Here is a 124,283-nt window from a genome sequence, read left to right as displayed (position 1 = left end):
ACCTCTTTTTGTACCTGTTCACAACTAGTTTCTTACTGACTTGACCTGTCTCTTCTCATAGAGATGGCTTGGGCCAACATGTGGCAGTTGATATTAATGCATGTTTTATGCAAAACAAAAATGTGATACTAGTTACTTTTAAGGAATTCTGGCATTGTATGTACATTTTTGTAGAAATTACTACTGGACTTAACATATTTCAATCAGGTTTCTGTAAAGTCCAAATTAAACCAATTTAAAAATTATTGATTTTCTGATTGTTCCTGTTTTATTTTTGTTTCGTTTGATTTTGCCTCTCTTGTCCTGTTTAAATCTACCTGGCTTCTTGCTGGTGGTAAGAAACTGAGCCCAAGTGTCTGTTCAGAGCTTTCCTACCCTGGGCCCTGGTTCAAAACTGGAGGCAGTTCATTCTGTGTCTGCTAGTCTATAAAACTGGTCCTGGTCTGGGAGAACAGCTTAGAAGGGGCAAGAGAGTTTGATCCAAGTTCAAATCCCCAAAATCTAAGCATGGTTGTACTCACGTCGGCAGCACAGCAGTGGTGGGAAGGAGGAGTTCTGGGGCTGCTGGCATGGGTCCAGGTTCAGTGATGGGCCCGTGGCAAGTTAGGTGAGCTGCTTCTGTAGCTAAAACCCTGAAGAAAGTGTCCTGGTGCCAGGAAAACCGGTTCTCATCCCTTAGAGGACCCTGGTGGTGCAGAAGGGGCAGTCAAAGAAGTGGTCTAGCAGGGCTGAAGAAGACCAGTGCTGTCTGGGGAACCATCCTGGAAGAATCCCCAAAGCTGAGACTGGTGAGGACCTGTCTTCACCAGTAAGCAGCATAGCAGCCCGGGCACTATAATAGCTGCCACGCGGCAGCTTCCAGTTCAGTTCCAGTTTGATTTCTGCTTCTAACCAAAATGTGGAGGGACACTCCCTTGGTTTGGATGAACTTAGACTGGCAAAAGATTTGGTTCTTTTCCAGCATCAACCCAGGGAAGTTTTCTAAACCTCATAGAAAGCCTGGTTGCAGCCCAGCTTCCCCATGTTATATCCAGGGACAGGAGGTGATCTCACAGAACAGACAGATGGCTGGAAGGTGGCAGGGCTGAGGATCAGAGAGCGTGAGACAAAAGGGGTCGCTGCTTCCGTCAGCTCCCCTTGCTGACAGCGAATGGAAACAGCCTGCTGCAGAGCCTCCCTAGCCAGTGGAAACATAGGGCAGGCACCCTAAGGAGGAAAGAAGCCCGAGCTAGGTACCAACTCCTCCAACAGAGGGAGGATGCGGGAGTGAAGTCTGGATACAGTGGTTAACGGCCCTCAACACAGCCCCGAGGGAAGGAATTCCCTGGAGGGGCTGGGTAAACACCCCAGGACCCTGGCCGCAACAGCCCCTGTGCCCAGTTCCTCATGACCCACTGGGGTGTTGATGCCCTCATGGTTGTGCTTTGGACTGGGTGCCCGGTAGAGAGCAAGTGAGCAGCGTCCTGTTCTTCTCCCACGGCCCAGGCAGCAAGGGGTCAGTAGGGCCTGAAATCAGTTCAGTGACTGGGGATGCTGTCTAGGCGACACAATTGGAAGAAAGGGTGTCCACAACTATTCCCTGAAAGCAAGGGTCGCGGTTGTCGTCACCGCTCTACAAGAAGCACACAGTGTTTTCAAATGACCCGAAGAGCCACCTACAGGGTAACAGTTTCTTTACAGACCTCCCATGTCTTGGGAGACTCCTCACCTGCAGAACTGTGGCTTCTCCGACCACAGCTGTCTCCTTGTAGAGCAAGGGAAAGAACTCACAGAAGGCTATGGCCCCTGAGGACTGTTGAAGTGACTGTCAACTAAAGTACCTGGTGGGGGGGGGGGCTAAGCCAGAGGCTCCACCATGACTCACAAGGGGCTGTTGACTCCTGGATATGAGACGGGAACAAAGACCCTAACAAAGTCTTTGATCTCCAGTGCTTTTTTTTTTTTTTTCCTTTGAGACAGGGTTTCTCTGTGGCTTTGGAGTCTGTCCTGGAACTAGCTCTTGTAGACCAGGCTGGCCTCGAACTCACAGAGATCCACCTCCCTCTGCCTCCCAAATGCTGGGATTAAAGGTGTGTGTCACCACTGCCCGTCATGTAAGAGTTTTTTTAAAATTTTATTTTATGTGCATTTGTGTTTTGCCATGGGTGTCGGGTCCCCTGGAACTGGAATTATAGACAGTTGGGAGGTGCCATGTGGGTGCTGGGAATTGAACCTGGGTCCATCTGGAAGAACAGTCAATGCTCGTAACCACTGAGCCATCTCCCCAGCCCTATGTAATAGGGTTTAAGGTCACAGGTTAAGGCGGGATAGAATTTGTAGGTAGCAGCGCCCATGGTCGTTGAAGCCGTTGAAATGAGGAGCCTCTAGCCCATATTGAGCCACATGAAAAATGAGGATAAAAGGGCTTGGGTAGACGCCAGAAAACCAACATGGGTGCTAGAGGCAGACCGGGCAAGTGGCTAATGAGATGGGAGGTAAGAGGGGACAGGCCTGTTGAGATTCGATAATCTCTAAACTGACTAGAAGTGAGACTAAGCTAAGACAGACGGGCCTCCATGTTCTCTGAGGAAGCTGACTGGATGAGGTAGCCTTCTGAAGGTCATGTACCTGCTCTAAAGCTCCAGATAAGACCTGCTGGCAGAGTCTCCCTAGCCAGTGAGGGGAAGAAGATGGCACGGTGCTCAGGGTAGGAGGGCTCCCAAGTGGCAGGGGATGGAAGTGTGGTAGGGCAGAGGACAGATTGGAGAGGTGGGGTGCAAGACACAGGTAATCACGATGACATTGAGGAGCTGCGGAGGCGCCAGGGGAGGGCAACTGCAGGACTCGTGGGAACCAAGAGAAGCAGGAAGTGTTAGCAGACGGCTGGAGTGCATCAGAGGGGATGCACTGGAAGAAGACGGGGCTGGCTCCAGACCCAGAAAGGCATCTGTCTCCTCCAAAGGTCAGGGGATGACTGAGCTGGAGGCTACACAGGAAGAAGGTCTCTAAAGTTTCTCTGGGTTGGGTGACGTTGTAGCTATGGGGCTTTCTTCAGTCAGCACATGAGACAGAAGTGTCAATCACTTGCAGCTCAAAGGCCAGAGACAGGAAGTGGCTGACAGCTCCCGGTGGGCTGTCCTGGAGGGGACGGGAAGAGGACGGAAGTCAGAGCTCCACAGAAGTTAAAGGAGAGTATTAAATGGAGAACTTGAGAAGGCATCACTAACAGGAGGAGGGCATGGTGTGCTGAAAGAAAATGGCCCCCAAAGGGAGTGGCAGTATTAGGAGGTATGGCCGTGTTGGAGGAAGTGTGTCACTGTGGAGGCGGACTTTGAGGTCCCATATATGCTCAAACCACACCCAGTGAGACAGTTTTCTTCTTGTTGCCTGTAAGCCAAGATGTAGGACACTTGGCTATTTCTCCAGCACCACGTTGCCCCATGATGATAATGGACTAACCCTCTGAAAATGTAAGCCAACCCAATTTTTCCTTTGTAAGAGTTGCCATGGTCATGGTGTCTCTTCCTGGCAATAGAAACCCTAAGACAAGTGGGCTGAGAGTAGGAGGGAGCAAAGAGGTCAAGGTGGAGCCCTTGGGGAAATGGCTGTTCCTGCTGTGGCCATCAGGGCTTGGAATGGGAGAACATGAGAGAGGCTGAAGCCAGGCTTCAGTGTGTGAAGGAAGTGGCAGGGTGGGAGGAGGTGACTGTAAGAAAGTAGGACAACTACAAGGTGTGGGATTGTTAAAGGGGCCAGCCACCACCCGATGCCCTTCCTGTATCCCAGTGAGAGTACAAGAAAGTCCACATCCTGGAGAGCGCTGGGAAGTAAGACATGGGACCAGGACCTCAGGGCAAGAGGAAAATGGAAGGCTGGAGAAGCCTGGAAGGCTGAGGTGGGGGCAGGAGGGATGGAGGATTTTACCCGAACCCAGGACTTCAGGAGAGCAAGAATGGCAAACACGGGCTAATTGACTATAGGGTGCTAAGAACATAATACCAGATACACTGAGAAGGGGCAGGAGACTCTAGGACCTCTCTGGGGTCATTACTCTCTGACTAATTGGGGAATCCCTAGAGTCTTTGGTAGGTCTATCAGAAAACAAAGAAAAGGAAGAACAGTTGTTTTCACTGCAGACATCTGGGAGACATTATATCAAATAGAAGATTCCAGAAATGGAAGATATTTATGTAGCTGGAAAGACTGCACAGTGAGGAATTTCAGGAAAGTGCAACAGGGTCCCCTTCTCCTGAGGGCAGGGGAAAGATGGTTTATCATGAAGGGTGAGCTGAAGGTCACAAGACCTACATGTCAAGTCTATAACTAGTGCTTATTAAGTAAACCACACTGGGGATGAGGAAACTGGGGTTGGGTGCTTTGTTTGCCCTAGGCAGCATGATCAGTATGCTGCAGAGAAAGTGTCCCATAAGGGTTCTCCGATGAACCTTACCTGTGGAGCCTCCACTTCCTCCCCCTTGTCCCAGCTCTGCCACAACCCAGCAGCGGTCACTAGCATACTTGCACACCCAGCTTCATAGTTCCCCACTGTTTTGAGATGTCACTATAATCCTAAATCCGAGGCTGTCCACAGGATGTGGCTCAGGCTACTGGAGAAACTTCACAGGAGGACAAGCATCTTATGCCTGAGGGAGTGGTCAGGCTGGGACGTAAGACTGGGCAAGGCTCCTAATAAATCCCAATGACATGATCAGTGGCAGGCCATTTGGAATGTTGGGTAGTTGATACGTTTGGCAGACAGGAAGGCAGAACCCTGCACCCTACTTTTACCCTTTCTGTCAGAACACATCTCTCAAATCTGCATGAGTAGTGGAAACTACAAGAAAACTTGGGGAGAGGAGTCTGGGGACCTTGCGCATGTGGTCCATGGGGGTAGCCAGGAAATGCATCAAGCTACTGGCAATCTGGATAGGAGGACTAAGCAAAGGGACCCAAACCCTACAAATTACCAAGGGTCTCAAATAATTGTAGTAGGGGATGGTAGTCTGGAAACTAAGGACCAGTGATGTGCCAGGCATCTGGGACAAGGAACAGTAGCAGACGGGCAGTAGTAACATGGTGTGCCTGTCAAATTGCCTCTCAAATACTTAGGCTTCTGGTCATAGATGAGGGTTGCTGTCAGTTGCTATAGAGATCCATAATTCTCAAAGAGCTGACAATCAGTGACCATTGCATGGTCACTAAATAAGACATCTATAGTACCCCTCCAAGGTACAGGGAGAGTCTAAGCATGAAGAATGGGGATACCCCATTCTTGGAATGCTGTGGAATACTAGCTTCTGGGTATCACAAGACTGCCAATTTTGTTCCCCTAAGGTTCGGGATATTTATTATGTATACAATGTTCTGCCTGCATCCTATGCCTGCACACTAGAAGAGGGCACCAGATCTCATTACAGATGGTTGTGAGCCACCACGTGGTTGCTGGGAATTGAACTCAGAACCTATGGAAGAGCAGCCAGTGCTCTCAACCTCTGAGCCTCTCTCCAGCCCATGCCATACTCTTGAAACAAAACAAAACAAAGCAAAACAACAACAACAACAAAACAGAAATGAAAACCATTTTAGAAGGAAAGAAAAATTGCTGACTTCTGAACTTGAAGAAATTAGTATGGAGAAAGAAGAATTCAAGTGAACAGACAGATAGCTCAGTGGTTAGGGCACTGGCTACTTTTTCAGAGGACCCAGGTTCAACAGCTAGCACTGACATGGGGGGATCACAACCATATGTAGCTCCAGACACACAGGATACAGACATACATGCAGGCAAAACACTCACACACATAAAATAAAATTTTGATAGAGAAACAGTGCCGAGGGTGGGTGAGAGGACTCAGTGGGCAAAGGTGCTCGCTGCCGAGCTTGACAAGCTGAGTTCAATCCCTTAGTCCCAGAGTGGAGAGAGCTGACTCCTGAAAGTTGTCTTCTGGTCTCCATGCATGCACCATGGCTCATGCATGCCCAACAGACACACAGACACAGACAGACAGACAGACAGACAGACAGACAGACAGACAGACACACACACACAGAGCAATGAAAAAGGATGCTGTTGAGCTGAGCTCTATGTTGACAAGGACAACCTCCTGAGTACAGCCTAAATGAATGGTGGTCTCTGCTGCCAGGCATTGATGAGCAGCTTTAAACTGACTCCCAACCAGCTGTCTATGACAGGTACCTCCTTAACCCCTGGTTCCTCCAGTTTCTACCTCTCAGCTGCTCACTAAGCCATCTACCCAGTCACCTCCTGTTAAGACTTTTGCCTGCCCTGTCTTGCCAGCCCTATTCTCCCCCTAGTCATCCCCCAAACACTTAGGGGCTTGACCTCCTAAAACTGTCTAAGCAACAGCCACTTCTGAGGAGGGAGGAAGTGATCTTTAGTCTTTCCCCTTGAATTTGAAGAGGTAATATAGTCATGTGAAGATGAAAGGGTAATGACGCCTACTGCTGACCTGAATTTGATTCCCAAGAGGAAGGAGAGAACCGACTCCTGTAAGCTGTCCTCAACCTTCACTAGTTTACTGTGCTGGGTGTGTGCTCACCCCGAATAAATTAACGTAAACAGAGGCTGGTGGGTTTAGCTTGGTGGTGGGGCATATGCTCAGTATACCTGAAGTCAACTCTGAGCCCCATTAAAAAAAAAAATCAGTATCAAATGGTACAAGAAAGAAGCAAGCAGGGAATAGGGGCACATGCCTTTAATCCTGGCACTCAGGAAGCAGAAGCAGACATCTTTTTGTTTGCTTTTTTGTTTTTCAACACAGGGTTTCTCTCTGTAACGGTCCTGGCTGTACTATAACTTCCTTTGTAGACCAGGCTGGCCTCAAACTCACCGAGATCCGTCTGCCTCCCGAGTGCTGGGATTAAAGGTGTACGCCACCACCACCCCACAGCGGACAGACCTTTAAGTTTGAGGCCAGTGTGGTCTACATAGTGAGTTCTAGGCCATTAAGGCTACCAAGAGAAACCCCTTTTCTCAAGCCAAGTCCTCCTACCTTGTAGTACCAGTGTCCCTTTCAGTGGTAGTCCTGTAAGCACTCTTGAAAATTGTCACATACATCTATTTATTTCTCATTTTCTCTTCTTCACAATGTACTTTTATTCTGAGGACCACATTCCCTGTAGCTGCCTTGGCTGGACCTTCTGAGTACCACACACTGAAGGTTTCCTTCCTGCTTGTAGGGGCCTTGGGCCAGCGAGTCTCCTTTAAAGGACCTAGGAAGGTGGGGTCCTCCAGGGTCCTCCCAAGGGATCTTTCATCTTCCTTCCAGTGTTCCCCTGAGTCATGCAGTGTATGTGGACCATTCTTCCCGAGTTTCCACCTAAATACACTTCTGAGGTACTGCTTAGAACTACTGGCCAAATTAATGTGACTGCAATACTCAGTTTGCTTTCCTCTAGATCAGACCCTCCCTGCCTTGCCTGCCAATACCAAACCACAGAACACTGCAGCCTTTGCACCTGAACCCTCGGTCGGGTCTCTGCAGTACTCCTGAGCCTCTCCCACTGTTGGAAAGTCTGGCTAATACCCCTCCCCCAATCTCCATCTTCTGCTAAAGCTTGTGGCAACTTTGACATTTCAAACAGGCATTAGGGCCAATCTCAAAACTTTTTGCCTGTCCAAGAAGGGTAAGGTGGAGTCCCAGAGCCCTCATGTGTGCACAGCCCTTGCCACCCCCAGGCTCCGCCCTCCTCAGCCCTGCTTTGGTTCCCCTCATCCTAGCAAGTCTTATATCTTTCTAAAGGTCACTCTGTCAAGTCGTCCCATCCTGGAAGGTAAAATGTCAAAGTTATGTCTCGATCCTACTGAGTGATCACAATACAGTTCAGGTGCCTGGTACACATGGGTGGAACTTCCTCTTGAGATCATTGCTCCAATTTGTACAATAAAATCTCTCAAAAAATGTCCTGGGTGAAATATAAGTAAGCTTGATGAATATAAATACTTTAAATGACTACCACCATCAAGATGTTTCTGAAAAACTGAAAACATGAGACAGAAAATCTAGAAAACCTCCAGATTCTACCCTCAAGTGGCACAACCACATCTGTAGATAAAGACCACATGCTGGGGACTGGAGAGATGACTCAGTGGTTAAGAGCACTGGTTGTTCTTCCAGAGGACGTAGGTTCAATTCTCAGTACCCCCTCCCCCCCCCCCACAGCTTACATGTGTCTGTAACTCCAATTCCAGGGGATCTGATAATTTCACACCAATGCACATAAAATAAAGTTAAATTATTAAAAAAAAGATTGCATGCTGTACTGCTAGAACAGACTAGGTCCAACTCCACAGGTTCTATACAAGCCATTTATTTGAAATGCCAACTATATGTAGGATAGTCAGTGTTACATGCTTATCAGTAACAGTAGAAAAATAGAACCAGTGAAAACCTCTGTACAACTGTGATGGTACTCAAAAGAGAAATGTATCGTTTACAATGCTTCACACAGACGAGTTCAAGTTTGGAGGTACCTAAATAAAAATACTATATATTTCTTTAAAAAACACTATGTACAGTTGAAGCGTAAACAAGTCTTACAAAGTACTGGTTATGCAGGTTGTAGAAAACACTTGCATAGGACATGAAATCAGTTTAAGAAAGATTTCTGAGCCTTTAGCATTGAAGGCACTTGACTCTACCATTAACAGCACAACCACAAGGAACTCGGTGGTGGAGGCCAGATGTGGCACAGACATGGCAAGGGAGCTCAGGAACCTTGCTTGGGCTTTCAGCCGCCCCGTCTAAGAGCAGAATTCCCTAGGGGCTACCCAGATAACCTGCAGTTGTGTGCAGGTACACCCGAGGACTCTTCCAGAGCTTATCTGATCTCAGAGCTCACATAAACACACAAGTAGGAGAAGATATTTCCAAGACACAAACTTGCAAACAGTCATTCTATAGAAATGGCTGCAGCATTATAATATTCTGAATATGGAAGATTGGTACAGTCATGGATATATATTTTTTAGGGAAAACAAAATCAAAAGACTTGCTCAGACAATTAACCACATGAAAACTAGTACAACTGATGGGACAAAATAACTCACACTTCACAGAGCACTGTTCACACAGCAGTGTTGAGAGAAGAGAGTAAAATACCTCTAGGGCGTGCAGAATAGCTCTTAGCAAGATTATCTGAATGAGGCTTGAAAGTAACTACATGGTAGACATTGTGAACCACTGCAGACCCGGGAATAGCACCCATCACTGCGGCATTAATAGTCTATTGACTATAAAGAGCTTAACTCAGCCCTAAAAAACACATGGATGCCTTATCACTGTAAAACAATGGCCTTATGCAAATTTCGTGAAATGTATTTTTCCCTTAAAAGGCAAGTTCAGTATTATGAAGACAAATCTCCTTTGCTGTAGACACTGGGAGTGTTGATCCTCAACTCCAGAGAATGCGCCTGAGAGGTCAGCTTCGGCCCAGCTGGTGCCACATGGCATTCACCGGCTTCCACTGCGTTCTGTAGTATCAGCTTCATCCAAATGTACAAGGGTTATGCCCATTGCGAGAACTTCAACAAGCAATGAAAGAAAATGCAATACAGGATGACAAATGTTCAAAACAAAACAAAAAGCCCTAAAGCCAGAGGACAGCCAATGAGGAAGCAGAAATCAAGAATTAGGTTTAGTTCGTAAGAGGTACAGAAAACAAATATAATTAACCCAGTAAGCCCTAAAAGCTCAATATGTCACTAAAACACTAGGCCAGCTTGGACCTAGGGACGACACTCAGAAATAAAGTCAATGGGTGTAAAAGAGAGATGGTGTATTAGAATTTTTGTTTTGAATGATTTTAATTTTTCTCCTTATGAGCCACAGGTGACTTTAAATGTTAAGTTATTTTTCAAAATTTCAGAACTAAAACAAAAATACAAATAAAGGATCAACAGCATCTTGAGAACCTAAGCAGTGGTTCTCCAGCCTCAGCACTCAGAGGGACTGGCTGGAATGGTGATTGTCCAAACGGCCTGATTGTCCCTGGCCTCAAAAGGAGATCTGGGATTTTGGTTCTTAATAAATTTCTATGCTAAGAAAAATGCCAGTTCCTGTGGCCTATTGTTTCATTATACATAAATACCTTCTTTTCCGAGACTGACCCTACCCAGACTTCACATTTTAAGTACAGCATTAAAAAGCTTCATAGATGAGTTCCCAGCCAGAGGCCCAGAGTCGAACATTCCACTAACACCTATCCTATCACGCACAAAACCACATCTGTTTATCTTCTCAAAGTCACACCATTCCATAATCCCACAGATTAAAGCAAGATTTTCCTGTATGCACACAGTTTGGCCAGGTAATTTACTAAGTCACTAAAAACAAACATTATAAATTAAATAATACTATGAACAGTATCTACTAATTTTTTATAATTACAAGTGTGGATAGGAAAGCACATTTAATGAATTTTCAGGAAAATGAGTGTGATATAAATGGTCCTAAAATGTAGAAAAACAAAACCTGTCAAGAGGTGAGAAAGCTTTAGGTGTGCTTGCTTCTCTCTGCAGTTATCTGCACAATACGGTCTGATCTGGAAAAATCTCAAACTGTATAAAATAATTCCTGTCAATAGGTCTCAGACACACAGGGAGGAACAGAACAGAACTGCTTTTTGCTTCTGCTATCTGATACTGTGCTTCAAAAGACACCAACTCTTAAAAAATGAGCAGAGCCCTGTGAGTTTCTGACTTCAGGAAAGAAGAGCCTTAAAGGCGATGTAAGCCCACCTTCCAGCAGATGTGCCTGTCCTTGGAGCTCAGGATATCCATCACCAGGGTCAGCCACAGTCAGCGGATGCACGAGCAGCAGCTAACTAACTAGCCAGGCAACAGAACTAGTGGCAGCGACTGCCGGGGTATACAGAAATGGGCACCTTCCCATCTGTGAGATTATCTATTGTTAGGATTGTTTAAATGTTAGATCATTCCTGAGTGTATATCCACAGGGTAAAGTGGGAAAAGACCATATGAGAAACTACAGTTTCAGGAGAGATCAGAGTTGCCAATACCTAACAGAAACCTACTTACTTCAAAGTGCATGTAATTCACTTATACGGTAGCTCGTGCTCCCTAGCCCTGCATAGTTTTCGAGTGTGAATGATTCCTAATTGTATGCACACACACAGAAAAGAGGTTCCCAAATTCCTTCTCCACAAAGAATGTCTAGGAAGTTTCTTTTCTTCTAAGTGCTACGGCTGTGTGTGTTTATAAAAATACGAAGTGAATGTCCAAATGATGAAGTGATTAAAAAACTTAAATAACAATATATTTACATCGGAGAGTAAGAAACAACAAAATAAAACAAATCCAAAAGCAGTCCTTAGCTCACATACTGCCCTTCCAAGGGAAAGGACTGTGAAAATCCCCTGTGCTCAGTAATTCAGAAAATGCCAAACCAGCACCTCCGGTGGAGTTCAAGTAGGACATGTAGTGTTTTACTGATAACAAAATAGTTTTTGGTGGTAAAGTACTATGCATCATACAACTTTGAATATGACACCAAAAATCCAGACATACTTTGAAAACATTAAAAAAATGTATGCTTACAAATACCAAATGACATACATAAGACTGAAGCCCTTTTGGTTTTGTTTGTTTTCCACAAAATGCAAGACAACCAAAGGCAGTCACTTCCCCCAGCACAGTGAGTCACATGAAGAGCCAAGAGCCAGGCCCGTCAGTGTGCCCTGTGTGCACACATCATCATCTCCACTACTTTTTTTTTGAGGCAGGGGCTCACATAGCCTAGTCTTCAGTTCATTTGTACCCCAAGATGACCTTGAACATGATCTGCTGCCCCTCCCCCAACTGCTGGGATTACAGGTGTGCATGTCTGTACGCAAACCTAGCTCTAATGTTTTCTAATACTAAGGTCTAATTTTCTTAGACCTTTTGGAGTGAATAACTCTACTCCAGAATTTACAAGGGCCCCGACAATGCCTGTACTATGATTACACACATTAGCCACAACTGGATATCAGGGCTTTCCCTCCTTCCTGTTTTTTACTGAACCTAAAAACCTTAAGACCTGGACTGGACTCCTGCTGTGGAGAATGAAGATTGGTTTTCACGACTTATAAAAAAAGAATGACATTAGATTTATGGAGACTGAGTAGGAAGATTTCTGAACTGAAACAATCACCGAAAGAGAGAGGAGCGTCTGATGTGCTGTTCTTTGGAATTTCTATAATTAAAAAATAAACACAACTATTTTGTAAGAAAATACATCTTAGTGTGCAATCCAATGCACGTGGAAACTGGTAGATGATAGATAAAATGCAAAAAAGTATGAAAATACAGTCCTTTAAATGTGGCAATAAAGTTTAACACACTGTTATAAAATCAATACAAATAAAATAAATGTACAAGTGCAAAAAAAATTAGTCATCTGTAAAGAAGAAGAAAGCGCCAGCTTGCTTTCTCTTTAAGATGCTTCCCACACAACTGTTACACACAAAAGAGACGGATGCAGCATTCAAAGTAACCCTCAGCATGCCATGTATAATAAACATATATACACATAGAAACTAGAATAAAATGTGAGACTGAGCTGGCATCGATAAACCGGTCAGTAAGTTGTTGGGTTACATCATAAAACAGGATGTTTCACATCTCAGGCACAGACTTGAAGCTGCTTTCAGAGGGCAGACTTTTTGTAGAGAAAGTCTGGCTTGCTCGGCGACCTCCTTCCTCTGCTTATGGAATCATCCCTTTCCAGATCTGTGTTTCTCTGAGCTCCATGGCTCAAGGACTCACTGTCTGTCAGTCTTCTACTAGATCGCTCTTCTAGAGCTTCAGAGCTACATGCAGAATGGGAAGGAGGTCTGTTAGGTGTCAGCCCAAAAGTCAAGTCTGTTTCTACTGTAGTTCGTGCCCTGACATGAGCTGCACCATTGCCAGCATTTTCTGAGGCTGCTGAAGGAAAGTCTGACCTCTGGGGAGGCTGCTCAACAACATCCAAGCGTATTGGTTCACTCTTCTGCTTGTGGAGATGCCCATCGGGAGAAAGTGGATATTCTCTCCTAGTGTCTTCCTGTTTTTTAGGAGAGGTCTGACCAGGTAGGTAAGCTGACTTTAAGCCATTTGGTGATGCCTTATTGTGGCTGTACAAGTCTGGACCAAAATATCTACCATGTGAAGGGGAAGGAGTACGCCTGCCAGGAACAGGAGTGGAAGGTCTGCAGGCAGCATTTGAGAAGTCATAGAGATCTGGGTATTCCTGCTGATTTTCTCTACCATCTGCTTTCTGCTCTAGTGGATGTTTTTTTCGAGACATGTGTGTGTGTCTCTGTGGAATACATGAGAGATGCTGGGGAGGCCCTGGTCCTGCTTCAGAAACTGGCTGACATAATTCTGTGTCTGTAGCAAGCTCTGGGAGCCTCCTGTCCTTGAGTGACAGTGTAGACACCCCCATGGCGATATCTGGCATCAAATCATTTAGCACAGGCTGTGTACACTGAAACAGAAACAAATGGGAATGATTAAAAAGAAAAAAAAATCACACATTTCTTTTAAATCATTTGAAGATTACAAAGTATATGCTTGTATTTAGGAGCCATAAAATTAAACAAAATTATACGCACGCAAGAACAATATAAAGCACTACACTTCCCTATAGAGGTTACTGCTGTTAGCATTATGTAGCTTTCCATATTTGTAACCTATGAATCTGTACTAATCTCTAAATTTGATGTACATACAATTATGTCAATTTTGAGATTACTTGATTACCATATAACATTTTCCTGTATTGGTGAAATATAATTTAATTATTCTCCTACTAGATTTTCCCCACTCTCTTCTCTCTCCTTCACCCTATCCCATTCTGAGATAATGGCTAATTTGGCTAACCATCTTTCTCTGGGGAATCCCCTTTTAACCTTCTGAGGCTGGAACTAGAAGTGGGCTGTCACGTTCTCCAGGCTTTTATGTGGGCTCTGGTAATCTAAACACAGGTCTGGCGTTGGAGAGATGGCTCAGTGGTTAAGAGCACTGTCTGCTTTTCAGAGGGCCTAGGTTCCATTAACTGTAATTCTAGTTCCAGGGGATCCAACACCCTCTCCTTACCTTCATGGACACCAGGCATGCATGTGATACACAGACTATATGCAAGTAATACAATGATACACGTAAAAAAAATTAAAAACAAACAACAAAAAACCCAACCAACTTGGGGGCTTTTTTGTTGTTGCTGTTTGTTTTTTTAAGACAGGGTTTCTGTGTTGCTTTGAAACCTGTCCAGGAACTAGCTCCTGTAGACCAGGCTGGCCTTGAACTAACAGAGATCCTCCTGCCTCTGCCTCCCGAGTGATGGGATTAAAGGTGTGCACTACCACCACCCGGCCCAATTTCGTGTCTATGCTTGCATAAGAAGACTAAAATGCAAAGCTACCTCTCACATTACTAGTTTGGTTCTTTGAGAGAGGGTTTTACTATGTGGCCCTGGCTAGCCTGGGATTTGCAGCAATCCTCATTCTTTGCTTCCTGTCCACAGGGATTACAGCCATGCCGTTATACCCAGCTTTTTAATTTTCTACGTTGAACCCATCTTTCTACCTCAAAACTCCCAAAATTCAAGCAACCCTAACCCAGTGGGTGGGCCACCACACCTAGCTTCTATTATTAAAAATTTGGGCATTTACATTTTTTCTACTATATTCAGGAATGTATGAGTGAATATATTAATAAATGGCCTTTAAAGCAAATTGTACTTAATATAAAATAGAACTTCTGTAACTGTAAGGCTTGGCCATTGGAAAAGAAGGAGGGAGGGCCCAGAAGGGGAAGGATAATAATCTGACTCAAGGTATATACTAGCTCAACACTCAACAATGAGGCTATTTTATTTTTCTCTACCAAACGCTGCTGACAGCACATGATGGAATACTAAGAACTAGAAGCCATTGTTATTTTTCTCAAATCTATTACATAAAACAGAAGAAACTCAAAGCTCAGATAAAAAGCCCTCTCTCAACTACCACCTACTTGCCCTAGCAACCAACACTGAGTAAAATGGATCTGATGGATTAGACGGCTGGAGGTGGAGACATGCATGAGGACTTTTATCAGTCACAGTGCTTAGGCGAACAGAAGATGCTACATAAGTGCTTGCATAGAGGATCAGACACTGGGATATACATGAACTACACTCACTGAACTACATTCACTTGGTAATGATCAGGAAACCACCTCAAGTTGGTCCTATTTGTGCTTGTTCTCCTCTTTTCCATTCCCTGGAGGGAATGCTTCCCATCAGTAACACTTCTGGGTGTTGCTAAGTCCCAGCAGGGTCCCTGGAACTGGAGGAACAGCTCCTAAGGTCCTATGCCTTTGTTTTAGAGAAAGTTATCTAAGTGTAGACTTACCACTTGCTTCTCAGATATTATCGCTGATGAGGCGGCAGCAGCAGCTGCAGCAGCAGCAACCGTTTGTCTTCCCAGGCCTGTGGTGTTGGTACAATCGGGAGGTGCTACTTTAACACCTGGCAAATAGACTGGGGCGGGGCCAGGTTTAGGAGCTGCTCTGGAGTGAAACAGCGAATGATTGCAGGGGTAAGAGAATGAACGAGAAGGGTGGTGACTGGGAGGCCTTGGTTTCCAGCCTGTCTTGAGCTGGTTATGGATTGGGGTAGCTGGAGGGTGGTATGGAGGGGGAGGAGGGGGCAAAGGTGGATGGAAGGCCACAAAAGAGTCCAGGTCTGTAAACATGGTTTCTGCTGTAGGGGTACTGTTAACACGACATCTCCCAGGCTGTCTCATTGTCAAGAGCGGACTTTCATCCCCAAAACGTTCATCAGGAAAGAACTTGTGAGGATTCTAAGAAAGAATTAAAAAAAAAAAGTTACAATTTTAGCCTAGGCTGCCCTTGAGCTTCATATTTGCCTATCTCAACCTCCCTATTGTTGGGATTATAGGTGTGTACCACTGCCTCACTGTCCTTAAACTCCTGACCTCTGCCTCAGTATTCCAAGTGCTGGGATTAAATGTGTGTGCCACTTCATCTGGTTTTAGGTTTGTATCTTTATTAGCAGAGTCATCAAATGGAAATTTACAGGTTGAGTTAAGCCAGGTACTTAAAAACAAACACAACTTTTAGCAGAAGTGAAAAGCTTAACATGGTTTTCTATGTCAGAAGCCCAAAGGAAAAATGACCTTACTGAGCATACAAAGGACTAGAGGGCAGCCTAGGCAGCACAGCCAAAGCTGCTCTACTGAATATTCCAGCACATATATACGCAGATCAGTCAGGTTAATAAGATCATGTGACAAAGTCAAACACCAGGAGTAAAACAATTCAAATGTGCCACTGCTAAAAAAATTAGATTAACATAAAAACTAAGGATGGGGCTGGGAAGTGGTGGCTCATACTCTAATCCCAGCACTCGGAGTGGGAAGCGGGTGGATCTCTGTGAGTTCAAGGCCAGCCTGGTCTACAAAAGAGATTTGCAGCCAGTGTTGCAGTATTTACACAGAGAAACCTTATGGGGGGGGGGGGAGAGACAGCGGGCGGTGTGTGTGCGCAAAACAAACAAAAAAGAAGGAAGGATATTTCTAGAAAGTTTCTGATACAACACCTAAGTATCTATTTGAAATAAATACAGAATATCATTCTTTCCTATTATGTATTAGTGAGTTAGATTAAGATAATGATAAATGGAGAACATTTCTACACAATTTATAAGATTAAGATACTTTACAAAAGAAAGCATATGCCAGAAGATACAATTTAAAATGGCAAAGGGAACAGAAATGATCCTAACAAGGAAAACACCAATACACTGCTAACACTTAGGGGGTAAGCTTACAAGGTCTTACCCATAAACAAGGAACTATTGGTAACAATAGGAGAGTGGGAGAAATACTGTTCTCCAGGGAAAGGCACAGCAACTGGCTATTCAATACCAAACAGTCCTGGAAATATACAGACAAGTAACACGATATACACTGAGCAGGTTGTATTTACAAAGTTAGGAATACATACATACACATACACACACCCCCCCAATAATAATTAAAGAGAGGTTATTAATATGAAAGACAGCAAGGAGGAGGATACATGGAAGGGGTGGGGCAGGGAGAAATGATATTATATTATAATCTCAAAAAAATTAAAAAAGTTAAATATCATACTGTGTAGCCTTATTGATGGAAATAATAGTAAAGAAAGACCTAAATTATTTGCTGCTTGCCAAAGGGAACCATGCCACAGTAACCACTTGCAAAAGTCAATCAAGGTTAATGGTATTTGGGGGCAAGAAAGTTTGCATCACTAACTAGATGAGATTTATTTATAGTTATTATTTAGATATTTTCATTAGACTATTCTACAAGCCCTATTTTAACTAAAACTATTACTGCTTTTGTATCTAATTACTAGAAATGAGGGCTTGTTTTTTTCTTGCTAGGTTAAAAAAATAAATAAAGGCACTTCTTGTTCCATGAGTCTCAGGCTTGTGTCCCCCTCATCCCCGCTCCTCCCCCCCCCCCCCCACGCCTCAGACAGGGTTTGTCTGTGTTGCCCTGGCCATCCTGGAACTCGCTCTGTAGACCAGGCTGGCCTCAAACTCAGAGATCCACCTGCTTCTGCCTCCCGAGTGCTGGGATTAAAGGTGTGCGCCACCACTGCCTGGCTAGGCTTGCATTTGAAAACAACTCCTAAGGGAAAAGAGAAGAAACAAGACACTTGGAAGTCCTGTAAGTATAACAGAGTCACACTGGAAATCCAATGACTAGAGAGTGAGCGGTGAGGGAGCAATTTTCTATTCCTCTCCAATCTCCACTGAGATAGAATTCTGTAGTAGCCACCTACTAGATGCTTATTCCGCCCCAGATACATTGGTGCTTTATAGCACATCCTATCTTCACTCTGCAGCGGAGGAAAGAGCTGTTCCGAGTGGTTGAAGGACTCGATCTGCTCAGCAGTTTAGGAAGCAGTAGAGTCAACTCTGCTCAGGTTGCTCTATCACACTGCCTCTTACCAGGAGAAATCTGCAGGCTATTACAGACACCAGAGGTAGCAAAAGAACAAGTAGGAAGAAAAAGAAGCTCAGGTGACACACCTGACATTGAAGGCTCCCTCTTCCCCCTCAGTATTGAGTTCTACCTGCAAAAGCTCTGCAGCAGCATCTGCAAGACCAAATTCTCTCAGCACTCGGATTTGGATTTCATAGCTGACGGTGGCGCCCTCCCCGCAGTTCAGTGCATAGGCTCTCTGCACCTGCTCCGTGTGCCTCAGTTCCTGCAGGCGCCTCACCATGTCTTTCATAATGAGGAGACGAGGAACTAGAAGGAGAAAGAAGGACAATTCCTGAGCTACACAAGACTACCCACCAAGCCCAAGGAGAAACATGCTATAGCAGAATCTTCTCACTTTTTAAAGATAGTATTTTAATTTCTTGGGAATGTTCAATTTATATGTCTTCAATTATTTTACAAGGTTTTAAAATTTCTCTGTGCCCCAAAAGCTCTTGATTATACTACACAGCTTCCCTGAGTTATATCATTTTTGGCCACAGCTCATATAAAAGTTTACTGGTATGTCCCAGCACTCAGGAAGCAGAGGCAGGTGGTTCTCTAGCTCAAGGCCAGCTTGTTCTACATAAAGAGTTCTAGGACAGCCAGGGCTACAGAGAGAAAACCTGACTAGACAAAAACAAAAAACAAAACCACTTTACTTGTACCTACTCTTTTCAGAAGGTGAGGGTATACCAAATATATTCACCATTAGGGTTGCGATGCAGCTCGGTGAGACAGTGCTTGCCTAGCTTCAATTCCCAGCACCACAAACAAATCGTCAATTGTTTTGAGTTCTGACTACATACTAGGCAGGAGCTGAATTTGGGTATTCAGGGTTACAGAATAAAAGGTGTGAACTCTATTCTCAAAAAATTCTGGCTTTCATTACTATAAGTTAAATAAGCAAATACAGTGTAGGATGTAGCACCAGGCTTGACTGAGGGCAGGGGGAAGGCTTCTTAAGACAAGCAGAATCTTGACAAAATGAGGGCTCTGGAAATTAAGCAGGCAAAGAAAGCAGGGAAACTTTCTGAGCAGACGTCAGGTGCATGTAACATATGCAAGTGAGAGATAGCAGGACACCACAGCTGGCTTGACAGGAGACTCAGTGCTCAGGGGTGCAAATAAGAATACTGACAGATGACAGGTGAACCATTTATGCAAATTCTGTGTATTCCAGATAGTCATGTATACAGGGGCATAACAGGACAAGAGCTGTGAGACTGTGACCAGCACTTTGAAACTACCTAACACAAGTGTGCTAGCTAGTTTTATATCAACCTAACAAAAGCTAGAGTCACTGGAGAGGAAACCTCAATTGAGAAAATGCCTCCATAACACCAGGCTGTTGGCTTGTCCGTAGGGTATTTTCTTAACCAGCGACTGAATGGGTGAGGGTCTACTTTACTGTGGTGGTTGCATTCCTGGGCTGATGGTTCTAAGTTCCATAGAAAGCCAGGCTAGGCTGAGCAAGCCACCGGGAGCAAGCCAGTAAGCAGCACCCCTCCATGGCTTGTGTCAGCTCCTGTATCCAGGTGCCTGCCCTGTTTTGAGTTCCTATCCTGACTTCCTTCAGTGATGAACGGTGATGTGGAAGTGTAAGCCAGATAAACCCTGTCCTCCCCTAGTTGTTTTTGGTCGTGGTGTTTCATCACAGCAATAATAAGCCTAACTATGACAACAGGAAAGCAAGGTGTGGTAGTGTACACCTTTAATCCTAGCATTTGGAAGGCAGAGACAGGTAGATTTCTGTGTCTTTGACTTTTTTTTTCTTTTTAATTTTTGTTTTTTCACTGCAGGGTTTCTCTGTGTAGCTCTGCCTGTCCTAGAATTTAACTCTGTAGACCAGGCTGGCCTCAAACTCTGTGACTTTGAGGCCAACCTAGACTACAAAGAGAGTTCCAGGACAGATAGGGCTGTTATGGAAAGAAACTCTTATCTTGAAAAACAAAATAACAACAACAACAACAACAAAAACCCCCAAATACAACAGGAGAAAGCAAACAGCCTGGAGCTATCCTGAGTGTAGTTTCATTGGAATATAGCTATGCTCTTTCATTTTGGGTATCAACACACACATTTGTGTGAACACTAAGTAGCTGTGAGTGAGGTCATATGGCCACAAAGCAGACACTGGAGTAGAAGGAGATGAAAGGAACAAAAACCATTTAGGAACCTGAGCTGAGGCAAATAGGTGATGAAGCCTACAGATCATGACATTAACTGCTAGAATGGGAGCTATAGGCTCCTGAGTGCTTACTCTGAACCAGGCAGACTCCTATTAATATACTTGTGACACTTCTTTAAATCCTCACAATGACACTAGAGAAGAGGCATTATCTGTATTCCAAAGATGAGAAAACTAATGTTCTGTCTAAAGTCATATACTTAAGTGACACAGTTAGATAGCCTTCTTCAATAAGTTGCATAGCCTTTCATAGTATGTAAGGGAAGGACGGGAAGAACAAACAAACAAACAAAACCTTGCTAGGCTATGTTTCACTAGCTAAGTGGGAGAGACAAGTTGACTTTTCCTAATCATACTGTGACTGTTTTGGGATTTTGAGGTTAAATTCTTTTTTTGGTTTTTTGAGACAGGGTTTCTCTGTGTAGCCCTAGCTATCCTGGAACTAGCTCTATAGACTAGGCTGGCTTCGAACTCACAGAGATTTACCTGCCTCTGCCTCCCGAGTGCTGGGATTAAAGGCATGTGCCACCATTGCCTGGCTTGAGGTTATATTCTAAAATGAAGTTATGCTTGTAGGTATCTGTATTGACTCAAATATAAAGAAAGCACTACAGGCTGGGTATAGTGGCACAGGTCTTTAATCCTAAAACTTGGGAGATAGAGGCAGGTGTATCTCTCTGAGTACAAGGCCAGTCTGATCTAGCTTCTAAAGGAAAAACAAAAGAAAAAAGAAAGCATCACTCATGGTAGCAAACCTTCAAATTGTAGAAGAGTCTAAAAAACTCTCTCCTCTCTTCACAATGTTACCCAATGTACACATAAGTAAACATAGAGTAGCCAAATACTGTAACAACTGACAAAACCTAACAGTTCAAGATACTGTGGATTTGATGAAAAGTTCTACCACTGTGTCAGTCATCTTTCCTAAGCAGAAATGATTGGGACTATTTATAATGCCACAGTTTGTTGAATTTATTTTAAATCCTGCAGTGGCAACTGGAAAGGGCTGGAAGTTAAGTGTCTGACCACTAATTACCACTCTTTTTGAACACGACAGTTATAAATCAAGCTATGGTCATAAACCAGAATTCCAGCAACCCTGGGTGTGGTGAAACTGGATCTCAAGGAGCTAACTGTGACTGCATTTGAGAGGAGGACAGGGCAGACTACGTCACCTCTTGAAGGTTTTTGCTTTTAAGTAAGGGGTTCATTATGTAGGTCAGGATCTTCTTGCTTTTCTTTCCCTCATGGATGACAGTGTGTGCCATCATGCCTGCTTTGAAAAGGCTCTTGTTTAACAGAAAAATAGTCTGAATTCCTCTAAATCAGTTCTTAACAGGAATGATTCTGCCCCACAGGGACAGGAACAATGCACAAAGAGTACTGAAATGTGGGAAGAATTAGCATATGTAAGAGGGTTAGAACAGCAATTATACAAAAAGATAAAAAGGTACTGCCTTACCTGGAATTTCATTGGCTACAACTGATGGAGGGCTTGATTGGTTACTGCTGATCTGCTGGTGGCTGATCATGTGGCAGCACTGTGGCATGGCATTGCTGACCATGTAAAGTGTGTCTGGAACGTTGGACATTCGAACCATTCGTAGTCTCACCAGATCTGTTTGTTCCACCATCATCTCATCCAGCACTGACTGGAACATTGAAAAGGAGCTAGCTGGTCAACCTTTACTACGGTGAGATCATACTTGCAGCAAGGTTATCATCATCATATAAAAAGGAATGAAATTATCATTTCTCATAATGTTTAAATTGGTAGTGAACAGAATTAAGTGTCCCTCTTTGAGTATCTTAAAAAGATACTTTTTTTCATGGGGGTTGGAGAGATAGATCAGAGGTTAAGAACATTGACTGTTTTACCAGAGGTCCTGAGTTCAATTCCCAGCAACCACATGATGGCTCACAACCATCTGTAATGAGATCTGGTGCCTTCTTCTGGCCTGCATATATAATAAATAAAGTCTTTTTTTAATATAATAAAGTCTTTTTTTTTTGGTTTTTCAAGACCGGGTTTCTCTGTGGCTTTGTAGACCAGGCTGGCCTCGAACTCACAGAGATCCGCCTGCCTCTGCCTCCTCGGTGAGTTCTAGGCCAGCCTGGTCTACATAGTGATTTCCAGAGCAGCCAGGGTTAGACAATGAGACCCTGTTACAAAGGGGGATATATAGCTCATAAAAAATATTGCTACTTAAAAGACCTATAAATAAGCCCAATACTGTTAGTAAGTTCTAGTGCATTTCTCACTAAACTGCAGAATGGACCAAATAATATATGAATGCATTCCACATTTACTGAGGAAGAACTCTTGTTAGGCATGGGCCCAGTGCCACACCTGGTAAGTGTTTTGGCTTAAGTCTTGGAGCAGAAGAGAGACTAGACAGCTGCTGCATGTGCAATATCAAGGGGTGCACTTATTCCAAAATGGCAGACCCAGCCAAGGGGCCTTTCTACTGTTTTAGATTTGCTTACAATGTTGGCCATTCAATTAGTTTCATTCCCTGGAACCCTTGTAAAGGTGGAAAGAGAGTAACTGACTTCACAAAGCTGCCCTCTGACCTCCACTCATGCTATAGTACATATGCCCATATGTACATTATGCATATGTGGTTGGGTGGGTTAAGGGCACTGGTTGTGCTGGCTTTTTGCCAGGTATAGTAGTGTACACCTTTAACTCCAGCACTTTGGAGACGGAGGCAAGTTAGAGGCTAGTTAGAGAATACAAACTGAGACTCTGTCTCAAAAAAAAACCAAACCAAAACAAACAAACAAAAACCAAAACACAAAATCTATGAGATTTTCAAACTCCACACCAACGTTATCTGTAAATATACCTAATAAAACTTAGTATGTTATTTTTCCATTATTATGTTTTCTTGGAGAGTTCTCTATGTTGAAGTACACACAGGGCCTGCTATTTAGTGACAAGCTTGAAACTTAGTCTTAAATGTTTACCCTAAAACCAAACTGAACTCAAAAGTCAGCTATTTTGGAACATTACTCCGAGAAATCACATGTCTCTTAGTTTATGAGGAAGATAAGCAAATGAAGCCTACTTTAGACATCTCCCTGCTCTCCAAATCGTAAAGCACAGCTATGCCATGTAATTACAATGATTAACAAGGCAATGAGGTAAAACACCTCTTAACAAGTTTTTAAAACATCTTTGATAATTAAACATTTCAGAAAATTACTAACAAACTAGAATTTACTTTCATTTTCCCTATTACTAGATGTCTGGGCCATTTCCAAATAGTAAATCTCTGTGCATCTGGTTGGTAATAAACTCCTCTATCATTACCTTCGCTTCTTCCACATAGGGAGAAAACAGCCGAGGACGAACATATATGCCTGCATTTTTTTGCCGTAACCAGGCATTTGACTTTCCTCCTTCAGTTGTAGGAAGCATATCTGATGGGGGAGTACTGATCAAGCCTCTTTTCATCTTAAAAACAAACAAACATTTTTTTTAAAAAAAGATAAATATATGCAGTAAACACTAGAAGACAACAATATTTACACCTATAAAATACACCACAGAAACTTGGCCACCATTTAAGTAAGAGCTTAGGAACATTATTATGTAAGTATAGCAATACCCTAAATGTTTAGTAGCAGTAAAGATTTCAGCAATATGGAAGTACTATAACTGCCCATTTCCTTTAGAAGAATGTTTTTACAAAGATACATTAGTTTAGATTAATTTGCACAACACTTTATAACTGACCTTTTCCCCTTGCTCATTTTGCTTGCACCCACCCTCAACCGAGACAAAAAAAACACGGAATTGGCCTTACTGACAGCTCAAGACACTACATAGTGTTCTCTTTCAGGGAGTATGATCTGGGACCAACCCTAAAATAGCCCAAATCAGAAAATATGCAAACACTTTTCAGTTTATTGGGGAGATTTCTTCTTTTTTTTTTTTTTTTTTTTTTTTTAAAAAAGATCTATTTATTTATTTATTATGAATACAATACTCTGCCTGCATGTGTACCTGCACCCCTGAAGAGGGCACCAGATCTCATTATAGATGGTTGTGAACCACCATGTAGTTGCTGGGAATTGAACTCAGGACCTCTGGAAGAAGAGTCAGTGCTTTTAACCGCTGAGCCATCTCTCCAGCCCCCTGGGGAGATTTCTTTAGCCACATGGGCCCAGTATCAGTGTTGGATGAGGCTGGCCTTGAACTCACAGAGGCCTGACTCTGCCTTCCAAGTGCTGGGATTAAAGGCGTGCACAATCACTGCCCAGCTAGTTTAAATTATGTTATTATTATTATGTGACCACAGAGGCCTTATTTAAGCTTAAGGTCCTCACTGGAGGGCACCTGTGTGGTTGTGGAATCAGGGAGCCAGAAGATTAAGATATTTAAGTGTCACCCTGTGGTTTCCTCATATATGCTATGAACCCATAAATGAAGCATCTTAGGTCCTACTGTAAAGATTAAACAACAGCAACACTAAACACTCAGCATGGTATGCACTTGCACCTACTAAGAGAACATGGCAGTGCAGAGAGTTCCTAACCAATGTCCCAACAATACTTTTCTAAAATAAAATAAAATAAAATAAAATAAAAAATACAAGAATCAATCTTGCTGGGAATGCTGATGTGCTGTGAGACAATGGTCTTGTACCCTGTCACTTGTATTGTTTTAATAAAACGCTGATTGGCCAGTAGCCAGGCAGGAAGTAGGGGCGGGGCAACCAGAATAGAAGAATTCTGGGAAGAAGAACTGGAGTGCTGGGATTAAAGACATGTATTATTCTTCCTGGTGCTGTGATACTTTTATTTCTTTTTGTATATTAGGCCATGAATTCGTATGGAATAGGCTCCAGCAGTTCAGGCTCCTTCCTTCCCATCAGTCCTCACAAACTGCTTCTCTGGGTGGAGCAGCCTTACACTTCAGCTGATTCCACGTGCCCTTCTCTTTTTTCTTCTGATCATTTTCCTTCACCTACTTCAAGAAACTGTCTCTGCTCTTAGAGTGCTTAGTGATTAATGTGCTCTATCTGCACATTAATTATTTTGGCAAGAGTCTTGTATTTAACTTGTTTACAATGATGCCCATGGCATTCTGGGTGACACTGTAGACTCTTCTGGTTTTGTCATGGTAACACTTATGGGGCATTCCTTTTTGAACAGTGCCCAATCCCTTGATGTCTACAGTATCATCCTTCTTGTAGATTACCATGTATGTGACCAAAGGAACAACTCCATGCTTCCTAAAAGGCCTAGAGAACATATAGCGAGTGCCTCTCCTCTTTCCCTTTGTGTTTGTCATTTTGGCGAGTTACTGGAAGATGGCTGTTACAGCCAAAAGGCGTTATTCTTATTATTCAAGGCAACAAAATATTCTCTTAGATAGTCACATAGTCTTGTTTTCAGACTTATTAGAAATTTAAAATACTGTCAAATATTTAAATAATATTAAGCATCTGAGTGTATATACAAATACATGCAGACATATTTATTCCTAATAGGACAGTTTCAGAAAGAAGAAATGACAAGACCAAAGAGTACGAACACATTGATGGCTCTTGATAACTGCTGCAATCAACAGTGTTAAAGAGGTGCCAATGTATTTCCCACCTAGGATAGAAGCAGCATTTCAAAGCTTAATGGCTCCCTAGGGACAAATAACTTACTACTTTATTTTGTATTCTTTGGTATGCATGTAATTACTAGCAAAGATAATATTTTTTTCTAATCAGAAAGTTCATAAATTCTTATTTCACATTTTCCAGGTTTAATCATTTAATTAATTTTTCAGTATTAATATTATTTACTTATTCTTTAACAGTTTCACACAAGTATAAAATGTAACTGTCACCAATGTTACCCTCTCCCATCTTTCTCCCACAGAGCCCCTTCCCAAGAATCTCTATTTTCATGTCTTTTGCTTGCTGTGTAGTGTCACTGACTTTAAAAAGAGTTGCTTGCAAGAGTGTGGGTAAGGGGCTATTTACTGGAGCATAAGCAGCTTAACAGTGGCTGTATCATTGAAGAAAACAACTTTCTCCCCCCACCCTCCAGCAACCATTAGCTACCAATAACTCTTCAGGGAAGGGTGGGGCCTCTTGAGCCCCTCTAACAAGAACCAGTTTCATGTGCAACAAAAGACATTTTCTCTGTTTTGTTAAGGAGCTAATCTAGTACCACACTTATTGATGATAATTATGCTATTTAATTCTTATTTTAATCAGTATATATTTAAGGCTACATTCTCTTACTTGTTAGACATTAGTGTACAATATATGGTTTATATCTAGAAGAGTTATCACTTCTTCATTGGAGAACTCTAGAAGAATGATCTCTAAACAATTAACATCATACCCCAAGATAATAAAAACAGAGCAAGAACAAGTCTGGGGTTATCTGGCCAGCCCAAGAGTTGGTCTTTTAAAAAAATATTAAAGATTACCAAACCTCAGCCAGACAAAGAAAAAAAAGTTGAAATAAGGAAAATTTAAAAAATGAAAAGGGAAGCTGGGTGGTGGTGGTGCACGCCTTTAATCCCAGCACCGAGGAGGCAGAGGCAGGCGGATCTCTGTGAGTTCGAGGCCAGCCTGGTCTACAAGCTAGTTCTAGGACAGGCTCTAAAACTACTGCAATACCCTGTCTCGAAAAACCCAAATAAATAAATAAATAAATAAATAAATAAATAAATAAATAAATACCAAAAAATAAAACAATGAAAAGGGAGACATTATATAATTGATTCCACAGAAACAAAATGAAACATATATAAATATATATATGCCAACAAACTGAATAATCTAGAATAGATCAATTCATAGACATATACAACCTATCACACTAAATCACCAAGAAATAGAAATAGAAAACCAGAGCTGGAGAGATGGCTCAGGTTAAGCACATAGGCTGTTCTTTTTTTTTTTTTTCCCAGTGGACTTGGGTTAACTTCCATTTTATCCACATAGTAGTTCATAACCACCTCTAACTCCAGCTCTAGGGGATCTGATGTCCTCTTCTAGCTTCTGTGAGCACCAGGCATACACATAGTGCACAGACATACATGCAGACAAAGCACCCTGTACTGGCTATTCTTGGTTGTCAACTTAATTACATCTGGAATTAACTAAAACCCAAGCAGTTATACCAAGGTGTACCAAGGCTGGATACCATCAGTGAGGGATTATTTGAAGTGGAAAAGCTCACCCTAAAACCAGACTGTCTGAAGTAGGAAGATCTACCTTAAATCTGGGCCACATCATCTGGTGGAAGTGTATAAAGGACATGGAAAAAGGAAGTATTTGCAAGTCTATCAGTTCTGTTCCTCTAGAGAATCCTGACTAACATATATTCATACACATAAAAGAATAATAACAAAGAAGAGGAGAAATAGAAAAACCAGAGCTGAAGAAATGACTCAGTTATTAACAGCAATTATTCACCATATGGTGGCTCACAACTGTCTGTAACTCCAGTTTCAGGAAAGCTGATGCCTTTTCTGATTTCCCTTAGGTACTAGGAACATGTGTGGTATATTGGCAAATACATGTAGAAAATAAAAATAAACCCTCAAGAAATATAAAAATAGAAAACTTAGATAAACCATTGACAACTGAGGAAATGGAAAGTTGTTGAGAAAAAACATTTAATTAATTAATTAATTAATTTTCTCCTCAAGACAGGTTTCTCTGTGTAGCACTGGCTGTACTAGAACTCACTCTGGAGATCAGGCTGACCTCACACTCATAGATCCTCCTGCCTCTAACTCCAGAGTGCTGGGTTGAAGGTGTGTACCACCACCACCTGGCCAGAAATCCTTTTTCAACAATAAATAAAACCTTCTCTCTCTATATAATAATGAAGCTCAAGGATTTGTGCAAGAGGGTGAAATAGCAACAAACTGGTAGATAATGTGAAAGTTCATTTTGCCTTGAGCTGTGGAAAGATCTATTAGCTATAAAGAACACTAGTTGCTTTCAGAGGACCCAGGTTCAATTCCCAGCACCCACATAATAGCTTGTAACTGTTTGTAACTCCTGTTCCAGGGGATCTGATGCCCGTACACAGACATATGTACAGGCAGAATACATACATATATATAATATATAATATATATTATTACCAATATATAATACAAATAAGCAAATTATTAAAAAAAAAGAAAAAGTATCCACCATCATCAGGTGGCCATCCCAGGGATGCAAAGATAGTTCACATGTTAATGTGATGTATCACATTAACAAAACGAAGGGTAAATATATAATGTCTATAGGTGTAGAGAAAGTACAACAAAATTCAAGCTCCCTTTATGATAAAAACTAAGTAAGTTAGACATAGAAGAAATTTATCCCACTATGATAGAGGCTATATATTACATACTCATGGCTAACATCATACTGAATGGGGAAAAGGTGGAAGGTCTTAAAGGAGACAAAGATGACCATTCTTGTTGTCATCTCTACTCAGCACAATACTGGGGTCTTAGCCAAAGCAATTCTGCAAGAGAAAGAAATAAAAAGGATTCAAGATGGAAGGAAGTTAAAATGTCATTGCTGGTAGATGACATTATTTTATTTATAAAAACTTGTTAAATTTTTGGATTTAGTAAACAAATTAAGGCTGGGTGGTGGTGGCACACACCTTTTATTCCAGCACTTGGGAGGCAGAGGCAGGCAGATTTCTGTGAGTTCAAGGCCAGCCTGGTCTACAGAGTGAGTTTCAGGACAGCCAGGGCTGTTACACAGAGAAACTGTCTCAAAAAATAATACCAGAGCCCGGCGATGGTGGCGCACGCCTTTAATCCCAGCACTTGGGAGGCAGAGGCAGGCGGATCTCTGTGAGTTCGAGACCAGCCTGGTCTACAGAGCTAGTTCCAGGACAGGCTCTAAAGCCAAAGAGAAACCCTGTCTCGAAAAACAAAACAAAACAATACCAAAGAACCAAAAACCAAACAAACAAAAAAACCCAGAAAACAAAACAAACACCCCCACAACCAAAACCAAAGCCCCCCAAAAAACAAACAAATAAAAGTAGCAAGATAAAAAAACCAACACACAACAACCAATAGCATTCCTAAACACTAACAGCTGTATGAAAAGTTGACAAAAGCGTATTATTTATAATAGCTATAGGAAAAAAATACCTAAGTACAGGGGTTGAGTTTGTAGCCAGCTGGTAAAAGTTTACCTAGCAGTTATAAAGTCCTGGGTTCAATCACTAGCACGAAAAAAAAAACTGCCTGCAACCCCAATACTCAGGTGGTTGAGGCAGGAGAATCAGAAGTTGAAGGCTATCTTTGGGAACATGAAGCTGTATTCATAAAAAAATGGAAAAATATACAAATAAATGGAAAGATAACCTGTTCATAGATAAGAAAAATACTTAAATATCTATAATATCCAAAGCAACATGTATTATTGCACTTTTTTTTGTTTTTCGAGACAAGGTTTCTCTGTAGCTTTGGTGCCTATCCTGGAACTAGCTCTTGTAGACCAGGCTGGTCTCGAACTCACAGAGATCTGCCTGCTTCTGCCTCTCGAGTGCTAGATTAAAGGAGTGTGCCACCACCACCCGGTGAAAACAAACTCTTTTCAAACTTGTCTCATGAAAGGCATACTGTTTGGTTGGGAAGTGTGCCTGATTTGGTAGTAGACTGTGCAAAAAACGTTTGAAAAATAAATATCCATATGCAGTAAAGTCAGATTCCTACCTCTCACTCCTCACAAAAAGTTACTCCAAGTGGATTAAATGACATGAAACTATTAAGTTTTCTAAAATAAAACACAGGTAAGAGCTTTTAGGCAAGGTTTGCACTGGCAACAAAAGCAAAAAGAGACAAATGGAATTATATCAAACTGAACGTTCTGTACAGGAAACAAGAGTGATGGACAGCTTCAGAGTGGGATAAAATACTTACAAACTTACATCTGATAGAGATTACTATATAAACTGTGAAAGATACTCAATTGTGCTGGTCAGTTTATGTCAAATTGACATAAACTAGGATCATTTGGAAAGAATGAATCTTAACTGAGAAAATGTTTTCATAGGATTGGCCTGTACGCAAGTCTGTAGAGCATTCTCTTGAATGATAAAGATGTAGGAGGGTCCAGTCCCTGGGCTGACTGTTATGGGTGCTATAAGAAAGCAGATTTGCCAGGTGGTGGTGGTGCATGCCTTTAATCCTAGCACTTGGGAGGCAGAGGCTGGTGGAACTCTCTGAGTCCGAGGCAGTCTGATCTACAAAGTGAGCTCCAGGGCAGCCAGAGCTGTTACACATGTGATGTGGAATTTTCCTCTGTATGTTGTGAATATGTTTTATTACCACTAGCTAATAAAGAAGCTGCTTTGGCTTATGGCAGGGCAAAGTATATCCAGGTGGGTAATCTAAACAGAGATAGAGTAAAAAGGTGGAGCCAGGCAGATACCACGTAGTTGCCGAAGGAGAAAGATGCCAGAACCTTACCGGTATGCCACAGCCTCATGGTGATACACAGATTAATAGAAATGGGTTAATTTAAGATGTAAGAGCTAGCTAGAAATATGACTGAGGAATTGGCCAAACAGTGTTGTAATTAATATAGTTTTTCTGTGATTACTCTGGTCTGGTCAGCTGGGAAACTGCCGTCTAGGTTTACAACCCTGTCTCGAAAGACTAAGCAAAAAACCAAAAAACAAGCAATGAGGAGCAAGCCAGTAAGCAGCATTCTTATATGGCCTCTGCATCCATTCCTACCCTGACTTCCTTCAGTGATGGACTGTGCTGAGCAGCTGTAAGCTGAAATAAACCCTCTCCTCACCAAGTTGCTTGTGGTCATGATATTTTATCACAGAAGTTGAAATCTTAATAAAGACATCAGCTTAGTAGCAAAAATTAAAAATAAAATACCCTAACAGACATTTTTCAAAAGAAAGCATACAAAGGGTCAAGAGGGCATATGAAAACATGTTCAACAATCACTGATCATCACGAAAAAGCAAATTAAAAACACGAGAAGGCAAGTAGGCCTGGGCAAATTGGTAGCATTCACCTTTAATTCCAGTAATCTGGAAAGAGGGACAAATATATATATATATATAAAAGCAATTTACTAAAACATTACTTTAGGGGCTAGAGACGGCTCTAGAGCAATCATGAGGATCCAAATTTAGATTCTAGCACTAATGTTACAAGGAAGGTATCCTGTAAAGACCTGTAAACTAGCTTGCAGAGCTCTGATATCCTCTTTTGGTCTCTGTGCTTAGGTACAAGTGTACACACACACACACACACACACACACACACACACACACACACACGCGCGCGCGCGCGCGCAGACGCACACACATGTAACTTGCAGAGCTCTGATGTCCTCTTTTGGTCTTTGTGCCTAGGTACAAGTGTACATACATATGCAAACACACAGCCTTTTGTGTGTGTGTGCTTAGAGACAGGGTTTCACTGTAGCTTTAGAGCCTGTCCTGGAACTAGTTCTTGTAAACCAGTCTGACCTCAAACTCACAGAGATCCGCCTGCCTCTGCCTCCCAAGTGCTGGGATTAAAGGCGTGTGCCATCACTGCCCAAGAGACACACAGCCTTTTAAAAAAAAATCATTTACACAGATTCAACACAATGCCCATCAAAATCCTAGCAAAATCCTTCAAAGACCTCGAAAAAATGGTACTCAACTTCATATGGAAAAGCAAAAAACCCAGGATAGTCAAAACAATACTGTACAATAAAAGAACTTCTGGAGGCATCACAATCCCTGACTTCAAACTCTACTACAGAGTTACAGTACTGAAAACAGCCTGGTATTGGCATAAGAACAGACAGGAGGACCAATGGAACCAAATAGAAGACCCAGATATCAATCCACACATCTTTGAACACCTGATCTTTGTCAAAGAAGCAAAATATATCACATGGAAAAAGAAAGCATATTTAACAAGTGGTGCTGGCATAACTGGATATCAACATGTAGAAGAATGAAAATAGATCCATATCTATCACCATGCACAAAACTCAAGTCCAAATGGATCTGATTTACTCCTGTTCTGGAAGAGTCTGTAAAGGTAATAATTTCTATCTTTTCTTTTCATTGAGATCAAACTGATTTATACTGATAAATGATCAAATTATTTCCCTTAAAAATTACGTTCCTGAGCACATTCCAGGACAGTCAGGGCAATACAGAGAAACTGTTTCGGAAAACAACAAAACAAATCAAAACAATAAGCCCCAAAACCAAAACACAAAATAAACAAACAAAAAACTATGTTCTTGGAATCAAGACCCACTTACCCATAAAACGTCTGCACCAAACACAATTTTTTGTACCCTGTCAGATACTGGGGACATAACACTGTACCAAACAGATAATTGTTTCTGTCATCAGGAAATCTAGTTTCAAGTACTTACTAGTAGGAGAAATTATTATTTTTTTGATGGTGTCATAATTTTTTTAATTGATTTTCATTGAGCGCTGCATTTTTCACTGCTCTCCTCCCTGCCTCTGCCCTCCCCTTCAACCCTCTCCTAAGGTCCCCATGCTCCCAATTTACTCAGGAGATCTTGTCTTTTTCTACTTCCCAGGAGAAATTATTTATAAAAATTAATATAGGATAAGCTTGGCATTCTTCTTTCTCTGAAAGGAATGAAGAAACAAACTTACAGCATCATTTAAGACTTCACTGTTTATAGGCAAGATGTGTTCAATCCGCACAAAGGGCAAGAGAGAAGAAAGGACCTCTCTAAGTTCTTCTATGTCCAGGTCTCTTCTTTTCACACCTCTTTTGTTCACACTATGTGCAGTGCCACTTAGTAGGTTTGGCTCTGTGAAACAGAAAAGAAAAAGCTTTCAGTGAAATCCCAATATTCACAGACACAGTCTTTTTCTTTCCAAGAAACTTTTGTGTACGCGTGTGTGGGTGTTTATGTGCCATGGCACTCTGTGTGAAGTTCAGAGTACGATTTCTGGAATTTGGTTCCTTCTTCCATCATGGGTTCCAAGGATCAAACTTAAGTAATCAGACTTGGGTAACAAACACCTTTACCCACTCAGCCATCTTGTTGGTCCTACGGGCAGTTTTACTTTCCTCTCTACTATATAAAATCCTAGTACCATACTTTGTATGTAAGAACATCTGCTTTAAGAAAGGTTATAAGTAAGTTTAATTTAATACACAAGTTTTTCAACAAAGAGAAAGTACACTGTCTATAATGTAGGAACATTCTTTATGATTTCTCTACTAATTGATTCTTTTTATGTACATTAACTCAAAGTAAGAAAAATGACAATTTGTTAATATTAAGGCTGTAATCTGTTTTAATATAAGAGGCACACTGAAAGGTATACGCTATTTCTAGTCATGGTAGCATGCATGAGAAGGGGAGGGGGAAGGTTTCACGTAGTCCAGGCTGGAGTCCAACTTAATAGATTGCTAAGGATGATGAGTCTGACTTTTTTCTGATCCTCCTACCTCTACTTCCTAAATTCTGGGATTATAGTCCCTCTCCCCTTTTTAGGCGTTTTGAGACAGGGTCTTACTATATAATAGCTTTGGCTGATTAGGAACTCACTTCATAGACCATGCTAGCCTCAATTCCACAGAGATTTGCCTGCCTTAACCTCCCCAAGAGCTGGGATTAAAGATGTGTGCCACCATGCCAAACCTTAGGATCTTTATTAGTTGAGGTAAAATTTATACAACACAAATTCATCATTTTAATCATTTAAAAAAAGCACATTCACATTGTATACCTATCATCAATTCCAGAATATCTTCAACAATGCTTCTTTCTCTGACACCTTAATCACTACATGACATTTTTTATTCTAGCATTCCATGAATCACTTAACATATTATATCACAGACATAAAATGTAATAAAAACAATATTTTACAATTGGAGAATAATTTTATTTGAAAAAATTGATGTATTTATCAACTTCCCCTCAACTCCACTAAAGTACTTTACTGACGGTAAAATCCTCTACTTCCTTCAGTCCACAGTGTGTTGCCAAGACTGATGCATGTGTCCCGGTAAGTTGCTGGGAATGTTGAAACCATACAGAACCTGACTGGTGCAAGCGTACTTTCTGAACTTACCTCTGTCTGCTATTCTTTTCATCAATTGATGCTCGCCCCATTTAATCAGATACTTAAGGATATCTTGTTCACTTGCCTAGAATAAAAATTGATTATTATTTATTCTAATAAGATTATAAATATGTTTAGTTCCACTAATGGCTTTTCCTAGGTCATAATGTACATGTGGAGCACATCTTACCCCATGTCTCTTTCTATATCAGCAGTGTGAAATTTAAGAGTTAATCCTGTTGTCTATAAACAGTGAATGCTATAGACAGCATTATTTTACTGGGTAACTTCAATCTTCTTCATTCCACCATTTTTCTTTATTATGTATATTTCCTACTTTTAAATTTATTTTATCTTTATATAAGGCTTCCATACTGCTAGTGTTTTTGGGATAAGATGAAGATGAACATATTTTCCCCAAGGACAGGTAAAACAAAAATTATGTATTGTCCAGTCAGTCTACAATCTCTATAAGGCATTTTGTGGGTTGAGGGGTGAACCTTGCAGGACAATATGTGATGTGGCAATGCACCTCTTATTTCATATTTTATTTAAAATTTTATGGCACATAGAGGCTGTTCTCCAAAATGCTTTGTTTGTTATGAAGAGATGCATAGCTCAAGACAACAATCTGACAGCACTGACAAATCCTAACTCCAATAGACATGGAACTGACAAAGTTAATGAACAAAGATCCTCTACAAACAAAGACCAAGTGTTCCAGCATTTATTACTGTAAACAAAGCAATGTTGAAGAAGCACAATGGACAATTTAGTTGTTTTCGTTTTTTTAAATTTAATATTTTCTAACTATAATGATACCATTTTATAGTTTATTTGGTATACAAACAAAGAAACAAATGGCTCAAAGGGTTTACAGCTTACAGTATTAAAAGCTGTCATACAGTATTTAGCATAAAAATAACTAAATGTAAAACAATTTAAAAGCACATTACCTTACAAAACTTTTTGCAATATTTAAAATTTACTATTAAATTACACACTAGATTAACTCATAAGCCAAAGACGTAAGAATTGACTGAAAATTACTTCTGGGTGAAAATACAATAGAAAACACAATTATGCTTTAGCAGAACATGTATACTCTGAGATTTTATGATGAGTTGAACAGATCAGAAATTAAATTTCACTCTTGCTTTGTGCTGCTTAACCTATGGTCTACAATCTAAGTATCTGATATTCTACCAGAGGAAATTATTATATTAAATAACATCTGGAAGGTAAGACATTCACTTTCAGACTGTGTTCCTGACCTGGCTTGTCCTCTTTATAGCACAGCTGCTTAAGTCCTGGGCTTGTTCACAGAATTGAATCATGAGAGCAGTGTGCATGAAGGTCCAATGTGCCAGAAGGCTTTACTGCATAAATATGGAGTAGGAATTCACTAAGCAAAGTCTGTTTCTCTCTGTCCCACCCCTTAAGAGTGACGAGTGCAGATGAATTTCTTTGTGCATGTGGAATGACAATGAACTTGAGAGGTGTATAAATGATTACCTGTAGGTAGTCAGACTGGATAGCAGTAAGCAGATGGTCTTTGCTGAGTTCATAAAACACATCTGAAGTCATGACCTGGGATAATTCCTCACAAAGGAAATGTAAAGCTTGTCGATGTACCCACTTAGAGCCATATGGATGTGAGCTCCACTTGAGGATGGCAATTAAGGTATCTAATGAGATGCTCTCAGCAATGATATCCTCACAGCCTAAAAGAGAAGGCAAATATTTCTTAAGATTAATCACAAATATTTTTTTTTTGATTTTTCGAGACAGGGTTTCTCTGTGGCTTTGGAGCCTGTCCTGGAACTAGCTCTTGTAGACCAGGCTGGCCTCGAACTCACAGAGCCTACCTCTGCCTCCCGAGTGCTGGGATTAAAGGCGTGTGCCACCACCGCCCGGCAAGATTAATCACAAATATTACTTATCAAACATTAGTGTGGCAGGCTACAGACTTAAAAAATGGCAGTAGTAAAAAAATTCAAGGAGATAAAAATCTCATGGTAATTAAGACTTGCTCGGATAGGATAACAACAGATATGACATCTATAGGAAAAATGATGCCCTACAGAGAAAGACTACTGAAGAAAACATACTTGTGTAAAATTCAGTAACTGAATAAGCTAGTACAGTAGAGTCACTGGATCAAAAGGGAAGAGCAGACTGCAAAGACAGATGTCAGAACGACATGAATGACAAAGGAAGGACATGGATGACATTTGATTGACCGAGCACAAAGATGAAAACAGGTAAAAGACATGTTTGGTATTCTTTTGAATTAAATTCTGGCAAACTGCAAAAGAAATAAGTGAAATAAACCAAAACAAACAAAAACCCAGAAAAAGCATCTATAGCAAAGACCTCAAAGAAGAAAAAAACAAAAGCAAAACAAACAAAACAAAAAAACCAAAACCCCCAAAATAGTTATTCTCCTTAGGAAAAAATCAATATAAAGATATAGGACCAGGCATGATAGGCAGCATACACCTTTAATCCCAGCATTTGGGTGGCAGAAACAGAAGGATCTCTGGTGTGGGAAGTCCTTCTGTCTACGTGTTGCTTTTATTGATTAATGAATAAAGCTGTTTCAGCCAGTGGCTTAGCAGAATAGGGTAAGGTGGGAATTCAAAGCAGACAGAGGAAGAGAGAGGCGGCGGAATCAAGGAGAAGCCATGGAGCGCCTGCAGGAGACAGAAGCCTGACAGAACCTTACCGTAGGTAAGCCACAACCATGTGGAGATATACAGATTAATAGGAATGGGTTAATTTAAGCCAGCAGCACACTTAAGCTATTGACCAAACAGTACTGCAAATAATATAGTTTCTGTGTGATTATTTCGGGTTTGGGCAACCGGGAAACAAATGAGCAGCCTTTGACTACAGACCTCAGCCTGGTTTACACTGTGAATTTCAGGCATGTGGGGAGTGGGGGGAGAGGAGAGAGAGAGAGAGAGAGAGAGAGAGAGAGAGAGAGAGAGAGAGAGAGAGAGAGATGGGGGGAGGGGGAGGGGGAGGGAGGGAGAGAGGGAGCGAGGGAGGGAGCGAGGGAGGAACAAAAATTGTGGAAGGAATATGACTAAAACTGAATAAAAACTTTTCATTGTTTACTATAAAACAAAAAGTTGTCTTGACATTATGAAAAAATGATGCCCTCTTCTGGCATGCAGAGTACTCATATATAAAATATAAATAAAAAGTTAAAATTAAAACAACAACAAAACCCAAACATTAAATACCATCACTGACAGTAACAAAAAATATGGCTATATACACTGTGCTTCACTCAGAGCCTTACAAAATACAGATCAAAGATTATCAATGAAGTCTAGAGACTTTCAGAGTTGGAAGTTCTAATTGAATGTAGAAGCTAGTCCCATATTCAGGTGATACAAGATTGTATGGCATTTATTTACCTCTTCTCTCTTTTTCTGATATACTACCAGATGAGGGGATTCATCATAATTAACTGTGCCACATGACTTCCATTAAGATTTAACAAACTATTCATGATGCTGCTAGCACCACAAACAGGGATGCTGTCTTCAGTTTGTCTTTACAACACCTTCTGCACATGGTAGGCAGTAAATGTGTTAAGGTACACAAGTGAGATCCTTGCAGATAAGAGGTACAAAACAGAACAGTGCTTGTAAGCAGCACCAATTAGAGAGGAGGGGATAGGAGAGAGCCTGTTTTTGCCATTTTGCTCATGAGCTTAGATAGATACGAAAAGCATGATTCAAAAATCTCTAGATGATTGAATCTGGAAAGCACAGTTACCAAGATGCAATATAGTAAAATCACAACTGACTATAAAGATCAGTCAAAATCAAATTCAACCAAATGAGGAATTTCATTTTTAGAATGATGAAAATCAGTTGCACAGTGGATAACTGAGGTGAACTAGCTTAATATAGATCAGTATCTGGGTATTTTAGCCACATGAAAACAAAATGTGGCATGGTTGTTAGAAAACTGAAGCACTCCTGGGTTTTAGTTTCAACAGTGCCTAATTCTGCACTGCTCTCCTGTGTTGCTTTGAGCCCCATATTTTAGATGTGCACTGATCAAGCTGCAGACTGCTAAGAGTGGAAACAGAAGAGGGGAAAAGCTCTTGGGAAACACGTTATACAACTTACATAAGAGAAACCTAAGCAGAAACGTAAGCGATGTTGTTACATGCCCAGTGGGCCTTTACCAGGCAGAGAAAAAAGACCTAACTATTACTGCTCTAAGGACAGACCCCAACAACCAGCTAGATGCTAAAAGAAGAGATTATGGCTCCCTAACAAAAAATTATTACAACCACAACTTCTCTCTTTTCTGTTCAAAGACCCTCCTAGAAAAGTAAAAGTAGAGAGAGAGACTGGCTTAGCAAGTTAGGGATAGAGTACAAAGAATCCTTACACTGAACAGTTCAGGAACCAAGGTCAGAAGATATCTAAGCCACTTCATTTTTAGAAAATAGTAATGGAGCAAGCCCAAAATTCATTAATCTAACCTAAATATTAAAACAACATCTTAGAAAGAGAATTACACTTTTAGAGGATGTGTCCACTGATAGGTTCCACATACTGGCTGCACTGACTGAACTTAGTGGGCTGTTAAAAAAAAGGATAGGAATTGTGAGGGTGAACTATTGTGAGGGATGTAGGAGGAGTTAAGAGGAGAGCAAATGGGAGGCATATATGATCATATTTCATTGCATACATGTATAAAATTCCCAAGGAAAAACTTAAAAGAAAAAATCCTTATAAGCACCACTGAGATGACCACGAGATATGCTTGTGACATCAGAACACACAAGCATGCTTAAGAAATGTGCAAAGCATGGAAAAGTTCTCAAGGACATTCTGACCTCAATAGTCCATATGTTCCAATATTCCTTCAAAATACTTTTTATTAGCCTCTTTCTCTTCTATTCCCACCAGTATCACCTTATATCCCAATATATTCCCAATATCAACTCCTGAAGTTTCTTTCCTACTTTCTGTATTCCCCAAGTATTTCAATCCACACACAGCACATTGTGGAAAGGTCTGTGGAACACTATCACATCACCCATATTTAACTATTTTGAAAAGGAAAATTTAAAAAGAATTCCAAGGCCAAGGCAAAAACAAAGAAAAGAAAGAAAAAATGAATGAAAGAAAGAAAAAAAGAATTTGCAGGCTAGATGACAAGCTAACCTGTGCCTCTGGTGTAAACTCCCAGTCTTTGGACTCTGCAGTGTGTTAAGAACTGGGGTGGTGGTGGTGATGTATGTTTCTCTACTTTTCCTTTGGAGGGCAATTTTTAAGAGTCTAAACTCTTATACTGCCCTCCTGCCTTCCCAGTGTCACTCCTTCCTGTTCTTGGGAAATATTTACCAAATGAACATCCTGTGTGCAATCATTTGAGCCAGGCTTTTGGCAAGGGCTGTGGGAAATGGGAGATTCCCAGACAAGAACAGCTGGTAACAAAAATACCCTCAGAAAACCACAGTTCTTGGAGTGAAATTCTAGAACTATGGATGGATATCAAAAGGCCATCACCCCACATGTAAGTGGGGAGGTGAGAATGTCATACTGAGTGTTGGACATTATCAGTTTCTACCAGAAGCAGATGAACACAAGCAGAAACGGGAGAGTGAAATAGCTTGGCAGCAAGTGGTGACACTCAAACGAGAAGTTTAAGACCCTGGTGCTGGCTGGCTTTAACTAAATTACAAAAGCCATGACAAAAAAAAAGGAAGGGAGGATGAAAGGAAGAAAGGAGAAACCAAGGGCTCAAATCAGCCAATTCTCAAATGCAGACATTTAATCTTTAAAAGTCTGAAGATTTCCAGATCAGTATTCTTTAAAAAAAAAAAAAAAATCCTGTTTCCCGCAGCTGCAAATGTAGACTGTATACCTTAAGATTAAGCTTGGCTAAGGCTCTCAACTAAATAGACAACTCACAGGAAATCCCCAAAGTTATCTAGGGTAAAAAAGTCCGCAGGCACACCTGGACAAAGAAACCTAGACCAGGGGTCTTTATATGGAAGAATCAAGACTGTTAAGCCCCAAGATTCAACCCCATATTCTAGGCTGTTAGAAGGAACTCCTCCCAGCGAAGCCTTGTCTTGAAAAACCCAAAAAAAAAAAAAGAAAAAAAAAAAAAAGAAAAAAGGAACTCCTCCCAACTCCACATTAGAATCAAGCAGCTTCCCCTTACCCTCAAGACTGACTATATCTGTTTAAGTCCTTGATGGTTCTCATCAAGTTCTGCTGCCTCTCCTCACTACCTTGTAATCACCAATCTGAATCAGGTTTATAGCACACAGTCCAAGTAGGAAAATACAGTTTCTGTTTTGGAATGCAGTCAGTGGATATGTAAAGAAAAACAACACCCGCCCATCCCTGGTTGCAGCACTTGGGAGAGTGTTCCCCCAATCCTGCCAGGGCAGCAAGTAGAGCTGGCCCTGGTGGCATGGGTGTGGCCCTGAGGGTGTGAGTCTGGAAGAGTTGGCCCTACCCCTCACTGGGGCAGTGTGGGAGAGGTTGTAATGGTGAAGGGCAGATATGGAGGGACAGGGAGATTAGTGGGACTGGGGTACATGAAGTGAAATTCACAAAGAATCACTAAGAGTTAAAAAGAAAAAACAAAAGCAAGAGTTGCCAACTTACACTGGCAAATCTACCTGTGGATGTAGATTCTTGGGAGTGTTAGATCAGGAAAGAGCTCATGCAGAACTCAAAGGATTCACTGGGGTATCTTCTGATGCTTCATTGTCTGATAATAACAAGACCTAGCAATGATAACAACTAAAGAGAAAGCTCAATACATCTGTGATGAAGGCTGGGTTACCTCACCTGGTAGCCTCCCTAAATCTGCTGAAGTATTGGCAATGGGGGAAAAAGTAAATCTACAATAGGTGAGGGAAGAGGCTGCACTGATTTTTGGTATTTCACTTAGAGTAAGCTTGAACTATTTCCCTCAGTCTCCATCCCAGTACAGTTCCCAGTTAGCAAAAGGAGGAGCAAGCAGTTTGGAAGGCAGAAAGAAGTAGCAGTCAATGTTCTTTAAGTCACCCCAGCAAGGTACAAGGAAAGGTGGATAAAAATATGCCCACGAGTACTGGCTTGTGCTTGCTTCTTGCCTGCTCTAAGATGAGCTCTTACCCGATTTCAACTCTGTTGCCACTATGGGCATCATGGACACTACTAAATGTATGTATGAGTCTGTCTTCACAGCTGTACTTCCGAAGCTGGCTGGGTTTGGCTTCTCCAGTTCACAACCCATTTGGATCCTATTATCGTTCCTTTTATTATTTTGTTTCCTCAGCTTCCCCATAACCGTGTAAAACTTAGTTCTGATAATAAAAATGAGTAGAGCTCCCATTCAGTTTTGGTAGCTTGACTCTGAGTAATTCTATCATCTTTCCCAAACCCAAATCTTTTGTAGAGGCCATGTTACCAGACCAACTATGATGAATTGGGTTTAACCAACCACACAAACTGATTTTAGCAACCCTGTGCCTACCTCACATCATCTCTGCCTTTTACTACAGCGAGCCAGTTTTAAAAGTCTAGACTACCAAAACTTGCTCCAGCCACAACTTTGTACATATTGCTTTCTGCTATAGAAATAATGGTATTCTGGAGTGCCCATCTCCAGGAATTGCTAGATGTCCATATATATGCAAACCACAAGAAACACTTTTCCAACAGGGATGGTGGAGGATAAATGTCCACCTATTTTCCCTTTGGACAATTCTGAATAGTATTCCATCCCTTCTGCCACTTAGAGGGTTCTAGCAGTTATCATATCAGAACACGCAATTATATTGGCTCTCATTCCACTTAACCCTTTCTAATCACATATTCCTATTCTCTGCAAAAATGCCCCAGAATAAACTATCAGCAAGTTTTTATTTTAGGAACCAGTTTACAGAGGAAACTTAGATTAAGACACAGTAGACATGGGAATTTAAGGGACTGGAGAGATGATGCAACAGGTAAAGAAAGTACTTTCCACATCAGCCTGATGATATGAGTTCAGTTCCCAGAGGTCACACAAGGTGGAAGAAGAGAATCAATTCCACAAAGCTGTTTTCTAACCTTTACCAACTTTTATATCTCTATGTCTGTCTTTCTTCCCCCTTCATACAGGTCTACCAATAATATTTATAGTCAGACAGGTTGCTCATGCCTCTAAATCCTAGCACTAGGAAGGTTAGACAGAAAACCTACTGTGAGTTCAAGTTCAAAGCAAGCCTGGGCTACCTGTGACACTCTGTCTCATAACACCAATAAACAATTTAAATTTTGTTCATCTCTTGGATTTTGGTCAAATGAGTGGATCATCTAGCTTTGGATTCCAGGTTACCTTTTCAGACTTTCATTTTAAAAGATTCACTTGTTCAGTTGTATGCCAAATTCTATACTAGATACAGTGTGATCAACTCTTTAGCTCTTGATCTCAAGAGGCTAGCAATTTTCTATAAGAAATAGACACAGATGTGAGCTCTACTGCATACAGCAATGCTATGTCAGGAGTAGACAAAAGAGTATATGGTCCACAAGGGGAGTACCTGAATTCTCAACAGGGAGGAGGGTGAGAATGGCAAAAGATGACTTTCCAATTGAGGAAAAATTCAAAGTACACATTTTTTGGCAAACAGGAAGAAACTGCATTCCAGGAATAGAGAAGAATGTGTGCATACAGCCAGTTGTTGAAAGCGCAAGAATGCACAGCTTCAAAAAATGGCTTGTTGAAAAAAAGAGTACTTAGAATACTCCCAATTCTAGTAGCCTGTAATCCACCAATATTATAAATTAGTCACCCAGAGTGTTTCATATAGCTTCAACCTATTCTCCTAGTAAGAAATCAAACCTGCTTTACAAATCAAAGAAGTATTTGTGTTTCATCAAATTTCAATTCCCTCCTAATTATTAAAACCTAAGAAACTGTTTGTGTTCAACAGTTTTGACTTAAGAAAGTAACATCAAGTGGTTAAATAATGTATTAGTTTTCTATTGCTATATAACAAACTACCACAAGTTACTGGGTTAAAACAACATACATTTATCTTCTCATACGCTCTGTAGGCTGTGAGTCTGGGCATAATGATCTGGGTCTCTAGCCAGGACTTCATTAAGCATGAAAGAAGGGAGTCAGCTGGGCTTTTATTCTGTCTGAAAGCTCAATGGGGATCATCTGCCTCCCATCTCATTCAAGAATGTTGGCAGAATTAGTTTCTTGTGGTTACATGTCTATGGACCCAGCTTCTTGCTGACTAATGGCTGGGGAATACATTCAATACTTGCCACATGATTCTTTGGTGAGGCTACCTTACTTACCACATAGCAGCTTATTTCTTCAAATTCAGCAAGAAGTATGGAAATGATTGCTATCAAGATGAAGTCCTCTAAGAATAATATTTCATCATCTATGCCTTTAAAGGTCACACCCACATTTAAGGAAGGATTTAAAAAGTGCCAATATGAAAAAAAAATGGGGACAACTAAGTGCTACCTACAGTGTCTACTTGTCCTAGTAAGTTTCTGAGCACCTCAGCAAACACTCTTGTAGGCTGGATAAGCCTCAATTACTCTGCCCTTAATACCTCCATTCTTTTGATCTAAGCTGTTTTTTTAAACTAATTTTTAAAAGATTTATTTATTTATTATCTGTACAGTATTCTTTCTACATGTATGCCCACTGGCCAGAAGAGGGCACCAGACCTCATTACAGATGGTTGTGAGCCACCATGTGGTTGCTGGGCATTGAACTCAGGGCCTTTGGAAGAATAGGCAATGCTCTTAACCACTGAGCCATCTCTCCAGCCCCTCAAAGTTGTTTAAGTTAGTAGTTCTCTGAAGAATGCTGAGGCAAATCAATACCTTAGGGAGATTCTTTAGTTCAGCAAAGCAAACAAACAAACAAACAACTAATCCAAAACGAAGTTGAGTGTTTCTGGGTTTTAGTTCTTATCCCTTTGTAGCTAATACTCAGAATCTGGTTGTTTCTGTTGGGTAGAAGGACATAATACAGAAGCATAGTTATTTTTTTGTTTGTTTCAATGCTAGGATTGAACCCAGGGCCTTATGCATCAAGTTCTCTTAAAGAATAAGATATTAGCCACATGGAAGTGCATCTTCTAGGGTTCTGTCTCTCTTAGAAACCTTTTAAGTTTTCTTGTAATGCCTGAATAACAGAAGTGAGTACTATTAGAGATCTACTTTAAGATCTCTGCATTTTCTTTTAGTTTATTTAAAGATTATCTCCCAAGACTCTCTGGATTGCTTATTGTAAAGAATCATGAGAAACACCATGTTAACAGCGGCTATCTGTAGAACAGTGACTGAAGAACAAAGATAGAAAGAAGGGCAGAGACGCACAGTTTTGAATTTTGTTCCATGTGAATGTATTCCCTACTGAAAACATTAACACTACCAGGCTATGAAAACTGCCAGGGTTCATTTGTTCTCTCAAATCCAAATCCATCACTGACCACAAAGCCCAGGCAAATATTACTAAGGAAATGAGAAGGTTCTTTATTCTGAGAACATTCTTCCTTTTGACAGGAAGGAGGCAAACACTGAGATTCGTGCTGCATATGTAAGATAGGTGCACCCAGTGCCTGTGCTCTTTATCCTTTAAGTTGTGTCATCTGTGTGGAGGAAAAAATAAAGGTGGATGTCTTAGTCACTGCTCTATTGATATGAAAAGACTCTATGACCAAAGTAACTCTTATAATAAAAGAAAGCATTTAATTGTGGGCTTGCTTACAGTTTCAGAGGTTAGTCCATTATCGTCATGGTGGGGACCATGGTTTTATGCAGACAGACATGGTGTTGGGGAGGTAGCTCAGAGTTCCACATCCTGCTCTGTAGGCACAGAGAGACACTCTGGGCCTGGCTTTGGCTTTTCAAAGCTCAAAGCCCATCCCCAGTGATACATTTCCTTCAGTAAGGCCACATGTCCTAATTATTTTAACCTTTTCAAATAATGCCACTCCCTGGTGACTAAGCATTCAAACAGATGAGCCTATGGGGGCATTCTTATTCAAACCACCACAATATGAAAGCTGAAAACTTGAAGGAGCTTCATTTAGTAACTCAGTAAAGCACACAGACAACTGAGAAAAGAATTTTTAAGATCTTTAAGCTTCAAGCACACACACATAAGAACTCTCACTATACTTAAATGAATACAGACTGAATAATTTTTTTAAAAAATATTTATTTATTTATTCATTATGTATACAATATTCTGTCTGTGGGTATGCCTGCAGGCCAGAAGAGGGCACCAGACCCTATTACAGATGGTTGTGAGCCACCGTGTAGTTGCTGGGAGTTGAACTCAGGACCTTTGGAAGAGCAGGCAATGCTCTTAACCTCTGAGCCATCTCTCCAGACTGATAATTCTTTATAAATTATATAAACTATCACTTTATAAAAAATTATTTATTTTTATTTTATGTGCATTGGTGTTTTGCCATGGGTGTCAGGTCCCCTGGAACTGGAGTTACAGACAGTTGTGAGCTGTTATGTGGATGCTAGAAATTGAACCTAGGTCCTTGGGTAGACCAGTCAGTGCTCTTAACCACTGAGCCAACTCTCCAATCCCCATAAACTACCATTCTTTAACATGGTATTTAAAAGTATTTATTTTGAGACAGGGTCATACTATATATAGTCCTTGGCTGGCCTAGAATTTGCTCTGTAGACCAAGATGGCCTCAAACCCAGAGATCTATCTGTCTCTGCCTCCCAAATGCTAGGAATAAAGGAGTATGCCACCATACCACACCTAACAAAGCATTTTAAATGCTCACATTACCAAGTTTTCAAAAAGCTGGAAAATTAATGGGGAAAGCATTCCTAAGGATGACAGTTTTGTTGAGTAGTTGAGCAGCGATTTCTGGAGAGAAACAGGATATACCACTAAAACTTAGATTGACAAGAGACCCATCTCCAATTGCCTTTAGCTGTAAGTGTGGAATTTTGCCTGCTCATTTGAACAATGTAGATATAGTCATCTTGTTAATGAAACTGCCCTTAGGCTTAGATACTATATACCTACTGATTCCTACATTGAGTAATTTATGATAAACAAGAAAAAAATTGGCTATTCTTACAAAGGAAGTCAAACTTCCTTACAAGTATGCCTGCTTTACTGAAACATTCTAAACCAAAAACAAGCACAAACTGGGTGGTGGCGGCGCATACTTTTAATCCCAGCACTCAGGAGGCAGAGATAGGCAGATCTCTGTGAGTTTGAGACCAACATAGAAGAGAGTTCCAGAACAGGCTCCAAAAGCTACAAGAGAAGCCCCTGTCTCAAAAAACTAAAAAAACAAACAAACAAGCAAACAAAAACCTAAAAACAAAACAAAACCCCACAAAACCCAAACACACACACACACACACACACACACACTCCCAACAAAACCAAACACAAGATTAGTGAGGGGTGTAAGAGTGTGAAAGGGAGTCTCACAAGAACTAGCCAAAGATTTCTACATAAAGGGAACAGAAACAGTGATGACTTTTCTGCCATAGATTTATTAAAGTGTTAAAGAAAAACAACTGGTTTACTTAGTATCTGAGAAGTGCATAGGCTTACACTCATTTATCTAAAACTAAAAGATGCCCATTTTATCTGGGTGTGGTGGCACATGACTTTAATTCCAACACTCCAGAGGCAGAGGCAGAGGCAGAGGCAGGCATATCTGTGAGTTTGAGGCCAGCCTGGTCTACAGAGCAAGTTTCAGCATAGCTAGAAAAACCCTATCTCAAAAAACAGAAACAAAACAAACAAACAACCCCCCCCCACCATTTACCTTGGGTAACAAAGTTAATAACTGTACCTTGCTCACTGCTATATCCCATTGCATGTGCATCATTTTAACTGCAATAGAAAGAAATACCTACAAATTTTGGGATAGGGCTGTTTTTCCAGACCACCCAAGGTTTGATTCCCCGTACTCACATGGCAGCTTACAAACTTTGTTTGTTTTTTTTTCGAAGACAGGGTTTCTTTGTGTTGCTTTGGAGCCCAGTCCTGGAACTAGTGCTTGTAGACCAGGCTGGCCTCCACAGAGATCCGCCTGCCTCTGCCTCCCGAGTGCTGGGATTAAAGGCATGCACCACCATCGCCTGGCTTCTTACAAACATTTTTAAGTCCAGTCCCAGGAGATCTGATGCCCTTTTCTGGCCTCCTTGGGCACTGCACACACATGGTACACAGACAACATGGTACACAAACTCCATACATAAAATAAAAATATAAATTTTTTTTTAAGAGTAGATCCCTGGATTTACAATGAACAGGATTCAAATCTTGGCCTTAATACTTATCTATAGGGGCTAGAGAAATGGCTCAGTCGTTAAGAACACTGGCTGCTCTTCCAAAGGACCCAGGTTTAATTCTCAGCATCTACATGGCAGCTCACAACTGTCTGCAACTCCAACTTCAGGGGATTCAACACCCTCACACAGACATGCATGCAGTAAAAAACACAAATACACATAAAATAAAAATAAAATCATTTAAAAAATACTTCACCTGTAATCGTAGGTGAGTAGTATTTTCTAGTGTCAGTTTATACATGGCAACAGTAAATAAATCCTCTTGAATAAACATAGTACAAGCAAGAATTAGTAGGGGCTTGGAGTATGGTTCATTCGTAGAGTGCTTGCAAACATGTAAATGGCCCTGGGCTTGACCCTTGGAATACACACATAAGAAAAAAAAAGGTAAATTTGACTTACTATAGATTTGTATCTACTTAAAATTATGTATCTAAAAAATTACCTAATTTCAGAATGCTTTTCTGATCTCTGTATATTGTACCCAGAGAATTTTCCAAAAATGCAAATGAAATTAGTCAACAAAACCTGTTTTAGTGAGGGTCTACAAAGATCTTTTTATTTTTTATTTTTTTGTTTTTTCGAGACAGGGTTTCTCTGTAGCTTTGGAGCCTGTCCTGGAACTAGCTCTTGTAGATCAGGCTGGCCTCGAACTCACAGAGATCCGCCTGCCTCTGCCTCCTGAGTGCTGGGATTAAAGGTGTGTGCCACCACCACCCAGCAACAAAGTTCTTTATGTAAGTTTTGTCTGTCTCTGTAGCCTTATTTATTGCCATACTCCTCATCTTTGCAATGTCATCATCTTCCAACCAAAGGGTCTTTATCCGTCCCCCTTTGCCTCCAGATCTTTGTATCTGCTATTTCTTCTACCCCCAATCATTATGGGACTATTCATTCTCCAGGTCATGCTTTTCTGGGACGTTCCAGATCATGTCTCCATATGCCATGTCCCTCCACTAGGGTCTGTGGTTTCTCTGGCTCAGTATTCACTGCTTTGTTCTATGAAGACACTTTTCTGTTATAATTATCTAGTGATGCCACTGGACTGCTGTATTTGTTCCTTTAATCTAAGGGCCCAGCATACAGTAGAGCTCATTAAATGTGCTAAATGAAAACACAGGAGTCATAATACTAATTCTACACTGGGACCCTATATGAATAAAGAAAACTATAATTTTTCCACCTTCAGTATCCATTTTTGCTTTTACTTGTTTGAAAACTCACATAACAGTTACGGTCTCAGATTTACAGATCCACATTATCCATCTATTGTGTGTGTGTGTGTGTGTGTGTGTGTGTGTGTGTGTGTGTGTGTATAATACTGGGGAGCAAATACAGGGTGTTGCTTACACTATGCAAGTGCACCATGGGACTGTTACCCCAGTTCCAGTTACTTTTATTTAATCTAATAATTCCAAAAACTACAAAAAGAAAGCTGGTATAAAAACACAGAAGTGGTATATCTACATTAAACACTTTAAATGCTACATAAAAGACATTTTTAAGACAGATTTATTATTTTATGTATGAGTGTTTGCCTGCATATATATGCATGGTGCCTGTGGAGGTCAGAAGGGGTGTTAGGTCCCTTGAACATGGGGTTGTCGATAGTGATAAGCCTCTATGTGGATGCTGGGAATGAAACCCAAGTCCTCTGCAAGAACAGCAAATGCTCTTAAGCACCGATCCATCCATCTCTCTAGCCTCTGAATGCTTACTATTTTTACTACTCACAACTACAAACCAACAAAACCTCTACCTAGTTTATTTCTTCTTTAAAAATTTTATTTTGTGTGCATGTGCTTTTGTGTATATGTCTAGGCATGTGTGAGGAGGTCAGAGGACAGTTTGAAGGAGTTAAATTCTCTCCTTCTACCATGTGGGTCCCAGGGACTGAACTCAGGTCATTGGGCTTGGCAGCAGGTGCTACCCCATGAGCCATCTCTCTCACACTATTTAGTTTTTTTTTAAGATTTATTTCATTATGTATACAACATTCTGCCTCCATGTATTCCCACACGCCAGAGGAGGGCGCTAGATCTCATTACAGATGGTTGTGAGCCACCATGTGGTTGCTGGGAATTGAACTCAGGACCTCTGGAAGAGCAGCCACTGTTCTTTACCTCTGAGCCATCTCTCCAGCCCCTTACTTAGTTTTAAATTGATAGGAGTAAAGAATAACACACTAATTACAGTTTAGCTTAGGGCATTTTCTGAACCTCTCGTAGTAAGATATAAGTTCAAATGCCAATATATTTAGAAAACAATAATATTTATGCATTTCTTGGAATTCTAGTCAAAGATAGTTTTAAAAAAGTCAGCATTGTTGCAAGGGCGATGGTGGTGCACACCTTTAATCCCAGCACTTGGGAGACAGAGGCAGATGGATCTTTGTGAGTATGAGGGCATCCTGGCCTATAGGGCTAGTTCCAGGACAGTTAGGTCTGTTACACAGAGAAACCCTGTCTCAAAAAAACAAAACAAAACAAAATTAGCATTGTTTTTGATGTAAGCTTCAATTCAGGAAGGACACTGACAGTGTAAGCCTAATTTTATACCAAATCATTGGGAAAGGTTTAATTATTACAGTTAAAGAGGAGTATGTTTGATAATATGTCTTTGATAACAAAGACATTTAAGTGTGTAAATGTATTCTGTTTCCTGGTACTAATTTTATTTTTTAATTTTTTGAGACACCATGTATCTCTGAGCTGTCCTGGAACTAGCTTTGTAGAATAGGCTGGCCTCAAACTCAGAGATCTGCTTACCTCTGCCTCTCAAGTGCTGGGATTAAAGGCTCGCCATCACCACTGCCCAACTTCTGGAAATAGTTCTAGATATGTAGATATTTTACCTTCAAACACAAACATGTAAAAACATAGCACACATACATGAACACTAAGCATGAACCATATAAGAATTATATACATGTACATGCAAAGGTCAGAAAACAATTTTGGGTTGGGTACTTCTATCTTGTTCGCGAGACAGGGACTTTCAATAACCTGGAGCTTACATGGCTGGCTACTGGGCCATGGGATCTGCCTGGTTCTCCTTTCCAGCGCTGGGATTGCAAATGCATACCAACATGCCCAGCTTTTTACCTTGATTCTGGAATCAAACTCAGGACGTAATGCTTGTACAGAAACATTTACCAACTGAGCTAACTCCTCAGTCCTTAAATTCTTAATATATCAAAGTCATCTCCTTCATGGAGACCTACTTAGTGAGACTAGAACCATATCAATTTGTACTAGAAAAACGGCTGAAGCCATGTTTCTGGCCAGCCTTTAGTCACCGAATATTTTAGCAGTTCTATAAACACACTTGGAGACATTCACAAATAGTATTTTTGTTAGTGCAGAGTTAGGATTGGAAGCTAGGTCTAAATCCAAAGTTCATGTTTACAAAACTCTGCATCAGACACTGTTTACTTATTACTCAACCTGCACAAGTGTCATGGGGTTTTAAAGACTAAGTGAAACAACTTATAGCCAGTGCTGTCATGAAGCTAGGTATACCTGGGCATTCAAAGATTATCTTTCTCCTGTTATAATCTTGAACAACAACAGTGTCATTAAAATGTTAACCTGAGATTTGAAAACAGTTTATATTCTTTATTTTATGGCAAACACTAAAAGTTCTGGTAATTTGACATTTTTAATTTTTGTTTCACTTTGAAATATAAATAGTAATATGCAAAAAGTATAGTGAATTGATTGTTCAACAAATCAAGGCAAAATGAGACTCTATATTATATATCAGTCTGTTGCTATTTCATTCCTGTACCAATTCTTAGAGCTTTATTATTATATATTGGCAGTGGTGGTACACACCTTTAATCCCAACACTTGAGAGGCAGAGGCCAAGATGATCTCTGAGTTCCAGGCCAGCCTGTCTACAGAGTGAGTTCTAGGATAGCAAGGCTACACAGAGAAACCTTGTCTCAAAAACAAAAAACAAACAAAAAAAACAAAACCAGTTACTTAATCACAAAAAGAAAAAAAGAAAAAGGAAAGAAAAAAGGACTTCTAATTAAGCATTGTATGACTTTAAGCAGATTCAACAGGTTCTGCAACAAATGAACTGTACATATTTTAGAAATACTTGTTACGGCCACAGTGTTAGGTACACATTTATAATAAAAATGTTGTATATAATAAGCTATAATATTCATTACTGTCTTTAAGTATACAAATAAGGGAAATAAACATTCCATTTTCAATAGAAAACAAGTTAAGTATTGACAACTGCTTACAGTTTTATTTTCCTTAATAAATAAAACAAGACAAGACAATTTAGAATGAGAATTTCCAAATTATGGGGCCATTTAGTTATATAACTGAATACAAATGTGAGTAACTGTCGTTGCTGTAAATAATTTATTGCTGAATTTTAGAAACATAATTAGTTCTTTGGTCTACATTATAAATTAGATCAAAAGGTTAAGTTTGCTCTTAGGAGTCCAACATGTGGCACACACTTTAATTCCAACACCCAGGAGGCAGAAGCAGGTAGATCTCTGAGTTCAAAGTTAGCTTGGGGAACTAGAAAGATGGCTTAGTGGTCAAGAGCACTGACTGCTCTTCCAAAGGTTCAATTCCCAGCAACCACATGGCAGCTCACAACTGTCTGTAATTCCTGTACCAGGGAATCTGACACCCTTACATACACTCAGGTAAAACATCAATGCATATAAAATAAAATTGTTTTAAAAGAAAAGAAGCTAGCTTGGTCTAATTAAGAGTTCCAGGCCACTGGAACTGTATAGAGAAAGTCTGCTGATGGATTAAACTTTTTGGGTTCAGATGATGACTTCAAGGATATTTTAAGTTAAAATAATATTCTTCCATATCAGCCGGGCGGTGGTGGCGCACGCCTTTAATCCCAGCACTCGGGAGGCAGAGGCAGGTGGATCTCTGTGAGTTCGAGACCAGCCTGGTCTACAAGAGCTAGTTCCAGGACAGGCTCCAAAGCCACAGAGAAACCCTGTCTCGAAAAACCAAAAAAAAAAAAAAAAAAAAAATATTCTTCCATATCAGTGAGCTATCAAGTGAACAGATGATCAATTTGACATGTTTCTTAAACTGATGAGCTAGATGATAATCTCACTCTTTAGATTATGTATTAATCTACTTTTCTAAATAATACTTCCTTTTTATCTTTGACACTAGGGTTAAGTGTTTTTATTTTGTTTACAAGTTCCAAGGCCTTCCTTGGGCATGCTAAGCAAGCAAGCATTTATCACTGAACCACACATCCTAAACTCACTGTTCAGCTCCCCTTTCATAAGAAAACATTATGCAGAGGCTAGAGAGATAACTTAGTTTTTCTTCCCAGCACCCATTTGGCATCTCACAACCTTTTATAACTCCTGTTCCAGAAGATTCTATCCTCTCTACTGGCCTCTGTGGGCATATAGTATATACACAGTGCAAACACACATAAAGGCAAAATGCCCATACCAATGAAAAATTTAGAAATCCAAAGAAAAACAGAATAATTTAGAGGCTGGAACAATGGTTCAGTGGGTAAGAGTATCTGCTGCAACCCAACACCCTCTTCTGATCTCTGCGGTCACCAGGCATATATAGCATAAATGTGTAGGCACTTACTTATACACACATATAAAAACAATAAAGCAAATTAAAAGGAATAATTCATAGTACACAGTGAAGAGTCTACCAAGAACAAAGTACTATTCTAGGTTCTTGGGGGTGATTGGAATACTATCAAGACTTTGATTCTCTCTTTAGGAAACATAAACTACATGACAAGAGGAAATGAGACAGTACACAGGTATTACCAGAGCCAAGTTAGAAGATGAAAATACCTAACAAAAACAAATGCTTGAAAATTCTTAGAAAAGAGAAAATACTTTTTAACTTGGAATGGCTAATATAAAACAGACGCAAAGCATTTGCGTTTGTCCTTAAAGGATAAGGAAGTATTTGGAGATCTAATAATAAGAGACAAAAGTACCCTAGACAAAGGTGACAGCAGAGGAATAGAGGGAAAATCTATAGTCTATACAAACAAATTAAGGTTTAAAGTAAGATATGTAAGCAAATGTTCTATTTCAAAACTCTACCCAAACTTTCAGTAAAACTGTTTATAAATGCTAATGTTCCTTAATTAGATATGCATCATCTCAGTCACTTGAACTCATGAAACTAAAAGTAATTCTTTATGCCTCATGCTTGACTGACTGCTCTGATGTGCTGAAAGTGGTCTTCAGCTTACTTCATCATTCTTTTAGAATTACAGTCAGACTCTCATTTGCTGAAGAGGGTACAATTACGAACAAGTAAAATGAACTGTTGGTGTCACTGACCTCTGATAAAAGGAAAAGTGTCAGTAAGCAGGACAATGGAAAGAATGGAAAGAGAAAAAATGGATGTGTGAGTGAGGACAGTGAGTCTGCCTTTTTTTGATGATTCCAGGCACACACTCTTGGAAGCTGGTCAAGTTAAGGGTTAAAAAATTAGGTCACCGCTTTTGGGAGGCTTGTTAAGATTTTTAATTCAATAAAATAAGATCACATTCATAATGACTAAAAATATGGCAAATATAGTATACAGTCCATTTTAAAACACAAATTATACATAATTTTCATCTTCCAAAGGTTGAAAATGTATTTTTGGTCCAGATAAGACAGCAGTATGTCTGTGGACTGTAAGATATTATGCTTCTAAAAAGCAGATTTTTCTTCACAAAGAAAAAAGTCAATAGTAGTACACTCCTACTTCTGTTCACTGTCCACTGCATGCATGAGTGCTGTAAAACACTTGCCCTTCTGTCTGGTTTCTTCCAATTCAATAATCTATTTGGAAATCTTAATTTTATATTCTAATTTTGTTTTTAGTATAGGCACTGACATCAATCAGGCTTCTTGAGTAGCAACCACAGAATAATTCCAGGTACCTCAAGAAGAAAAGGGATTTATCTGAGGCTTGTGTTAGTCTCTAGCATTGCTGGGAAGGCTGTGACTGGGCTCAGCAAACAGGCAAGAACAGAAAAGGCTGCAGAGTGAGCATTCTAGAGTTATCCTAGAACCTAGGCAATGGCAGCTCAGCTCCTGCCTGTGGCAGGACAGGTGACTGTGCTAGTGTGACCCTTTCTCTTTTTTTGTAGACATTATTGCTCGACCCTGCATCCAGAAAGATTCTCAACAGGCTCTGCTTTCTGTGCCACTAGCTCCTAACCTGAAAGAAAGTCTTATGCTGAAACCCAAGCAGAGAGAAAAGGTTCAGGAAGCCTTTTCTGCTTTTTCTACTGGAAGGTGGCCTCTCGCCTCCATTAACACCTACACAATGCTGGATGGTGGTGGTGCACACTTTTAATCCTGGGACTAGGGAGGCAGAGACAAGAGGCTCTCTGAGTTCAAGGCTAATCTGGTCTATGAAGTGAGTTCCACAAGAGCCAGGGCTACACAGAGAAATTTATTTCAAAAACAAAACAAAACAAAACGAAACAAAACAAAACAAAACAACAACAAAACCAACCAACCAAAAAACACTTAGATAAAACTGAGAAGGCTCTAGTGCTAGGAAGCCAAAAACCTCCAGTGACCCATGCAGGAAAGCAGCCTGTTTAGAAAAGAATGGCTGAAACACAAGAGAAGCCTCTGTCTTCTGACTAGGTGCTCTGGACTCCAGAATCTGGAGTAGTTTGAGCAGGAACCTACTGAAGTTCCTGCCCCCAACAACCATTAAACTTTCTGTCTGGGCCAATAACCCAAGTAGTTTCCTGGTTTCAGTAAGCAACTAGACTTGTAACAGATACGGCTTCAAGCTAATGCTTCAGTAATTACCTTAGTCTGCCTACTTGGGCCACTACTTGAGCCCTGTCAAACTGGTTCTTACATTGTCCCCTTTCCTTCTCCATGGTGCCCAAATTCCTGGGCTTAAGGGTCAGAAGAACTAGTATGAGTTAGGTATTTACAACTTTATCACTCACAGGCTAGTTACTAGTTTCTGAACTCATCAAACTTGAAGGCTATCAGGATGACTAAAGTAGACAAACCAAAATTACAAGCACAATCTCATTTGTTACCAGTTTTCACAGATGAAGCCAAGAATACAGTTCAGTTGGTAGAGCTGTTGCCTGACAAGCACATGGCAGTAGGTTCTATTCCCAGCATCGCAAAAATAGGTGTGCTGGTACATGCTATAATCTAAGCACTTAGGTGAGAGCTGAAGGATCAGAAGTTCAAAGCCATTGGGGCTGGAGAAATGGCTCAGAGGTTAAGAGCACTGGCTGCTCTTACAGAGGACCTGAGTTCAATTCCCACCAACTACATGGTGGCTCACAACCATCCATAATGAGATCTGGTGCCCTGTTCTGGCCTACAGGGATACATGCAGGCAGAGACATTGTATACATAATAAATAGATAAATCTTTAAAAAAAAGTTCAAAGCTATCCTTAATTACTTAGTAAATATAAAAAGAGCCAAGACTATATAAGGCCCTGCCTTAAAGCAAATAGGCAAAATACAAACAATGGGAAAAAAACTTTATATTCCTATAACAGCAAATAAACAATCGCCATAAATGATGAATTCTTAATCTTTCTCCCCTTAGGGCTGTGGCCTCTTCAAGGAACTAACTTCTGGGTCTAAAGGGCATTAATGTCATATCATTATTTTAAAAATTAATTTTGGGGCTGGCAAGATACACTGAGCATTCTTATTTGAATCACACAACAAAAAATACAGACCGGGGGCTAGAGATATAGATAGCTTAAGAGCACTGGCTGTTCTTCCAGAGGAGCTATGTTCAATTCCCAGCTCACAATCATGTTACTTCAGTCTGGGGGATCCAGTACCCTCTTCTAGCCTACTCAGACACCAGGCATGCATAGTACATATAAATACACATAGGCAAAACACTCATACACATAAACTATAATAATAAATACAGACTGACTACTCAATTCTCTCTAAAATGATATATATCACTAGAACCATGAGACATGCAGGGAAAGATTTAAATTATCACATACAACAGATGTCTGAGCACAGGTATTGCTGGCATGTAAAACTCCTGTTGGGAAAAGCTAACAGGCAAGTGACAAATAGACTGATCTTAACAGTTTGATAAGTACAATGGTAAGTGGTAGAAATCAACTTAAATTTGTAATAAAATTATAAGACAATCTTAAAGCCAATAATTGTCTAAAAAGAATCTACAAAATATACTGAATATTGGACTTAAATAATAAAATTATTTTTAGAAAAGACTGAGTATCTAGAAATGAAGCTCAGCAGTAAAGTGTTAGCCTTAGCGGAGGGCAGAAAGAGAGAAGAAAAAGATGACCATGGCAATGAAGATGCACCTGTCACAAAGATTAGTAGCTGACATTTATTGCATGCTTATTACATATCAAATATTGTTCATATCAATTAACATATATGGTTTCCTTAATCTTCAGAATCATACTTTATAGGGTTACTACTCTTTTTGCAAATCAGTAAGGCAGAGAATTAAGAGCTATATGACTCGTTTATGGTGAAGCATGTTAAGACACTGTAGAGGAGGATTCAAAGCTAGTCCATTTGGCTCCAAACTTGAGCTTTAAGCTTTATCACATGAATTCCTTGGTCCTCCTCATGGAAATGAGGTAAGGCATAAAGACCTGGTAAGAATTTATCCTGGGTATGAGGAAAAGGCATGGTCCACATAAAGCACAAGAAGCTAAAGTGAAAACCGCGCCTGCAAATGTTGAATGGGAAGAGACAAGGGCTCTACTTATTTAGCCAGATTTGAGACAAGGGACAATTCAGATCTTTAAGTGCACTGTATAAAATGCAATTTCTATGTAAATGACAGAAGAAAATTTAACTCACCAAAGAAAATAAAAGCGCTCTAGGACAGGTAATCAAGTACCACCAAAGACCTAAGAGCTAGTTTGCAATTTCACTTTTCATTAAAAGCTAAAATATTACTACCTTAAGGTATGCACTCTCACTTTTAAAAACAGGTAAATATATAAGACACACAGTTTGAGAAAAGAAATACTTGTCATACCTTTTTGACGCTGTGGCAAACTTCACAATTTCTGTAGAAGCATTTTCTCACAAATTTGGCTTTATAGAATAAAGGAACGGTAGGTCAAGCTGCTAGGTCATTTCTGATACTGTCCCTATAAACTGGCATCTCTAAATAGTCAGCTATTAATATAATGATTATTATTTTAAACTAATAAAAGCAGTTTAATGACATTCTTGCTGTGACAAAAATAGTCTTACTCAAAGACAATAATAAAAATTTTAAAAGACTATGTAAAAGAAATTGTAACCTTTGTTCTCTTACCAATGCCCTATTCTCATCTTATTACTAACGTCATCATCTACTAGGGTTTAAAAAAATATTTATCAAAGTCCTATTAATTAGTTGATCTGGCCATGTATTTTTCAACATAGAAAACCATGCTAAGTTTTCCTTACTGCACTAGCAAAATTAAACTTCTCAAGTAATACTGGGTCATATAAATCGTTTCATTTTAATTTACAACCACAGAAAGCTAATTATTTACTCCGTGTAGGGAATGTCTCTTTCTAGCTCTGAAATGTTAGGATTTTAACATTTACCAAAAGATATACTTCTCTAACACAATATTCATATATTCATTTGCTTAGAACACAGAAAAAATATGCTATCCAGATAGACAAACTGTTTTGTTTAAAACAAATGAAAAAGGCATGTATGTGGGTCTGGCACTAACTGCTTTACAGGCTAATGCCTGATGTACAAGTTTGAACCTGAAAGTAAGATACAAACTATTTTAAAATGTAAGTCAGAGACTTAATTAAAATAAATTTAAATGTGTCCTACCTTTTATTTTTATAATGAATTTATTCTAAGCAAGTAAGAATCAATGAGGTGTTAAATATAAATACAGGAATCTAAACTTGAGATCTGGAGAAATGGGGAGGTTCAAAGCTAGAGCAGAGACAGCATAGGTGGCTAATCACATAGTCCCATACCCACTGTCTTACATTAGGCAAGAACAAGCTGCAGTCTCACCAATGTTCTTTATCATTAGTACTGAATACTTGATCTTAATCAAGTATTAGCAAATGAAAAGCTACATTAATACTGACCCTGAAGTTGTCTAATCATTCCTAATTACAGACTGAGAAAGAAATTAATCCTGTATATTCTAGACACTGATATAGAATTAAAGTAGTTGTGGTTTTAATTTGATAGACAAATATATAATTTTAGAAATAAAAATTTAAAGCCAGAATTTCATACCTTGTGCGAGCATGTTAAATTCCAAGAACAATGCTATGTGGTAAAGTTCCATGGCTTCTTCTGCCCTGGTCATGTTTGGCTTTCCTGCAACAAGAGCCTGAACTTCACTGAGACTCCCCACAGAAGGGCTACAGTGCAAAACAGAGAGGTCCACCACGTCGGTATACATACAGTGTAATATCACTTTTGCATATTTTTTTGGTATAATGGACTCATCTAATATAATTCTTGTGGGAGTTCTCAAAGTTCGGTCTGTGATTTCTTCACCAGTCCGTATCCTCCTTTGTAATAAATTTCGGAAAAATGGGGATCGTGCAGAAATAACAGCCTTGTGGGCTTTGAGCTCTTCATCTAAACAGTTCTGATTTCCACCAAAAGCTTCGACTAGCTCAGAATCTGAAGAAAAACTAAGGACGACATCATAATAACACATGTAATCAAAGAGTCCACGCATATCTACATCAAGGGAATTTGGTGTTCCAAATTCTTCACTAAGCTGAACAAGGATATCAACATTCTGAAACCTTGAGTCCTCCATTCCAAATTCCCCCGTATAAAGGTAGTGTAACAAGGCAGAAAACATGGGCATGTCAATACCAGCCGTACTGATGTCCATTATTATCTCTGCCCCATACTCAGGCGAAGAAGAAAGCAGTGTTTTAAAAAATGGACACCTTGCTGCCAAAATAGCACGATGAACAGGAAAACAAGTTTCTTGAAATATTAAGTCCACATCAGTACAGTACTTATACTCATAAAGGTCAGCCATATCCTTCTGCAGTGTCCGGGCTTCTGGTCTGGCCAAACTGGCTTGTAGAGAAAGCTCCTTTAAGGCTGAAGTTCCCTCATATTCTTCTACTAGTGCATTGACATCCCTCACATCCCACCCAGAGAGGAGTTCTCGCATCTGCTTGGCGTGATCAGCCGACCTATTTGATTTTCGGCGTTTAATAAATTTCTTTTTGAGGGTAGCAAGGCCAGAGGTTCTCTTTTTTTTGTCTTGTGGTTTCTCGTGGCCATGGTCAAGGCTATACAACTTTGATTCACAACCATAGCCTTGCTGAGAATAGGATGATGTTCCTAAGAAGAAAATTAAGTAAATCATAATTTCTTAACATTTATTTTTAACATTGACATATTTCATGCCTAAAACTTTTACAAATACAGCATGATACACCTCAAATAAAACTGAACATTGTTTCTTATGAATGCAAATAACTCAGTTTCATATTAAGAAAGAGGGTCAGGCACCATGTGTTGTATACTTGTAATCCCAACACTGAGGCTGAGGCTGGAGGTCAAGACTATTGTAACAGCTTAGGCTGCAGAGCTCAAATAAAGGTGTGTGTGTGTGTGTGTGTGTAGGCGTGCACATATGCACGGCTGGGGAGGGGAGCAGGGAAGATGGTTTATTGGACCATGAAGACCTAAGTTCAGATACCCATCAGACACATAAAAGCTGGACACAATGATACAGTGTTGGGAAGTTGGAGACAAGCAGATCCTAGGGGACCACAGGCCAACCAGTGTAGCTAAAACATGAGCTTGCAGGTCCAATGACAGACCCATCTGTAGGTAGAGGGCTAGAGATATGGCTCCGTGGTTAAAGAATTGCTGTTCTTACAGAGGTCCTGGGCTGGGTCCACAACCCCCAAACGGGCAGCTCATGACCACCTGCAACTCTGGTTCCACAGGATTCAACATCCTTTTGTGGATTCTGTAGGCACTCGTCACACAAACATATATTCAGGGACAAACACATATACACAAAATAAAATAAATAAATCTTAAAGGTCAAAAAAGGTGGAGTGTGATTGAGAAAACACCTAATGTCAATGTCTGCCCTCCCTGTGTACACACAGGCAAGTAAAATTCCACACGCATGTGCATACACACAAAATAAAATAAGAAATAAGTCTATTTTAAGAGGGACAGAAAGATGGCTCAGTCACGTGTCACTAAACCTGATTTTCTGAGTTTGGTTCCTGGTACCCATACGGGGATTAGGAAAGAACTGACTCTCACAAATTATCCTCTGACTTTGTGCCATAAATACCCCCACCAAATTAATGTGTTCTGTAACAATTTTTAATAAAAAGGAAGGAGGAATGAAGGAAAGAAAAAACAACAAACAAAAACAAAATTTTGCCTGAATTTTAAAAAAATGTCTTTGATTTTTTGGCAATCAAGGACTAAGGCTTAACTAATCGATTTTTTGGAAATGAGAAGCAGTTTACAAATTAAGAATATTGTCTATAATTATAAAATGTTTTTCTCTAAGGCTGCATTTATAACAAGCCCGATTAACATTGGGGTGAGGGCAGGGAACCTCGATACTGCAGAATTATTACCTATAATATTTTTTCTACCACTCAGCACTCTTTTTTATCTTCAAATATAACTGTTAACACAATTCTATTTACAGTCACATCAGAAAATAAAATTTAAAAATGCAAAGTTACCTATGAAAGTCTGCTGGGCCTGTGAATTTCCCCCTACCCGTGGGGAGCACGAATGAGGATAGTTAGATGCATTAGCACCCATTTTCTTCAATCACTCCGGCATTCCATCTGCTGGTTCTTCAGAGTGTAATCCCAGAGGCCTTTATGAACCTTCAACCCTGGATCCAGCAGCCTCTTTTCATCCATTTCTTGATGGAAACAAAGATAAATTATTTATTGTTTTAAATATATCTTAAACCAACAGTTAAAAAAAAAAAAAAGCAACCTTGGGCTGGAGAGATGGCTCAGCAGTTAGGAGCACTGCCTGCTCTTCCAGAGAACCTGGGTTCAATTCCCAGCACCCACATGGCAGTTTACAATTGTCCAACACCCTCTCACAGACAAACACACAAGTAAAACAACACTGCACATAAAAATAAATTATTAAAAAAGTTACCTCAAACTGCATTTTTTGTAAATAATATACTAAGAAGTTCACATATGCTTTTTTATATTATTTATTTATGAGACAGAGTTTCTCTGCATAGACCTGGCTGTCCTGGAGTTCGTTTTGTAGACCAGGCTGGCCTTGAACTCAGAGATCCACTTGCCTCTGCCTCCCGAGTCCTGGGTTTAAAAGTGTACTCCACCACCACCTGGCAATTGTTTTGAACTGATCTTTTATGAACATGTTCATACACACACAGACAAACATTTCCATATACATATGGAAATCTAACTGCAGTGTTCACTGTAAGGTTATGATTTTCTAGCTAGATACAGATACTAGGTAAAGCAGAAGTAATTCTAGTCAAACGATACCCTTATATACGCACATGAATAATCAAATATTTTCTAAAGTTTGATGCTTGGTGACATTCTGTTTTTAGAAGTTTAGTGGTGGAGTACTTTTCTATGTGCACAAAGTCCTGAGATGGCTCTCTAATACCACAATTAAAACAATGAAAAATAAAGTTTATATTGTTATTTTAAAAAATCAGTAAGTCTAAGAAATCTTAGTTTTCAGGTTAAACTTCACAGAAGCTTAAAGATTCTACAAGCGACCTAAAAATTATTTTTATTATTTTTCATTGTGTATGTATGTGCATATGACTTCAGGTGCCTGCAGAGGCCAAAGGAATTGGATCCCCGTCAAGAGCCAGAGTTACAAGAGGTTATTAGCTGCCTAACATGGGTGATGGGATTCAAACTCAGCTCTACCGGAAGGACTGTGCATGTTCTTAACTACTAAGCCATCTTTTCTCCAACCCCATCTATTAGCCATTTTTAACCATTCTTTGAACTGAAATTGAGTCCCATGAATCAAAGTTGTTTTTTTTATAGGTCAAATTTCAGTCTTTTTACTCATTAAAGATTTAGGTTTAAAGCTAGGTGTGGTGGTGCATACCTTGAATCCCACTTCTTGGGAGGCTGAGGCAGGTAGGTCCCTATGAGTTTGAGGCCAGCCTGGTCCACATAGTGAGCTCCAGACCAGCCAAGGAAATATATACTAAGAAATTATATATAGCATGAAAACATCATGCAACATCAAGTCTACCAAAATACATGGGAAAACCAAAACCTTCAAAATATCAGCTTTGAATATGGTGTAAAGAAGGGGTTACCAAGAGTGCAATGACATGGTACTGCTCATGAGCTGAAGCTGATTCTTATTTCCCTTACTCATTCCTCAAGTTCCATGTTGGCTATATTTTTGTTTGTTTTGATTTTTACCTTTTACTGACAACTGAACAAATTCCACTGACACAACACAAAGCATGCCAAAGGCATGAACTATTCTAAAATACAAGAAAAATGAGACTTGCTTCCGGATACAAATGTCAGTGGAAACAGTCCACTACTTTTGCTTTTAACACACACATGAATTATTTTCATCTGGGAATCTCACTTGCTTTGCTCAAGACACTAACATTGCTGGGCTCTGTGGTGGATAACAGTAGTCCCAGCTACTTGAGGCAAGAAGCTGAGACAGGAGGATCCCTTAAGCACAGGAACTGAGACCAGGCTAGAGAACATACAGAAATCCTGCCTCCCAAATAAACAAACAGACATACACAATATCATATTACTTATTTCTTAATCTATTTTGCTGTCTTTAGATTCTGGAAATGAGAATTAATTAGAATTCTAATATAGTTCAGGGGTTGTTTACTTTCCAGGCAAGCCTTGGAAATATCTTCTACAGCCAACAGGGTAAAATCAAATGTTTGGATGATGTGACAGGAAAGGAAAGAGGGCTCCTGGGACTCAGGAGGCCCAGAGGATGAATGCAGCAAGCCTAGAAAGCTGCTAGGTTCCTTTTCTAGAGTCATCATTTTGGGGAGAGTCCTCTGTTAACTCTCAACACGACCAATCCCAATTGATGTGATATGATGTTCAACAATGTGATGCTGTTAAACATGTCAGCTGGGTGGGAAAACTCACAGAGAATGAACAAACAAATAAAAAAGAATTTAAAAATAACATATATGACAACTTCTTTCCCCATCATGCACGCAACCAAATCTAAGTTTAACATTTTCTGTTGGGGACTGTGGACCACCAGACCCTGAATTTCTTGTAAACAACTTGTTTTCCTCTACTCTGAGCAGCCTGCAGCCCCGTCTGTCTATCTGTCTGTCTGTCTGTGTGTGTATGTTTTTAAATTTTCAGCCTAGTTCCTGTAATGCTTAGCAAGTAGAGTGTGGAGTGGAACCACTGTATTTTACAATTTCCCAAAGGTTTTCCCCCAAATCTGGAAAATGCAGAGTTAAAGAAAACCAGAGGTTTCTTTCCCTCAGGACTCTTCAGTTCCTTCAAAATATTAAGGTACACTGTGAGGAAGAATAATTCAGCACGATTGAGGAACCCTATTGCCCTACAGAACACCAAAGAAATGAACTCAAAATGCACCCTGGGAAAAAAATGCTGATTGCAGCTATAAAAACACTTTTTACTGCTTTTAGCAGAAGCCAGAGAGTAGAAGCCTATGGTACCAGGGGCTGCACTCCATCACTGCTTATCACACACGTGAGACAAGTTACTCTCAACTTTGATGAACCTTAGCTTCTGCACCTATAAAATAACAAGGCTGATTTTAAACAAGTATCTTTTAGCAGCCTTCCGCAGCATTCAAACAATTCAAAGAGAACATAATAACATACAGTATCCAGATTCTGTTTTCTATTTTTGCATGGCTTTATTTTAAACTCTATTTCTTTTATTTTTATTTTTAATTTTGGTTTCTCTATGTATCTTTGTCCTGGAACTAACTCTGTAGACCAGACTGTCCTTGAACTCACAGAGAGCGGTGGGCCTCTGCCACCCAAATGTTGGGATTAAAAGGTGTGCCACCACACCCAACTACTCTCTCTTTTCTTTTTAAAGGACTTTATCCGTTTTTTTTTCTTTCCCAAGCCTACATATATTTTTAAACACACTGTAAATTATTTAGAGGCTTTTTTGTCTGAAACTATTTTTAATGTATCTCTCTTTTTCTGATCACATGAGTCTTTAATTTGTTAAACAATATGGCTGGGATTAAAGCCTTGGCTTTGATGGCTGGATCCAGTCTACTCCTTAGCTTTCTGAGATTCCAGCCTCAGGGCAGAGGTACTGGCCAGAGCCAGTTTATTGCCACTCTAAGGCGTTTCAAGGTCCCTGCCTCCACCAAGAAGCTTGCTGTAGGCTATTCATAAACACCATTTAAGCTGAGTCAGGAAGCCTCTCTAAAATGAGATACATTTGCCTCTAGCAAACAGATCCCACCTGAGAAAATGATGCTATCAAGAAGCCATACATACCTCTATTCTTTTCTGTCTAGAATTACTACCCAAGCTCTCTAAAGCTTTATATGGATGCAGTTGTCCACACGTTGGGCACCATTCTGTTTACTGAGTTTTCAGTCCTACCCAGTTCCCGCAGTCGTTATGTCCCAAAGAAATAACACAGAGGTCTACATCAATCATAAAACTGATTGGCCCAGTATCTCAGGCTCTTCTTATTAACTAATTCATTATTATTATTATTATTATTAATTATGTAGACAGTGTTCTGTCTGCATATATACCTACAGACCAGAAGAGGGCGCCAGATCTAATTACAGATGGCTGTGAGCCACCATGTGGGTGCTGGGAATTGAACTCAGGACTTCTAGAAGAACAGCCAGTGCTCTCAACCACTGAGCCATCTCTCCAGCCCATTAACTAATTCTTGTAACTTATATTAGCCCATAATTCTTGTCTATGTTGGCCATGTGGTTTGGCACCTTTTTCAGCGAGGCAGTCACATCTTGCTTCCTCTGCAGCTGGGTCATGACTAGGTATTCATTTCTTGAAACTCAAAGTCTTTTTTGACCTAACTGCATTTTAGTACATCACTCTGTGAAACACAGGTTGTTACGAGATTTGTATGTGCCTGCACAATTCTCGTATTATTTTCATGTTCAGTATCAGTAAAGTTATGTTGGCTATTATCAGATAATGTTTTCAGAGATGACATTTGGAAACCTAGATTCTCTTGATTAGTTGTCTCACTGCTGCCTTTTCCAAACAAAATATGCCTTTGGGTGTACTACATATGTCCATATGCCAAGAAATAACACCCAGCAAAACAACATACCTTGCAGCATCTTGCACCTCACTACCCATCTTCAGTTTCTTGTGGTTTATTTTTTTTCTACTGCCCTCTTCATATGGGAGACTTGTTGGGATAGCTGTCTGATTACCAACATGTCTCCCAAAAGAGTACTTACTAGTCTTACCATATTCCCTTTGCCTGGGTCACTTTCCCACACAGTTTTCATAGGGTTTGTACTCTTATTCAAGTTTCTGCTAAAATACCACTTTTCTCAGAAAGCTAATTTATGAGTGCCTATAAAATAATACTCTATCCTATCATACCCTATCCCTTCTTTTCAATTTATTTTTCTTCATTCTTCAATTGAAATATTATCATATACTTCTAACTGTCCCATGCACTATAATATAAATTTCATGAGAGTCATTCCTTCATTTAGTCTTTTTTTTTTCTTTCTTTCTTTTTGATTTTTCAAGATAGGGTTTCTCTGTAGCCCTGGCTGTCCTGGAACTTGCTCTGTAGACCAGGCTGGCTTCAAACTCAGAGATCTGCCTTCCTCTGCCTCCCGAGTGCTGGGATTAAAGATGTGCACCATGACTGACTGGCTATTCTTTTATTTAAGTCAACATTATATCCTTCTCATGTAGGAAAGTAGCTGAAACTTATGAGGCATTAAGTTGAAAAACAACTGAATGAAATAAGTTTTTTTTTTTTTTTTTGGTTTTTCGAGACAGGGTTTCTCTGAAGCTTTTTTAGAGCCTGTCCTGGAACTAGCTCTTGTAGACCAGGCTGGCCTCGAACTCACAGAGATCCGCCTGCCTCTGCCTCCTGAGTGCTGGGATTAAAGGCGTGCGCCACCACCACCCGGCTATGAAATAAGTTTTTAAAAGACATACTGGCAGGTAATCACAATGACTTAGTTTTTGCAGTCCCAAAATTGTTTCTTGGGGACCATATTCCTTGTCTATAGTCTTAAGCCTTTTAGAAAAACATTTTCAGGAAAAGAAAGGATTCATTGTCCGGTGCACAAACAGCATCAAATGTGACTGCTAGATGTTTCAAATATATAAGTGAGCTTTAGTTTTAAAAGTACAGCTTCCTCAAGTATTAAACATAGAATTATTATGTGATCCAGCAATCCTACCTGTGAAGAGACAGTAGGGACTCAACGGCTATCTATGCTCCTGTGTGCACAGCAACACTCTTCACAATAGCCACGGGGAAAAGCAACTCAAGTGTTCAGTGATGACTGAATGGGTAGACAAAATGTGATATATACCTAAAATATGTAAGGAAAAGTCTTGTGATAGAGCTAAATGCTCATCTCATATGACTGAGGACTTGGGCTCAATCCTTAGAAATTCTTATTTTTTCTTTTTTGTTTTTTTCGAGAAAGGGTCACATTATGTAGCCTTGGATGGCATGAAACCTACTATGTAGACCAGGCTGACCTTGAACTCACATATATTTACCTATCAACTGAGATAAAAGTGTGTGCCACCACATGTGGCTGCACTAAGCTTTTTCAATTAAGTTTTAAAAATGAAATTCTGACCCATGCTAAAGCATTAAAATGAAAGCATTATGGTAAGTGAAATAAATCCATCACAAAAGGTCAAATAGGGTATGATTGCACTTGTATGAAGTATAATCAAATTCAAAGACAGGAACTAGAATGGTGGTGTCAGGAGTTGTGGAGTTAGGGTTTAATGAGCAGTTTTTCATTTGTAGGAAAATGAGAGCGTTTTAGAGATGGATAGTGGTAATGTTTGCACAACTATGAGAGTTATTTAATGTCATCAACTGTATACTTAAACTGGTTAGATCAGTAATTATGTATTTTATGCCACATAGAAAATGAAACATTAATAGAGAAAAGCAATGACAGATTTGTATTTTTTAAAAAACATTCTCTCCGACTTAAAATTTCTTTTCATCATTGTAGTGGGATTATTACACAACAGAATAGGGATGTAAGATTTTCAAAGAGCTTTTTCATGCATTAAAGCATTTACTTTTCAAAACAAAACAAGTTCTCCATGTAGACAGAACAGGTACTTTTTTTTTATTCTCTGAATAAACATGCTAAGGTGGAGGTTAAACTGTTACTCTAGTTTTGATTTTGTTATGATATATCCTGACAAAAGCATCTTTAAGGGAGAAAGGGTCTATTTGGCTTACTATTCTGGGTTATAGTCCATTGTTATGGAAGGAATCAAGGCAGGAACTTGAAGCAGTTGCTTACATTCACAGTCAAAACCAGAAAAGGAATGAATGCATGAATGCTTACTGCTCAGCTTGCTTCCTTTGCTCTTATACAACGCAGGACCCAAATCCAGGAAATGGTATACTGCCCATTTATAGGCTAGGTATTCCCACAAGATAGTATCTCACAGACATGCCCACAGGGCAATTTGATCTAGACAGTCCTGCTGTGGTCTTCAGGATTGTGCAGTAAGATTTCAGTTTACAAATCAGGTCAACCCACCAGAAAAACACATTACGAAGGAGGTAGGCCTTTTGAATAGTGACTGTTCTTCCTGTAAATCCCTTTTGACGCTATAGCGCTCTCCCTTTAGTGAGACTCATCCCAAGAGCTTTAGAAGTGCATTAATCAATTATTGGGCACAATTTTATCCATGCACTAGTATTTTGGGTGACTTTTCCCCAATGCTGTAGAACTCTGGTGAGAAAGTTGGTCACAGTCAAATCTTTTGTTCCCAGTCAAATCTCTGCTCCATTTCCTGAGATAAACTTAGAAGCCAGCTCCTCACAATTATCTTTATATTGACAGGATATGTGGCCAGGAGAGGAGTCAAGTCTTCCAAACAGATCACATTTGGGACCTTCAAAGATAGGCACTAGGAGGAGGTTATGGCATGTCTGAGCTTGTTGATTCATAGTCCTCACAGACTGGGAGTCTCAAATTCACCTGCAGTCAATTTAGGAAAGCACCCCCTTCCCCCAACCTGAGGTTAAATGAACTGATCTTGGTGTGTTTGTGTGGGTGGGTGCATACTGTATGTGAGGTGGTGTGCATATGTGTATATGGAGATTAGAAGACATTCTCAGGTATTATGCTTAGTGCCTTCCACCTTTTATTTGAGACAAGGTTTTTCACAGGCCCAGCACTTCACCAAGAAGGCTAGGACAGCTGGCCAGCTAGTTCTAGATATCCACCTGTCTCTGCATCCTTGGGACTCACCATCCTTGGGACTAAAAGGGCAAACCATCACAACTAGCTTTTTATGTGAGGTCTAGGGATCAAAATCTCAGGTTCACAAGCTTACAAGGCAAGCAGTTTACCCACTAAGCTATCTCCCCAACTATAAATGGACTGGTCACAATTTTTCTAGTACTCCGAATCATCAATGAATGGTGAAGTTTCCTGATTGTGGATTAACACACCCATAAATAACACATCTCTTAGCATTCAGACACAGAAGACAATCTCAGTCCCTCTTTGCAAGGGACATTTTTGCATTTCTATAGAAAGAATATACACAAAAGGGGGAGAACTTAGTTCCATCAGTAAATTTCAAAATTAAATTGCAGCAATTTCATATCAATTCTAACAGAATCTTCCCCCCTCCAATTTTGAACCTCAAATCTTCTTCAAGTGCTTCTCCTTCTGTGTTTCCATTCCCTTCACGTAATTTTCTGATGTTTATTAATATAAAGTTCCTCTGGCTTCTTTCACAATGAACTGACATTATCTAGAGATGTGGTCAGATTCAGTATCATTCTTGTGTTTGTGTTTATGTGTGTGAAAGTGAATGTGGGCATAGGGACATAAAGACAGTCAGCCTTGGTGTTGGTCTTCCCTTCCATTTTATTTAAGACAAGGTCTTTTGTTTTGTTGTATAAGCCAGGCTAGCTGCCCAACAAGTTTCCATCATGTATTCTCTTGTCTCCACCTCCCACTTCCCAGTAGGGGCATACTGAAATTAGAAATGCTTATGCCACCAGGATCTGAACTCAAGTCATTATGCTTGTGTGGGCAAGTTCTTTGCCCACTGAGCCATCTCCTCAGCACTCAATATTACTACTGTATGAACATATGTATTTATTTAGCCAAGACTGTCTCATATTTGACATATAATTGTTATAGCTTTTGTCAACTTGAAATATTTGGAAATAGGGAATCTTAATTGAGAAATTACCTTCATCAGATGGGTCTGTGGTCATTGGATTGAAGATTGACAATGGGAAGGCCTGGGTTACATAACACAGATAACTGAGCAGATAAGGAATCAAGGCAGTAAGTAGTCATTCCTTGGTGGTCTCTACTTTAGTTTCTTCCATCTTGAGTTCCTTCCTGCCTTGCCTCTCAATGATAGACTGTAAGCTGTAAGATGAAACCATTCCTTTCCTCCCCAAGTTGCTTTTATTTAGGGTGTTTATCACAGCAACAGAAAGCAAAGCAGAACAGTCATAGAATGTACTTCAATCAGTTAGTACAAAACTTCTACTTAATTCTCAATCTTTAAAAGTCACCATAATCACTAACTATAGTCATTAATTTGCTAGAGTTTGCAAAATGGTGACTTATTTCTCCTTTAATCATTAGCTGGAAGAATTCTGTAGAACTTACCAATTATTCAGTTCATGAATCCATATATCTGACACATTCTAATTCCTAGTAACTACCATCTCATGTTACTCATACTGGTTCCTGAGACCTTATAATATAATTTTGCTTGCTTCTGGAAGTTTCTTTACTTTCTGGGTTCACATGCTGTGTAGACAGGGTTGGGCTGGAGCTCTCAATCCTCCTGCCTTGGCCTTCTGCATGTTGTGATTACACGTTGAACCAATAAACCCAGTTTAGCTAACTGAATGTCTCAATATTAAAGCTATAAACGAGGCATTCACAAAATAACTACTATAGGGGCTGGAGAGATGGCTCAGTGGTTAAGAGCATTGCCTGCTCTTCCAAAGGTTCTGAGTTCAATTCCCAGCAACCACATGGTGGCTCACAACCATCTGTAATGAGGTCTGGCGCCCTCTTCTGGCCTGCAGGCATCCACACAGACAGAACATTGTATACATAATAAATAAATAAATATTAAAAAAATGCACAAAATAACTACTATATCTACTCTATCCTAATTTTTTCCTATATCACACAGAATCTTACTTACACTTTTTTATTTTTTTTAAATATTTATTTATTATGTATACAATATTCTGTCTGTGTGTATGCCTGCAAGCCAGAAGAGGGCACCAGACCCCATTACAGATGGTTGTGAGCCACCATGTGGTTGCTGGGAATTGAACTCAGGACCTTTGGAAGAGCAGGCAGTGCTCTTAACCTCTGAGCCATCTCTCCATACCCTTTACTTACACTTTTATATATAACTCCAAATCTTTTTTGAGTTCTATCCTTACAATACTGGAGTGAGTAACTCCCACTTTTAATGTCTAATGCTCTAGTACCTAAATATATTTTTGTTTACAAATGTTATATTGGCAATTAGTGCACACATTCTAATTTTTTTTTTACAAGTTCTCTTTTTTGGTATGTGTACACAAATATATAGGAAGCATGTATATAAGTGGATGCATGTAGAGGACAGAAGTTGAAAATGGGTGTCTTTAATTGCTTTCTACCTTTTTTTTTTTTGCGACTCTATGTAGCCTTGGCTGTTCTGAAATTTTCTATGTAGTTCAAATTGGCCTTGAATTCACAGAGTAACTGGAGGTTACTCTCCCACCCGCCAGTTCCTGAATAACTACTGTGAGGCTTAATATTAATTACAAACTCTTTAGCTTATCAGCTCAAGTTTATTATTAACTAGCTCTTTCAACTTAAATTAACCCATATTTATTAGTTTCTATTTTACCATGAGGCTCGTGACTTGTTATCTCATATCTTGCTTCTATGGCGGCTGTTAGTATCTTCCTCACTCTGCCCTTTTTCACCCTGTATCTCTGCTTGGATTTCCTGCCTGGCTCTATTCTGTCTGGGTACTGGACAAATCAACGGTAATAAAACATATTCACAGCATACAGAGAGATATCCAACATCAGGGATCCACCTGCCTCTGTCTCCCTAGTGTTGGGATTAAAGGCATGAGCCATTATGCCTGGCTCTCAATTTTTTATGCAGGGCCTCTCAATGAACCTGGAGTTCACCTGCTCAGTGAGAATAGTTGGCTGGTGAGTGATCCCCAGAGATTTTCCTGTCTCTACCTCCCCAGAGATGTATTTGCAGGCACTAAGCTTTTTATGTGGATGTTGAGGATCTGAACTTAGGTCCTCATGCTTGCCTGGCGGAGCCGTCTCTCACCCTTATTTTTCTCACTGAGTAGCTCTGACAGGCATCCAACTTGCCACTGTCTGCCTGTCTCTGCCTCCTGAGTATTGGAATTATAGATATATATCTCCACGCCCAGCTTTCTCTCCAGTTTTGACAATTAAACTTACAGAATTAAACTATTGAGTGATTGATTACATATTAAACTTGGTTTCAATCTTAGTTCTACCAACAAAATAAGCATTTGGTGTGGTAATCTGTACTCCAGAGGCAGAAGCCAGCCTGGTCTACAGAGTTGAGTTCCAGTACAGCAAGGGCTACGTAGAGAAACCCTGTTTCAAACAAACTCCAGGTTGTGCCAATATTTGCCATCCTGTCTCAAAATGGTGTTAACATTCTGGGATTACAAATTGTAAGACAGTGTGCACTTGTTAAATTGCTCAAACTCATATATAAGAGTAGTCAAGAAAAGGAGGAAAAGAAAGATAGGAATGTAGCTCAGTTAGTTGATAAATAGAGTCTTTGTCCAGCATGTATGAAGGCCTGGGTTCAACTCCACGCTGTATAAACTAACTGTGGTGGTACATGCCTGAAATTTCTGCACCTGGGTGATAGAGACAAGAGGACTAGGTGTTCAAGACCATTCTTGATACAGAATGGCTCTGAGGCCAGTCTAGTCTACATAAGACCCTGCCTCAAAGAAAAAGAGAGGGACAGAGGGAAGGAGGGGTGGAAAGGTAGGTGTTTCCCTTGTCCACTTTCCACTGAACAAAAACATAGCCTGAAAACATTTTTATTCAAGAATGTTTAAGGTATTGACCTCCTCCCTGCTTTGAGACAGGTTTTCACTGTTTCTCAGGCTGGTCTCAAATCCCTTGAGTTCAAAGATTCCCTGTGCCTTTAACTCCTAAAAGTGCTAGAATAACATTGATGTGCTACCAAACCCAGATTTAAGAGAACCTTATTAAGATCATATGGGTTTTTAAAAATATAATCTATTCTAATTCAAAACAGATGCTAGTTCCTTGGTGATACTTTTCTTACTCTATTTTAAAAAAACATTTTTGCTGGATGGTGGTGGTGCACGCCTTTAATCCCAGCACTCAGGAGGCAGTGGCAGGAGGATCTTTGTGAGCTAGAGGCCAGCCTGGATTATAGAGAGTTCTAGGACAACCAGGGATACACAGAGAGACCCTGTCTCCAAGAGGAAAAAAAAGCACTTTTAAAAGAACACAAATGTACACACATCCCACTTATCTATTTGGCATTCTTGTAAGTGTAACTGTTAAGATATTTTTCAAACTAGAGGATAAGGGAAGTGAATGCAGAGATATGAGGTGAATCTGGTTCTTAGAATTTTGGCTCTATGGAAGAAAACTTATTTTAATTTGGGGGAGTGGGTGGTATTTGAATTTCTGGCTGACTTCTCTTCCTAGAATGAAATTACATATTCTTAGTGTTCTTGATTTTTCTAGTTATGAAATATTTCTCAAATTAATTATCTGGTACAATGTGCATGGTCTGCAAGTTGTTATCTCTTAAAATTATTGTTATTGTTTTTTGAGATAGGGTCTAACTGTGTAGCCTTGGCTATCATGGAACCTGCTATGTAAACCAGGTTGGCCTCCAACTCAGAGACTGACTTGCCTTTGCCTCCCTAGTACTGGGATTAAAGATGTAAGTCACCATACTGGGCTAAGATTGCTTTAAAAAAATTTTCAGAGAGTCACTTAGGCAAGAGTTTGAGGACAGCCCAGGCTACCTGGTGACAAAAGAAAGTCATGAACAATATAGGGAATGGACGCTAGTGAAGTTTTAGAAATCATTTTTAAATTTTTTTAAAAAATTATGAGCTGGCAGTGATGGTGAACACCTTTAATCCCAGCATTTGGGAGATAGAAGCAGGTGGATCTCTGTGAGTTCACCTGGTCTAAAGAGGCAGTTCCAGGACAGCCAAAGCTACACAGAGAAATCCTGTCTCAAAAAAAAACAAAAAAACAAAAAAAAAACAAAAAAAAACCCAAAACAACCATGGAGACCAGAGAGGGCATCAGATCCTCTGGATGAGTAGACAGACATGCCCTTAACTACAGAGTCATCTTTTCAACCCCCTCTACATCATGGTCTTTCACTGAACTTTGAGCTTGGCATTTTGGCTAGACTGATTGGCTAGAAAGCCACCAGGTACCATCTGTCTGTTTTCCTCAAGATGCTTGCCAGCATACCTAGCTTTTATTAGGTTTTGGGACCTAAGCTCAGGTCCTCACACTAATGCAGCAAGCACTTTACCCATGAAGCATTTCCCAAGCCCCAGATCATTCTTAATAGGGTTAGAAAAATTCAAACCAGCAGAGCATACTGGGACATGGCTGTAATCTTAGCCTTTGGGAGTTAGATACAGGAGAAACAGGAGTTTCAGGCCAGCCAGGGTACAGTGAAACCCTAGCTCAAAAAGAGGGGGACTTCAAAACAATCTTTAAAAAAGATATACAATTACATTACTAGGAATAAATTTTAAATATAGTTACTTGATTTATAAAAATTAAAATTTATCAAATCTTAACCTTGAAAACTATTATAAATTCAGATATGCATTAAAATGTAAAACTAGTGTGTGACTACTGCAGGCTATCCTTAGGTTTAACAAAGTGTTTCTGTCTACTACTGGAGCTTGAAAGTGCCAACGTATTATGCCGAGTCAAGATACTCTTAAAGGCTATTTAAATGGATCAAAGATGTCAAAGAGTCTATCTTCTCATCAATGTTACTCTTCTTCATCTCAGAATCAGAACTGTCCCCTATACAACTGTAAGAATAGCCTGTTGTTTAAAACTGTTTCCAAATATACAGAACACTACACAGAAAGGCAATTCCTTATACTGCCTCTTTCCCTAAAGACAACCTGCAATAATCCAATTCTTCCTTTCCTAGGATTTGAACATAATTATTATTTTGAGAGACAGGATCTTTACATGTAGAGTTTATGTTGCACTCAGACTTGTGATCATCTGATCTCTAGCTGGGATAAAGTCATGTGACTTCCACGCCTGGCATAAACTAAACAGTTTTCAGTAGGGTATCTCACAGACAGTTCTAAAGTTAATTCATTTCAAAATATATCAGAGTTGAAGAAATATAGTCACATACAAATCTGCATTTTGCCTTTTAAAAGTCTACACACAGAGCTACACTGTGCACATGCCATAAGGTATTTAATCACATCAGTATGTAGTAAACCAACTCTTTATTATTATGAAGAGTGCAGTAATCCTTTTACATGTCTTTGATCACTCTAATATAGTTCAGATTTCAAAAAGACTAATTACTAGCTTAAAATATATATATGCTCAACATGGTAGCACAGGCTTTTAATTCCACTTGAGAGGCAGAAGCAGGTAGGTTTAAGGTCAGTCTAGTTTATACAGGGAGTTCCAGATCACAGGGACTAGTCAGGGCTACATAGTGAGATCATGTCAAAAAAAAAAGGGGGGGGGGAGTACTTGAGACATATTGTCAGAAAAGGTATAATTAACTTTTAAAGAAAATGTTCAAAATGCCAGACATAATTTTTAATCTTTATACTGTGAATAAAGAAAAATGAGTCTGCTGCTATCTATTTATTTTATAAATGAAACTTAATCTCTTAATATTCTTTTTAATTCCTGTGATGCTTTGTAAGCAGAGACTGCCAAGACACGAACAATCACACAGAAACTATGTTAATTACAACACTGTTTGGCCAATAGCTTAGGTGTATTCCTTACACTTACATTAATCTTACATCTTAGATTAATCCATTTCTATTAATCTGTATACCACCACAAGGCTGTGGCCTACTGGTAAGGTTCTGGCGGTGTCTTTCTCCTTCGGCAGCTACATGTGTCTCCTTGACTCCACCTACTCTATATCTCTTCCAGCCTGGGTATATTCTGCCCTGCCACAGGTCAAAGCAGCTTTACTCATTAACCAATAAGAGCAACACATATACAGAAGAACATCCCACATCAATGCTTTATGCTATTTTGCCCATTAAAAAAATTATTTATTTTGCCTGTGTATGGTGGGAGTGAGCATGTCCTGGCATGTCTGTCACAGAGATCCAACTCAGGCAGGCCATCAGGTTTGGTATCCACTGAACCATCCTGCTGGTCCTCCTTTCCCATTTTTTTTGTAAAAAATTCAGTCATTTTTGTTATTAATTTTTAATACATTCTATGTTGATGTTAAAATATCAAGAGTGAGGGCTATTAAAAGCACTTGCTGCTGTTCCAGAGAACCTGGGTCCAGTATCCACATGGTGGCTCACAACCATTGATAACTATAGTCTGAAGGTATCTAATGCCCTCTTCTCCTTTCTATAGGCAATACATACATATGATGCATTTACATACATGCTGGGAAAACACTCATATACATTTTAAAATTATTACAGTTTTTGTCAGAGTGTTTCCATACTTCTATATAGACAATTCTGTCAATACCCTTTGAAGCTCTGACACTCATGCTTTTTGCTGTACTTTGCTGTGCTGGGATTACAGGCAGTCTATCAAAAGGATTAATTAAGTATCTACCACACAGTAAATTTTCAGTAGGTATGTCTGAAACACAGAGTAGAGCAGAAATCAACTCTTTATGCAAGTATCTTTTTAAAGAAATACCATGCGCAACAAGAATCAAAACTAGGCATTTCACTTTCTTCCTCCTTCTCTATACCAAGCAGGTTCACCAAACTCAGACCAAATCATTTATTTTAAAACTGTGTGTATGTTTCTCTTCACTCCCACTACACCAAAAAGTTCTCACTGTTTCTAGTCTATTCCATTAGCATACCAACAGACTATCTTATTTAAAAAAACAGCTTCAATTAAGAGTACAGAATAAGGAATACAAAGATAGTTCAGCGGTTAGGGCAGAGGACCAGTGTTTGATTTCTAGCATCCACGCCAGCCAGCTCATAACTACCTATAACTCCAGCTCTAGGGGATCCATCTCTGGCATCCACAGGCACCTACACACATATGCACATACCCATATGCAGATACACACTCATACACATAATTAAAAAAATTACAGTGCAAATCTCTTGTTGTAAATCCCATTTCCTGTTTATCCTGTACATGTCACATAGGCATAAATTATTTTAGTATTTATATTATTTATTTTGTGCATGCTACCATATAAGGGTTAGTATGGGAACTATTGGCCAGTTTTGGAGACCTACACATCATATAAAATCTGAGTACTAACTACATGGTTACATAAGTGTTGGGTCTTAATGATCTTTACAGTTGAATTAGAGAAAACAGAAATCTAAATAAATAATTGTATAAAGTTGAGCAATGGGATCAATGCCATGAAAAGTACAGGCTGCAATAGGGAAGAATGGGTAAGATATATTATTGACAGAAGAGGTAACATTGGGAATTAGGGCAGAGCAAGCAGTTGTGCAAATTAAGCAAAGGGGGTAGAGAACAGATGAGTCAGGTAGGATGTAGGCAAGGCAGTGAAACCAGATGGTGCACATCCTGCAAAGGGCTGGGGTCCTCAAAGAGCTGCAACAAGCCTTTCCAGACTTAAAGGTACAAACTTTTCTAGCAAAGCCCAGTAAAAAGCTACATAACAGTACTCCGTGGAAGATACTTTTTTGTTGTTTTGTTTTTCGAGACAGGGTTTCTCTGTACTTTGGAGCCTGTCCTGGAACTAGCTCTTGTAGACCAGGCCTCTCTGCCTCCTGAGTGCTGGGATTAAAGGCATGTGCCACCACCGCCTGGCCTGAAGAGACTTTCAGTCATACTATGGAAGGCATTAGCACAGAGCTAATGTTGACTAATATAATATGAAATTGATTAAAAAATGAAAAGCACTATGCAGAAAGCAGTGAACACAGATAGCAGATTTTGGACCACTGATCTCAGAAAAGTTTGCTTATAAGTTAACCCTGGCAGTATCTAGGTTATGGGGGTTAGGGATGTTCTTTCCATCCCTTAACTATCTGACAGGGTGGTTCACAGAGCCTCAACAGTTTGAGTAAACATATACATATTGGATTTCCTCATGTGAGCCTAGAATTTAGGCAGAAGTGAAGTCAAGAGTCCTCTGTGACCAGGTCTCAATAAAAATTCTGTGCACTCTATTGTGAATCAACTTCCATAGGAGACAGTACTTCACATGTACTGCTGAATTTCCACACTGGCAGGATGAAATGTGTCCTGCATGATTCCTCTAGGTGAAGGCTCAAGGAAGCCTTCCTTTGTTTTCCTTGGGACTGTACTTCATGATCCCTTTCCCTTTGTATCTTTGTTCTACTACGTCTTGGCCATGTAAGAGTTGTACCGTGGGCCAGGCAGTGGTGCTACACATATTTAATCCCAGCATTTGGGAGGCAGAGGTAGACGGATCTCTGGTTTGAGGCCAGCTTGGCCTATAAAGCAAGCTCTAGGGCAACCAGGGCTACAAAGAGAAACTGTCTCTTGGGGGAAGAAGGAGTTATACCTTATTGAGGCCTATGAGTCCTGGTGAATCACTAAATTGGGTTTGGTTTTAAGGGTCTGTCTTTAAGGGACCAGTATCAGCTCAGGACACTCCAAGACTAAGTTTTAATCCCTGAGACTCATATGATAGAAGAAAAAACCTATTTTAAAAGCTCCTTTCTGATCTCCACAGGTTCACCATGGCATGTGTGTACATATGCCCCCAAATGAATGAATGAATGAATGAATGAATGAATGAATGAAGTGAGAAAAATGGATTAAAAGTATGTCAATAGGGCCAGGATTCAGAAACCTTACAGACCAGTATCAGGGATTCAGAAGAGAGAAAACAAAGCAGCAAAGCCTTTGGTAACGTGAGGACACACTGGGGGAGGGAGACTTTTCTAGGTCTCTATGTGGTGACATGATAGAAAATTATAATAAGATGTTAGAAGTAATTTTAAGGCCTTATTTGAAAAGTTAACTGAGGTATGGCATCCAAGCCTTTCCAAGAAATACAAGAGCTTGTGTATGCCTTAGTCTTCCTCCAACTTGTAGTTGTTTGATACAGATAAATCAATTAACTTGTGGAATACTGTCAAGGCTTAAAATATTTATAGTACTGGGATAGAGATGTAGCTCGCTGGTAGTGTTTGCTAGCATAATGCAAGGCTCTGGTTTAATCCCCAGAACTACACATCCACACCCACACAAAATGAGATATACTTTTTAAAGAAAATTATACCTATTAAAAATTAATAGAGAGCTGGGGATGCAGTTTAGTAGGAAGAGTGCTTACTCAGTATGCATAAAGCCCTGAATTTGAACCTAACACCACATAAACCAGACATGGCACATGCCAGAACCTGAGATAGGACCGGAAAGAAGTTCAAGGTCATCCTTGGATACAAAGTGTGAAACCAATTGGGCTACAGAGGAAGATACTGTCTCAACTGCAGACACCCCATCCCAATCCCCAACACCCTCTCTGCTCTCAAACTGAAGATAATTTTTGGTGGGAAACAGACAGACAGATAGAAATCTCCTAATGGTCAGGTACTTATCTAGCATGTGTGTAAAGCCATGGTTTCAAGTCTTTGGATACTCAAAATCAAATAAGAGAATTTTCAATCAACTAAGTATTTTCCTGGATATCTATGTGCTGAGCACACAGGGATATAAAATGAGTAGCATAATTTTTGTTTCAAAAGTGCCTAAAGTCTAATATCAATAAACACAATTATGCTGCAGGGGAAGTATATAGATCAGTGAAGATGATGAACTTTGGAGGCAAGCTCTCTGGTTTTGGATCTAGCTCTGCCATTTCTCAACTGAACAATCTTGGGTGAAGTATCTTCTTCTTAATGATAATGAAAAAGTCTGCTTTATAAGGTTGTTTTTAAAAAGTGACATCTAAACCAGACACATGCCCTTAATTCTAGCACTATAGAGGCAGAGGAAGCTGGATCTCTGAATTTCTTTTTGGTTTTCCGAGACAGGGTTTCTCTGTAGCTTTGGAACCTGTCTTGAAACTCACTCTGTATACCAGGCTGGTATTGAACTCACAGAGATCCACCTGTCTCTGCCTCCCGAGTGCTGGGATTAAAGGCGTGAGCTACCACAGCCTCGCTTGGATCTTTGAGTTTGGGGCCAGCCTGGTCTACAGAGCAAGTTCCAGGACAGCCAAGGTTCCAAAGAGAAAACCTGTCTGGAAAAAGCAAAAAACAAAAACAAAATACAGGAAAATGGATGGAACTAGAAAATACAATTAATGAGGTAAAAAGGCCCATAAAAACAAGCACTGCCCATTCTCCCTCATATGTGGATCCTAGCTACACATTTTACAGTAGCGTGACTAGCATTACTGCGTGCTGGTAAAGGCTAAAAACTTGAAAGGGGCCATTTAGAGGGAGAGAGTGGGAATGGAACACATATGCGGAAGGGGAAATACTGGGAGTATAAAGGTCTACCGAGGGAGGCAAGTGGAAGGACGGGAACCAAAACTATAGCTATATAGAAACATGTTTTATAAGCTTATTGAAAAACAATGGCACCCTCCATAATATATAATGCTTCTCCCAGAAGCCATGGGTGATTAAATGACAATCCTAGCGCCAGGTATGAGCCACCTCTCAAGGAGATGTGACCAGTGAAGTCCCAGATGCTTCTGAAACAACATAGCCTATTGTCATGACTCCTGGTTGGCCATCAGAACTTTATAAAACCATATTTCTAAAAACACAGTATAGTTTAGTCAAAGGACATGGAAAAATCAGATTGGAGCTGAGCTATTAGTTTCTTCCCTATCAGCAAGCCTTCATGTTGTTAGAAAATTTTATGCAGTTTGCTGTGGGAGAAAGGTAATCAACAGTTTTACTTAATGAAACTTCTCTATCACTAACAGTTGCTAACATTTGACACAAATTTATCTATCTCTGCCTAAAACATTTTGCTTACAAGAAAATTTTCATGTCTAGTCTCAAGCAAGCAAAAAATAATAATTTAGGAAAGTCTAAGATAAGAATGTTTAAGTTTGTTTCTAGTACTTATTCAGTAAGTGCTGATAGGCCGGTAGCCAGGCAGGAAGTATAGGCAGGGCGACCATGCAGGAAGTAGAGGCAGGGCAATGAGAACAGGAGAATTCTGGGAAGAGGATTCTGTAGTCTACAGTTGTGATCCAGCCAAAGAAGCAAGATATGACTGTCTTCCTGAATAAGGTACCCAGCCACGTGGCTAACACAGACAATAATGGGCTAATATAAGTTATAAGATAAGTTATAATGAGAAGTCTGAGCTACTAGGCCAATCAGTTTATAACTAAAAAGAATGTTTAAGGAAGTGGTGGCACACGCCTTTAATCCCAGCACTCAGGAGGCAGAGGCAGGTTTAAGTTCAAGGCTAGCCTGGTCTACAAAGCGAGTTCCAGGACAAACAGGATTACAAAGAGAAACTCTGTTTTGAAAAAACAAAGAGAATATCTAAGTCTTACAAAGCATATCACAAAATTCTCCAAAACAACCCATAAATTATCCTAGCTAGCATAGACCTAAATACAATTTGAAAGCACATATTATCCAACATATATAAATTTGAAAGCACATATTATCCAACATATATAAAAATCAAAACATTACATTGTACCTCATAAGCATATTAAATATTATGGCATTTTTTTTCTTGTTCCTTCTTTAAACAACAACAAAAAAAAAAGACATAATACTGACGGTCAAGCTACTGCTGGGGCCATACTGATCTTGGGAAGCCTGTGCTGCCATCCTGGGACATGGTGATGTCAGGCCCAAGCTGCTGCTAAGGGCCATGTCTGGGTCTGTGGTCCTGTTGCCGTTGGGTTCTGTGTTAATGTCCATAGGTCGTGTTACCATAGAAGACCATAGGAACAATTCTTGTTGAAATCTGAGGGCAGTGCTGAGGGGGCCCTGCCCTTCATTGATCCTGAGATAGTTGGCCCTGCCCCTTGCTGGTCATTGAAGGAAAACAGCCCCCCTCAAAAGAGATGGCTCTACCCCTCACCAAAGGCATCAGTGGGCTGGCCCAATGGCAAAGGCTTAGGAGAGCTGATTCTGCCCCTCACCTAAGGAGGACGGTCCCATTGGTGTGGACTGACTACCCAGGTCTACATCTTGGGCCTTGGGTTGGGCCACCCTAACATCTACCTGCTAGAGTGCATGAAGGGGCTGGTCCTGCTGAATGACACCCATAGGATCTCCATGTCTCAAGGCAATGGCAGGATATCCAAGAGGAGTTTCAGTGAGGGTCCAGTACTGATGGTGTGTGTGCCAGAGGCCAGAGGCCAGAGGCCTTGAACCAGATCAATGACTGATTACAAGGAACATTTGTGAGTGGGGCTGACTGGATGAAAGGGTATACACTGCAGCAGATCCCAGTACCACTAAAACGAATGAAAGACATAGGAGCAAGGTGGGTTTTTGTTTATTCTGTTTTTAATTATTTTTGTGGAGGAGGTTTCTTCTTGGCAGGGCACTCCAGGGGTGAGGGGCAGATATGGAGGGACTTACAGGTAAGCAGGGCTGGCGTACATGATTTGATTCCCATATTCCCAAAGAATATATATATATATATATATATATATATATATATATATATATAATAAAACAACAGGGACTAGGGAGATGGCTCAGTCAGAAAGGACCTGACTTCTACTCACCTATGCTTTTTTTTTGAAAGTCAGATGTGATAGACTATGCTTGAAATTCCAGCACTAGAGTGGCAGAGACAGACAGATCTAGCTTAATTGCTGAGATTCCCCACTGATAAAAGGCTGTCTCAAAGAAGGAATAATACCTCTTATGGAACAATACTTGAGGCTCTCTGGGCTTCATACACATGTATGTGTACAAACACACACATATCCACATACACACAATATATTTGAAGTTAGTTCTGGCACATAAGTCTCCCAATTAAAAATGGTAAGAATAGCACAATAATAGAATTTAACATTGCTCCTTTCATAAGGACTATGACAAAATGAGATCCATATTTTTTTTTTTAAAAGAGATATGAGAAGCTGGGCGGTGGTGGTGCACACCTTTAATCCCAGCATTTGGGAGGCAGAGGCAGGCAGATCTCTGTGAGTCTGAGGTCAGTCTGGTCTACAAGAGCTAGTTCCAGGACAGGATCCAAAGCTACAAAGAAACCCTGTCTTGAAAAACCACAATAAACAAACAAACAAACAAACATGAGAGATGATTTCTCTAAGATTTATTTTATTTTTAAATAATTATGTATCTGTATGTGTGTGTCTGTGTGTGGATGTGTGCATGTGGTTGCCTGCAAAGGTCAGAAGAGAGCATCAGATCCCAGGAAGTGGATTTACAGGTAGTGGTAAACTGCCTGATGTGGGTGCTGAGAACCAAACTCTGTACTTGCTTTTAACTGCTAATAAAAAATACATATTTTCTATCTAAGTGAAAATATCTAACCAGGCATAGTAGCTCACATAGGTAATTCCAGCATTTGGCAAAAGGACTGCTCTGAGTTCAAGGCTAGCCTCGATTACAGAGTGATCTGTCTAAAAATATAAATTCCAGGTAATAATTAAGAGCCAGGAAACAGTATCTAGTCTAAATTTTCCATTTTACCTGGACTTAAAAATAATAGCATACTTTACATTTATTTTAAACTTGCTGACTTAGCACTCACACAGCCATCGTGTCACGTCACACCTATCAGCTCACTGGCTGGGTATTTATTACAGACAGACACTACACTACGTTCTATATACTTTAATTTAAAGTCGGACACACCAAGTGAGTAATTACAATATGCTATGATATGGATGGGAGAGAGGACTCACGTGCCAACAAAGTTGGTTATTGTTGGTAGAGGTAACATAACTAGATCTTGAAAATAGAGTACTGTACCAACCAGAATATTTTTTAATTCCAAGGAGCTGATTTAAACAAATTTATCGCTGAAAAAATGGCTCAGTGGTTAAGAGCACTCACACGCTGCTTTTCCAGAGGAACTAGGTTTCGTTCTCAGTACCCACATGGTGGCTAACTATGTTCGAAGCCCTCTTCTGGCCTGTGTATGCATGTAGTACACAATATGTACTCAAAACACCCATATACATATATACATAATTTATAAACCATGAGAAATTTATCTGTCATGAGAAATGCTGTATTAAGTAAGGCCCAGTATATGATATGACTAAGTGATACCACCAAGGACTTAAGATTCCTTCTTCTAACTTTGATCTGATATCTTTAGGGGATGTTTTATCCCCTGTGGTTAGAAGACAACTGCTAGTAGCAATAGCGGCCTCATTGTTCTCTTGGTCTTGAACACAAAGGGAAAGAAGAACCATTTTCCGCAGAAATAATCTGTCTCCTTCAGTTCAAACTGACTGGCACAAGTAACAGATTACAAGGGAATGCAATGAGCTGATTGGTTTAGACTAATCAAAACTAACCTTGGAGTTGGTGATAAATCATCTGAGTGTCTCATATTTATGAATAAAAGCACAATTGTCAGGAAAGAAGATGGATGATGGGCAGCTAATAGAGTTGATGACAAAGAATAAGGAAATGCCAAGCACTTGGATAAACACATGAAAACCACAGGCAGAAGCACAGGAAATAAGAAACATCTTGGTTCAGTTGGAGTAATGGGAAATGTAAGATCAGACACACCCTGTACTCTCTCTTTCTCTCTCTCCCTCTTTTTTTTTTTTTTTTTTTTTGAGTTTGGTCTTTATCCCACAAGACAAGATGAAGTTAACTGATTTTTTTTTTTAAAGTAGAGAGATACTACAATTAGGTTTTCCAGGACTGTGGAAGTATTATCAAGAATAGCCTACAGTTGGAAAGATGGCTCAGTGTTTAAGTGCATGTAGGTAGCTCTCAACCACTTGTATCTCCAGTTCCAGTGGGATCTGTTACCCCTGGCCTCTGTCAGTACCTGAACTCATGTGCACATATCTCCACAGACAAACATACATATAATTAAAAATAAATTTAAAAAAATAGCCAGAGATAGGGAAGAGCAGGAAAAAAAGAAAAAGGAGCATAACCTCAGCTAGAATCTATTCAACGAAAGTCCAGACTGGTAAGGGGAGGAATGGAAAAAAATAGGACAGGATTTAACATCCATACGAGTGGAAAACCCAGGCAAGACAATTCTATATTTTTTTGTTTGTTATGTTTTTGAGACAGAATCTCACTACGTATCCTTGACTGGCTAGGAACTTACTATGTAAAACAGGACTAGCTTGTAAGTTATAGATATCTGCCTGCCTCTGTCTCCTGAATGCTGGGATTACAGGTGTATGCCGCCATATCCAGCCCTATTTTTTTTTTTTTTTTTTTGGTTTTTTCGAGACAGGGTTTCCCTGTAGTTTCTAGAGTCTGTCCTGGAACTAGCTCTTGTAGACCAGGCTGGCCTCGAACTCAGAGATTCGCCTGCCTCTGCCTCCTGAGTGCTGGGATTAAAGGCATGTGCCACCACCGCCCGGCTTCCAGCCCTATTTTTTAAAACTGTATGTGTATTGCATTCTACAGTACACGTTGGGATCAGAGGACAGCTTGTGGAAATCATTTCTCTTCCTCTAACATGAGGATCCCAAGGATCCTCATCAAACTCAAACCATCAGGCTTAGCAGCAAGTCTCTTTACCTGCTAAGCCATCTTGTTGGCTCCTATTTCTTTTATTACAAGAGAGAAAATTAACCCTCAAACAGACTAGACAACTTGTGATTATAAAGTGACACAAGTCTAATGCAGTAGTGTACGTTTACAGTCTAACTACTGAGGAGGCTGAAGCAGAAAGATCACTTATGCCCATGAATTCAAGAGCGGCCTGGGTAACAGTGTGATGCCATCAAAAACAAAACAAAATCATAAGACTATAAATAGCAGTCAGACTGTAAACAGAGGTTTGGTGCCCAAAGTCAGTGTTTTATTTTAGCACAAACACACATGAAAATGGGCTTTAATGTTTCACGAATAAGCTTAATAGTGGCTTGCACCCATAATCCCAGCACTTGGGAGGCTGAGGCAGGGGTTAGAGGCCTTCACTAGTTAGAGGCCAGCTGGGCTACACAGTGAGTTCCAGGACAGCCTGGGGGTACACAGCAAGAGTCTGGCTCAAAACAAAAAGTCATGCAAATAAACCCAGCACTGCCATATCATTCTGCCAACAACAATTTTTTTTATTTACCAGGAAAGACACTCTTGCAGAACCCACATTTTTAAGAAAATACTAGCTAAAATAATAAATCTAGAATACTATCTCACATAATAAATGCTGCACACATACACACACACACACACACACACACACACAAAATTGTGCTAACATTTTTCTCAGTGGAGCCTGGGCTAAATAAGTGAGACACTGTCGCCTGTCCTGTTCACCACCCCCCACCCCATGTGAGACACTCAACAGTAAAAGACTGAAAACTTTCCCTCTAATATATAAGCCCCACAACAACCTAAGTAAGTCCATTTCCACCACTTCTAGTCAACACAAGCACTAAGAACTCTAGTTGAGCACTAAGACAAAGACTAAATAAAAGGCATTCAAACTGGAAAAAAAAAGATGTAAATTGACTGCTTTTAGATGACTTGATGTTATCTGTAGAAAAGAATCATACATCCCTCACCCCCTCAAAAAAAACCCAGTTAGAATAAACAAAACAAAGCTATAAAATACAAAGTCAATAAAAGTGAGATGTATTTTTATATACTAACAATACATAATCCAAAAATGAGCCTGGTATGATGGTTTAAACCTAGAATCCCCGCACTTAGGAGGGGAAGGTAAGAGGATCACAGCACAAGTTCAAGAGCAGCCTAGTCTGGTCTATACAAGGCAAGTTACAGGCCATCCAGGACTACATGGTTAAGTCCTGTCTCAAAACAAAAGATCAACAAGTACAAATAAAGTAGACATTAACAATTCTATTTACAAGAGAATTAAAAAAGAATATTTAGGAACAAACACCAGCTTGATGAGAGACTTTGACACTGAAAACTGAAAACTACTGCTGAAAGTATTTTTTCCTTAGTCCATGTGTGAAGCAAGAGATAGAAGAGACAAGCATGGTCCATGGGAAGGAAGGAGAAAAGCTGAGCACGAGCATACCTGTAACTCCAGCACTTCCAGGCTAGAGACAGGAGTTCAGGGTCAGTCTGGGCTACTTGAGACCTTGATAGAAAAAAGGGGAAGGGGCAAGGGAGAAAAGAGGAAGGGAAGGAAGAACAAGGCTGAAATGCAAATGAAAGATTTAAAATTGTTAAAACATTAAGTCTAAGCTTGGCAGTGGTGGCACAACGCCTTTGGTCCCAGAACTCAGGCGGCAGAGGCAGGAGAATGTCTGAGTTTGAGGCTAGCCTGGTCTACAGAGCAAGTTCTAGGATGGATAGGCTACACAGAGAAACCCTGTCTCAAATACCACCCCCAAAAGGTTAAGACTTGGTCATGGAGGGTAAAAGTTATTGCCACCAAGCCTACGGACCTAAGTTTGATAGCCATAATCCACAAAGTGGGAAGGAAAGACCCACTTTCCACAAGCTGCCCTCTGACTTCCACAGGTGCAAAAGAGCACTGATGCACATGTGCACTCAGTTTATACACACAATTACACACATACAATAAGTAAGTGCAGAAAGTTAGTAATACTCAAAAGCAATTTACATATTTAACAGAACAACAAAATTCTAATAGTTTTCATTAGAAAAATCACTTTAAAATTTCTATAGCAACTCAAGGGATTCCACTACAAAACAATCATAAAAGAAGAATAAAGCAGAGGATCCTGTTTGTTGATTTTAAATCTTAAGTACAAAGCAGATATTAAAACAGCCTGAAAACAACATAAATAGACCTAGAGAACCCCAAAATAAAACCTAGTGCTTATGGTTCAATGTCCTATCTTCTTCCTTCCCTTCTCTTTCTCATGGCCTTGTACACATTAGGTACATATTTTACAACTAAACTACACTCCCAATCCCTCAAATGATTTTCATTAAGGTGCTAAAGTCATTGAACTGGGAAAATTGGACAGCTATACTTAAAAAGATAAACAGAATACTTGAAACTATAAAATTCTTAAAGGAAAATAAAAGAAAACTTTCATGACACTGGATTTGGCAACAATTTCCATATAAGATACCAAAAGAAAAATGAGATAAGCAGGAATCCATCATAGTTAAGAACTTTTTAATAGGCTACAGATGTAGCTTGGTAGTAGCAGACCATGGGGTTTACATCCCAACACCAAAGGGAAAATTTTTTTTTTTTTTTAAGTTTTTGCTAGGTGTGGTGATACATGCAATTCCACAGTTTGGAAAGCACAGAAAGAAGGGTCACTAGCTCAAAGACCAGCCTGATTACATAGCAAGGCTAGGTCTCAAATAACAAACAAATAAGCAATTTTTTTTGGTATCAAAGAAAGAAAAGGCAACCCATTGATTAGTAGATAACATTTTCATTGTTATAGGTGTTATGCCTAACCTGAGCTTGAATCCAATCTCCCCCAGGTTCTCAACTACAAGACTAAAGGAGAGACCTCCATATACATGGTGTGGAATGTGCACAAGCATGCTAACACCCACACATGTGTGCGTGCACATACAAAATAAATGTAATTTTACAAAATTATGTCTGATATCAATATTCAGAAAAACCAAAGAACTCTTACAATTCAACAAACAAACAGAACTTGATTTAAGAAATAGGCAAAGGAGCTGAGCATGGTAGCCTATGTCTGTAACTCCAGCACTAGGAAAAATAAGTGTGTTTTGATGATAGCCTGGATTTCAAGACCTCTCTCAAAAACCCAAAGGGGCAGATGAGGTGACAAGCTACAATAAACAGAGGAAAAGATATTCATCACTAACCATTAAGTAAATGCAAGTTAAAACACAATGATACCACACACACTCTTTGGGATGGCTTAGCATAAAAAGAGGGAAAAGCCTTCACACACACACACACACACACACACACACACACACACACACACACACACACACACACACCAGGACACGATCTTTGTGATTACTGGTGGAAATGTAAACTTTCTTGTGCTTGATAAACACCCAAAATAAACATCTTGAACAGGTCATTTTTACATCACGTTCACATGTTCACAGCAGCGTTATACATAGAGGTTGAAAGATGGAAGCAACTCAAGTGTCTGAGGACAGATGAATAAACAAAACGCAGTGTATACTTAGAATGAGTTGTTCAACCTCAAAAAAAAAGGAAATTCTGACACTGTACAACATGAATGGACCAAAAAAATTGCAAAAAGACAAATACTTATGATTCTATGATTATATTCTTACATAGTCAAAGTTATAGACACAGTTAAATAATGAATTTCAGTGACTGAGGTTAACCATGTTAGTGTTTAAAGAGTACAGATTCTCAAGTTTAGGAAGATGAAAGAATTCCATTCCTCAGATGAGGGCTGGTTGTGCCACTTTGTAGCAGAAAATAAACTTAGCATGCAGGGAGCCTTGAGTTCAATTCTTGGTACTAGGGGAAAAAAATTCTGCCAATTGGGCCATCAACATCATTCAGATAAAGGTGCCAGCTGCACAAACCAGTGTAGCCGAGTTCCACCCCTGGGACCTACACAGTGGAAGGAGAAAACTCTTACAATAGTTCACTGACTTTCACCTGTGATCTTTAACTGTATGCATGTATACACAATAAAAATACATAAAATCTAGTAAACTTTTTTTTTTTTTTTTTGGTTTTTTGAGACAGAGTTTCTCCGTGGCTTTGGAGCCTGTCCTGGAACTAGCTCTTGTAAGACCAGGTTGGCCTCGAACTCACAGAGGTCCGCCTGTCTCTGCCTCCGGAGTGCTGGGATTAAAGGCATGCACCACCACTGCCCGGCAGAACTTTTTTTTTTTTTTAGTGCTGGAGAGGTGGCCCAGTGGTTAGGAGCATGTGTTACTCTTCCAAAGGACCAGCATCCGTATCAGGTGCTCACTACTGCCTGTGACTTTAGTCCAGAAGAATCAGAACTCTCTAGCCTCCACAAATATCTGCCCTTATAAAGCACAGAGACACACACAAATTAAAAACACACACACACCTATGTATACACACATAATTTTAAAAGGTAATTCTGCAGATGGCAGCAGTAATGACTGTACAACAATGTAAATGTGTACAGAACTGTACAATTACCATTAGTTAAGATGGTAAATTTTACTACATATATCTTACCATAGTAAATGTATATGCATACATACATTATCTGCTAGGTACCCTTCTTATTGACTTTACCATATCCAGCTCAATGGTAGAACATCCTTGGGTTGATTTCTAGCACTACAGGAAAACTATTTTGAGGTAAACTTTGCTGGGTATAGTGGCACACACCTGCAATCTTAGCATTTGGGAGGCAGAGGAACAGTTCTCATTTAGGATCTCATCTGAGTCAGGTAACTCAACAGCTAGCTACTGTCTTCTTGGTTTATTTCATTCTTGTCTCCTTTTAACTCAACCCGTGGATGACAACTTAGAACAAACAATATCTTTAAAGGTTTGTTATAATTTGCATAAAAGAAAAATTCAACTCTCAACTTGGCAATAAAATCCTTTTACAGAGATAACCTGGCTGCCTATAGTTTCCTATGGAAAACATCTCCCCAAGAAACTCTACTGTCTGCTCCTTTGTCTCCCTCCATTCCCTTTCCTCAGGGTCGCTCTCCAATTTATACAATTGCTTTTTTCTCTCAAACTGCTCCAATCTCTCTGTAAACACAAACACTCATGAGCCAGCTGAAGTTTCAAGTGTCCCAGGAAGTTATTTAGATTCTTAAGGCTCTGCTAGAACTTCCTCTACCCTGAACTCCCACAGCACTCTCCGTATTAGAACTCACTAGATTCGCTTCTAGACTCATGTTAGTGCAACTTTTTCCAATAAAAACCTTGAGACAAAGTCTATTATATATTAAATTTTTCACTTCCTCCCCCAGCTCTGGGATAATTCAAACACAAAGCAGACCTTCAATAATCACTTGAGTAATCTGAGCTCAGTGACTTAACTATGAAACAGAATCACTTCATTCTGTTGTATTTCTGAAAGTTGACCTGTCACATACCATAAATAAAATTCTGTAGCCCAACGAAAAGACAGAAGGAAACTAGTCAGTATAACCTGAAAAACCACTGTGTTTTAAACCCTAAAGTTAGAGCCAGATACAAAGAACTTCTTGAGATGCTCATCATGTTGGGACGCAGGCGCTATAGGAGTTAGGTTTTACAGAACAAAATACTGACCTCTGGGCTTTACTGAACTCATGCAAAAATGAGCCAGGCTATAATTTGGTGAGAACCTAGTCATGAACCTAAGAAAACCTCGAATGAAATGTCACTCAATTTTTAATAAATATGGTGTGGGGGGGGCGGCCTCTTTAGCAGTTATTCTGAGTTGGCTGCCAGGTTCGGGGAAGTGCTCATTTCCGCTTTCAACTTTTTTGTGCAAAGGCCTAGTGATTGGGATGCACAGTGGCGGAGAAAGCAATCCAGAGAGTCGGCAGTGCAGGAGCGGAGTGAAATGAGCTTCCTCCATAAACCGTACCTAAGTACGCAGAAGCCTCGTCCCAGCTCAGGTCTCAGCCTTCCTTCCCGGGGTCCCCTTTCCCCACTTTAAAAAACACCACCAAATCGCTAAAGGTTTCTCTGGCTCCAAATTCCCAAGACAAGCCTAATCGCAGCCGCTGTTCAGGATGGACGGTTCCCAGAACTTCCAGCCTTCCTGCCACACTGACAACGTGAGCATCTTTGAAGAGAAACGGATGCTACTCAGAGACAAAAGGGACCGGTGGCTGGGAGAGCTAATGAAGTACCAAAGTGCCCCCCTGCTCGTTCCCGGCGAGATGCCTTAGCCTGCCCTGCGAACGAGGCCTGCTCCAGGGCATTTACTCTGCCTGCTGCTATGGTAGAGGCGCTGCGCTTGCTCCGAGCTCAGACAACACTCCGCGGAGTTTCTCCGAAGACGGCGAGAAAGTTCTCGCCCTGGAGGGTGAGAGTGAGTGCGAGTGCGTGCAAGGGAGTAAACCGCGGAGCAGAAGAGGGGGCGCTGGGAAGGCACGCCTTTCGCCCAGTACTCCCGGGAGCTCAGCCTCCACTCCCCCCCGGCCACCGCTCCGTCTCGTACCCCCCCCCCACCTACCTGTCAAAGCTCAAAGCCAGTTTCGTTCCACCCCCTCCAGTCACTCACCCCGGACGATACCCCCCACTCCGCCCGGCGGCGGGGGGCCCGCCCCGGGCCTGCTCCTCCTCAAGCTCCGGTCCTCGGGCCTCACGCCCACCCGCGCGCGGCCCCGCACCCCGGAAACAGGCGTCCGCGCCCGGGAGCGGGCTCCCCAGGCCAGGGTGCGGCGGGTCCCGCCCCTCGAAGCCCAGTGCTGGGAGCCCGTCCGGCGGCCACCAGGGCGGGGGTGGCTGGGTGGGAGGGGCGTCCTCTCGCCCCGAGCGCCGCGCCTCCGCCTCGGCCCCCGGTCGGCGGCGCGCTGTCCGGCCCGCCCCTCAGGGCGCTGAGACCGGCCCGTCCCGCGCCGGCGCGCTGGGCCCTAGACGACCGGCTGACCAGCGCCTCGGCGACCACCGCGGCGCCCGGGCCTCAGCCGAGGCGCCACCACGCCCAGCCGGGGCCCCTTCCACAGCCGGACGTCCCGCACCGCGCGGACACCGAGACGACTCCCCAGCCTCCGACACCGGGGGACGCTCACCTCGGAGGCTCCTCCCGCCGCGGCTGCCGCTGGGACCGCTGCCGTCGCCTCCGTCGCCCCCAGCGCCGCCGCCCGCACTGGCGCCGGCCCCCGCGGCCATTCTCCTCTAGCCGCCGCCACCCTCCCCTCTCCTGTCAGTGGCTTAGGCTCCGGGACTGCTCCAGGTTCCCCCTGTCGCCATTTTGACTCCGACAGGGAGCAGGAGGGGCTCGCTCCGGCGCGGCACTGGCGCGCTTGCGCCGCTCTGCGGAGCCGGACGGCCCCGCCCGCCCCCGCTGTCGGCACGCCCCGGTCACGTGTCCCGACGTCGGCGCGCCGGGTAAGGGGAGGAGGGGCACGCCGGGAGGCGCGTTCCCAGGGCTTCGGGCCAAGAGGCGTGTGCGCGCGCATTCTTCTACCTAAGTCCGCCCGAGGCGGCTGCGAGGGGCGCTGGGTACTTGTTGCAGCACCCTGCACTTACCCTGGCTTTGTAGCGTTATTATTCGTTGTGTCTGAGTGGAATGATCGTCACTACGCACAGGAAAGCCAGTTCCATTGATTCATTTCCTTTAGGCGGCCGCCATCCACCGGGTGTTGGCATACAAAAAAACAAAAAACTGCGATCCGGAGGAAGACTCTTTCCTAGTTGACTTTGCGTTCCGGCGGCTTCTTTTTGTCAAGAACTTCTTAAACCATTTTGCAGTCTTGGTACTTTCATAAGTAGTACCTTGCTTGTTATCTAGTAGGCGAGAAGAAAGACACTGTAAAGTTTGAACAACAAAGAACTAGGCTGATGAAGCTCACCTGCCCCCGTGGGGAGCCAGATCTCTTCCATCAACAGCTCTTGTTTATGATTTTACGATAATTCCAGCGATGCAATCACAAAACCGACTTACATTAATGAAGTGTCCTGCAGTTTTCCAAACACAGTTAAATACATGGTTTCTGTCTGAACGCCAAAACCGCGCTTTGAGTAGTTGGGACAAGCGTTATTACCACTGTTTTACAGCTAAGGAAGTGGGCAAGCCAAGACTAGAATCTAGGCTGTGTTCTCCAGGGATTTGCGTTTTTCGTCTTTCCCAAGTTTTTCCGAAACAAGTTTCCTGCCACATTTCCTTTTGATGGCATTAGGTTTATTTTTTTCTTTTTTCTTTTTTAATTTTTTTAAATTAATATTTATTTTTTTATTAAAAATTTCCATCTCCTCCCCTCCTCCCTAGGTTTATTTTTATGTATATAAATATTCTGCCTGCATGTACGTGCCCAACGTTGCCTGCCTGGTACCACTGGAATTATGGATGGTTGTGGAGCCATCTCTTGAGTGCTAGGATTCCAGCGCAGGTCCTCTACAAGAGCAGCAAGTGCCTAAATCATTGATCCATCTTTCTGGCCCTTTTATGGTTCTTTTGAAAGCATCTCAGTAAAAGCACCTGCGTGTAGTTCCTGAATAAACGGATTCGGTTTAGCCTATTTCACTTCTTAGTTCCAGAATAATATTTTAAAGATGTAACTGATCCTTTGTTAGCACTTTCACTTTCTTAACTATATACATACATACATACATCATACATACATACGTGTGTGTGGTGTGTGTGAGTGTGTTGTGACCTGTATGTAGCTCAAACTAAACTTTGGCTTGCTGAAATATCCTTGAACTAGTCTTTCTAGTTCCATCTATAGGGCGATGGGACTACAAGAGTGTATAATGGGGTCCAGAAATCCACTTTCCTTGGTGAATTACTTCCTTCTGTTGACTATATGCAACATTTATGATGTATGGGTCATGATGGTGAAGTTACAGTTAATGAAACTTGATTCAATAAATGTATCCTTACTCGGTTTTTTGGGAGGTGGATTTGAAACTTGCTCTGGAGTTTCCATGTGCTTGACGCTCTATTAATAAACACTATGTTTGTTTGGTTTGGTTTTTCCAGACAGGGTTTCTCTGTGTAGCCTTGGCTTTCCTGGAACTCTGTAGACTAGGATGGCCTAGAGCTCACAGACATCCACCTGCCTCTGCCTCCCCAGTGCTGGGATAAAAACGTGCACCACCACACCCGGCAAATACTGTATTTTGCAAGTCATTTCCCCTTGTGACTGGCATATTGTGTACAGGGAAAATGGGTGTGGTTTAGGTAAAAATGGCAAGCTTTAAAGGATAAAAACACTGAAATTTTGTCATGGGTTTGCTTTCCGGTTTTCTTTCTGTTTTATGGTCAAAAAGGATTCCAACCTTCTGATATGTGTTCTGGTTTTGTTTTGTTGAATATTTGGCGTATGTGTGTATGTGTGAATGTGGTTGTCCAGGTGTGAGGACACTCTCGGGAGTCAGTCTTCACTTTTCACTTTGAGATAAGGTCTCTCTCTTTTCATTTTTGTTCAGCTGGCATTTGAGCTTCTCCTGTCTCTGCTTCCATTTCCCCATGGTATCACTGAGATTACAGATGAAGACACTGTGTGCAGACTTGCTTGGGTTGTGGAGATTTGAATTCAGGTCCTCACAGTCGAATGTCAAACACTTTACCCACTGAACTCTGTCTTCCGAGCCCTTGTTTTTAAAAGGTATTTTAATCTTTATTGTTTTAGAGATTTGGTAAAGGTCATAGATTGTTTTTGTCAACTTCCAGTGGAAGAACTTGTAGTTCTCAGAATATTTTCTTGAATTTTTGAGGGGCACTTTGTGTTTTTCTTGCATTGATTCATTAACTCTCTTCTTTCAGGAAAGAGCTCTTCCAGCATTATCAGTTACGTCTTCTTCTTGTACTCTCTCTGTCGTCTCTATCCTAATCCTTGAAGATCTGGAGATTGTTCTTTTTGACATTAAGATAGCCCATACAGGTAGATCCACTCCATCCTGGCCAATGGTAAGGAAATTTAAGCATGCATCTTCTCATTTTATTGAAATAGGAGGTTTGACCTTGGGAATGGCTGCCTTCAGGAGACTTGGTCTAGGGTGGGTTCACTGCCTAAATGACAGAATGCTAATGACTTGGATGTCTCCAAGTATTGAAGCAAGTAACTGTTCTAGTTGTCCTTTGTATCATGTTAAAGCAGTCTTTTGTCTTCTTCCCCTTTTTGTATTGGGGTAAAAAATATATGAAAAATAAACACGGGTATATTTCAGCATTCAGTATGTGCTGAGTTGCCCTCCGTCACTATCCTAAGTCTTAGTGATTCTTTCTTATCTCTCTCTATTCCTCCTACTTAATTTTTTTCTAATCCTCATGCCCCTACCCTGGTAAGAGGTATTTTTGTTGAAGCTGGTGCCTGACACACCCCTAATATCTGACTCGAGGTTATTACTGTTATGGTAAAACGCAAAGGTACCAGAGTGGCGGCAGTGGGGCCACGAGACCACGGCAGGTGACAGAAAGAGACCTGTTAGGCACGCCATGCAGAGAAAGTGGCTATATATTTAGTGGGTTATGGAGGGAAAAGGGAAAGGGGGGAAGGGGAGAAGTCTGGGAAAGGGGAGAAGTGGGGAGAAGGGAGAGAGGCAGAAGCTGCCTCTTCGGGAGAGATGTGGAAAGGAAGGAACTCAGGCTGGAAGAGAAAGAAAAATTTGCTTGCCTCAGTGTGTGTGGGGGGAGTGGGTGGAGCTTGTCTCTTATAGGGACAGGACAGACCATTACAATTATTAAGAACAATTAGAATTTGTGCTACAGTTTTCCTTAACTAAGAGAAGAATGCATGCACATTAGGAGAGAAGGAAGATCAGAGACAGAAACAGAAATTGAGAGAGAAGTGATGACAGCATTTTAACATTGTGCTTAGGTGGCTCCAAATCTACCCCCCCCCCCCAATTTTATGCTTTTGGAAGCTATTATGTGCTCCTGACTCCTCATTTCATCTCCTGCTAGTTGGAAGTGGATAAAGACAGTGGGTCTCTGTTGCTTGCAACCCAGAGGTCTGAGTTCATAGCCAATTCTTCCTCCTCCTCCCTCCCCTTCTTCTCCTCCACTTCTCAGAGTCCTATTTATGTGGTCACCAAAGTTGAAAACCTGAGACATTTGCTTCTGTGAATTCCAGTTTCTGTTACTCTAGGGTCTTGTGTTTCTTTTTCTTGTATTTGTGGTGTGAGTCCGTGTGTGTGTATACACATGTATGTGGGTGTGTACATGCCACAGTATGCATGTGGAGGTCAGCAGACAGCCTGAGGGTATCAGTTCTCTCCCTCCACCATGTGATTCCTAGGGGTCCAGCTCCAGTTGTCATGTTTGACTAGAACCACTTTTACCCAGTGAGCATCCTCACCAGCCCGAGCTCCCGTATTTTCTCCCCAATGTACTTGCTTTTCTGCCATTCATAACTGTCCACTGAAGCCCCTTCTCAAACCCTTTCCTGAAATCTGCTATGGTAACATTGTTTTTAAGTCTCAGAGAAAGGCCAGTTGTATTTCCTACAATTGTTTTGCATATGTTACTGCTTCCACACATTTCTTTCAAACTTCCTGGAGTCTAAATGGTGAGAACTGAAATACATATGCCAAAGTGCCAAGAACTGGAAAGATGGCTCAGCAGTTATGAGGACTGGCTGCTCTTCCAAAGGTTCTGGGTTGGATTTCCAGCACACCACAAAGCAAGCTACTCACAAACATTTGTAATTCTAGTTGCAGGGGATCTGATGTCCTATTCTGACCTTCATGAGCACCAAGCATGCGTGTAGTGCACATGCACACATGCAGGCAAAACTCACGTACACATCAAAGTAAATGAATAGGTCTTTAAAATTGTTTAAATGTCTAAACAATTGTTTAAATGTTTAAAAGGCAGCAATCTTGTTATAGTAATAAATTAACATTTATTAATTATTAAGTTAATAAGTAATAAGTTCAATAAAGCTTCTAGAAAATAATATTGGAGAATATATTAATTGAGTTTGGAAAGAAAAGATTCTTTTCTTGAGGTAGGATCTCATGTAGCCAAGGCTGATCTCAAACTCTGTCTAGCCAAGAAGCTCTTGAATTCTTGATCATCCTGCCCATATGTTCCAAGAGCTGTTTTTTAATTTGAAGGACAAAAAAAAAAACCCCAAAGAAACCATAAATGTAAAGATAAGATTTATAGATTCAACTGTATTTGAACGTGAACTTCAGAGCAGGGTACACGGTGTCCATAATTCCAAACTTATATGTGGAGGCAGAAGGACCAGAAATTTAGGAGTTCAAATCCAGCCTCCAGTCTGTAGTAGGTTCAGGGCCAGTCTGAACTACAGTGAGACTTTGTCTCGAAAACTAATAAAAAACTAAAAATATACCTGTAATCCCAGTACTTGGGAGGCTGAGGCAGCAGGAGTTTGAGGCCAGCCTGGGCTACATAGTGAAATTTTGTTTATAAATAGTGAGGTCTAGCTCTTAAAAAATATATAAAGGAGTATGAAAAGACAAGGCATGCAATGGAAAGAGATATTATAGTTTATAACCGTAGGAAAGCTGAGAGTGTAGCTCAGCAGTAGAATGGTTCTCTAGCATGTGTAAAGACCCTGCATCCAGTCCTCAGCACACAAAAGCCTACTTAAAATGGAAATAATGAAGACTTCAAAAAAATGAAGAATTATAAGTAAGAGAAATGAAGAGGGGCTCAAATAGATTAATATAAAGGAAGTACAAAATTGAGACATGTTAATCCTGATGCCTCGGATTGATTTAAGAAAACAAAGGAAGACCATTTGGCAGGCAAGATGACTCTGTAGGTAAAGATTCTTGCCACCAAGCCTGAAAACCTGAGGTGCCCAAGAACCTGTGTTGGAGCCCCAGAATCTAGGTGGTGGAAGGAAGGAACTGACTCCCCCATAAGTTGTCCTCTGACTTCCACACATACCCTGTGACACATGGAACACCACACACACACACACACACACACACAAATGAATAAAAATAAAAAGGTAAATAAACATTAAAAATAAATCTAGCTGTGAGTTGAGTCCAAGGCCAACCTGGAATCTCAAGAAAAAAAAAAGAAAAGAAAAAGAAAAAGGCAATTTTCAAGGTTGATTAGGATATGAACTTAGAACTTTCTTTTTCTTTGCTGCTGGTGGGAGTGAAAATAGAAAAACTAATTAGGAAAGCGGTTCAGCCTTGCCTAGGAAGGATGAAAACTTGCTTGTGCTACCACACCACTAAGATCAGAAGGCCCAACCCTCTCTAAACATACTTAGCTGGTACTTAGTGATTAGGCAAAGTTTGAGAAGTATGGTAATTTCATATTGAGTGCCTATCAAAGTTAGTCTCTAATGTGTTTTGTCTCTTTAAATGATTAAAGATAACACGGCCTAGCAGATGCGCCAGCTGATAATAGCTGTCAAGCCCTACAGGCGGCAACAGCGGCTACCTAGGAGCCACACAGAGTAGTTCCAATCAGAGAAGGCTGGGGGCTGAGTGTCACTGCTGCTATTGTGGACCATGGTTCCTGGATCCAGGACAACTGGGGACAAGATTGTGGCTGCCCCTACAGGTGCACTGCGGTGGCTGTAACTGCAGCAGAATATGGCAGCTGTCAGTCAGACACCTGCTTCTCGGAGCAGCTTGTTATTGTGCCAATTTTCTCTGTTTCATTGCTGTTCATGGAAACTTCAGTCCAGCCACGGATGCCCTAAAGAGACTTCTTTCTAGCCCCAGAAATCACCACAACAGTCATGTCCTCCGTGTAATGACAGCTTTGCTTTGGAAACTCGGCTTTACTCACTCCCATCACAGCTCCGAGACTTCATCCTGAGGTTGACAGCTCCAGATGACCCTTAGGTGACCTTGTCTGCAAGGAATGCAGGTGTCTTCCTCCCCCCTCAGCAGCTCCTGTCATCACAGCTCCTCCTCCACCCATGACAGCTAGTGTTGCAGTCTGAGGTCTCAGGAAAGCCTTTCTGAATGGTCTCAGTGCCTGTTTGTGGTGTGGCTTGAGCAGGAGCTGGCTGCCCCAAAGAGCAGAAAATTCTCTGGGCTGCCAGTTGCAGGCAAAGCCAGAAGCAGCAGCTAGAGGGCATCGGAAGAGTTCAGGGAGCAGCAGAGAGCTGGGAAGGAGTGTGGAAGAGCTAAGGAAAGATAACGAGGGTGAAGGACTGTGGAAACTGCAGGAGGCAAGAGGCTGCAAAAAGCTGCCAGCCCCAGCTGCTGTGAGCTCCAGACAACTGCCCAGTTACCCAGAGTAGCTAAAAGCTGAGGGGCTGGGCACTGAAAGTACAGAAATGTAATTCTAGCTGCAATAAGCCTTAGACTTTGAAAGTCTAGAGCCAGACATCTGTGGGTCCCCTGACTTAGCTGGCACAGGGGTTCGGGCTGCCCACCTTACTTCCGTGGAATCCAACGTAAAGAATGCTCAGCTGGTTGGTGATACGAGCTTTCCACTGTGGGGTCGGAGTGTGGGAACGCTCACCAGCCTCGTCTCAGCCACAGTCGCTTCTGCAAGGTGATCCGACGAACTGTTAGAACCCCGAGATCGCCTTCTGGGGGTTAAGTTCTTTGACAGAACCTTGCTTCTAGCCTTTTCCCTCTCCCAGTTTGAGCCTCTCAGTAACATTCCAATTGCTCAGGGTTTATTGTTTTAATAGTCTGATATGCAAACAGAAGAGCAAAAGTGCCTCTTTAGAATATTCAGTAGAAGATGGATTGCAGGTGCCAGGCCGTCCTGGGCTATATGGCTTGTTTTAGGACACATTGGCTTACGTATCAATATACTCTCAAAAAGGAAAAAAAAAGTCCAAATGTAGTTCCAGGGAGATGATGAAGGTCAATTTTGAAACAAAAGGTGATATATGAAAACAAAAACTGCTTCTATAGTTTAATATATATTATATAGTTAAAAATATAGATCTATTATATAGCTTAATAATCTATATGTATATAGATGTGTACACCCAAAATGAAAAAGAATATAGAACACCAAGACTGTCTTCTAAACTGCCTGAGGGTGCTTCTGCCTTGAGATTCTTTGTAATCATGGACCACAGCTTTTATTGGGTCTTTTTATATTATCATCATGCCTGCAACTCAAAAGTGTGTTACTGATGCTATTGGTTACATAACTTGGACGTTCCCCACCCTTGCAACTCGTCTGCCCTTCCGGCTTGCTTATCGGAGTCTCGCTGTCCTTGAGGTCGCAGTTGCAAAGACAGACACAAACAGAGACAAAGAGAGGCATTTCGTCCCTCAAAGACATTTGCTCCTTGACCAGAAATTAAAGGTGCGTTTCTAGAGGACACAGTTCAAGATATTTGGACAGGAGGTAGCGCAGCACTAATGTTGTTATATAATCTTCCAGAAGCCCCACATCAGCTTATTAGAGAATGAACACTTTTTTTTTTTAAAAAAAAAACCACATTAAAAAAAGGTAAGTGGGTGAAGGCGTCTTTCATATTCATTGTATACACAGAGCCAGAGCTCTAGTTATGCCCTTTTATGTAACTGCAGCAGGAAGGCCCGCATTGTGGGTCACCGGGAGTACACTGACTCCGGACCCACTAAGCCCTTTATTGAAAATTGTAGCAGTCTGAGTTAGCAGTGCGGGCCTTTTGTGACTCGGAGAAATTAGACTGAGGGAGGGTTGCTCGTACCTGTAATTTGAACAGCTAAAGGAGCTGTCTCCTGGGGTGGGGGTGGGTGGCTGGGCGCTTAATTGTGTTGTGGCTGAATTTAGAGTCGGATTTACTGACACTGTCAAAAGTAATTTAAGTTCGTTGTTAGAGAGGAAAACTTAAAATGGTTGATTCTCCCAGCAGCTTTGTCGCGTTTCAAACTTCCCAAGGTTAGGATGAGTTCAGCCAGGTTTTCTGAATTAAACTCTTTCTCAAGTTCAGGTTGTTGTTCTTATTTTGCTTCATTTTTTGGTTGTTGTTTTTATTTTTTAAAGATTGGATCTTACTGTATTGCCCTGAATGACTCTGAATTCTTGGGCTCAAATATTCTTCTGCCCCAGCCTCTTTATTAGCTGGGACTGCAGGTGCATGCTGGGGCTGCTGGATCATGCTGGGACTGCAGGAGCATGCTGGGGCTGCAGGAGCATGCTGGGACTGCAGGAGCATGCTGGGGCTGCAGGAGCATTCTGGGGCTGCCGGAGCATGCTGGGACTGCAGGTGCATGCTGGGACTGCCGGAGCATGCTGGGACTGCAGGAACATGCTGCTGCCCCCAGCACCAGTGAGAAAAGAGAGTAGTATGGAGGCGGAGGCTGAGACACTAATATTAGCATATGAGGGCTGGAGAAACAGTTCAGAGCTTAAGAGGACACAAGCCCAGTGCCAGTGCCCACCTCAGGAGGTGGAGTTACTCCAGCTCTGGGGGATCCGACTCTCTTCCTGGCCTTCGTGGGTGCCCACCCACACACAGGTGCCCACAAAAATAAATGATCTTTTGAAAGATTAGCTTATGAAAGAAACCATTGTGGAGGAAGACTGGACCTTTATCCCTCCCTCCACTGGTTACTAAACAGAGCATGTGCAGAAAAAATGAAGAGGATCTAAATGACTTAAATGTCACAGACTCTAGGCAGGGCCACTGAACCTTTGACATTCTCTAGAGCTGGCCTATTTCCAATATGAAAAGGGCTATTCTACTTTAATAAACTGTCTCTGTTTCTACCACAATCTTACATGTCCCTGGACCAGTTCTTTGTTCCAGGACACACCAGCCTCCACCTTTAGGCCAGATCCCATAGCCTGAATCAGACCGCATCTCCCTGCCACTCTCTCTAGGACAGAGAGTTGGAAGCTGTCTGTGCTGGGACTTGTCAGTTCTCAGTTTATGGTACCTGGCTCCTCCATGCTCCCTGTTACATATGCTATTGTGAGCTAAACCAAGTGGCGTGAAACTTCTGCCACCCGGGAAAGGCTATACAAGCCAGACCTTTCCTTTGTTCTGGGGATTGCTCCAAACTCTCCATCAGAAGCATTGGGTGTTCTGTAGGCAGCTTTCTGAAGCAGCTCTGCTATTCCACCCCTTATTTCTGTCATGGCTGCACATTTCGAGCCCCGCTCCCCACCCAGCTTCTCTCTAAGCTTCAAAGGGAAGCCTCTTATTCCCTTTAAGACTTCTCCAAGTTTAGACTCCTCCATATTGTATTGAATTGTTTCTAATGCTCATCCTCCACCTGGAGATGTGCTTATGGCCTTGAGAGCCTTTCATTATAATAAACTTCATTCCTGAAGGGAATTGATGTGTTAGCTTTCCTTTGCAGATTGGCCACAGAGGCTTTTTCTTTTCTTCTTTTTAACAAGTGCCTGAAAACTCCTGCAGGTGCCCTCTGAGAGGGCAAGTCAGTTTAAGAGTGTAGCCCCTGGTATGTGGATCATGTTTTAGTGGAAGGTCACACACCCAAGACTGCATTGACAGCACAAACTGGACTTGATGAGTTAAAAACTAAAACAAAAGCAAAAAAAAAACCAAAAACCAAACCCATGAAATTGAGCAGATAGGGAAAGGGGGTGGGTCTGGGAGGAACTGGGGAAGGGCAATATATAAGATTGAAATATATTGTACAGCCAGGCAGTGGTGGCGCATGCCTTTAATCCCAGCACTTGGGAGGCAGAGGCAGGAAGATCTCTGTGAGTTCGAGGCCACCCTGATCTACAGAGTGAGTTCCAGGACAGGCTCCAAAGCTACAGAGAAACGGTGTCAAACAAAAAAGAAATATATTGTACAAAATTCTCAAAGAACTAAAATAAATAAATAAGTAAGTAAGTAAGTAAAATTAAAAATGGGGACTGGAGCGATGACTCAGAACTTTTCTCCATGCCTCGTCCCCTGAGGTCTGCATGAGGGAAGGACAGAACTGAGTCCTGCAATTGTTCTCTGACCTCTGTGCAGGGCTTACGACACACAAGCCCCTTCAAAACAAACAAGCTAACAAACATAAGGATAAAATGACTGGGTATCATGGCACCTTCCCTCAATGCCAGTGCTCTAGAGATTAAAGGACAATCAGTCATGTGAGTTTGAGGTCAGCCTGGGCTACGTAGCAAGACTCTTAATATGTATGGACACACACACACACACACACACACACACACACATAATATAAATGGAGATAAATGAGTACCAAAACCATAATACAATATATAGTAGTGGTTTGGATGAGAGTGGGTCCCCTAGGCTTATATATTTAAATTCTTAGTCTCTAGTTGGTGGAAGTGTTTGGAAAGGATTAGGAGGTATAACCTTGTTGGAGGAGGTGTATCTCTGTGCGCGGGCTTTGTAGTTTCAAAAGTCCACACTGTAATGGATTATTAAAAATTCTGCAGATACCCTAGTAGCTGCAGTGGCAGAAACGCTGCAGGTCCCCTGGGCAGCAGCAAGCAGCAGGCCATGTGGTGGCAGGCAGGGGCAGCAGTCCCAAGAGCAGCCAGTCCCAGGCAAGGACAGTATAGGAGACCACGCAGCAGGTCTCTGAAAGTGGCTGGTCCCTGGCAGCGAGCCACGTGGCAGTGGCAGTGGTGGTGATGGGTGAGAGACAGACGGAGGCAGGCCATGCAGAGTGGGGTTGGATATTTATTTAGTGGTTATGGAAGGGAAGGGAGAAGGGGAGACGAAGAGAGAGAGAGAGAGAGAGAGAGAGAGAGAGAGAGAGAGAGAGAGAGAGAGAGAGAGAGAGAGAGACCAGAGACCAAAGCTGCCTCTCTGAGAGGGAGCGGGAGGGGGGGTGAGGGGGTGGGGAGGGAAAGAGAGAGAGACTAAGGCTGCAAGCAGGAAGGAAGATCTGCCTGCCTCAATGGATGGGGGAGGGAGTGGGCATGGCTTGTCTCTTAAAGAGACAGAACAATCATTACACACATCATTTTCAGTTCTCTCTCTCTCTCTCTCTCTCTCTCTCTCTCTCTCTCTCATGGTTGTTATCTCAACATGTAAGCTCTCAGCTCCTGCTCCAGTGCCATACCTGCCTGCTGTCATGTTCCCTGTATGTCGGTCATGGACTCATTCTCTGAAACTGTAAGCCCTCAATAAACTGTCTTTTCTCAGAAAAAAAAAACTAACACACACACATACTTTAAAAAATGGAGTAATACTCTGAGGAATGATAAAACAAAACAAAACAAAACAAAAGCAAAAAACCACTTTAGTGTAACAATCCTGGAAGCAGAGGCTAATCTAAAGAGAGGCTCTTTAGGTATCAGATTACTGAAACACTGGATCCCAAATCATTGGGATTTCCTAGGAATCTCATGACTGGAAAAGGACCTTGCCTTTTTAGAAGAGATTTCTGACAGTTCTGATACCTTTTCAGATAACTTTGCTAAAAAGCAGAGAATATGATACATTAGCAATGGGCAGGACAATTCCTTGACCAGGACTTCTTAGCTATGCATACACTCACCATTTATTTAAGCTTAAACCCATGTAAAGATCCCAAAGATAGACTTAAGGGTGTCATTGGATGCCTGAATTTGTTCCTTTTGAATAAATCTCCTTTTCTTGATTTTTCACTTCATTTGGCCTATTGAGAATAGGTGGGAAAGTCCAGTTTGTTAGGAGTAACAGGGCCCAATCTTTGACCCTAGTAACCATGATAATATCAACAGACTTTTCATTAAGATTCTTCATGAAACCTAGTTCCAGCTAGCTTATGTCAGAATGGAAGCTATTGTTAAGGATATAAGGAGTGGGATTGGAGAGTTGGCTCAGCAGTTAAGAGCACTAACTGCTCTCCCAAACCCTGTTCAGTTCTCCACACCTCCATGGCAGCTCACAAACATCTGTAACTCCAATACCAGGAGATCTGATGACCTCTTCTGGTTTCCTCAGGCACAGTCATACATGTAGGCAAAACACCCATTTCTTTTTTATCTCCAGCTATAACAAAAGTCGCCCCTTTACAATCTTCCTCAGCTGTAATTGGTGGCTTCTCTGTTCTGCCCTGTTCCATAGCCACTTCTAAATAATAACTCAGAGGTTTATATTAATTATTAATACTCAACCAATGGATCAGACTTATTACTAGTTAACTCTTACATTTAAATTAACCTATATTTCCTGTCCATGTTTTGCCAGTGACTCGGGGCTTGTTACCTCATTTTTTACTTGTTTGGCCATTGGCTGGTGTCAGTTTGATTGTTCCATCTAACCTTATCCTGCCTGGTCATAGGTCAAACAGCTTTTATTATTAACCAATGAGAGGAATACATATTCACAGCCTACAGAAAGATCATCTCCCTTTCTGTCTAATCAAAAAGAAAGGTTTTAACTTTAACATAGTAAAATTACAAACAATAAAAGTTAATAAATAAGAATTACAATTACAGTATTTAGTCCATTTGTACTTGGCAAAATTAGAGAAAATACTCTGGTATCAACCTTACCTTGATGAGTCTAAAGTTTTATACCTAATTTTCTTCTTTATTATAACTAAGAAAAAGCTATAATTATAACTATTTAGTTTTCTACTCCATCAAAGATCCAAAAAGGAGTAAGCAGGAAATGCAGGCAAGTGACTTCCAAAGAATGCAAGAAGTGACAGAAACAACTGGTTGCCTAGACAGTCACCCAAGGTTCTGTAATGTTGAGGCATCCATCGTTAGCCTACAAGCCTAGCATATCTGGCAGACTTTTTTTTATCAGAAGGACCATCCTATCTTGTCTTGGCAAAGTTCAGCAGTCAATGCTTTTGCATTGTGCTGGTCCAGTTTGTACAGTAACTGTCAGCAATCGAGGCAAGGCCAGTTTCTTTGTCCAAATGTCTAGCTGTTGTCATAAAGCAAACAAATTCCATATGGAGTTTCTTTTATGCCACCATTTTCTCTGGAGTACATTGGTGCTTCCAGGAACAAATTTGTCTCATAGTCATGAAATGTCTATGTTATTAAAACATTTTAAATACCCATATTCTGTAGGTCTTTGAATGTTTGAAGAATACCTATTTATATGAAATATATCTTTGTATATCTAGAAAACATAACTAACATGACTCTAAATTTGACTTTTATAGATGATTAACTGTATTTTTGTAAATTTATATTTTTAAATTACACATTATATTTATAATTGAACTGTATAAACATATCTTAAGAAAGAATAAAAATATACATACAATATAACAAAATTAACTTTAAACTTATATCAATAAACAAAATTCATACCAATATAAAATATTTTGAGACTAACAGTTGTTTTTTGGATAAAAGTAGATTCAATAATCTACCATTTTCTCCCATCATTTCTACATCACTCAGCCTTGGGGTTCCTCTGAGATAGCACATGGTTGTCTTCCTGGGGTCATATGTGATTCTTGGGCTTTCACTTGGGTTCATAAGCCTATAACCCCAAGCCTAGATGCTTTGGACCATCTTTATTTTATTTTCTTCTGAAACAAATTATTCAACATTTGCATCCTGTAATTTCTTTTTTTATTTATTTTATTGAGCTCTACATTTTTCTCTGCTCCCCTCCCTGCCTCTCCCCTACCCTTCAACCCTCTCTCATGGTCCCCCATGTTTCCAATTTACTCAGGAGACCTTGTCTTTTTCTACTTCCCATGTAGATTAGATCCATGTATGTCTTTCTTAGGGTCCTCATTGTTGTCTAGGTTCTCTGAGATTGTGATTTGTAGGTTGGTTTTCTTTGCATTAGGTTTAAAAACCACATATGAGTGAGTACATATGATAATTGTCTTTCTGGGTCTGGATTACCTCACTCAATAAGATGTTTTCTAGCTCCATCCATTTGTCTGAAAAATTCAAGATGTCATTATTTTTTTTTCTGCTGTGTCTCCATTGTGTAAATGTATCACAATTTCCTTATCCATTCTTCGGTTGAAGGGCATTTAGGCTGTTTCCAGGTTCTGGCTATGACAAACAATGCTGCTATGAATATAGTTGAGCACATGTCCTTGTGGCAAGATTTAGCATCCTTTGGTTATATACCCAAAAGTGGCATTTCTGGGTCTTGAGAAAAGTTTCCTAATTTTCTGAGAAATCGTCATACTGATATTCAAAGGAGTTGTATAAGCTTGCACTTTCACCAGCAATACAGGAGGGTTCCTTTTACCCTACAACCTCTCCGGCATAAGTTGCCATCAGTGCTTTTGATCTGGCCATTTTTACAGGTGTAAGATGGAATCTCAGAGTTATTTTGATTTACATTCCTCTGATGGCTAAGCATGTTGAACATTTTCTTAAGTGCTATTTAGCCATTTTAGATTCTTCTGTTGAGAGTTCTCTGTTAAGGTCTGTACTCCATTTTTATTGGGTTATTTATTCTTTTGATGGCCAATTTCTTGAGTTCTTTGTATATTTTGGAGATCAGACCTCTGTCTGATGTGGGGTTGGTGAAGATCTTCTCCCATTCTGTAGGCTGTCGATTTGTCTTGTTGACCGTGTCCTTTGTTTTACAGAAGCTTTTCAGTTTTAGGAGGTCCCATTGATTAATTGTTTCTCTGAGTGTCTGTGCTACTGGGGTTATATTTAGGAAGTGGTCTCTTGTGCCAATGTGTTCAAATGTACTTCCCACTTTCTCTACTATTTAGAAGGTTCAGCGTGGCTGGTTTTATGTTGAGGTCTTTGATCCATTTGGACATGAGTTTTGTACATGTTGATAGATATAGATCTATTTTCATTCTTCTTCATGTTGATATCCAGGTATGCCAGAACCATTTGTTAAATATACTTTTTTTTCCATTTTATATTTTTTGCTTCTTTGTCAAAAATCAGGTTTTGTAAGTGTGTGGACTAATATCCGGGTCTTCGATTTGGTTCCATTGATCCTCCTGTCTATTTTTATCAGGCTGATTTCAGTACTGTAGCTCTGTAGTAGAGTTTGAAGTAAGGGATTGTTATGCCTCCAGAAGTTCTTTTATTGTACAGGATTGTTTTGACTATCCTGGGTTTTTTGCTTTTCCATATGAAGTTGAGTACTGTTCTTTCAAGGTCTGTGAAGAATTTTGCTAGGATTTTGATGGGCATTGCATTGAATCTATAGATTGATTTTGGTAAGATTGCCATTTTTACTATGTTAATTCTACCTACCCAAGAGCATGGGAGATATTTCCACTTTCTGGTGTCTTCTTCAATTTCTTTCTTAAAAGATGTAAAGTTCCTGTCATATAAGCCTTCCACTTGTTTGGTTAGAGTTACTCCAAGATATTTTATGCTATTTGTGGCTATTGTAAAGAGTGATGGTTCTCTGATTTTTTTTGAGTTAATCTCATATCTTCCCACATTACTGAAAGTGTTTATGAGTTGTAGAAGTTCCTTGGTAGAATTTCTGGGGTTGCTTATGTAAACTATCATATCATCAGCAAATAGTGAGAGTTTTCTATTGACTTTTTCTTTTCCAATTTGAATCCCCTTGATCTCCTTTTCTTGTCTTATTGCTATAGCTGAATAGATAAGGAGAGAGTGGACAATCTTGTCTTGTTCCTGATTTCAGTGGGATTGCTGTGATTTTCTCTCCATTTAGTTTGATGTTGGCTGTTGGCTTGCTGTATATTGCCTTTATTATGTTTAGTATGTTCCTTGTATCTCTGCTCTCTCCAAGACCTTTATCATAAAGAGATGTTGCATTTTGTCAAAACCGTTTTTGGCATCTAATGAGATGATCATGTGGTTTTTATTTTTAAGCTTGTTTATATGGTGTATTATGTTGACAGTTTTTTATATGTTGAACCATCCCTGCACCTCTGGGATAAAGCCAACTTGATCATCATGGATGATGGTTCTGATGTGTTCTTGTATTTGATTTGCCAGTATTTTATTTAGTATTTTTGTATTAATGTTCATGAGTGAAATTGGTCTGTAATTCTCTTTCTTAGTAATATCTTTCTGTGGTTTGGCTATTAGGGTAATTTTAGCCTCATAAAAGGAGTTTGATAGTGTTCCTTCTGTTTCTATTGAATGGAACAATTTGAGGAGTATTGGTATTAGTTCTTCTTTGAAAATCTTGTAGAATTCTGAACTGAAATCATCTGATCCTGGGCTTTTTTTTTTTTTTTTTTTTTTTTTTTGGAGACTTTTGATGAATGTTTCTATTTCTTTAGCAGTTATAGGTCTGTTTAATTTGCTTATCTGGTCTTAATTTAATTTTGGTAAGTGATATTTATTCAGACAGTTGTCTATTTCTTTTAAGTTTTCCAATTTTGTGAAGTACAGGTTTTTGAAATACGACCTGATGATTCTCTGTATTTCCTCTGTGTCTGTTTCTGATTTCTGTTTCATTTCTGATTTTGTTAATTTGGATATTCTCTCTCTGTCTTTTGGTTACTTTGGATAAAGGTTTGTCTATTTTGTTGATTTTCTTGGAGAACCAACTCTTTTTCTCATTGATTCTTTGTATTGTTTTATTTGTTTCTATTTTGTTGATTTCAGCTCTCAATTTGATTATTTCCTGGCATCTAGTTCTTTTGGGTGAGTTTGCCTCTTTTTGTTCTAAAATTTTCAAATGTTCTGTTAATTCACTAGTAGGGGAATTTCCCAGCTTCTTTATGTAGGCATTTATTGCTGTAAACTTTCCTCTTAACACTGCTTTCATTGTGTCCCATAAATTTGGGTATGTTATGTGTCATTTTCATTGAATTTTAGGAAGTCTTTAATTTCTCCCTTTATTTTTTTCTTAATCCACTGATGATTCAGGTGAGCATTGTTTAATTTCCATGGACTATCTTTATTTTCATCTCTTGTCAAAAACTCTACAAACTAAATTTAAATCTAGGTTACAGTGTCTGGGGTTCCACTATCTCCTTTCCTTTCCCTTACTTGCCCTCCTTTTGTACTAAGTGGAGACAAAGTCACTGTCTTTGGAAAGCTCTAAACAGGCTGAGCAAGAAGCGAAAGATTGGTTTTACAAATACCATTCTCCTTTAGTACCAGTTTGACTAAGACACAGAGCTTAAAAACTTAGGGTTTTCAAATTTATTTTGTTCTTTTGCATATGGGAGCTTGCTTTGTTTCCATGCCTGTGTACCACATGTGTGCAGTGCTTGAGGAGGCCAGAAGGGGGTGTAGGATCCCCTGGAACTGGAGTTTCAGATGATTGTATACTGCTATGTAGGTGCTGGGAATCAAACCCAGATCCTCTTGAAGACCCTGAGCTATTTCTCCAAACAGCCTTCTTAATCAGTTATGGCACATCTATGTAACCAATACCCTAAAGCCCACCTCTCTCTTTCCTCAAAAGGGCGAGGCTTCCTCAGCAATCACTTTCTTTCTGCCTTCCTTCCCCTCCTTTGTTCACTTTCCCCAAGGCCTGTGGGGTGGTGGGTAAATGGTGGAGACAGTGAAGAGAGGACTAACTGGCTGCTCATTGCTGTTAAATGCCACGGGTCTAGGTCACAACCCTTGCATGGATGTAGTGTCTCCGAACTCAGGCTTGTAGGCATCCATCAAGATGGCTCCAGGTGGCAGGAATGGTACAGCAGCTCTGAGTTCAGACTTTGTCTCCACCACAGGGTGCCCACTTTCGAGCTACCTTGCTCTGCCTGAGCCTGGCTGTTCTCTCCTTCTCTGTACTTCTGACTTTGCTCCGTACTCCCTGCTGCTGTTCTCTGTTGCTATGCTTTGTTTATTGCCATTTACCATGTTCTCCCTGTTCTCATAGCCTTTCTGCTCATCACAGCTTCATCCTGAGGGTATATAGGCTTCTTCTCCTGGGTAGGAGGACGTTCCTTTGAGCATGTAGTCCAGAGGTTTGGGGGGGGGCCTGGAAATTTGTACTTTTAACCTGATGGCAACACACACACACGTAGAAGAGAGAGAGAGAGAGAGAAAGAGAGAGAGAGAGAATCATTCATGCAAATGAGTCTTTCCTCTGTCAAACTCAAACTCAATTGGTTGCTTTTAGAGCTTCTTGTGAGGGAGAACTTGTACCATTAACGTAGAACCTGAGAGATGAGCATAGCAGAGACTTGCATCCCAGTCATGGGAAAGTCATCTCCAGACACCAACACCACCTCTTTCTTGGTCTTCCTAGTGATATGGTGAACAAGGAGGCTCATCTGTAGCAACAACCAGGCTACAAGAAACAAATAAGTTAGACATAGTACTGGACTTCATCTGAGAGCGGGAATTTGGGTATTCGGACAAATGGGCAGGACAACAGGAACCTACACAGGGGCAGATGATCAGGACTAACAATCACTAAGATGTTGAGAAATCTGGATTTCTCATTGAGGCTCACTGTATCCACATTGAACTATGTGAGCATAATAAAATATCTGCTGGGTTGAGTATAAAGCAGGTGGGTATAGGCACTTGTGACAAGTAGGTGTGCCTAGATCTCCTTCCTCTGGGGATATAGGATCAAGAATATCCAGATCTGCCGGGCGGTGGTGGCGCACGCCTTTAATCCCAGCACTTGGGAGGCAGAGGCAGGTGGATCTCTGTGAGTTCGAGGCCAGCCTGGTCTACAAGAGCTAGCTCCAGGACAGGCTCTAAAAAAGCTGCAGAGAAACTCTGTCTCGAAAAACCAAAAAAAGAAAAAAAGAAAAAAAAAAGAATATCCAGATCTTCCCCATACACAGAATTATGCATCTTTGCTGTGGCTTTTGTGCTTATAGGCAGCTGCTAATGTTGATTTTCATGATTATGGGATAATAAATATTCAGTTTTTAGCTTTACTTTAGAACTAACCAGTCTTGTTAGATGTGGTGGCACACGCCTTTAACCCCAGCCCTCGACTGGCTGAGGCAGTAGGATTGTGAGTTTGAGGCCAGCTTGGGCTCTATATGGAGAACCTGATTCAAAAGGGAAAAAAAAGTTCTTGTTTGGTTTCTTATGTGAGAAAAAGGACCCACACAGGCCAGTAACACCACCTTAGAACTGGGAGACCTATGTTTGTTTTATTTATTAACTATCCAGTCTACAGCATTTGAATAGCATGATGAATTAAGATACCAAGAGAAAAGAACCCCGAGTAATTCACCTTATTCATAACCATGAAAGGACAGCCAAGGATCATTGAATAGCTGGACAAAGCCATCAGAGCCAACAGGAACCTTTAAATTCGGGTGGGTGCAGCAGCAGCCACTCGTTATTGAGTACCTACTCAATACCTGGAGCCTTGAAGCATTTTCTTATAACTAAGCCTGGGCTGTGTTCTCTAGTTCTGTAGTGCCTCCCTACTGCACAGGGCTGGTCAAGATAGAGAGGCCAGTCTCGAATGCAAGATTTAGACCGCGATATAATAGACTTTAAAAATAAAGAGATATAATTAACAAGCTTCCTTAGGAAATATTAGGATACATAGGAAGAAGAAAACAGAATAGGAGCTGGGCGAGATGGTGCATGCCTTTAATCCCAACACTCAGGAGGCAGAAGCAGGCAGATCTCTGGGTTTGTGGCCAGCCTGATCTACAGAGTGAGTTCCAGGACTGCCAGGACTATATAGAGAAACCCCGTCGAAAACAAAAACAAAACAAAAGTGCAAATTCCATCAACACTGGGGCTTGTGCGGTTGGTACGTTGATGCGCATGCTTGGACCACCCGCCCGCCGTTTCCTCGAGGACGGTACCAACGTCTTTGCTTCTACACAGGTGGTACCGGCTTTGCTCTGCCTCAGTGGACTTCTTCTGACCCGCGATGTCTCGCCTGCTATTGCTCTGTCCCTCCCTCCTCCACCACCACGTCGTCCTCTTCTTGAAACCTGGCAGTCGCCTCACCCACTCAGGACAGCCACGCCACTCAGTTCTCTCACCCACGGTGAGGTAGAGCCTGCCTAATGGCTCGGAGGGAGCAGATGCCCTCAATATGTGTGTGTGTGTGTGTGTGTGTGTGTGTAGGTAGGTAGGTAGGAGGGAGCAGATGTCGTTAGAGCGTCTGTGTATATGTGTGTCTGGCATGAATGTGAACGCAGGAATCTGAAGAGGCCAGAGGTGTTGGATCTGAAGCTAGAGCTGGTTGTAACCTGCGTGATGTGGGTCGCCAGGAACCAAATGTAGGTTCTCTGCGAGAGCAGTAGAAGGTCTAAACAGATGAGCCATTTCTCTGGCCTTCAAGAAGATCTTTAGCTATGTGTGTGAGGAGGGGGAAACACACCCAGAGTTTTACGCATGAAAGCTCGCAGAGCTGGTGTTTTATTGCTAACCTCCACGCACCTCTGCCCATAAGCTGTTTTGTTAGCCACAGGTTGAGGAAGCCATACTCATTAATAGTACTTTTCTTCTCTTTCAGGAATCGGCTGTTGGAATTGCAGTGTTTTTTACGACCTTTTTCATCCCAGCTGCGTATGTGCTAAGCAATCTGAACCAGTTCAAAGGACAGTAGATGCAAGATGACGTTGACCATCACCGCAGGTCCAAAATGCTTTCATTAAAAGCGATGGCCCCTTTACGGGAGAAAAATTGCTTAGCTGAACCTATTGTGAATATTCATAACTGTACGTCTGTGTGTTCTGCACTTTTTTTTTTTTCGGGCTGTGCATTATGTGGATGGCAAAAATAATCTGCCTAAGTGTTAAGTAAAATGGAAACACTTGTTTGTGCTTAGTATTGTTTTCCTTTGTACTTTTTTGGGGGGTTTGAAATGCTAGGGATCCAACCCAGGGTCTCATGCATGAGAGGCACTCTACCACTGAGCTACACCCCAGCCCTTAGAGATTGTTTTCTAAACATCATGAAAGCTGTTAAAAATTTACTAATGAAAAAATACAAGAAGAAAAAAAGTCAGTAGCATTGCTGTGAAGGGTTGCACTTGGTGATTCCGAGTGACGTCAAGAGTTTTATGGATGGGAACACTTGATTCTAGTAACATCAACTGAGAAAGATTAAACATGCATTTGTTAGGGTCCGCAGATCACTCCACAAAGACCACCACGCACACAGGCAATTCTCAAGAGCCATTATTTATTGAGAACAAATTCCAGTATACAGGGGTCAACCTCACAACAAAATGGCTGCGACCTGAGAGAAGCTGGCAGGCTCCTTTTAAACCCAGCTAGAGGAATTCCAGAGACAGGTCATCTCCAGCAAATCAGATTGGCTAAGAAAGCAACGGTTACATTAGTTTAAACTTGACTGGCTATGACATCTTTGGATGTGTCAGGGACCGCCCAGAGATGTGGCAAAAGAAAAAAAAAGTGGGGGTTTGCAGATCTGCCCTTCTCTGATTGGCTGGCTCTAACCAAGTGGGGGACATTGGGGATGGGGAGGAGACCCATTGTCTCAGCCTTGCGGATGAATGATGAAGTGGCAAACCAGAAATATGGAACTGGAGGCCCTGCCAAAGGCTGGGCCCAGGCAAGCAGAGTGGCCTGCTGAGGTTGGACCCCCAGCTCCATGCCCCACACCCACCTGGGGTGCCCTGTTCACCACGGCTTGGCGCCGGCTCCATGCTGCTTCTTCACAGCCTTTAGAGCTACTGTCACTGGGTGCCGTCTGATTTTAAGGTACTATAAATTTAGCTAAATATTTTTCACGTTTTGCCAGTTCCATTTTAGGACTGTTTTTATGTTGAAAAGGCTGGAAGGGGGTGCAGCAAACCAGAGCCCTGACAGAGAACAGACCTTAATTTCACTTCACATGAAAAACCTCAGCTTATGGGTGACAATTAGCAAGCACCCCACCCTTCTGTTAGATCGGCAGGCTCCAGAAGCGCTTCTGCTGGCTCACCAGATGCCCCCTCCAAGACTTCTGCAGGCTAAAGATAGTTTTCCCTACTCTATTGCTGGAAGGTCCCTGACCACTAGGACCTTCCACCAATCAGTCCCCATACTAATCTTTCCTCTGTCAATCAACCCCAGATTAATCCCTCCTCTCTGGAATTCCCCTAACTGCTTAAAAGGAGCCTGTGACCTTCCTTGAGGGTCGCTCTTTTGCCAACCCAACTTTGGAATCAATAAACACTCTTGCTATTGCATACATGGTTGTTGGTTTTCCTTGGGGGCTTTTTCTCAGTACCTAACAGGGTGTGGCCTGGAAATGAAACCCAAGGCCTCACTGTGGGAGATTAGTGCTCTTGTTAATTGCACTAGTCCAGAATAAGACCACTACTACAATCAAATTTGAAGCAAACTTTAATTAAATATTGGCCAGATTGATGAACTCTCTGACCAGGTCCATCTCTGGATTCCCAGAAACTGGACACAAATCACAGTTTTCAGGGGCTTAAAAAGGCAAGCCCTCAATTTATGGCATTTCCCATCAGGTCCAATCAGGGCCAAGCGTACACCCTGACATATTTTCTGCCTCCATATCTCCTGCCTACATCCAATTGGGCAAACATACATCCTGATGTATTTCCTGCTGGTAAATCTCCTACCCACATAGGATCAAGCATATCCAGTGTAAATGGGTCAAGTAAACATAGGACAAATGGGAACTTATTCTTAACTGCAAATAGACTCCATAACCTGCAAGGTCTGTTTTTCTTCTTTTGGTCTCACGCTTTAGCCCTGAGATTCAGTACTGTAGCGGTCTATCTTTGTTGTGAGTGGAGCGGGCTGTGTCCCGCCGCCCGGCTAGCTTACACCCGAAATAACCACACAGAAATTGTATTAATTAAATTACTGCCTGGCCCATTAGCTCTAGCCTCTTGATTAACACATCTTGATTAACCCATTTCTATTAATCTGTGTATCACCATGTGATTGTGGCTTACTGGCAAGAGTCTAACCTACGTCCCTCTCAGGGAGGAGATTCATGGCATCTGCCACACTTCCCTTCTTCCCAGCATTCTGTTCTGTCTACTCTGCCCACCTAAGGGCTGCCCTATCAAAAGGCCAAGGCAGTCTCTTTATTCAACCAATGAAAGCAATACAAATGCACAAGGACCTCCTACACCAATCTTTTCAAACTTTGTTTACTACATGCACACAGTCACACTCCCAATTCCTAATTTTGTTGTTCTTAATCATTTTCAAGTTTGACATAAATGTATACACAGCTGTAGTCATTACTTTTACGGTTGCTATGACCAAATCCCAACAGAAGCATTGTCAAGAGGGAACGATTTATCTTGGCTCATGGTTTTATCTGTCTTGCTCAGCGGATTGTGTCACAAAAAAGAGCATTTCACAGTCATGGTGGCCAAGAAATAGAGAAGAGATTGCTGCAGAAAGGGGGTGGTTGGGGGAATAGAACCTCAAGGATACACTGGGGCCAAGTGTATCCAACTAGGCCCCAACTTTCTATTCTTGATCTCCCCAATGATTTTTATTTTTTGTTTTTTCAAGACAGAGTTTCTCTGTGTGTAGCCTTGGTTGTTCTGGAACTTGCTCTGTAAATCAAGCTGGCCTTGAATGCAAGAGATCTGTCTGTTTCTGCTTCTCTGTTCAAACTTCAGAACCCAATCATCAATACAAGACCAAGCTGATGCAAAAACAGTCTTTATTTATGAGTTAACTCGGATCCTCCAGTCTGTCCAAAGCTGCAGTGATGACCACAGCAGCAGCCTCAGGCACAGTGCAGGAGAGAAACCCAGAGCAGCTAAAAATGGGGTTTATATAGGGGCAGAGGCACGAGGGGAGGATTCTAAGTCTCAGGGCTTGTGATTGGCTGCCCCCTAGTTGCGTGAGGGGGAATTCCAGACTTCCAGGCTTGGGATTGGCTGCCCTCCAATGAGGTAAGGGGGCTTTCTAGGCCTGAGGGAAACTCCCAACTGCCAATAACTGCCTGAGGTTCTGATCCATTTTTCCAAGCTCAGGGATTGGCTGGTTTTGAGTCGGGCAGAAATGATTCCATTTCTGGGGCCAAACTGTATTTCTTTTTCTGGTTCTTTCTATCTTTTTAAGCCTAATCTTGGGGCCAAGGCAAAGATATGCTCTAAATCTAGGCACTTGGTGTGTTCTTTTGGTCCTAGTTTCATGGTTCAGGGACTTTTCTCCGCCTCTAGGTTTGGGGACAAAGTGTTTCTTCTCCTGGCTCTGGTCCCGTTTTTAGGTTATGTTTCTTTCCCTGGGTTGGGGCTTGAATCCTGTTGTTCAGGGTCTGTGTGGATCAGGGATTTTCTAGGGCTTGGGTGTAATGATTGTTCTGTCTCTTTAAGAGACAAGCCATGCCCACTCCTTCCCCCACCTACTGAGGCAGGCTGATCTTCAGCTTCAGGCCTGAGCTTTCTCTTCTTTCCTGTCTTCCTCTCGAGAGGCAGCTTCTGCCTCTCTCCCCACTTCTCCCCTCCCCCAGCTTCTCTCTCTCTCTCTCTCTCTCTCTCTCTCTCTCTCTCTCTCTCTTCCTTCTCCCCTTCTCCCTCCCCCTCCATAACCCCTTGAATAAATATCCAACCTCACTCTGCATGGCATGCCTATCCATGTCTCTGTCTCTTGCCTGCCTGCTTGCCATGTGTCTCCCTGCCTGGGACCAGCCACTGCTTGGGGATGGGCAGCCATCTCTGCCTGGGACTGGTTGCTCTCAAGGCCCGCTGCCTGCCACTACATGGCCTACTAGCACCGCTTGGGGACCTACAGTATTTTTGCTGCCTACTGCTGCTGGGGATCCTGCAGCATTTTTAATTTTTTCATAACACTGGGTCTCTCATCTCAAGTGCTCAAATTAAAAGCATGCACCACCACCATCCTTTCTCAGTGATTTCTTAATACTATGAATCCATCAAAGGATTAAACCATTGATTAGATTGGAACCTTCAATATCCAGTCCCTTCATGAAACCCCATCAACTGGCTCCTAAGCCCCTAAGACATGAGGCTATTGGGGGGGGCATTTCATATTCAAACTGTCAATATCTTTTTCAAAAAAGTTATTTATGTATTTATGTATATGTGCCATGATGTGGAGGTCAGAGAGCAACTTCCAGGACTCGGTTTTCTTCTCCTGTCATGTGGGTCCTGGAGTTTCACTCGGTTGTCAGGCTTGGCAGCAAGTGCCTTTAGTCACTGAGCCTCTCACCAGCCCGCCCACCTTTGAGGTTTAGTTTACTGTGTAGCTATGTGTGACTGAACAGCACCCTTCCACCCGAAGCCTCAGTTTCTTTGTCTCTTTAATAGGGACTTAGAATTACTTTTTTGAAGGGATTTTGTGGGGATTAATTAACTTGGTGAACAAGGGAAAAATAGTTTTTAGCATAGTCCTTGACAGTAGATAAATATAGGTTCTTGTTAGATGTGTTTGCTATTGTTCATTTCATACATACTGTATTCCTGGGAATACTAAGGGCAGTGCACCAGCACATTGGTCATGCCACTCATGGACCTAAAGATCTGAGAAAATTTGCATTTGGTTGCTCTAGTATTATATTTCTATGTCAACATTTTTATTGGTAGCCAGGTGGGGTGGTACACAACTGTAATCCTAGCACTGAGGAGGCTGAGACAGGAGGATCATAAACTTGAAGCCAGCCTGGGCTACAAAGTTGCCCCAGTCTCCACAATCTCCAAACAAAAAGAACAATTTGGTGATTTTGGTAAGGTTTTCCAAAGAAAACACCTGCTAAAGTATGTGTGTTCACACAGGCATATATGCGTAGGTGTGTGATTACTTGTGTATACATAGAAACTGGTTTTAAAATTTGCTGTGTGTAGTTATGGAAGCTAGTAAATTCGAAATTTGTAGGTAATGTAGGTTGAATGTAGGGTAAAAGGGTCAGCCAAAGAAACCCACCCTGGCTTGTGAAAGAAACACATCCTGGTTCTGAGACCCGAGCCAGGGAAAGAACTTTAGCCCAGAACCCAGAAACAAAGAAACATGCCCTGACTCTGAAACCAGTACCAAAGAAACACACTTTGTCCCTAGAGTCAGAGTCAGTGAAAGAAATATGCCATGGCCCCCAAACTAGAGCCAAAAAGCTTAAAAAGGCCAGTGAAAGAAGCACATTTTGGCTCTGAGATCAGCCATCTCTGCCCCTGACCAACTAAAGTAGCCAATCCTTGAGCAGGGAAAGACTAACCAATCCCTCTTCTCCCTGGAAAAACTCTGCCCCTAAGAAGCTCTATATAAGTCCTGCACCTGTTCAGTTAGTGCTGCTCTTCCTCACCCTGGTAAAGACGGCCACTCTTCTTCCCTCTCAATAAATCTCTTGAACGGTTTGGGTTAAGGCCTTCTTTTGCTGGAGCAGAGACAGAGCGAAGCCCGACTGTAACACTTTCTCTGGGAAAGCCTTCCCCTAGCAGCACCGAATTGTTAAAACTTACAGCTTGGCTGGGGAAGTCAGAAGTGCGGCAGAGCAGAGCAGGACTGTACACGTTCACTGGGGAAAGCGGAGTTGCCGACTCCGGAGCACCTCCAACAACTTCGCTGGGAAGACCTCTCCTGTAGGAGCAACGGTGTCACACCGGGGAAACCTTCCCTGGTTCCCGACTGCCAGGGCACTCTTCCACCCTGGCAGTGGCACCTGGCATTCCTTGCTCCCAAAGGCCAGGATCCCTTTCCACCTGAGTTGTGAAACTTCCACTGAGGCACAGTATAATGTTGTCGTTAAGTTTGAAGACGATTTGCTTTTCAGGGAAGACTTCTTACGGAAAGACTTTAGGGGCATTTATTTGTTAGGTTTTGTTTGTGTTGAACATAGGGCCTTGTACATGCTAAGCAAGAATTTTGCTCCATTCCAAACCTCGACCTTGTTTTGTTTTGTTTTGACTTTTAGGACATATTTCTCTATGTAGCCCTGGCTGTTCTGGAACTCACTATGGAGATGAGGTTGTCCTGGAAATCAGAGATTCGCCTGCCTCTGCCTCCCAAGTGCTGGAATGGCACTAAAAGCATGTGCCAGTATGAACAGCCTCAGTCTTTTAAAAAAAAGCCTTCGGATCCAGTTCGAGGCCAGTCTGGTCTACGAGAGCTAGTTCCGAGACAGGCTTCAAAGCTACAGAGAAACCCTGTCTCACAAAACAAAAACAAACAAACAAACCTTTGGATTATGTGATGAAGTCAGCCACATGTGTTTTACAGAAAGTTTGTTGATTTAAATAGTTACCCTTTCAGTTCTCACACAAACATCTAGAATCGTGCTTTGCTGAATAGTTAGGTATCACAGTTTATGCAAGTTGATGTAAAATGAACCATTACAGTCAGGTGGTGGTGGGGCACACCTTTAATCCCAGCACTCAGGGAGGCAGAGGCAGGTAGATTGTAGGCAGAGACTGCTTATTCATTTCCTGGCTTCCAAGACTTGGATAATCACATAGAAACTGTTGCAGGAACTCCTTCTGCTCCTTCAGCCAATAGCTGCTGAGATACCGGCTCATTGAGGCGTGGTCTCTTATTCTTTAAAAAAGCAGCAACTGCCCTCTGCTTGCTCTCTGGCTTCCGGCTCCGCTTCCGTTGACTAGGCTCCCTTCCTGATTGCGCAGAGGGCTGTTGTTTGGGTCGGTGATCTGTAAGTTTTTCCCCTTTAAATAAATAACCATTCTATTAATCATAATTCCAAACTGGTGTGGGATTGTTTATGATTTATGCCTTCAAGAAACTATATTAATTACAACATTGTTTTGGCCTATTAGTTCAGGTTTCTTATTAACTAAGTCTTACATCTTAAATTAACCCATTTCTATTAATCTGTGTATCATCACATGGCTGTGGCCTACCTGTAAGTTTCCAGGGCATCTGTCTCCTTTCTGCAGCTACATGGCATCTCTCTGACTCCACCTACTCTCTCTCTCTATCTCTGTTCAGATTTCCTACCTTGCTTTACTCTGTTAAGCCCTTGGCCCAAACAGCTTTATTCATCAACCAATAAAAGTAACACAGGTACAGAAGGACATCCCACAACAGTGGATCTCTGTGAGTTCAAGGCCAGCCTGGTCTACAGAGTAAGTTCCAGGACAGCCAGAGATACACATAGAAACACTGTTTCAAAAACCAAAAGTAAACAAATAAATAAAAACTTAACCATCATAGTTGGGTAAAACAAATTATGGGTTAATTAAAACCTTACCTATTTGCTAAGATCTACTATCACTGTTCACTTGTGGGAAAACTGCTTTTAGGCTATTTAGAAATAAAAAAAAAAACCTATAATGGTTATATTGATCCAGTATTTTACCCTGATAACCTTTATCAATGAAAGAAAATGGAAATAATTTGGAAATAATGGAATCATGAATTTAGGCTTTTAGGCAAAGACTTGGTAGTCATATGTAATGTAATTTAACTTATAAGTTGCTGAGCATGTATAATTTTTTGAGACAGGGTTTCTCAGTAGGATTATAATTGTTGTGTTACAACTCAGATGAAAAGGTATCCTGGCTTATTGGTGAAGCCAAATATAAGTATTTTTGGATCTTCTGTTGTGTTTCTTTGCCAATACAATAAACCAAATCCAGGCAAATTAATAAAACCAGGTTTAATAAATAGAACAAAACAACTCCCAAGTGACTCTCAGGAAAGGCAGGAGAGAAGTCTTGTGGCAGGTCTAGGGTCCGGGTCTTAAATACCCCATACAAATGGTCCCGAACATCTCAGGGGGAGGAGCTACCATTTGGCAGGCTTTCTGAAGGTGGGGTCTGGAGAGAGAGAGGTGGAGCTGAGGTGGAGCTTCCACCTAAATATCCCAGACATCTAGGTTATATGGGCACTGGTTCACATCCTGCAGGCATGGCACTATGTGGGGAGGGGCCAGTTATGAGATGATGGGTCCATGCTCAATGGGAGGTGTGGATGAAGAAACAATCGGTTAGCTGCCATCCTGGAGCCCTCAGGAATCTGTTTCTTGAGGAGGTGGAGAAGGCAGGTTGCTAGGATGGCACGCCATATTGGAGGATGTGTTTAGGAGTACCTGAGCCATCACCAAGGAATACCACAAAGTCACACCACATACCAAACCTCACATAAGAGATTTATTGGGAGGGAAAAAAGCCAGGAGGGTGACTGCCTCTGCTCGAGTAAGAAATGACAGCAACAGAATAGATGGCTTATAATACAGAGTTTCTTGGGAAGGGAGTGGAACTTTTCAGGGTGGAGATTGGTGGGAGTTCACATCCAGAGATTAGACTTTTTGCCCAGCTGTTAGGGCAGTTAGAGTGTTCTGTGGGTAGAACCTGACAGTTAGGGGTCCTCAGGGGAGGGGCCAGATCACTGTGGCTCAAGGGGCTTACAATTGTGCTCTCATACTTTGTTAGGGATCTTAGACTGACCTTGAACTCACAACTCTTCTTTCTTAGCCTCCTGAGTGCTGGGATTCTAGGTCTGTATCATCATGCCTTGCCAAATTATTTTCAATATAAAAAAATGTTGATTTGTGTGTGTTGTTTTCACAGACAGGGTCTGTGGTGGTTGAATGAGTTGTGTCCCCCCCCCCCAGGATTTGGGGCTTTTGAATATTTTATTGTTTCTTTTGAGACAGGATCTCATTATATAACCCTGGGTGTCCTAGAACTATGTAGACCAGGCTGATCTAGAAGTCACAGAGATTTGCCTGCCTCTATCTCCAAAGTGATGAGACTAAAAGTTGTGCACCACCATGCTAGTTATCAGATTTTTGACAAAGATGTCAAAAACATTAAAAAGGCCTCTTTAATAAATGGTACTGGAAAAACTGGGTGTCTATCAATAAAGGCCTGAAACTAGGCCCGTATCTCTCATTCTGTACAAAAAGCAACCTGGATATATACTGAAGACCAAACTTGGCCTGTTGAGAATGGGTGGCTAAATAAAATACCTTTACTCTAAGACCTAAAACCTTGAAATTGTTAGAAGAAAATGAAGAAATGCTTCAAGATCTAGGCATAGACAACGAACTTGTGAGTGAGGCCGCAAGAGCTCAATGGGTGATAGCGTGGATGACAAACAGACTTGGATTAAAACCATGGATAGAAAAACCAATCTATATAATGGAAGAAAATCTTTGCTAACTGCATCTGATAAGATTCATTCTCAGAATATATAAAGAGCTGAAAAAAAATCACCCAAAGAATAATCAGTAAGTGGGAAAGTGGCTAGAACAGACGCCTTTCAAATGAAGTAGAAATGACCCAACAAAGATGCTAACAGAGAAGAAAATGTTCAAGGGATGGAGCTATAGCTCAACAGGTAAAGCTCTTGCTTTGCAAGCCCGAGGATCTGAGCTTGAGTCAAAAGGGGGATGCAGCGTCTGTAATCCCAGTCCTCCTATGGCAAGTCCCTGGCAGCACTCACACACATACAAAACACATCCAAAAACATGCACATACACATGCATACCACACACACATAAAATGAAAAAAAAAAAGAGATGAACTCAGAATTTGAGTTAAGTGACACATGATGATAACAGCCAGAGAGCAAATTAGCTACAAAAACAAGCGGCGAATTTCTTTGAGAACACAAAGGAAAGATCAAGGAGTTAAAAACGGTGAGGAAAATAAGCCACATGGGATACAGATTTAGCAATTCAGTATCTTAAAAAGAAAAGGTTATGTAAGAAGAGGGCATTAGATTCCTTGGAGCAGGAATTCCAGGCAGTTGTGAGTCACTAGGCATGGCTTATGGAAGCTCAACTCTGGTTCCCTGGGAGTGCTGAAAGCTGGTTTAACCCCTGAGCCATCTCTCTAGCCCTGTTTTGTTTGTTTTGAGACAGGATCTTGCTATACATCCTAGACTGGCCTCCTTCCACCAACTCTTGTCTCGGATTCCTGAGTGCAGGGA

The 124,283-nt window shown here is 41.1% G+C and overlaps 2 protein-coding genes and 1 pseudogene across 4 annotated transcripts; 1 reads left to right on the top strand and 2 right to left on the bottom strand.

The window, feature by feature from the left end:
- Positions 1-8,294: 8,294 nt before the first annotated feature.
- Positions 8,295-93,100, bottom strand: Btbd7 (BTB domain containing 7). 3 transcript variants are annotated; one of them, XM_038336712.1, is made up of 11 exons: positions 92,894-93,100; positions 61,362-61,549; positions 58,900-59,979; positions 35,804-36,012; positions 34,298-34,373; positions 32,861-33,021; positions 23,529-23,672; positions 21,675-21,864; positions 18,113-18,291; positions 15,376-15,825; positions 8,295-13,466 (listed from the first exon to the last, which is right to left on the bottom strand). In XM_038336712.1, exons 2-11 carry the CDS (start codon positions 61,441-61,443, stop codon positions 12,648-12,650), a joined length of 3,390 nt encoding a protein of 1,129 aa, XP_038192640.1. In that variant the 5' UTR covers positions 61,444-61,549; positions 92,894-93,100; the 3' UTR covers positions 8,295-12,647. The 3 variants fall into 3 exon arrangements, with proteins under 3 accessions (XP_038192640.1, XP_038192641.1, XP_038192642.1); XM_038336713.1 differs by lacking the exon at positions 92,894-93,100 and adding an exon at positions 92,383-92,459; XM_038336714.1 differs by lacking the exons at positions 8,295-13,466; positions 15,376-15,825; positions 18,113-18,291; ... (2 more) ...; positions 32,861-33,021; positions 34,298-34,373 and adding an exon at positions 57,670-57,728 and having other exon boundaries at positions 35,828-36,012.
- On the bottom strand, positions 25,036-25,514 carry LOC119818879 (annotated as a pseudogene).
- A 20,256-nt stretch (positions 93,101-113,356) lies between the features above and the next one.
- Positions 113,357-114,040, top strand: LOC119818361 (cytochrome c oxidase subunit 8C, mitochondrial). Its single transcript, XM_038335657.1, has 2 exons — positions 113,357-113,476; positions 113,948-114,040. The coding sequence occupies exons 1-2, from the start codon at positions 113,357-113,359 to the stop codon at positions 114,038-114,040; spliced, it is 213 nt and encodes a 70-aa protein (XP_038191585.1).
- Positions 114,041-124,283: the final 10,243 nt, after the last annotated feature.

This window comes from Arvicola amphibius, chromosome 7, assembly GCF_903992535.2.
Source record: "Arvicola amphibius chromosome 7, mArvAmp1.2, whole genome shotgun sequence".
NCBI classification, from domain to species: domain Eukaryota; kingdom Metazoa; phylum Chordata; class Mammalia; order Rodentia; family Cricetidae; genus Arvicola; species Arvicola amphibius.
The sequence above is the reverse complement of the archived record's forward strand: the minus strand, read 5'-3'. Positions and strand labels throughout refer to the sequence as shown.

What these genes read in the sequence shown, in the direction of transcription:
- Btbd7 (XM_038336712.1), bottom strand. Translation starts at nt 61,443, where the DNA reads ATGGGTGCTAATGCATCTAACTATCCTCATTCGTGCTCCCCACGGGTA. An exon ending in GGCCCAGCAGACTTTCATAG is followed by an intron (nt 59,980 to 61,361) that starts GTAACTTTGCAT and finishes TTTTCTTCTTAG; the next exon opens with GAACATCATCCTATTCTCAG. An exon ending in ATTTAACATGCTCGCACAAG is followed by an intron (nt 36,013 to 58,899) that starts GTATGAAATTCT and finishes CTTCTCTTTTAG; the next exon opens with GCTGTGAGGATATCATTGCT.
- LOC119818361 (XM_038335657.1), top strand. Translation starts at nt 113,357, where the DNA reads ATGTCTCGCCTGCTATTGCTCTGTCCCTCCCTCCTCCACCACCACGTC. An exon ending in ACTCAGTTCTCTCACCCACG is followed by an intron (nt 113,477 to 113,947) that starts GTGAGGTAGAGC and finishes CTTCTCTTTCAG; the next exon opens with GAATCGGCTGTTGGAATTGC.